Below are 125544 nucleotides of genomic sequence, written 5' to 3' on the forward strand. Positions count from 1 at the left end.
AAAAATGAAAAAAATATCGTAATAAAATATTTTCTTGAAAAAATTGAAAAATAGAACGCGATTTAATAGGGAAAAAAATGCTAAAAATATGCACTGATTCTAAAATTTTAGGGATTTTATGCAATATATTATAAGCACCAACTACAAAAAAATGCTAAAATATGCAACTGCATATAATCTGATCTCTGTTTATTAACACGACGGAATTTATTCATAAAAGAAAAGCGGAGTATTAAAACATGGAATAGGTCTACAAAAACGACACACACCTTTTTTGAGGAAATATCCATTATACGGCTGTTCGAAAGCCCGAAAACAATCACAAAATAAACCCGTTCGAGCTTAAAAAAAAGAACTGTCGCGGTGAACCCGATGCGTAAATTCGGCTGCAATTGACACTTTTGAAGCATTGAGTATTCCGTTTATCATTTTCAGAACCGATAAAATATACGAACTGGCTCGTCTAGATAGCAGCAGCAGCACAAAGGCGAGCGTTCGTTTTTGCGTCTACGAGGCAGCTGAAAAAAAACGCTAATTATCACCAACCAAGACGGATTATCGATATGAAACCGGCAAAGAATAGCATAAAATGTGATTAATGGCCCACGTAAACTAAGTTTTTAAAAAACAAATATATGTAATTGCGAATAGATGTTCACAAATGAACTACGGTAACGATGATACAATCAATGCTGCGTGAGGGGTACCGAAGGAAGAGAGCGCTTCGGAGACACGTCCGCTCCGCACGGTGTCTGGAATGCAACTGAATGAGAAAACAAACTTAAAAAATTCACTTTTCAACAAAAGAAGAGATTTTTTTAACAATATAGATTGAGAGGATTCTCAATTCTCAGTTTTATCGAAAATTATATATTTTTAATTTTTTTATTTTTTTATTTTAATTTTTTATTTTCTTTTTAATTTTTTTTATTTTTTTATTTTAATTTTTTATTTTCTTTTTAATTTTTTTTATTTAATTTTTTAATTTTTGATTTAATTTTATTTTCTTTTTTTTCTTTTATTTTTTTCTTTTTTTATTTTCTTTTTTTCTTTTTTTATTTTCTTTTTTTCTTTTTTTATTTTCTTTTTTTATTTTATTTTGTAATTTATTTTTTCTTTTTTTCTTTTTTTTATTTTCTTTTTTATTTTCTTTTTTTATTTTTTATTTTTTTTTATTTTCTTTTTTATTTTATTTTTTTATTTTTTATTTTTTTATTTTTTTTTATTTTATTTATTTTATTTTTTTATTTTTTCTTTTTTTATTTTTTATTTTATTTATTTTTTTTTTTTTTTTTTTTTATTTTTTTTTTATTTTTTTTATTTTCTTTTTTTCTTTTTTTATTTTATTATTATTTTTTAAATTTATTTACTTATTTTTAATTTTTTTAATTTTTTACGTTTGCTTTCTCATTCAGTTGCATTCCAGACACCGCGCGGAGCGGACGTGTTTCCGAAGCTCTCTTCAAAGTACGACGCACGAGGGGGAAGCAGTCGTTATTCTCGGCGTTTTTCTTTTCACGAATATCGGTATACGAATATCGGTATATCCGAATATCGGAATATGTTCACGGCATATCACCGTGAACTTCATCGTTAATTTGTGAAAATGGATTTAAAATTCACAATTATATATATATACACATATTTTTAACGAGGACCATCGCACATTTATTCTGTGCGATTTTTCGCGTTTCAGATCGATAAACCATTGATGATTAATTTTGAAGACTAACAGTTTGAATATCGTAACATTTACAGATTGAGTGTCTCGCGGTTTCTCCAGTTTGAATAATATGAGTGATTTGTTTTTTTGGTGAATAATTAACTTTGTTTTTCTTACAAGTTGTCTTCTACACGAAAAGATGAACGTTCGTCTGTGTGTTGCTTGCTATCTAGACGATCCAGTTCGCAGATTTTATCCATTCTAAAAAGAAGCATATAAATGGAATAACGCTTCAAAGTATCAATTACCGTCGAATTTTCCTTCCAGGAGTTACTACGACAGTTATTTTTTAATCTAAAATAGATGTATTTTGTTTGTTTCGAATAGCGTAATGGATATTTCCTAAAAAAAGGTGGGTGTCGGTTTTTTTCTAATTCACAAATACACACACACAAACATGTAATACACAAATTCATACATGTGTTACACTAATACAAACATAATACACACAAAATACATGCACACATATTACAAACATTTTGCAGCCTCAAGGGAAAGTCCTTCCAGCAGGCCTAAAGGAATAAACTATGGAATTTTTTTTTCTCTCGAAACAGCATTATTATATTTATTATACAAATACAAATACAAATACAACGCCACAACAGGCAAAATGCCCAACGAGGTGGCTGATAAAAAGATGCCCATAAAAATATGGTTGTCATATGTTTCAAAAATACAGCAACCCAATTAAAAATGCAATTAACACAAATTACAAACAATATATACACATGATAAAATATTATACAATGCCCATAAAGAATACTTATGGTTGTCTTATTCTAAGAATGGATAGCTTCTCGATTTACCCCAACATGTTTATCGTATTTCTTTTTAAACGTGTCAATTGTGTTACAATTTACTACCTCCGGGGGTAAGCTATTCCATTTATTAACAACCCTATTGGAGAAAAATTCCCTGCGACACCATAACCTTGCATTGTCCCTCACCAATCGATACTGGTGTCCCCTTGTAAAAGCAGTCGATTGGCGGTGTACTAAAAGTTCATGGTCCATCCTATCCATCCCATTGAAAATTTTGAACACTTCGATCTTAGATACGTAAGCGTACATCTAGTGGAGTGCGGTCGCAAATTTTTGCTCCGTGCTTTCCTATTATATTTTTCAGGTACACGATCCCGTACGTGCCAAGGAGCCTTCCCCGACCGGGATAATGAAGAGCGGTGTTCTGCAATGCTGTCTCTTACATGCAAGATTGGTCCCGGAAAAGGAGGAGCATTGGAGACATCTGGGAGAAATTTCCAGGAAATATGTCGAGGATAAGAAGCCAAATGAAAGAGTAACTGAGCTAGTCGAGGCAATTGCTCAGCTCATGTTTGGGCTGAGTAAGGACCAGGTGGCGGAAATTCATGACCAAACCGCCACAAAACGATCCTGCAAGACCTTTTCTCTTTTTAGGTCTACTTACGAGCTATTCGAGAGGACCAAGAAACTCACGTCAGAGGCAGAGAAAATCAACGCCAGGACGGAGTTAATAGATAACTTCTACTTGATGACTGTCATAGCGGACGCGACACACTGCGAGATCGTCCGGAAACGAGCCAAGCAGAGCAAGAAGAAGGTTCCGGAAAACCCTACAGAGGATGCCGGTTCACCAATTTTTTCTCCGGTCCCCTTCCCGTCTCCGGGAAACGTAACGATGCCAGAGGATGCGGCTGTTTCTTCTGAAGACGCACAAGCTCCTCCCACTGCATCCACCGAACCAATCAACACGCCTCCTCCTGAGGAGACTATGGTAACCCCGCCTCCCAGACAGAGCGGGCCAATCGCAACGTCCTCAACACGAAAGCAGAGGAAAATCCCACCCATCTATGTCTCAGCAAATGGGAAGTGGAGATCACTCGCAGCTGAGCTGGACAAAAAATGCCTTCGGGCATTCGATGCCAAAATCCAGAACGGGAAGGTCTTGGTCTTCCCCTCCTCTACTGATGACCACCGAGCCATCACCACATATCATGTGACTCTTTTCGTCCAATCAGGTACACGAACGCAACCGACGAATGAGGTGCGACCATGGCGCAAGATGATGACGTCAAAGGAGCGATCACTTTTCCTCCGAAATATTAATAAGTAATATGACTAACAGAGCTCGTCCAGACATGTTTGATTTAAAATTCCTGGTTAATTAATTCATTAATTAACCGTGGGTCCCCCACTAGACAGTGCTCCCAATTTCAGACTGACATACATGCATTTTCACATACACACACAATGCTCCCTTGCCTTACTCTTCACAACAGCCCCCCGTGGGCTGACATGAGGGCAGCTAGTGTCATCCATGACAGGTACTGCCAAAAATCCCCATTCGTTCGTTCGTTCGTTCGTTCGCCATCACCAAGCACTTACGGGAAAAAGGGATAGAGTTCCACTCCTTTTCCCTGGACTCCGACAAACCCGATAGCTATGCTATAAAGGGTCTAGACCCCTCGTCCTCGGACGAGGACATCATGCTATCTTTACAGGATATAGGTTTCGTCCCAAGCAAGATCCAGCAGATTCGCAGAAGGAAGGATGGAGCCAGGCTGCCCATATGGAGGGTAGACTTCCCGAAGGTTCCTGACTCGTCCGCATTCCTGTTGGTCAGCACCCTTGACAAACTCCGGGTCAGGGTCGAGAAATTTCGGCCACGAGGAGCAGCAAAACACGTCATGTGTTTCCGATGCCAGCGGTGGGGCCATCATTCTTCCGGATGCAAAGCGCCCGAAAGGTGCGTGAAATGCATCGGTCAACACGCCACAAGAGACTGTACAAACGTACGCGGGGTCGACAAACCCCAGTGCGTAAACTGCAAAGAATTCCATACTGCAAATTACAAAAATTGCAGTTTCTCTCCCTACAGTAAGAACTTCAAGCAGGCAGAGAAGACCAAACGCGCAAAACCCACGAAGGGTATCCAGGAAGCAGCGATGTCAACTCCCAAGCCTAATCCTGAAGCCGAAATCCCGGCAACAGCCGAGGTGTCAACTTCATATTCACCGGACACCAGTCTGGATGAATCAGACATAGACCCTATGGACAAACTCAAATTGGCCTACCAAGACGTCATGATCAAACTGATCGAGGTCGACGGCCACTCCAGAACTGATGCAATCAACGAGGTCCGAATGACGTTATTTACTACGCAGGAATACGTCGCGGCCATCCTGGCAACTCCCGGCACCAGAGAAAAGCTGGCTGAATCGCGCCGACGGGCTCAGGAAAGGCACCGTCAAAAAAAAGCGTTGAAGGACTCCAACGCTTAATTCCTGGAAACTCGTCTCCGGCCGGACCCTCCTCTTTTCTTTTTTCTCTTCTCTTTTTGTAGCGTCCCCCTTCTAAATGTTATTTTTACTATTTTTATTTTTCTTCTAGGCAAAAAAAAAAACCAAAAAAAAAAAAAAATTTCCAAAAATTTTGAAAAAAGAAAAAAAAAATTCCCTATCTCTTCTCTTTTTCCTTTTCACCACTGGACTTTTTACTTCTTCCACAGGTCAACAGCCAATCCTGCGCAGGCGAGCCCTTGGCCAATGGCACCCGCTGTTGGACGGGGCATTTTTTCTTTTTCTCTTCTAGATGCTGGTTGGACTCGGCGGCATTTTACCTGAGGGAAAATTCGAAATGGCTGGAACTTGAACTTTAAAATCCCGAATTTGACTCTACACTACATCTTACACACATTTACTCACACATTCATGCACACGAGCCAAATTAGGTCACGTACTTCGTGGCCCGCGGATAAGTCTGGTAGAACGGCCATAAAAAATTGTGCCGCGGGACCAGCAAACCAACCTTAATTCAGTTCAGTTCAGTTCTTAGATACGTGTTCAAATGTATTTCCGTTTATGTATAGATCTGAATGAGGCTCACTATTAATTTGCTTATCGTGAAGCTCAATTATCGTATATCATTTTTTTTATTATTATACTCTTTACTTGTACTCAGTTCACAATATTGTTGTTATATACTCTTTCAATACATTCATCTAAATGGTTTCGTAATCTATGCGTCTGATGAAGTCAAAAATCACATGATTTATGCTTTTATTATTATTAAATTGATTTTTTCAGTGTGAAAAATGTTTAATATCTTAGGGGCAATGAAGGAAAAGCTCTTTTTATATAATATTTTATTTCATTTTGGTACTTTATAAACTCGATTATATCTGTTTGTAGTTCTATTTTGATTTTTAGTTAAGTATTTTTCATTTAATTGTGAAAATTTATAACAAAAAGTTTTGCCTCAAACTTAGAGTATGGCATCGTATTTTGCAACTATCGATTAATATTTGAGATCTCATTCTGTTATATATATATATATATTATCTAATTTCCGAATATTCTCGTAATATGCTCCTGCCCAGGCACTGATTGCATAATTGACAATTGAATATATATATATATATCACTTTTGTAAGAACTATTCTAATTTCTTTTTTATACTCCACTGTTCTTTTTATGAATAATATCCGTCGTGATGAGTATATAGTGATAAATCTATTCTGAAAATTCAGAGTTGTAACGTTTTTAAGATATTGTTTACGTTGATTCATCAACATATTTTCAATCCTTTTTTGTAACCTTTAAACGGCCAATGTTACATCGGTTTCATTAATTGGAAAAAATATATTTTTCTTCAATGAACGTGTGAGAGATTTCAGTTTTAATTTATAAAACAAAAATTTAATTCATTTCGGCGCTCATAAGCAGCAGCATGTCATAAATTTAAAAAATTTTTAAATCACCTATTTTCAAGAAAAAAATGAAATTTAATTTTAATGTTTTTCTATAGGCATGAGCAGGTTCAGAAAACGTATAGGAAAATTTTTTCATGAAATTCATGGTTGATATTGTTAAGTTAAAGGATTACAAGAGGAAATTACAGAAAAAATTTAGAAGATCAGTTCAATTCTTAATTTGGCCGGTAAAAGTCTAATTACAATTCACAGATAACTCATCTTCCTCGGCTTTCTACGAATTATTCTAATCGTTTATATGTGTGAATCGGTGCAGATATTTGAATATTTATATTCTTTTTTCTTAAATACCTTAGCGGTACCTATGGTGGTTCGCTCCAGATTTTTCCGGAGCCCTTGCAATAGTTTAATGCACACGGAAACCACTACCGACGTTTAGCTGAGGTAAAAATAAAATACTTCCCTTCAATAGCTAGTCAATCTGTGCAATTTTGTCAATTTCAATCCAATATGGCGGTCGTGAAATGTGATTTCCATGGCTATTTCAGAGAAGTCGTCAATTACCAAATTGGCTAAGGGCGGTATTCACCGACATGGTTTAAACCTGTAGTTACAATTTTTGGATAAGAATCAACATAGATTGGTTAAAACCCTGAGTTTAACCAATCTGTGTCGATCTCTTATCGAAAAATTGTGACTATAGCTTAAACCGTGTCGGTGAATACCGCCCTAAGTGATATGATTGGCTGATATCAGAGGAAATAACGTTGCCGCTCAACTGGAATCGGAATACAGTCGAATCCTGGTATAACGAACTCCAAGAGACCGGAGAAATCACTTCGCTACAAAGAAATTTCGTTATAATGGAATTTCGGGTATTTGGCATTGCCGCTATTTAAACATATATGGGGGATTAGGAAAGTGTTCGTTAAAACGAGATTTTCGCTATAACGGTATTCGTTAAAACGGGATTAGACTGTACTACTTCTTCACCGCACACCAACTCAGGTCATATATCGCCATACGGCAATTTCCAATCAGTGGAAGTGGGTGGGAAATGGAGGTTCCATCCATCGATTATTTTCTGTATCGTATTTTGATTTTTATTTAAAAAAATGTACACTGCTCAAAACAATTAAGGGGACATGTATTATTTATTTCAATTTGCTAAATTTATTAAAATTTAGTTCATGATTAAGATTAGCTCTTGTGACACAACCTAACAATATTCTTTGTCAACATTTCATCTATTAAAATGTTTAAAAATTGCAATTAAATAAAAACTGCATTTCCCCTAATTGTTTTGTGAGCAGTGTACATACGCCGCTTGAAAAGCTTTCTATGGTGATGAGTTAGTTGGCGCTCACATCATTGACGGCTATTTTAGCAGCTCTAATGGCCGGGGGGCAGTGGTGCTGGAGCCATTGTGCTCGGGCAAACCGAGAATTTATTCAATAATCAGAATTTCCTAGACGAACACCCATTGGTCAACAACACTTGACTGAGCAGTCACTCAGGTCTATCGCCATGGGCAATTTACTACCTAGTGAGTTGTACCGGAAGTGTAAGCGGGTGTACTTAACAGTCTGAGTGCGAACCTAGTGTTTTGTCTGATTTGTCAGTGCTGCCCTCTATATTTCAGAATTGAGTGAAGGGTAAATGATTGAATATTTGTACCGTTTTTGTAGGCCTGTTGCTCTGTGTGGCGAGACTTTTTTAAACGGGGAGATCGGCTCGCATTCGCGCCTCGTAGTCGGGAACCACGTGCTCTGTACAGAAAAGTAACTTCAGCTGACCACCACTGTGGCGCCGTAGGGGCCTCTACTACTGCTACATTCTGAAGGTTATTTCAAACAAGAAACCGTTAAAATTCCTGAGAAATATGCAATATAAGTGTGAATGTTTTTGTGGGATCCCGGGACATAGCCCTGGTGGTTGCCCCAGCCAAGTTACGGGCCTGCATTAATTCCAAGATTCCTTTTGAAATATCTAATTTTGCGTTTATTTTTTTAAATTCTAATTATTTCCATTTCTAAACAGTGCAGTGCCGCTCATATTATAGCCACTAGAAATAGCCTTTTATTCCAGTCGTCTTAGCTCATATGATATCGTTTCAGTACCAGCGCTACAACTACGGGGCAGAGGGGAAGGAGGTGATTCCGGGAGCTGGACGAGAGTGGGCGCTGAGCTCACTCTTAAATTGCTCCTTTTGTATTACATGAGGCACCAAAATGTGTGCTTTGCTGTCTATATTTTGAGAAATAGAAATACATATAAGACTACCCCAGTAGCACAACGGTATCGGCATGCGTCGGATCGACGTCGATGCGACGCCGGTTCGTCGAGTGGATACCGAGCGTCGAAAGAGGTCGGAAATTTCTACGTGTCCGATACCGAACGGTATAGTAAAAATGTATTCAGTCGGTAAACGCCAAAATACCTTCATTTTTTGCTCTAAAATAGTTTTACTCTCACTTTTACAGCATTTCGTTTCGAAGGAGAATATTTTAAACGATAATTTGTTTCTTTTGAAATAATCTAAATTTTTCGCCCATCATAACGTCGCACTTGCCATTTATAACGACCGACAACGACAAAGAACGGTATAGGACACTACGCGTTTCTCCCCTCTCTCCCCTCCCGTCTTCCCTGTCAGTAAGCATCAACAAAGCCGGGCATTTTAAAAGCACGGCGTTAGTTACAAGCTGCGAAGGCCGGCGCTTTTATTGTTTATTAACGAAACAGTTGACGCCGAAGACAGCGTTTAGAGAAAAGGTAAGCATTATTTCACTATTGCTATCGAACTGTATGATAAATTTTCCAAGTATTAGATATTGTCAATGTTTATTTATTTATTTTACCGCCGTTTTTGATAAATCCGTTCCCTCCTGCTGGGCTGTGATCTTTGGCGGGCCCTTAGATCAGGTTAACATGGGCCCCCTGTAGTGAATTTACAATGTAAAAAAATAAATAAGGGTTGTCACGGCACTCTCTCTTGAGCCGTACGTGCCGTAACCTTGGAGCTGAGGCTATTTGAGCTCCTATGGCCCACATCTGGGGCGTAGCCATAAATTTCGTTCGGGGGGAGGGAGCCAAAGTGATAGAATAATAGATTTGGCCATCTTTTTCCCTTATATTCGATCATTTTCTCACATTTCGGGGGGGGGGGGAACCAGACCCCCAAGTTCCCCCCCCCCCGCTACGCCCTTGGCCCATATCCAGGGGTAGGGCGCTTAGACTAAGATCTGGGGCCCTTCTGTATTCATAGCATGGAAAAATCAAAAATGATGGTATTTTCCCCGGGGGGGGGGGGGGCCTGTCAGCCCCACCCTTGTGATGAGCCATGTTGAGCGCTCCCTATAAATTTTGCGCTGAGCCCCCAACCCATATTCACGAATATACACAATACCACAAACCATTCCTCCTGCCTACGGGACGATTAGGGATTTTCAGCCCCCTCAATATTTTTTTCTTGTTAATAATTTTCATGTCAAACTGAATGATCATGGGCAAGGCAAGGTTGTAGCGTTCCGTCTTGGGGTCCCTGTTAAAAGGTTGCAAAATAAGTAAACATATTTTTTGTGAGGCTCCATTTGGCCCGATGCCCCAGCCTATTTACAGGCCCGATTTTTTGCCATTTTGTATCCTAAGCCTCACCCGTGGGCTATCAGGGCAGGGGTTTTTATGTTCTCTGAAGTAAACTTTTGTATAATATTATGTATATTTTATATGAATTATATTTTTATGTAGAAATTAAAGTTATTGAATTTTGTCATGACAGAATTCAATCATCATGCCCTCCTTTTCCCTGAATGCAAGGGAGCATGCTTAAAATTGTTTAAAGTATGTACGTAATAAATCAAATATGAACATGGAAATTTATTTGAAATCTATAGTATATACTTATTTGAAATTTTACATGCTATGAGTTAAACTTGACTGAAACTTCAACACAATGTGATAATTGGCTATATAAAAATATCACTCTTTGGTCTTGGCACACTATTCTATACAGTGTTAAAATATTTCATCAATAACAATGTAACTTCTTTTGTCTCTGGCCACATTCCTTACTCTCTAGGTCACTCTCATGCTTGCACACTCTGTTGTTCTTTTTTTTTTGCCTCACAGCCTAGTTCATTGCTCTTTAAGCCAATCCCATGCTTATACACACTAACAAACCTGACCCCCAGCCAATGATTTGGCTGTAGTTAGCATGTTTACAAATCACATATCGCTCTCTGTAATTGTATCTTTACCCAAAACATTATAAAAACTATTCCATCACTCAAAATCAGACATTGTATCAACAACCTTGGGGTTAAAAAATCTTTTTTATCATGAAATGGTTCCAACTTTCCCAAAAACTAATGTAATTGCAAAGAAGCCAGAGCCACATTTTTGTTCGATAAATTCAAGATCCTTATTTCTCTCTTCTTTTGTGACATTAATTCCCTATTAGAAGTTAACACTGACGAGCTTATAATAAATGCATAAAAGTGTGCATCTGTTAATTATTTTTCATATATATTTTTATATTCTGATGACAAAACCGTTGTATTGTTTGATGTTGATGCTTCTTTTATCTTCAATTGCAGCTTTTTCCATGCCAATACACATTCAGCTATGGAGCAGTTGTGTGTGTGTTCCTTTGTACAAAATAGTTAATTAATTGGCTATTGGTTTCAGAATTGCAATTATGTCCTTGACATTTCTTTTTTAATAAATATTTAAGATTTCACTAGAGATGTTACTATCTGAGATCTGTGGTCTTCACAAACTTTGGTAACAACTGACGAATTTTTAACATAATATTCAAGAGAATCACAATAAGTATTGTATTCCATCATACCTCTGCAGGAAGACCAATGCACTTCCACCTTACACATGATACCATGCTTTTGAGAGATGATTGCGGAAGAATCTAAATATACTTTTAACATGCTTTGTTACATCAGTTTTAACCAAATCTTCGACTAACAAGTTTAAAATGTGGGCACTGTAGCAATATGTAAGTCCCGAAAAGCCAAGCTTTTCATCCAGGGTCTTTCTGGATGAAACCATATTTGCAGTAACAAAATTTGATATGTTACATATGAAGTTTTCTTCTGTTGACTTCACTGAACTAAAAACCACATTTGCTAAATAATTTCCAGCATGTGATAAGTCAGATGAGTCAATAGTATCAACATAGATGGCTTTACCACACTATTTGATAACACACAGAATTTATTCATTATCCATCCATTCATCGCCATGCAATTTTTGATTTTCTAAGTCAACTTATAATATACATTATAATATAAAAATATTTGAAAATGCATTTAAATTAATTGATATTTAAAATAATCTAATAACAATTTAAATCACTTTAGAGCTGCATAAATAATTTTATTCAATTACAACAGATAATTTTTCACATCTGAAAAAAATTGATTTAAATCATGATTTAAACTGCTGATTTAAATCACTACAACCCTGATCATTTTGTCACACACTCACCCGATTTCTTGCTCTCTCCAGGTCACTCCCATATTCACACCCTCTAAATCACTTTTTGTTACTCCTATGCTTGCACACACTGTTACTCATGTGCTTGCACATTCTTTTTGCTGCATAGTGACTTAGTTCCATGATCTCTTGGTAGAGTGGGAAGGTTGAATGACATGACCAGTTGACTACTTGACCAGTCATTCCTTAAATTTGCAGCCCCTTTGAAATTTTCGCCTTGAGCTATAGTCCACTTAGCCTCTTTGTGAATACGCCATTTGGGGGTACCTTACCAGATTCCTGTCTGGGGGCCATCTTCAAGATGTAAAGAGGGGGGCATGCCTACTTGGTGATGTTGAAAATATTTATTAGCCCATTAACTTATATATAGATCATGGGGCCTCTGATATACTAATCTGGACCCATAATCGCTCAGAGCAGGATTTTTTATGTGGTTCTGTGTAGTATATTTCTAATGTAAGTGAACAGTGATTACATTCTTTTTCAGCTCCCCTTTCCACTCTATATGCAAGGGGCTATGATTAAAATTGTTCAAAGTATGTTCGTGAAATATTAATAAGCAAATGTATACTTTGAAATTTTTATACCACATGTACCTATTTGGAATTTTTCTAGGAGTTAAACATGACACAATGAAACTGCGATACAATGATAATTCCCTATATAATGATACCATGCTGTCGTCTCTCACTATTCCACCAATAAATCATGTGCAACGGTAAGTATTTTTCTTTTTCTTTAAATACCATTCAATTGGAATTTTACCTTTTATGATATTTTATTATTTTAAATAAAAGTTGTATCAGAAAAAAAGGAATCAACATGCGTTCTAATCTGTTGGAAACTGATGTTCAACTGCAGGGGCGTAGCCAGAAATTTCGTTCGGGGGGGGGGGGACCAAAGTGACAGAACAATGGATTTGGCCATCTTTTTCCCTTTTTTCGGTCATTTTCTCACATTTCAGGGGGGGGGGGGGAACCAGACCCCCAAGTTCCCCCCCCCCCTCGCTACGCCCTTGTTCAACTGCCATGGGGGCAAATGTGGTTAAAATGGTAAACTTGTATAATACAACCTTGAAAAAGTTAGTGAAAATTAATTATCAAATATTTTTAGTACAGACAATTCCTACAATAATGATGGTAATTTTGTATAATTTGTAATATAATTTAAGATGTACAGTATATATGAAGTTAATGCATTGAACGATTATTCTCGGAGTGTGATTGTGCAGCTGATTGCTATACAGGGTTGTCATGAAGGAAATATTGCTGAGTTGGAATATCCCTCATATCATATATATGGCCTTGCTACGTTGAAATAATCTGTTTTTACAGTTAATAAAACCTTGACATAGAAAGTCCAAGCATAGGTCTCCATACACAACTAAAAGAAATAAAAATAATTTGAATTGTACACAAAATGGTTTCAAAGTGGTGCATTTGTTTGTAGTTTATGTGTACAATTGCAGACTATTTATATAACTTGCAATAAAATAAGGAGTAAAATCAAATTTCAGGATACAATGTAAAGAATATTCATAAGTACAGTATAAATGTGTTTTTTTTTTTTTAAATTACAGTTTTTCCTGTGCAACTGTGCTTAGGTTTTTGAAAATGTGATTGTGGAGACTTGAGCAAAAATTAGTGGAGCTTCTGCATTAATTTTCATTTCAAAAACCATGTTTTGAACAATTTAGAGTGAAAATTAATTATCAATATTTTTAGTATAGACAATTCATACAACCTGAAAATTAGTTTATCAAATGAACAAAACATTGCTTTAAATCTTGACCTCTACAAAAGATCAAGATTTAAAGCAAGATCTGAGTATATTCTTGTATATGCACACACACATAGTTTGTAATTTTTTTACTACATTTTGTCTTATTTTCATTCTATAAAACTGAATTTGTTCGGCTAAGAGTCATCCAGTAAATTTCAGTCACTGTTTAGAAAGTCCAAATCAATCCAGAAATCAGATTTTTTTAACGTGAAGCTCAAGATGAACACCCGCTGATGCAAAACATTTCCAACATCCAGTGCAAATGTATCAGTAGCTATTATTTTTTGTGGTATTCGTGTGATTGGTCTGAGAGATTATTTTGATGTTAGAGAATATGATTTTTTCACACCATAAAGTTATCAAAGATATTGGTGGTTCAACATTTCAATATATACCTATTTAAAATTATCATGATTTCATGAAATATTGTTGGGGGGGGGGCGGCTTGAGCCAGTGAAAAGTTGCACCTGCAAATTATACTCATAAAATATATTTCTCTAATGTAGGCTACTATCAAAATATTCTCAATATTCAATAAATTAAAAGAAATGTATTTTCAATGTTTTATAGGTTTTGTCTGAAACATAAGATTGCTGAAATTTTTTGCTGGCATGAAGCACCCTGTTCCATGTGCAATAAAAGTTCGCAGCTGTGTTAAAAAAATTTATCAATATTTGAAAATATCTCTTTAAGAACTTGTATATGGAGCAATATTAAATCATGTCTAATAATTCTATTTGTGCTCGCTTTATCTTTGCTCTCTTCATTTAAACCGCAGAAAACTGGAACTAGTTTTATTTGAACAGGTCATATAAAATGCATTTAAAATTATTGGTGGTGTGTTCAAATGGCCTGAATTTCTAGAATCCTGTACGTATATAGTGTGAGGTAAGTATGCCAGTAATAGGCTTCCTTTTTCAAGTTTTAAAAAATATATATCAAAAGTTATGAGAAAACTCTGTAGCTTTTTTTACCATATACCAAGCTATATTCTTTCAGTTGCCGTTCGGTGTCCAAGCTGGTTTTGAAAAAAAAAATTAGGTGGAAAAAGGATGCCAATAATCAGTCAAAGCAAGACATTTCATTTTGCACTAAGAGTAATAATTTCATATTCTAAATACAAAATTGATTGTGCTTTAAAGACGTTAAACAAATTGCACTTGAAGTTGAAAGGGTGGCGGCCTACTCTAGGGTGAATCATTTTCACATTATTCAAATTGTATGACGTGACATTGTAATCAGGCCTACCAATCTTGCTGAAGTGATACCCTCCTCTGTGAACAATCTTAAATACATTTTGCTTTCAAACATACTATATCTTTTAAGAGAATTCTTTTCTATCTACATACAGATATTAAGACAAAAAAAAAATAATGAGACTAAATTCCTGCAGAAGCAACTTCTCGAATGCTTAAATATAAAAAAAATGAAGCTTAGAGAAAACAGAAAAAGCAAGAATTGGAAAAGAAAAGAATAAATAAAAAAATAAAACTCAAAATAAAAATAAAATAAATAATAAAAATTAAAAAAATAAAAGCTCTCTCAAAAATACCTATAACTACATGCCTGTTTCAAGAAATAAAAGAAAAATAATTGCTCAAGGTTTTTGAGTTTGACAGGAAATAATAGGCGTTTTGTTCATGTACAAAATTATGTGTCTACATAATACGTCCAGATATTATTGCATTATTTCCCACAGTTGAAATCGAAAGAGCAGCACCTTGTTTTTCTGTGGATAAAAAATATCACCTGTGAAAGAATACAAGAAAGTCAAATTTTCATTTTAAATTATACCAGAGACCTATTCCATTTATAATATTTTTCAGTGATGTTTCTTTTTACAATTTTGTCAAGCCTATTGCATATATTTCATTGTTTTCATTCAATATCTGGGTGGCCATTTACTGCTATATGGACTGTAAATATTTTATTTATATAATTCTTAGCAGTCAAAATTTGATCTAATAACAATAACAGATGAGTTTGAATTATAATAAATTATTATACAAATAATTATTTCAAATATTAAAAATAACATTAAATATTTTGAACTGGCACACTTACTTTTTGTAGCAGTACGTTCTATTTTTTACGTTCAGAACACATAAGTGTTTCGTATAGTAGTATAGAAACTGAATTCTGAATGTAACTAGAACTTATGCATCAGAGTTTTTCAACTAGTGTGCTACGTGAGAATTGTAGTTATGCCATAAACATTTTTTAAGGAAATTATCAGATTAATTTTTAAAAGAAGTCTGAAGCCGCAGATATTGATTATACAATATCTGAGTACTATACACCCATCCTCCGGGAACACTTCGATATATCTATGAGATGGGAAGCGGGGTGTGTCCGGTCTTCAAAGGTCAAAGTATCTGAGTACTTAAGTGCGAGGAATTTAATTCTTTTTTTCAAATTAGATGTATGTGTAAGAGGGGAAACTGAGCAATTTTGAGAGAAAAAAAGCAATAGTTTTTTTTTTAAATATTGGCCATGGTTCATTTCTGTTATTACTTAATGGAAGAATTTTCAAGAATTGCACAAAAAAAAAAGGCATATAGAAATACCTCTGTTCTTGTTATCATACGTTATCATATTTATGGAAAGCAACCTTTTTTGCATTTCATTTGATACTATGGAACGCAGAAATCTATTACAAATAATAAGTCTTACAAGAAGATATTTAAACCTATCCCTGCTCAAAATTCAACCTAGAAAAAGCAGACATTGTAAACTGTATTAACTTGGATTTAACATTAAATTAACGGCAGATTGAGTTTTTGAATTTGAATTTATTTTTTGTGACCGATTATAGTAAATAGTTATTTAAAACATATTTTGTGACAATCATAACAAAAAATTATGTTTCTATTTTATATGAATTTAAGTGTGCCGCAGGATGAAGAAAGGGCCGACTTCTCGAAATAGAAATGTGGCGACATGTTTTATAGTAATAACAAATCATAGCTAACGTAATCGTAAACGTCAAACTACGTCGACAAATGTATGACATTTTTATATCGACGTCGGATTCGCTACATCGAACTGTACAGACAAATATATGCCATTTTTACGTAGAACGACATCGGTAAACGACGTCGAACGGTCTCGGGAGAGATATAGTTCGACGTCGGATTCGCTACATCGAACTATACAGACAAATATATGCCATTTTTACGTAGAACGACATCGGTAAACGACGTCGAACTATGTCGGGGTCAGATATAGTTCGACGTCGGATTTCGGCAGGTCGAACTATACAGACAAATATATGCCATTTTTACGTAGAACGACATCGGTAAACGACGTCGAACGGTATCGAAATCTCTACGTCGTTCTATATTGATGTGCTACTGGGGTAGGGTAACCAGAGCCAGGGCAGCATGGTCTTAAGAGCAGCATGGGCCGCTGGCCAAGTGATTTTTTTCTGAGGCCCTACTCGACAAATTAACTACTTCTCATCATCGGCGGAGATAGACTTGGAAGTCTGGGGGGGGGGGGCACGATGATGATGATGCCAATTCACATATGCATATATACATTAGATCACTTAATTTCACCTTTGACGCTGGGCCCCCCCCCCACATCTCCGCCCATGCTTCTCATTTTGTTGAGGCCCCTCTTCTCGTGAGGCCTCCTGGCCGTACCCTGGTGGGCCCTTGCGTTTAGACGGCGCTGACCAGAGCTATGCCTCCTATAGGAGGACGGTTGGTAACCCTATAATTATATAAGACTATAAGAAAGAAAGAGGAAAACAAACGCTGAAATTTATAGTTTCGAACGTATTTAACAGATGGCAGCACACGATGCCCTTTTCTTTTTCTTCAAAATGAAACTAAAACTATAAGAACATAGAGCTTGCAGTGGACTGTGTTTCAATTCAATACAGAAAGGAAAAACCTTACATCTGTGTGGAATTGCTAATCTTTGTTGAGGTAAAGGTATAAGATTATATTCGTTTCCTAATTGTTATTATGTACAAGTGATCTATTCATCGTAACATGATCTGTAATTGTGCCGCTGGTCACGGTAAAAGTGCTTTGTAACTGCGCCTCAAGTGGTCAGTACTGCGCGTCACTTAACCCTTAACCAGCGAGGTGGATGTCATTTTTGCCCCCCCCCCCGCAATCTTTACGTTTTGCCACCCCTTGAGAACGGTGGCAGATGTCAGTCGGTCGAGGCCCCGGGCGAAATAGAAAATATTAAGTCCCCTTAAATTGGAAAAAGTGTGAAGTTTGGGATTTTCGGAGCCCTTTAGAAGTCGTGCCCACGGAGAGCGTCCGGTGCCCCCGGCGTTTACAAATCTACCCCTGCTTGAGAAGGAAATGCATCTGGACCATCTTGTTTTCAGTACCTTTCAATCTTTCAATCTAGTTGTTTACACGTGTTTGACAAATTTATGATGTTATTCTACTTTTTCTTTCCTCTATATCATAAAGTTTACGCGGAAACTTTGATCAATGATTTATAGAGGGAAATACTTGGGGTCAAAATGACCACACCACTTGTGTTATCAATAGAGCCCGGCAGGGCCGGATTAAGATGTTTGAAGGCCCTAAGCACTTAAATAATTTTGCTGCCCTCCCTTTATACGTATATTTTACACATTGTTGAATCTATCAATAGAAAAAAAACATTGAATGGAACTTTGTATTTCAGAAATAACTAATCCAAGACCAGCAGTGGATCCAGAAGTAAGTTGGGGAGTAATCATCCCTCCCAAAATCCGTATAATATGATAGTAGACAGTAGCATGGATATCTCTAGATGATGACTGCCCCGGGGCGAGGCAACATCGATTGTCGTTCGGAGTGTTAAATGCATGCCTTCCTGGAAACCTCTGAACTGTCGAACTGTCATGTTTCCCTAAGGAGGCTTGAGAATTTTTCAGTCGTAAACATTACCATCTGAATCATTGTCTCATATATTCCGGAAGACGGATATACAATGTGTAAATTCTAAATATTTTGACAATTTTTACTACTGAGCTTCCAAAAAAAAAAGTACGCTTCTCTCTGATTTTTTTTTCTCAATCTAATTATTCACCTAATACAGTACCAACATTAGAGATATTTTGTTTCATGAACGGAGCCGGATCTTGAATCCTGCGAAGTACGTGGCCGCAAAAGGTGCCAACTGGAAACGGTGATTTCATTAACAACCAAAACACCATTCGCTTACACTTGAAAAATGTCCAGAAGCGACCCTGTTCGTGAATAGAGAGTTCGTGCATGAAAACATTTAAGAGCACAAATTTCCGAACATTTAGGATGTAGGCTACGTTGTTTACAGCCCCGGTAGTTCATTGCAAACTATTAAATAAGTTAGATATCTGAGGTTTAGGCTGATTGCAGCTAGTGTTGTTAATATTCGATACCCCCCTATTCCAGAGCGTCTTTTTGAATTTCGAATTTGAATATTCAAATATTAAGATTGCAATCTTGGATTTTGTTTGTGGCAAGAAACTCTTGGTTTTAAACAAGTAACAACATTGAAGAGCTCATATACAATGAATCCCACTTATAGCGTTTCCGTCCACATCCCCCCCCCCTCCCCACATCCTGGAGCAGGGGCCCCCAGGCTGAGATCTTTAGCGGGCCCCAAGCCAGACTTTTCAGTTGCCCTTCTGTAATGAATTTATTGCAAATGATGGTTATTGTCCCGGATCCCAGGGCTGGAGCCCTGTCAGCAGTGCTGTCTTAACGTATGGACCCACCCGGGCACGGCCCGTGGGGCCTCGACAGAAAAGGGGGCCTCCCAAAAATGAGATATAGTTGAAAGTATCTAGGAGCATACATGTAAGCTTGCCTGGTAGGGCCTGAGAAAAATCACGTGGTCCCCGATGACGTTTCTCAGTTCAACAAATTTTTTTTTACCTTCCAACTCGGATGTAGCACCCTTTCCTAGAGAGGTGGCACATGTGGCTGCACAAGTCGCACGGCCTCTGTGGGGGCTGAAAGACTTCAGTGTAGTTTCTTATAATTTTTGTTTTTTTCATACTATAAATTCTTTATCGGGGGGACCAGTGAAAAATCTAGCCTCTAAGGCCCCAACAAAGATCCCAACCTAGCGACCGCTGCTGCAGGACGTGGGTTTGATAAATGCATCCAGTCTTCCCGACTGGGCCAGTACGTCTTATAAATATTGTATCTAGGAAGTAACAATTTTAAGGAAATTAAAATTAATTCAATACTCTAGAATACTTTAATTCATTTTTAAAAATATTGTTGGTGCTGCCACCTACTTTCAAAATCAAAAGTGCCTTATTTAGTATTAGTATGTGGTGATGACGAAGCTCAGGTATAAAAAACAATTCTTCTCATTCAGCTTTGCTGCTTATAAATAGGCTGACCATATTTCTTCGAGAGAAATACGGGACATCGGGATTCCAAATACGGGAAAATACGGGACATCGCCAATTATCGCCAAAAACGACGCCAAAACCAAACGAGTTGCCAAATATTGTTGAGATTACGGAAAATCACAATGGCGGGAAATGATGCATTACTACAAGTAGCAGTGGATCAAAATGTATTCCACGAAAAAAAAAACGTTCACCATGGCAAATGTGGGAGATTAATATTCTCATATATAATAGTAATTATCATAAAATAATTTCTGAGTTGAAAAATAATGTCAATCTTTGACTTCAATACAGAATAAAAATTCAAGTAGGCTTCGTGTAAAATACGGGAAAAACCGGGACACTTTTGCCAAAAAGTCGGGACGGCCAAAAAAACAGAAAATACCGGGACTGTCCCGGGAAATACGGGACGTATGGTCACCCTACTTATAAACAAAGCTTATAAACTGACCTGAAAGATCAAATTTCCAGTTCAGTAATTTTTTCACGACCCAAAGAGACATCCAAAACAAAAGAAAAAACACTCTCCACAACAGCAAACGACAGGCACTGAGCTATCAGTAAAGTTTACTTATAGCTCAGTGACGACAGGTAAGATCGAAAAAAGTGAATTTTTCCACACTCCCCTTTATAGTAATGTGCTGCCATCTAATCTGAAATTTAAAAGTGACTGGTGATGATGAAGTTTAAAGTAAAAAAACTATATTCTTTATTCCGCTAAGTTCCCTATAAACAAAGCTCATGAACTGAACTGGGGATTTAAACTGAATGTTCGGTTATTTTATTTGAGCATAAGGAGACGTCCAAAGCAAATAACCTCTTAATGAGCAGACGACAGACGGTTTGTTCGGTTCCTTAGAAGCTTAGCTCACAAACAGAACTGGAAGTTCGAATTTTCAGTTCGGTTATTTTTTAAGAACACAAGGAAAAGTCGAAAACAAGTAACCTGGAGAGAAGCAGACGACAGACGGTTTGTTCGGTTCCCTATGAGCTAAGCTCGCAAACAGAACTGGAAGCTCGAACCGCCAGTTCAGTAATTATTTCAGGACACAAGGAGAAGTCGAAAACAAGTAAGCAGAGTAAACAAGAGAAGCAGACGACAGAGATGCCGAGGCTTGCATCGAGCTTATATTACTGGAGGGAGTATCCAGCCGGCGCGACTGCAGCGACATCAAATGTGAGGCGTGATTCGGCGAAAACAAAGTTCCCGCCTGGCAATTTGCACAGTTCGGTCTCTAAATATTGGGTTTTAAAGATTAAAAAAAACGACAGAGAACTCATCTAAAGGTGAAAAAAGAGTAAAATATTTTTTTCATTAATATTGGAATCATTTCTTGAATTTTCCTTCATTAATTCTGGAATTATTTCGTTTACTAATTATTATTTCTTTCATTACTTCTGAAATAATTGCTTTCATCAATTCCGGATTTATTTCTTTCATTAATGCTGAAATTATTTTTTTCATTAATGCTGGGATTATTTCTTTCATTGATTCTGAAATTATATCTGATTAATTCGTTTTATTTCCTGGGTACATTTCAATCATATCTGTTCATTTTTGAATCATGAAAATTCCGTTCAAAAAATTAACTGTGCCGCACGTCACTCAACTGACATGTAAATCTGTGCCTTTCAAAATTACTCTTAGAAAGCATTTTCAGAACTAATGAGAATAATAATTCTCCAGAATCAATGAGAAATAATTTTGGGATTATCGAAAGGAATAAATATTTTTAGGTGGAATAAAAAAGTATTTTGCAAAATTTATGGAAATTCACAATTAATGAAATATATTTTAAGAAGTCGTGGAAATTCATATTTAATAATAAAAGAAATGTGTTTTTTTAATAAAATTCACATTTGATAGGAAAAAAATTATTTCAATGAGAATTCTCATATTTAATGAGAAAAAACAATTTTTCAAGTTGGAGAAAATTGATATTTACTGAAAAAGAAAATGATTTCAGAATTAATGTAACTTTTCATATTTTATGGAAAATATTTTCAGAATTAAGTGATTTAAATGTGCCGCGGGCCACTTAAGTGCTATACAATTGCGCCGCGGGTCAATCAAGTATCCTGGAACTGTTTCGCAGACTACTCAAGTGATCTTTAAAATGTGCCGTGGATCACCCAATTGATCTGGAAATGTGGCACGAGCCACTTAAATGCCCTAGAAATGTGGCACGAGCCACTTAAATGCCCTAGAAATGTGGCATGAGCCACTTAAATGCTCTGGAACTGTGTCGCGGACCACTCGAGTGATCGTAAACGTGCTGTAGGTCGCTTAAGTGATCTCTGGAAATTTTGCAGCAGGCTGATCGAGTGATCTGGAATTGTCTCGTGGGTCACTCAAGTGATCTGAAAATGTGCCGTGGGCCACTTAAGTGATTTGTAAATGTGCTGCATAATTTTCACAAAATTAGGTTTGCGTGTCACGGGCCACATCAGATGACTTCGGGGGCAGTGCCGTCTTAACGCATGGGCCCAACCAGGCACGACCCTGGGGGCCTCACAAAAATCAGAACTGGTTAAAATTCTGGAGAGTTTGTCAGGTAAGGTCTCAGAAAAATCACTTGGCCTGGGGGCCCACTACGCTCAAGACGGCCCTGCTTCGAGGGCCGTAGTTTAGGCATCTGTTTGTTATATATACCGTAGTATATTTGGCATTTGGTCCTCAGTCTTCATACAAACATTTTGTTTTGGCCTAACGCATTGGCTCGTTTGGCGAGAGGTTATGCAACCTACATTTATAAATGATACAGATGACATTATCATTTCTATTTTTTTTCCATAGGATGATCACGAAATTGCTGAACTTCTTGAAATCAGTCCTTGTATACATCGGCGAAATCATCATCAATGAAGTCCCGTCAGACAGAAACGACGTGACCGTGGTGAGCATTGGATGGGTGCCGAACCATGACGCCAGAGCCGGGAAGTGGGTGATCATCTGTAGCCAAATGGGCAACGGCAACAACGCGGCACTGACGGAACTGGACGAAACCTGGGGATCCATCAAACTTCAAGTACTGCTGCGCCGTATAACCGCGGCCAGTTGCTCGACTGCAATCAATGGCCTGGATTCGTCTTGGCGCGGAGAGAAGCGCACGTTCGGGGTCATCAAGTGCTACACCAAGGATTTCACCAACGTAAAAGAGGTCAGAAATTGCGCGGAGGCGATACGAGGAGTCATCAGTGACGGTCAAAAAATCCTGTACTACAAGACTAACGTCGAGAGGAAACGCGGCGAGGCCGGAATAAAGAGCTACGCGGATTCGGCCCTGTACGTTCACAATCCCAACGGTGAACTTTACGCTCGCAATGAATTCGGTAAATTCGTGAAGTTGACACCAGGCAAGACGTTGAAAAGTGCCATTCCGGGAAGGTTGAGTAGACTCTTCAGGCAACCGGTGCTCTTCACCAAAGGCATTAAAATGAAGATTTATTGTTTTATTGTGCTCATCATCACCCTGTGGGTTTTATTTTAAAGCCATACCTAGGGTTTACCATTTGGTCTGTAGTAAGTCCAGTACTCCCTCCGAAGTCTGAGAAAATGGCCTACATGTGTAAAATAACATGGTTAAGTCTATTTGTCTACCACGTTGGTGTTTTCCCCTCCCAATACCAGTTATCCTCTCCTACGGAAGAAATTAATGGCTACGGCCATAATTTTACAATGTCAACCAGTCCCAAAATATCTCTTACGAAAGAATTTCCTGACAACTGCCTTGGTTATAATTTTCCAATATCTTCAGAATATCAGTCGTCCTTCCCCACAAAAGCAATTCTTGTCTACAGCCATGGTTATAATTTTCCAATATTTCAACCAGGCGTCCCCCCCCCCGAAAGAAATTTCAAGCCATGGTTATAATTTTTCACTATCTTCAACCAGCCCCAAAGTTCGTTGTTCTCCCCTCCGATAGAAATTCCTGGCCACAGCCATGGGTATAATTTTTCAATGTCTTCAACCAGGCTGTTGGAATCCTAGGCCAGAGGGTTCGAAATTTGAATTTAGAGGTCTTGGACAGAGTTTGTTGAAAACTGTCAAAATGCAATCAAAAATTTTTGCCCGATTGTAGCCCCCAAAATATAGCGACCCTGTGCATCTGCCTATGTCTGGCCCTCCCTGATCTTCAACCACTTCAGCATGATCATGAATCAGACTTGAAAACTACCCATCTTAATGGAATACAATTGCGGGCCACTTCAAGGGGAGGTGCATCTCGTAGGGTTAAGGAACCTATATAGTGTTTTATCTGAGGAAATCCTGAATTTTAATTCCATCTTTGAAGTTTTTTCTGTATAGCCGTACCAATTATTTTGCATATATTAAAAGATATATTTGTACATTAAGGTGTCTTATATTGCGTAAATAAAAAAAAATTCCCAAGGAAATGACGGGTGAAAGTGAATCTTCCCCCCCCCCCCATAGTGTTAAATGGCATATTTTGGCAATGGGTTGCATCTTGACATGTACAATTTGCTCTCCTCATTTTAGCGGCAGAGTTCTGGATCTCCCACTGCAGAATGTACAAAAAAACTGCAGAAATACTCCTCAGTATTTCTCCAAATTAGCCGACATGCTGCCAAACGAAAGGGACGCCAGATTTTTAAATGTTGGTGAGTGGTTCGTTCCTGGCATGCCGGGAAAAGCAAAGTTTGATAAGGATCACACTATATGCATTCAGCCAATTCAATGGATTTTTATAATATACAGTAAAATCTCGCTACAATGATACTCAATATAACGATAAATCCGTCTACAATGATATTTTTCAAATCTTGTTTGGAATTGATTGAGATAGACAGCTTTTTCCTCAGCCCAATATATCAAGGAAACCGATATTTTCTTGATTTTATGCTAAGAAGTCGGAAACAAAAGTCCTTTGGTCTCCACCGGGACTTGAACCCAGGCCTTCTTGAAAACCGGGCAAGCATGCTACAATCTACACCATTGGAGATAAGGCCCTGCCTTCCTTATTTCATGCACTGGTACTGAAGTACAGGCATTAAGAGTCTTCAGCAAATGGCCTCCAGGTGGGACAGTAGAGATATACAGATGACTTTTCTTAGCCCAATATACTTGTATCAATGAAATATATATTTCCTGTATTTTATGCAGAGGTTTTTACGCATTCCTCTCTTGCAAGAGGGGCCCTGGATTTGAGTCCAGGCGGAGACCGGATGACTTTTTTTTCCGAGTTCACCTCAGCATAAAAACCATAAAATATGTTTCCTTGATATCTTGGGATGAGGAAAAAAAACCCCATCAATCTTTATAATGTAATTATTCATCTCGCACTGAGGAAACGTCCAACCATAACCAAGAGGTACAAAAGTTTTATTACACGTACGCACACACCAAATAATATACAATCGATCACTTCAATGTACAAAAAAAAAGTTCTTCATTCGTAACAAAAAAAAAGCACTGGATAATCTCGATAAATATTATCATAAATTACGCAAAGGCTTACATAAGTCTTCGAGTGGCACATTTTGTTTTAAAAAGCTTTCATAAAAGATATGTCGTCATTTTTATCGATGACTTTTGGTCGTTGAAAATTGTGTAAATCATTTTTTCCGTAGTAAAAAAAAAAAAGTAGTACAAACTTCTCCCTCGATACTTTCTATGCTTACACCATTGTTCTTGGCTCATACTCGTTCCTTTCTCTTAGTCTGTACTTTCTTGTTAGGCACGCACCAAAGTTCAAGAAAAACATTTGCTGCTTTAGAAGTAGAAAATAATCAAGCACGCTTTTTATGCATATAATAGAAATACATTTCATTCAGGTATTCTTATTCATAAACTAGCTCTTATGGCAAATATTTACAAGAACGAATAAAAATTTAAATTTCTGCCGAATATAAACGAAAACTTAGTTCAGAAGTGAAAGAAAACTCTCTCTGCTTACAAAACTCATAGCTGCTGTAAATATAGTGAATGAAACATCTCATACGTATGACGCATATCACTGACTTTTTGATAAATGAATTTTCAAGCTCTCACAAAGGTATCAGTGTCATATCGGTAGCCGTTTACAACCATTTCTAACCTTTCATAGCTGCCAAGTTCGGAGGAGAATGAGATTTTCACGTGGATCCAAATTTCGTACAAAAAGAAGTCACACAACTGACAAATGTCAAACTAATTTTTCAAAAACAATGCAGGGATTTTTTATTAACAAAAGTAACTTCATAGGGATTTTTTTTTTTTACTATTATAGAATGTGATTAGTTGCCATGCCCCTCCCCCCCAAAACTAGTTTCTTTTGGGAAATACATATCTGCTAGCCATTGCCAATTATTGCCAAATTGTAGGTTAAATTAGGGGTATTTGAAACTGCTCCTTGAACCCAGGTTGACTTAGCTGCCATCTTTAAGCAAAGTGTGACATCAGTATTATTGCTATAGCTAATTACTTTTCCCTACTGTTTTTATTTAACGACCAGACGCATTTCAAACCAAAAACTGGTTTTACCCTTCCAAGACGGAGGATGACGAGTCTGTCCCACCTCTCTAAGTGCCTTAGGTTGAATTACCTGTCATTAAGACATTGAAAATCAAAATCATGTTAACAAAAAAATCGGGAACAGACTAAACTGAAAGTCTTTAGACAAGGCTTGATTTCCGTATGATGTGTGGGACCCAAAAATTTAAATAAAATATATTCACTAACTAACCACAAACAACTCTAATCACAGATCCTTTGATGCCAAAGCTAGGCCCTGAATCTATGACACAGGCCCGTCTTGCTGTTTCCACTACTACTTGACACCAGCGTTTGGAGAATTTGTCTTTCCCCCACCGAATTTGAGCATTTTTTCAGTTAACTTCATGTGTGTGACGTCACTTTGGTGGGTGGGGGGGGGGGGGAACACAGGCAATGGATTTTTTTTTCCTGATAAATTCCTCGAGAGTAATGCTTTCCTTCCTCAAAAGTAGCAATATTTTGCAATAACGGGAAAAATTCGAAAGGTATAATGCAAATATTACTGGATTCCAGGAGATGGAGTAGAAATTCTGAAGCCTCCTGGAAAAGTCGGGAGACTTGGCAGCTATGTGATAATGACCAATTTGCATCTATCTATATTCCACATAAATATTTCCCCATTACACACACACAAATCGAAAGAATAATAATGATAATTGAGCTGCATAAGAAATCAAACACACACAAAAAAAACCAACATATTTCAATTAAAATTACAATCTAACGAAATTAAAAGGAAACAATATCAAACTTAACATAGCGAAATTTTGATATTTCGGTCAATGAGGACTCAAATTGGCATATGCATTTGATTGAATAACACATAAAAAATACAAAAAACAATCAATTCAAAGTACACAGAAATGGCACTGGATTATTGTTCGAAACGTACAATAGTCTTCTAAGTACAAGATCAGACTTGGCTACATCACATCATGTCGGACAATCCTATTCTGTTCTAAGAGAAGCCTAATGTGAAGCTTAGGTGCTGCTGAGCGATTCCCAATGCATAATCGCTTTTATCTAAAAGAAAAGAATCGTCCGACGCAATACAGCAAAGTCTCACCTCGTGGTTGGAGAATTATATTAACCCATCATAGTAATAAATGCAACTTTCTCTGCAGATGATTACCGTAACAAAAAAAAAACTAAAGACACTGGGTAAAATCTGGATGATGGTAAAAGGCTTAATACTAAAAACAAAAGTTTACACATTAAATCTTGTATCTTGCTGTCTCTTAGATGCATTCCACACCGATGCGATACTACAAGCAATGCAGCCTGCATCGCTTACAGTATTTGCTAGTGTGCAGCACTGCACCTTATGCCTCTATGCAATAGGATATTTAATGCCCTCATGTGTGAATCAACCTCATAAATATTTTTCAGAAACGTTGTTCTGCCCAGTTCTGCTTCCGAAACACCCTCTGCTGCATTCTGCAGAGGTTCATGCCAACCTAAAGTAAGCTCGGCTGCATGTGTCAGAGAAATGTTATCAGACAAAATAAATTTACCAACAACAAAAAAACATGCCTCTCGTAAACATTCCTCTGAAACCTGCACATGCCAGAATGTGTGTATGCATGGCATTAACATATTCATGATGCAAGAGTTATGCATGTTTTTTGTTCGAGAAGTGTTACTTAACCACATAAATGCACCTCTGTAAACATTCCTTTAGAGCAGCGGTTCTTAACCTTATCTGACTCGCGGAGCCCTTTTCAGTGAATACTTTCTATGGCGGAGCTCTTTTTAATACTACATTATTTATATGGTGGTATCCTTTAGGCCTCTTTTTTTGTTTATCAAATTTATTGATTTATTTTATTATTCTCGAGTGGCCGTGGAGCCCCTGGGAAGTGCACACGGAGCCTCAAGGGCTCCGCGGAACACCGGTTGAGAACCGCTGCTTTAGAGCAAGGTGGCTCTCGGGTCATGCAAGGCACCCAGATCAGAGTTGAAGGGGAACAAAAAAGGTTTGTCAACCAAAAAAATAAAGGCAGCTGTTTTTGTGTCTCTGCTTCAGGGAATTATTAATGAATTGGTACATGCCAGAACGGAATGTGTGTTGAGTATGGGTGGCCCTAACTTATCTATGTTAAACTTGTTTCATGTTCTGGTGCCGTCATCATCTGCTTGCCATATTTTGAATCAAAAATTGCAAATGCCTCTGTTATGCTACTATCATGCTGAAGGTCTGCTGCTCTCTGTGAGGAGACTTTTCAAATAAGAAAACTGCTGCCATCTATTTTCCATATTGGAAGTGAAAGTGGCAGATGCATGTACCTTTGTGCTGATGAGATATGTACATTGTGTTGAAGCAGAGAGGCGGCTTGAGGAAAAAAAAAATCTCTATGTGGGAACTATTTTTGATGCCCCCTGATCAAATTTTTTTTGGTCAACAAAGCTTATTTTGTCGTTTTAACTCTGATTTGCCACCCCATGCAGCCGCACGGCCAAAAAACCACCCTGTATGATTTTTTTTGTTCAAGGTCTGCCTGTTCGCATTCACGCGTTGTGGGATCGAGCCCGGGTTCTCATGATGCCCACGTGACTGCACAACGGCTAATCAGCAAACCATTGTTTCATTAAATTTCTCTATTAACCAAAACTCTCAATATATATATCGGAAGTGATGCCAGACCCCCCCCCCCCATCCTACTCAATCCAGGTTCTACTGCATGACAGTTATAGTTCAAGTCAATTCTGATAATGTGAAATACATGTTTCAAAAACACTAATACGCTATTTTTTTTACTTGCATGAACCTGTTTTCTCCATGAATGAGCAGTAAAGCATTAGGACGAAACACAGAAATGAGATTCAATAAATATATTGACACGAAAATTACACAGTATAATATTAAAACACTTAAAACAACCAACAAAAATAATGCATTTTTAATAAAAACACAATTGCTTTCAATAAAATAATTATCATGATATAATTCGACACGAGAACACATCAGTTTTTATACTGGGTTTATCATAGCACCACAGCGGTATACATTCAAAAAGCAGCACAGAAGGGCCTCACTTTATCATCTCGCCGTCTAATATACACTGTTGATGGCACTATTGATTGCTATTAAGGCACACACTCGCTGACCTACCATCGGAAGTGGGCTTGAAAATGCTCGCCTGAATCACTGGAATTTTAATTCTCAAAAGAAAGATCCCGACTAATTCCAAAATCGATTATGCTGTCAGTAAATTATCCGTCATCACAGCGTGCAAAATTTCGAAAAGTTTTTTTTTTGGTTCTGGTTTATACAAAGGTTTCGTACCCACACTGCAAATTCCATTATATAAGTATCAATCGACGCTAGTTGGCAAAAAAAAACCAGATTTTTTTTGCAGAAAAATGATTGAATTAAAAAAAATAGAAACTTATCTGTAACAGTATGGGTCCACAGCGGGTGGAGATGAACCACCCATCAATTAGTGTTCAAAAATTAATATTTAATATCGATTATTTCTATTTTCACCTTGATATGGCAAGTCAGGTCATCCAGTGTCGGCCCGAGAAGATAAATGTCCCACATCTAACATGTGGTGCTGCACATGTACCAAGTGCAACAGGTTGTTTAAGCTGAAACCACATGGTGGCCTGCTTGTTGTTGCCACTGGGCATTTCCGAAGTAGTGGAAGAAATAATACAATATGCAAATTATGCCATATAGTGAACATGTGATTGGTCTTTGCTACTGGTGAGCGATCATTGTTGTTAAGCCATTTCTACAGCAGTTGGCTGTTTAAATAGCAGCGATAGCATCATCTTGTAAACCCTTTCACAGCCTACTTGTTTCACTGTTTCACTCAAACTTTGCCTGAGAAGTTTGGATTTCTGAGCTAGCTCCTGACTTGTACTTTCATGATCCTCTGAGACTCAAGGAAGACTGCCAGCGGATACGAGAACCATACATTGTGATGAGCTAATCATCGTGGATTGAAAGTACAGATGAGCAAATTACAGGAATAAGGTGACTCGAAGTGAAAACTATTAATCTAAATTATTTGGAAATTCTAAAAGTAAATAATTTAATTGTTTTTATAAGTTAAAGAAATGGTTTTGAGCTCCTATTTCGAATCTTGTCATTTTAGGTCATCTTGTGATGCTTACTCAAACCAGGATGTGATGACCCGTTCATCACAATTCAACTCGATTCTGCTGAATAGTAATTAATTTTCTTGACTAAGGTACAGTTGAACCCTGATTTATAATGCCACTATTTATTTTGCAGAATTGTATGCCCTATAACAAGTTCGGCATTACATCGAATCATGGTTTAACACGTGTAATCTCTAGAAATGGGAGATTTTTTTCACTAAAACTTTATGGCACTAAGCAGGATTGGCATGACATAGAAGGTACTGTAACAGGGTGCGACTGTATTTACAGAACAGAATGAACCAAACATCACCATGGCGATAAGCTCCTTGCTCCAAGGGGCGTGGTCATGCCTGAAAATTTCCCAATTGATGAGCCAGTCGAGTAAAAAGTCCCATTAACCTTGAACCTTGAGTGTGGATCAATACAGAGGAATCTATCTACAACAAAAGTTAAGAATTGAGAAGATGGAGCGACAACTTTGAGATTGAATCAAACCTTATCATCTAGAACTCTATCAACCAACGTGTTTCTACAGCCATGGTACTTTTTGCATGGTTGTGAAGAAATCATTGTTAAAATTGAAAAATTTTCCTGTTGAAGAAAATGAAAGCGGAGAGAACTTTGTAAGCTCAAGTTAACAACAACAATGCTTTTCAGTGTTTTTCAAAAGGACTTGTTTGGTTGGAACGGTGAATAAATTGTATCTCAAGTAGCATCAGAGTTGGGTGCTACAAGTATTCAAATGCCCATAATATTTTCTAGCATAGACCGAGCAACCCACAGGATTAATTCAGAACGTGAAATGTCCTCCATTAAGCCTAAGCCCAGCCTCTAACAGGTCTAAAACATTTCTAACACCCTTGCTCATCAGAAATAATGCAGCTGAAAAACTTCCTTCCAGCAAAAGGATTGCCAAAATGTGTCCCTTATAATACAGGCTCCGAACTGGGGCTGGTGTTCAACAGACTTTGCAGAATTCAATTGCAGATAGATCAACTTATGTACAACCCAGAACCAAAAAATTGCAGGTTCAACAAAAACCTAGACGCAATCCATTTGTGTGTGTAAGATAATTTTTTGTGCACAGATTTGTCGTTACATAGCCTATAGCGTCAGGCTTACGAAGGTCTTTTTCCAAAAATGTCTTTTCAAGCATTCAATTTTTCCTTGTATAAAAAAACAGTATCAGAATGACTGTTTACTGTAAATTGTTAGTTATACACGCATAAAACAACGTTGTTCGATTCACATTAACTTGGTTATACATATGTATATAAAAATTTTCACTTATGCAAGGCTTGCAAACATGGCACTTATGACAAATATGGCTAAGTCATATGATCACTAAAAAGGAACTCACACATTCAAAGGAGGGGAAAAAAAAAACCAAACGGATATTGGCAAACCTGATAATATTGAGCAAAATCAAAAACAGACAACAAAAAAAAAAATAAAATAAAAAGTGCCAAAACTGTCCATAACTTCTGCGCTTCATAAATGTGGTCCCATCACTCGTCTTCGGTAATCAATGTCACAATCTAGAGTCAGCTACACATTGACAAAATAATTTTGTGACAACGCTGGCACACGTGTTCAAATAAGGCAGTGCAAAAAAGTTTTTCTTTTCAACGAATAAGTTCTTCACAGTTTGGTACTTCTCTGGGTATAAAAAGAAGAAAAAAAGATTCTTGTTTATCATGTCCAGGGAAATTAGGGACCAATCATCGAACCCTGAAATTATAAAAAAAATACTGATAATATCGAACACCCCCGATTTGACCTTGCCATAAATAAACAGTATACAGTATAAAATATAATTCTTTTCAAAAACTTTAGGGCTGAGTTCTTCAACCTATTTCTAGCCATGAGCACTGCCTGTACCCATCATAAAAAGAAGAGCACCCTTATGGCATGCTTGACATACAAATTCATAAAGTTAAGATTGTTTCAATCCTTGAATGGAGTTTGTGCAAGGTGTTTAATTGGAACATTGATCAAGTGCTTGCGAGCACCAAATCAGGCACGAGCATCGAGCAACAGGTTGAAGATGCCTGCTTTAGGGTAAAGAGGAGAATAAGCCATCTACATAGGAAAGCATAGTCAGAAATGTCAATGGATAGATGGCACTAGTCACTAGCATTCATATCAGTAAAGACAGGATGAATATTCGGTTATTGTTCCTATTTGGCCTATTCAGCCCTTTAATTGAATATTTGGTTCAGTCGAATATTGCTTAGGTACTCAGCCAAATATCTAAGCACATCAAACTAATTTTAAAAAAACTAATTAGAACTTTTGCAAAAAATTTACTGATCATATTATTTTATTATGATGTATATTCCCTCTGTGAAGAAGGTTATGTCAAGGCGAATTTCAAGGATATGGGGAAAACATGAAACTGAAAATAGAATTCCACTGTAATAGAAGGTGAAAGTGAACCTGAATTCCATAAGTTCCCTACTGAATAATGTACCTAGACAAGATACAGCATACCTTGGTAATGAACGCCTTAGATTAAGAATTTTTCAGTTAACAAAGATGTTTTCAACGTTTTTCAGCCTCAGCCTCCCACAAAACAGTCGCTTCACTACCTAAATTTTTATGTCAATCAAAATGAACCCAACGAGTAACTCTCGTATTAATATTTTTCTCATATTGGAATCGCTTTCTAGATACACTTCTCTTTCAGAAATAATTTAAGCCATTTCATGTAAAATGAATGATTAAGCTGAGAGGAAATACATTAAAAGAGCCTTAGACTTGAATGGTTTCATTGCCTACAGCAATTTTAACCCTCTCTCTTAACCGTGTGATTCCATCAAGGGGGGGGGGGATAATTACAATTTTTTCTTTCAAGATGAAATACTTTAAATGACGTATAGATGGCATACACATAGATATACAAGGTGTTCCAAAAAGAATCATCTGATTTTAAAAAAATCATAACTATTCAGTTTTTAATCCACTTTGAGGAAATAATGTATAGGTAGAAAAAGGGAAATCTTGAGTTTCACGCAGTTGCCGACAGGTAGAGCTAATGCTCTTTCTTCTGCTGCCACTTCAGTGTTTGTAAAGATTGGCTTTTCCCACAGTTTGAAACCGATTCGCATGACTTCATTTTCCAACAGGGCGGGGCACCATCACACTGGAGCTTGGATGTTCAAGAATTTTTGAATAATCTTTAATTTGGTTTGTAAAAAAAACTTTATAATTAGCCATGTAATATAAAATTTATCTTAAGGGTCCCTCGCTTCATATATTTTTCATAATATACACATTTCAAATCGGGCGATTCTTTTTGAAACACCCTGTATATTGAGAGTTTTTTTTTAAATTTCTCTCTTTTCTGGTACTCTGATAGATTTGCTTGAAGTTGTTGAGTTGCGGGGGAGTGCTCACTTACCCCAATCACTATTTTGTCTGTAATTGTGGGTTCCAATATCCAGATTCTTTGTTTGAACCACATCTTTTTTGTATTTGATTTGCAAGTCTTAGTTTAATTGCCACCTATTTTTCACAAAAGTCAACTAAAAAAAAGGAATTTTTAATTTGTTTCACTCAGCCGCACTGAGAGCAATTTTTCTCCAGCTATTCCAGCAACCTAGAGGGTTCATACCCAACTGAACAGGCTGGACATATTCCAGAAACTCATCTTTTTCACCTGCATGTGTGCGAGAACGAAATGAGCTGAATATATCACATAGCACACAGCCTTACACTTTTTTTTTCACTATGGCTCATGAACGGATGCAGGCTCTTCAAACAGGAGATACGGTGCGGGGGGGGGGGGGTGATTTTCCACCATAAGCTAATAAATAATACAAATTTGGGCAGCTACATTCGCCTATGCTACAGAAATCGACTAGAAACACTTTGAATAGAACCAGCATTTACCGGTATCATACGCAAAGTGTAGTTATGACTGTTGCCATTGCAGCCAAATTTCACAGTCTAATCCCAATTAAACAAATGAGATAAAACTTATATTTTTACCCCTTAAATTGAGAAAAATCATTATATTGGGGTTAGGATTAGCTCAAATATATGCACAGGGTTTTAACATTTTTTTAATATACTAGGAATTTGTGAAAGCAAAGTTCGTTATGCGGGAGGTATGACAATATATACAGAAAGAAAATATAATTTGATAGAATGCAGAATACAAAATTGAATAAATGATTTATTTTAATTGCATTTTGAAGTAATTAATCGGTAATAGATTACTCACGTGAATCTGGGCAGTCATTGATAATGTAGATGGCTCTTCTTCTTGGAGATGATGGTGGTGGTGATGCATCAATGATGGTTGCTGGGCTCCCGAAGAATGGGGCACTGAATGTTTTGCCAAACTACTATCTGCAGAAGAAAAAAAACAATTCCATATTCAGAATATAACTAGTATCGCACCAAATATATATATAAACAGGTTTTTAAAATCCATATACACTCTACAATGCATGCTATAAGTAAAAGAGCCCAACCATAATGCTTAGGTTGCGGTGTTGAAGGAGCACTTTGAGGTGGCGGTGCAGGAACGCTGAAGCTACGTAATGGATGACCGGGTGGTCTCTTTGTTAACGTTCCTGATCGCTCGATTGTGCACTGAGCAGTGTTTGAAGGCATGAAATTTCCAGGGTTTTCCAACCCAGCACTGCTGCTAGATGACTGGTAAGATGCACAGGCTAAATGAGTATTCACAGGGGCAAGGACATTCAAATCTGTCACAGACCCTACAAAGAAAAAAAAAAATTGCACAAATCCATGAAGTAAAATTTCACAAAAAATTCATTTCATTTCCAATAACTCTAACATGAAGTGGGTAGTTAAATGTTACCTGTAGGACCAAGATCAGAGTTATTCTGGTTGCGGGGAATATTGTATTGAGTTCTTGGATACATGGGTCGAGTCAGCGTACTGGTTGCTGTATCACAGATTTGCTCAGCAATTCCACTAGGCACAGAAGCTGCACAAGCTTGAAGGATAGAAAACAACATTATGAATCACTCTAAACCCAGCGAGAAGAAAATATATACAAGTATATTCAGTTTCCTGCAATTCCATAGATGCCAATTCTCGGACTTGACAAATCTGCAGTTTGTCACATGACAAAATATTTTATGGGGGGGGGGGGGAATCACACAAATGAAAGGTAAAAATAGGGATTTTTTGAGGGACTGCATAACCTGACCATATATCCTATTTTCATGGGACATTCCAAAATTTTCTCTAATTATGGGTGTCCCGACTATTTTTATAGGATGCCCTGTTTTTCCCCATATTTCCAATGAAACGCAATCAAATTTCTATTCTTCACTGAAACCAAAGATTAAAATTATATTATGATAATTATGAATATTTGTATCATATTTCTCATGCCGAATGTTTTTTTTTTTGTAGAATTCATTTTAACTCTATAATGCCCAGATCGCCCGTAGTCCGCCGAGTAGGTTAATGCCCATAACCGCCTCAAGTCGGCCCAGCTAGGGGGTATGGGTATGTTTTAGTGGGCTTTTGTCACAGACGGGGAAGAAGATGAAAGCTCTTGTCAGAGGCGGGACGGGATAGACAACTGCAACGCCCTATCAATGGGATTTTAAAAGCTGATGTACTAGAATGTTCCTTGAGAATGAACTAAGGGTACTCAATGCATTTTACAAAGAGATAATACTGTGAGGAAAGGGGTGTTTTCAGTAGATAAATTATCTCCCGAAAATCCATTGAAATGAAGGGGTGAACGTCAATGCAAAGGGTGGCATGAATAGAAACTCATGGAGAGAGGGAAAGTGGCCGAAATTTGGACGAGTCCACTTCGAACACAAAAAACTTGGTATTTTCACGACCCTCCCAGGTTTTCTATCTGGGCATTAAAGAGTTAATCCAGTGATTTGAAATAACATTTCTATCCAGCTATTGTAGATTTTAACAATAATTAGCGACCTTGCTCATTTTTGGCATCATATTTAGCAACAATCGACAAATTCTAGTTTTCTGAAATTAAATTCCCTGTAGTTTTGTTGAGGAAATATGGCTAGCCTAGGATTGCAGGGACTGGGGATTTTCTTTAGGAATTATTTATTTATGTGAAGCATAATTTCAGGATTTTCAGGGACTTTTCTATAATGATAAGAAAAATCTGAAGAATTTGGTTTCCAACTGGAAACCAAATTAATAAGGCTAAAATTTCTTTTTAAGGCTTCCAGGTAAATCAGAAGCACTGGCACCACTTATGCAATTCATGAATACTTTGCGGGGAAAAACACACTGGTGCATTACATCATTTATTTATAATATTTATTACAAACATTTTTTTTCCCTTGCCCTTTTAACATAGCAATGCTAATTTCACTAGTGACTTTTAGTTTTAGCTTCATTGTATGTTGTCAGTACGGGTAACCAAGTTACCCCTTGTCAACTCATATGTAACTCAGTGTATCAAAAATTACTTCAGTCTGTAACATGCGTTGTGGATATATTTTTTCCCTTTCCTTGTATAAGTGAAAGAGAATAAATGTTTTTTTGAAAAAAAGATATGAATGAATCTTGATAATACATTTTTGTGGTACAATAAGTACCTCAGTACTTGCAGACCTGCCAACCTACAGAAGGTTGAAATCCTGCAATTTCCTTTCTGGCAAACATAATTTTGTGTGAGTAAATTTTTTTATGGGCATAATAAGAACCAATATTAGAATAAACATGCATGTAAGGTGACCATATGGACCATATTTTATAGTATGTTTCTGTATTTTCTGTTACCATTTGCTGTCTGAATATTATAAAGCAATATTTCATTTTTTCCACTGGTGCTTCCTTAAATTTGAGATAATTACTGGACGTATTTGTCATGTGATTTTTTTGTTCCCCCCATGAAATCATTCTAATCCAATGAGATCTGCATAAGCCTTCAATTTCATGCCCATCTGCAATAATTATAAATTTGGAATTTTGACCACAATTAGGAATGCCCCCCTCCACCCACATATTTTTTTTTTGGGGTATATGGATTCAGATTTTCTGTAATTTAAGGTCATGCTACTATTTATTTATGCTTACATTTATACTACAGGGTATCAGGCCTAGAGTTCAAGTAGTGTTAAGTCGCAAGATGCTGTCTAAAGAAAAGAAATAGTGGCAGTGAAAGATCGTGAACTTAATTTTTTTCATTCTTTTTATGTTGATGGCAATAATTTAAAACATGCAATATAAATTCATAAGCTGGAAACTCTGCAAATGTTGTGAAATAAGGAAAGTTGGCACCTCCAGCACTCGTTTGTTATTTACTCCAGAATTCATGACAATTATCAAACCATCTGATAAGGACTGAGCAGAAGCATTGCCCATAACTTACAAAGTTCTCAAAGAGGCTAATTGTTTTTTTTTAAACAAAATGAGATGACAAGTTCTAAGCATGCATTGCACAAGTGTCAAAATTTTCCCCGCCCCGTCAAAATACAAAAAGTTCTGAAACTGCCAAGTATCAAAGTACGGTTGCATTCATACTCTAATAATTCTGTACTTCACATATGATTGTAATAGAATCATATGTGAAGTACAATCACTGCCAAAGTAATTCGGCTCAAAGAATCAACACATTCATCAATTCGAAAATATACACATCTTACTGAATCGTTACAACAATGCTCAACTTGTACACTGGATCCTACTTACAATTGTTTATTAATGGCTTCTGGACGTCCAGGGGAATTTTTAAAGGAGTAGCACGTATCTGACATTTGACCATGCATTTCTCAGTGTTTGCAGCGTTATCTTCATTCAGAGAATCTGCTCACATTCAAAAATCGAAAAACAAAACAAAGAAAGAGAAATAAACAATAATAAACTGCATGCAAAAAATAAAAATTGAACGAAATAATTACAGTTGAACCGCTGTAAGTTGATAATATATAAGATTAGGCAGTCGAGTGGATGACTTTCTTCTATAGTCCTGTTTCCCTTAGCATACATTAACAAATTGGAACAGTGTTTTAGTGGATAAAAATGCTCATTTTTCAGTTTGAAATCTCAAAAAACATGTCCTAAATAACACTCACTAATTGGAAACAGAACTTTTTTGTTGTTTAGTTTTTTGTCCAACTGTTTGCACAACACACAGTGAACAAATTTATGTTAGAAATTTTACAATATTTTGCTTATGACGCTATGAGGTGTTGCGAGTGCCACTTCCCCCTACCACTATCATTATTACTTATGAAGAGTTCTTGAGAATAAATTACTGATTCATACTGTTGCAGGAAACTTAAATGGGTTTATTTAATGCTATAACATGTTATTGCACCAAAAAAAAAAAAAAGAAAAAAAAAAGGGCAATCATCTGATATTCATAGAATCAAGTGGGCTATGTCACAGGCATGTTATAAGACATATAACTCTGCGAGTGGATATTGTTATATATATATTATATTTATACACACACATCCAATGATATCCACTTAAAGAGGTTCAACTGCACCAACAAAACATAAATTAAGAACAAAAAAAAAAACTTAATACAGTAAATTATATATTGTACAGCCTCTGCCTACAATATTGTATAAATAAATATCTATTTCAGTTGTGAGGATTTTGGGAAATTGTCTCAGAACTGTTCCTTTTCAATCCTGTATTTGAAGTATAGCTGTATCGCATTACAATGAAACCGTGCTACAAGGATACTCGATATAATGATAAATTTCTCTACAATGATATATTTTTCAGTCTTGTTGGGAATGCCTATAGTCTAATGTTAAACTGCTGCCTCCCGATAAAATGATAATCCCTGTACACCAATTTTTTTTCTTGATCCATGGAGTATCGTCACATCGAGATTTCACTGAAAAATGTTTTGATAAATAATAATATTTTAATCGGTTGAATGTAATTTATGTTACAAGAGATATAGTTGCAAAGTTGTGATCAGCAGATGGAAATGAAAAATTTCAACGATGACAATGATTTGCTCCACAACTCAAGCACCCTTTAACATTGGCTGAGAAGACATAATACAGTTAGACAGCTGGCATCACCAAAGGATATTATGATGAAAGAATGGGGAAAAAAATTTGATGCAATAATAACATAAATCAGTGTTTTCCAACCTGTGGTGTGCATACCCTTATCGGTAGGCGATGGGTTCTTCAGGGGTATGTGAAAAAATGTTCTGGCAGAACGATCAGAGTACATGCATATACAGTTGACGCTCAATTTTATGAACCTCCAATTTACGAACTGCACATTTTTATGAACTAATCTTTGGTCCTAAACAATATACTATCTTTTAAATGCCTTTTTCATTTACAAACTTTCGATTTTATAAACTAGTTTTTTACCTCCATGTGTTTGTGAAACGAGTGTTGACTGTATGAAAAATATTAATTATTAAACAATATAAAAGAGGGGCACCCTAGTCACATACACATTTGGAGGTGTATTTGAAGCATATAAGTTTAAACCACTGACATAAATAATAAAATAGCACAGTGGAATATCATTAGAAATAGATCATAAAACTGTACAACTTGGTGTAATATGCTGCAAAACTTGTGATTGTGTCGAAATTCCTTTGAAACATATAATAGCATGTGCAATTAGGGTTTCATTGAATTGAAAACTATATGACTGGGGAATAATCAAAATAAAACTATTAACCTAAATAGGCACTTTTCTTTTTTTCTAAAGCACTTAGCAATGGTTCCTCTCCGAGTTCTTGGGAATTTCGTTGTATGGGCGTGACTGTCATGTTGTTTTCTGCACAGCTACCCTTTTCCATTGATTTCAGCTCCATCTGGTCGTGGTGGATCCACAGATCGGGTGGAACTATCTCTTTACCCATTGTTTTGCCTTTTGCTAATGTTCCTTTCTTGTAACTGACAACAAAAACATAAAAAATTGTAAGAAATGTTTAGATGCAAATTTGAAAAATACAAACTACAAAAAATAAGTTTTTATGTTGTTTCATGAAAAAATGAAAATAGTTTCAATGTTTTCAAACATTTCTAAAGATTCACCATTTGTTTCTGTTTGGACTCAGGAATCGATGCCGGCGCTTGCAAACCACAACAGTTACGACAATGATGATGATGAACGTTCCTCCACAGACACAAGCGATAATTATGTAAAGCATGCTGCTTGCTAATCCTTTAGATTCTGGAAAAGCACAAGCAATGATTTATTATTTAGAAAATAATTCATAAAAAAAGTTTTTTTTACATAAGGATCGAGCCTCTTGGTATATCACAGGTGGTACCAAGGACACCTTAGCTATGTAATAGTCTCCTTAGGAAAAGGTGTATACAGATTCCTTATAATCTTAACTTCTGTGTATTTTGTTCAGAAACACATCTGAAACAAACCTTAGCAACCTTACACAAACTCTCATGGATTTACTGAATACAAATACAAAGGCCACAACAGACAAAATGCTCAACCAGGTGGCTGGAAAAAGATGCCCATAAAAAATATGTATGCTGAATGTACTTGTATATCTAAACTATATAAAAAAAATACAGCAACCCAATAAGGGCAATGTAAAACCAATAATCAGGCCCGTAGCCAGAAATTTTATTGAAGGAGGACTGCTTTCATTTCGGGGGGGGGGGGGGGGGGAACCAAAGTGATACAACAATAGATTTGGCCATCTTTCTCCCATTTTGGCAATTTTCTCAAATTTCAGGGGGGGGGGGGGAAGGAGGCGGCAGACCCTCAAGTCCCCATCCTTGCCACAGCTTTGCCAATAATTATGATAAAATGTAAATTTAGTCCCATAAAAGATTACGGTTGTCTCATAATATGTAGTAATAGTATGAATAGTTTCTCGCTTTATCCCAATATGTTTATCGTATTCCAAAAAGTAATAAATTACTTTTCGCTTTTCTAATTCCTAATTCAATCTCTTATACTGAGTTACTCAACAATCATTCAAATGGTGTTATATATTTTGGCTGAATAAACATGATGACCAGCAGCAGCACAACCTGTAGGGAATGCAGATGGAATCCAGTTGGTTTGGAGGTGAATCATCATCACCCACAATCACCGAATTTTAGGTATTTTCAAAAATGCACACAATTAATGCATTATTGATTTCTGAATTTTTCATACAACATGACTTTGACAGTCTCCGACTTGCAGAGAGAAAGTCCACAGCACAATTACTACGGAACCGCACATGCACTTTGTAAACATTTCTCAGAGGATCTTCTAATGAATTTGTGCATGTTGAAATATGCTGTGTGAGTTGCATAAATACCAGTAAGTTTTTTTCTGTAAGAAATTCCTGTTATAAAGTGCTGCCACCTGTCTATTGAATTTGGAAGCAACTTGGCAGGCTATTTTGCCTTTTGTAAGCCTGATAGCGCTGTATGGACAGACCTTTTTTAAATGGGAGGTTGGCTCAAATTCACATATTGTGAGATTGAAAAAAAACCCAACAGAAAACCACCTTCAGCTGACCACCATTATATGATGTCGTCAGTGGGGTTTGCTCAAAAGATAAAAATTCACAAAAAGGGAAACAATTTTAAAAGAAAAAAATATTTCGTTTTACATACCATGCTGCGCACTTCCTTGCAAAAATGCAACCCCTGTTACATGCAAAACAAAGACATTAAAAAAAACGATCATACATGCATGAACACAAAACAAAAACACATGCTAATCTTTCATGAGAAACACCAAAAAGTATTCAACATGCGTAAAATTTAGAAAATAAATATCAAACTGTCTGCATATAAGATTATAAAATCAGTCTCCATTGAAGACATCATTGAATACCGTCAAACCATAATCAAAACGAATCAAAGCACATAAAAAAAACAACTAAAAAAATGACACACACACACCATATTTTTCCCCGTAATCACTAGATAATCACACTATAATCAAAACAAATCAAGGCACTTAAAATAACTCAAAATGTTGAAACACACTTTTATTTATTTTTTAAGATTTCAGTTCAAATACCTGCTGAGGTGTGGAAGCTGATCTCTGAAGAAAGAGGACCATATCCTTTACCATTTCGTGCTTGGATTTTGAAAAAATATGTAGTATCCAAAGTCAAGCCTTTCAAAACAGTTGTCATTTTATCGCCAACAACTCCTTCGACGACCCAATCTCTATCTTTCTGGGTGTTGTCCGTGGTGTAAAATATGACATATCCTTGAAGGGGGGGGGGGAAAACAATTAAAAAATGTATACAAATGATAATATTGTGTGCATGTATGTTTTCTAATGCATTTATGATTGTCTAAGGCAGTGATGGGCAAACTTTTTTGCAGGAGCGGGCCAAAAAACAAAATGAAAAAAATTTGGTGGGCCCTATCTGTCATATTCTGACACTGATTCATAATTGGAATTTTTATGCTTTCCAATTACATGGTGGGATATGTTGTATTCTTTATAGACTGCCTCGGTTTCATTACAAATGAGACACAATGATTCATCTCTTAAACTGCAAAAATAAATGAGTATATTTCAGTAATTTTATGCATATTTATTATTTCATTTTTTTTTCACATGTAAAAATTTTAAAATCAATTTCTATTCAAATTCTCAGCTATGTTTTGCATACGCAAAAAATGAAACCTCCCCTCCCCCCAACAGAGTTTTTTTGAAACATTGAATTGAAAATTTCTATACCATTATTTTGAAATCTGTGACGGACTGGATAGAACCTCTATGTAGGTTACATCTGGCCCAGGGCCGTATTTTACCTATCACTAGCCTAAGGCACACATGCTCAACACATATCTCAAAGGTCAAATGTGGCCACTGGAGTCATGTAATATGGCCTGTGACCTCGAACCTAATTTCGTAAAAATATAAACTAAATGGCACATTTCCAGTCAACTAAGTGACGTACGGTTTCCCATCACTTGAGTGGCCGGGGACATATTCCCACATCACTCTAGTGGCCTGCGGCACATTTACTGATCACTTAAGTGACCTGCAACACAGTTCTAGAACGCTTAAGTGGCAAGTAGTACATTTACAGATCATTTAAGTGACCCAGAGGTATTTTTTACACACTACTGTGGCACATTCATATATGCCTAATGTGACACAGAGCACAGTTCCAGAACACTAAGTGACACACGGAACACAGTTACAGAACACTTAAATGACACATGGAACACAGTTCCAAAATGTTATAGTGACACATGGAACAGTTCTAAACTGCTATTGTGACACATGGCACAGTTTCAGATCACTCAAGTGGCCCACACTCATTTTCAGACACTCAAGTGTCCTACAAAACATTCACAGATCATTCAAGTGGCCTGCAACACATTTTCTAATCACTGAAGTGGCCCGCACCCTCTTAAAGGTTAAACACCCTTGGTCTAAGATGTGCATTATCTTTTTGAATTGATGTTGTCTATCTTTGAAACTCGTATTAAAAATTGTTGTCTTTGAAATTATTGTCGACTCTTGTTTTTATAAACCATACAGACTTAATAAGTAGTTCGTAAAATCAAAAGTTTCGACTGGCAACTTTCAGTCCCTCAATGTTTCTTTTCATGTCAGCGCATCTGTATATTATAATATACAGTGGTATTTTCAGCTACGAGTTAAATTTTTTATGAGTTAAGTTTTCCTGTGATCTACGTTAGAGTCACGAAAAAGTCAAGTAGCTCACCAATTCGGTTCTGCTGTTGAGCTCTACCCTATAAACTTGTTGACAACTTTTGTGTGTGGAGTGAGTAATGTTTTTCTTACATGTTTTAAGCCTGCAAATCAAATAATTGCTTAAAAGTTTAAGCATTTTCAGCAAACATTTTTTGCTCATAACTCACACAAAATTTGAGTGTAATCACTTTCAACCTGAGGTATGACTGTACCTTAAACTATTATTATTATGTTGACTTGAAGTATTATTAAATAATCGAAATATCACCTGTTATTTGGCCATTGGGCTGCTTCGGTGGTTGCCAATGCAGATTGACCACACTTCCATCATCTTCAGATGGAACAATGGTCAGGTCTCTTGGTGGTGAAGATGGCGCTGTAACATGACATTCAAATGTTATACTGTGATGGTAATAAAATACCAATGTTATAACAGTTTCAATAAGAAAAACTAAACTTGAGCTCTCTTGAATTCCCCATATCATTGCTATATAACACAAGTATAGTATATGAGTGCAAATTTTATTGATTTTGCTTTTTTCAATCGCATAAACCAGTGGTTCCAGCCTTTCATGCTTTAAGGTGCATATAGGATCATGTAATGTAAGCATTCACAGTTGGTTATTCAGTATTTGTACAGGGTTGTAAACGATTCTTCGAGATGCTTGCACTGGATCACTGGGAATCAGTTTTTTCAATGAACACAAAGGAAGTTTATATACCCACGAATAGATTAGAACTTCTGTAAGGGTGGGAGGGGGTGTACATTCAAAGATTAGCGTGCTAATGTATACACACCTTTAGGTATTCCCTATAGATTGCATACCCTTATAAATAAGAAACTTATGTACCCACAGAGATGCATAGGAGGAATGTATACCTCTAGATATGGTATATGCATAAAGCTTGGATACTTCTTGAAACAAGTTGAGGGCTTGTGCATTTCTAGAAATATGAAAGGAGTTGCATAATCCTCTCCCCGATACAATGCCAAAAATGTTTTCCACTTCTTTATTAATTTGCTCTTTTTTTCATTCTCTCATTGCTAATTATTTTTCTTGTGTCACTGAATGGACAATCCCAGGGAGTATGCATATCATTGGTTGAGAACCACTGGCATAAATGGTTGTGTAACAAAATAATAGACAAAGAACTTGGATCACTTTTATTCACTTACCAGCTTCTTGGGTGGTGTTGATGACGCTCATACTCCACATACTTTCCCTCCTTCCTTTGATAACTTTCACAGCAAACTCATACTGTGCGTTTGGTTTCAAATCATCAATCATACAATTCAGATCAGTCGAATTGAAATATTTGTACTTGGAACTTGACTGGAGGGTGTGGGTCGAGTACCTTATAGTGTAATATCTATTGTCGGAGACTATCTGATTTCTAGACAAGGTGGAATCTGTCCAGTACAACACCACTGTGGTAGCTGAGAGGACAATTGCTTTCAAACCAACAGGAGGCATCATCGCAGATACTGGCTCTGGCGCTACAAGAGGGAAAAACATTTCTATCAATATGTAGGCTTTTATCTCACAAATAGATTTTTTTTATACTAAACATATACATTGACCCGATACAAAATACAATACTAGAATCATAATGAGAAGACACTAATTTATTAGTTAAAATATATTATTTATTGATCATTTGCTTGTTGTTTTGGTGCAGGGACTTCTACCCGGCGGGGAATACTTGTATACTAATTTACATACTTACTCGCGAAAGTATTGCAATGCACGTGACACCAGTAGGTCGTTTCTGGTTGGGCTCATGCATTGAGATGGCCCTGATAAGAACTAAGCAGGTATGAAAACTCGTAATATCATATATCCTTTGGTAACGTAGACAAGCATCTTCCTTGTGCCGAAATACATTATTAAAGCAACAGTAAGCAAAGTAAAGAGTACAAGGACTTTGCTGTCATTCATCACATTGATGAGAAAGTTATTCAGATCATTCAGTCGACGTGGACAATCAAATTTTTTTTTTTTTGATAACCGATGAGTGTCAAGAATGTTTCACAGATGCAGAAAGCACAGATTCACATTGCAGAGAGCAGGCTGACATGACATTTACATAACATAAAAATTCAAGCATTAACCCCTTTACGATCGCAGACATAAAATTGTGTCAAAATGACAGTGGAATAAATTCAAACAAGTTCTCTGTGATTTTTTCCTCTCTCTTCAACATCGCAAAGCTTTATAATAACCCTATCTAAACCCTGAAGTTGCTTTTTCTTTCCCTCCTTTCTTTCTATACTCCTGTTAATGGTTTTTTTTCCTACACATATAATGTATCTTCCTACTATATGCTTGTAAGAGTGAAAGAAAACATGCAGGGTAAGGGTTAAAAGAGACACTAAAAAAACTATCTATCTCATCTATTATACTTTTTTCTCCCTTTCCCTTCCTTTTTCTAACATGCAGTTAGGTTAGGATGAGGTTACCAAATTTATTGCTGATTCGTCAAATATAGATAATCCAAATTCGTTGCCAAAAGCTTGTACATGAAGTGATTAACCATCTTCACTTAAAAATATGGAAGACAGAGGGCATCACGAGCAAGAACATGAAACAACAACACAACTCTGGCAACATAAATATGTTAGGGCCACTCCTGCATGTACATAAGCAATTCGTTAGAAATTCCCCAGAAGAATGTTCACAAGGCACATATGAAGTCAAGTATTAGTAGTAATGAATCATGTGTGGGGTAAATAACCCGAATAACTTTTGTAATGTTATACAAAGCACAACAATCATTTGATCATTTTTGTCACACCACGGTCATTTTCTGCACACGAGGGCTAATTAGACCGGGACCTACAATTTATTGCCGATTCCGAACGGCAGGCTTGTTTTTTATACTCGTCGAGGGGCTGGTGCGCTAACCCCACGATGGGGGACTCCCTGCGGTAGCAATTTTTGCTGCGGTCAAGTCGCCGTTTTTTGTTGTACCCCTGTGTCAGGAAAGTTTTCTGACAAGGACGAACTGGGTATCGAACTCGCGACACCTCTAAACATCCTTTGGTACTTTAGGCGAGCATCTTATCGACCGGGCTACCGCGCCCAGCACAACAATTAAAGATGAGTTTCCTATATTGCAAATTCAATTTTATCAATCGATTCATACAATGTAGCAATTATTTGGTTTCATTCAGAAGTAAATGTTTGTCAGTCCTTCAAGAAATTTTTGTGGTTCAAGCAAAAAAAGACATTGAAATACTTCTCCAGTATTTGTTAACAATGAATTCATTGAAACAATTCAAAAACCAAAACTTACTTGTTTCGATCAAAGTCTTAACAGTGTCATAGATCGGCTGACCATCTCCTATCTTGTTGAAGGCACGTAAGCTTATGACATACTCCACAGATGGATCTATGAAAAAACATTTCACGGTTTTTCAAAGTTATTCATAAATTTTATTCACCAACACATCGTCTATACAGTTGCAGGACAATACAATGCAGGCCATCATATAATATTTTGTCATGTGCATATATTTTTTTAGTTTTTATGATTACATTTTTAATTGGGTTACTGTATTTTTGAAATATATGACATCCATATTTGATATGGGCATCTTTTCTTCAGCCATCTTGTTGGGCATTTTGCCTATTGTGGCCTTGTATTTGAATAAATAGTTTTGAGAACTTGAGGGAAAAGAGGTCGATCTATATGTCTACATATCTTGTACAGCAGTTTCTTGAGCAGTTTTTTTCCTCTCTAAGGAGTTGTGATAGCCTCAAGAAAATCCAGGGACAGGCATCGGATCATAAATGCCATGGATGAGAAAAAGTTGAAAAAAAATCAGTTTTTCACCTGGAAGGTTGCAGATGAATAGCTGATTATTTTTTTTTTTGGAAAATCTAAAATATACACAAACTTTTCAGCCACTGGGCTAGATATGCGAGGCAAATACCCCTTGCTAGCTACAAAGAAGATTAAGCTAATCAAGACTTATTGTGTTATGCAAATTGATGCAATTTTTAGAAATACCATTGGCAGGCCCGATGTAACCCTAGTTGGTTACATTTCATACACTGGCATAAGGTTGTGCACCCTTATCTTGAATGTTTCTGAGGCATTCAACTGAATTATTTTCAGATATTTGAAAGAAAATGACAAAAGGAGTTATGGGCCCACTTCACGTTTTCACAATGAATTCTAGAAATTTCAGAAGCATACAGATAGGCCTATCTGCACATATTCATGCAGTAATGCTCAGACTTACATTAATTAGGAGATGCATGTTTTCCTGCAAAAAAAAATTAATAGTTCTCTTGAATTCAACAAAATTTGCAAGTGTTATAAGATGGAAACATAGACTGATGGAAACAAAATGCTTGAATTATGGCACGATAATTACCGAATAAGCTGGTTTTCGAAAGGCTCAAAGCTGAAGCAGCAGGTAAAGATGAAAACTTTGGTACAGATTTTTGGAAATAGAGTTTTGAGAAGCTTGGGCTTCCCTTTTTAAAGAATAGTTTGGGCACCATTTTATACTTGAATTTGAACATTACTCCCATTCTTAAAAAAATTCCATTCAAGGTGATGGTCATTGGTGACAATGTACCTTACAGATTATAATGAGGATTATATCGCAGACACAAGGCTGAACAAAATCATTATCTTGCTAGGAGGAAATTTCGTGCCAAAAAATATTTATTCCATAAGATGGGTCTTCTTAATGATCAACATCGTGTCTCTTGAAGATGTATCAATATGAAAAAAAAACGTTTTTTTATATATTTCAATGCATTACATAGGGATAATATAACAATTTGATTAACCTTTTTTTCAACGGTACAGGAATTTTTCTAAAAACTTGGTCCCTGATTAATTAATATTTAACGCTCAGATATTTATTCTCAAAGTGAACTAGTCCCCAAGTTTTGACTTTCTTTCACCTCACCCTCCCGTGGGACTCAAGACCTATCTCTGTGATTTCTGCCTTTGACATTCTGAGCATTCATATTCTTACCAGCTGTTCTCAAAAGCCCCCACAATGTACCCATACTTTCTATCTCAACCCTCTTTGGGTGTTAAAGGGTTAAGGCATACATTTGTATATGCAAAATAGTAACATGACTTGACATATTTATTATCCCTCGTTGTATGAACTTAGGGGGTAATTTCCTCAAGGAAAGGTACTGGAGATATGCAGCAGAGGGCCAAAAAATATGCTAAGGTATTTTTTCAGGTTATCAAGATTTCAAATTACAACTTACTTAAATTTTCAATCTTGTAGTGCCTTTGTTTACCATCCAAAATTTTATTATAGACATCAGGAAAACCTATGCCCCAGCCTATTGTATAACCTCTGACCATAATGTTAGGATTGCGTGGTGGGCCCCAGTCAACGCTCACAGATGTAGAATGTGGACGAGCGCGGATATAGCTAGGTTGATCGGGTACCTCAGACTCTGCAAATTGAAAATGAAACATCTTTAAGCATTGATACATATACATAATACATGAAATTTTGCAAACAGATCAGGTATATTTCATACATAGTAGTTCGTAATGTGCCAAATTTTTTAAAAAGTAAATACGCTGGTGAAATTTGGAGAGAAAAAAATTAACAAACCATTCAAATCACTCTGATAAGTTTCTGAAGAAATCCACTCAGTAGTTGGTCCAGTTCCATTCTCGGTTAATGCAGCAATTTTTATATTATACTGCGCACCTCGTTCCAATCCTAAAATCATCATCAAATAAAATCATATGAATACTGGATACCCTGACCGAATACATGGTTAAATAACGGAAGATCAAAAACAATAATCATTTTTCCAATATTCTGTATTACCTGTCAATGCATATAGTCGCCTCTTTCCATCTGTGGTAACAGAATCTGCTTTCTTATTACTACTTTTGGGTTTATAACGGATCTTGTAACCAGTGATTATACCGTTCTGTGACTCCTTTGGTGGTGGTTCCCACCTGACAATCAAACTCTGTAAATACATTAGAATAATCTCGTAACAATCATAACAAATTGTATTCCTTATTGCAGATTATATGATTGTAAGATTATATGAAGAAAATGGGTATTATGGAAAAATCTTAAACTCTTTTAATTTTCACAAAAATTTATTGTGCTTTACTGAATATGAACTTAATGTAATAGATGGATAGGTTATACGATAGAATTATTTGGTGTACAGCAGGGCTGGACAATTCCCTGGCAATAGTTTGCCATGGCAACTAAAAAAAAATTAATTGGGGATTGAAATTTTATTTCTCAGTACCGAATTTGTGTCATGATCTGGAGACAAAACAAAATTTTTGGACAACAAATTTGCAGGGGTGCAAGCGCCTCTCATCCATTTTGGAGCAGAAGTTTCGAAAATGGAGCAGAGCTAAAAACTAACTATATTTGCAATATAAGAAGTAATTTTTCTGTGAAATGCCAAAGTGGTTGGGACAAATAATTCAGAATAAATTTCCTTCACAAATTAAAGTCCATTTAAGTTTTTTTCTGAAGTATCTTTTATCTGTCACTACTAAAACATGCATTACTGAAATGACGAATAAAAATTATTAGACTCGCTTTAAGTGAAACACCATGCACACTAAAAACCTAGGCAGCAAGAATTTCTGCTGCTTGAAAACAAAAATGTCATTCACCCCGATATAGCAAAAAAAGTGTGTGCAGAATATAATAAGGGTTTCCATGAAAACAATATGTGTGTGTGTTGGAACGAGAGAGAGAGAGAAAGAGAGATAGATCACCCCTTCTTTTTTTTGTTTTAAGAGTTTGCAATCATACTGCACACAAATAAATGATTTCGAAATATCAAAAATCTAATGAATCAATTTGATTTTTTTAAAATACTTACATTCGAACTAGCTGGTTCTACTGTAACATTTTGAGGTGGAACGTCTGGCACTAAAAAGTTGAGAGAAACATTTCATTTGTTTTGCAAAATCAATAATAAATGCAATTAGACATTTTTTTGTTTCAATTCCAACAAACTAAATTTTTTTTTGACTTAAAGTTTTAAATGTACGAATGGAAATGTGACACACAACTATGGTTCCCACACTATATTTTTATGATAATCGAAAATTACCAGACTAATGGCAATATAATGAAAGTATTAAGCGAGAAAAAATTGTTCTAAATATAAGCTCTGGCTTGGCTCCATAAATTCTCGAAATCCCCCAAAAACTCACCAAGGAAAAAATACATGAGAAAATATGGAAATAATTATATTTCTCAGAAAAGTGGCAGCAAAAAAATAAATTTGAAACACATGGATGAAAAAAGACGCAGCACAGAAATAGAGTCAAATTTCAATAATTCGAATGTGCAGTGGTCGACAGCACTGAAAAATCAACACTGCAGTGTTATTTTTTTGCACTGGTTTGCACTGTTATTGTTTTTCTTCCATTTAAAATATGGACAAAATCCCTGAATTAGCTGCAAAAATTAATTAGTTGCTCATAAACTGATTAAAATTTAGTTTTTATAGCAGAAATTCAAGAAAAAATGTGAATATATGTTTACCAGCTGAATATGTCCTTGCCGTAATTTCTTTAGTACTCTGACCAGCACCATTCTGATTGAAAGCAGTGACCCATATGCTGTATTCTGTGAATTTCTTGAGACCAGAGAGTAAGTAAGAGGTATCAACAGTAGATAACTCATGCTCTTCTGATGTACCTTCTTCCATATAATAAACCCTGTAATGCTCGATGGGACCAGCGGATTCATCCGGGGGCTGCCATTTGACAAGTATAGTTGTTGGGCTTAGGGCAATGGCTTCTATGCTTTGTGGTAGACTTGGGACTTTTACTAGAATAAAGCAAATAAATCCAAATTTAGTTATGATAAGGATTTTAAAATATGAAATAATTCTCCCTTCGCTACAAAATATGCTTCAAAAAATAGAAAAAAAAAGAAAATATTCAAAGTTATCTCCTTGTTTTCCTGGATAGCAACAGTTTTTTTTATTCTAGCCTTTCATGATTTTGCTGCGCAAATTTCTGGCCCAAGAATTTTTAGAGTTACCAATACTTTCAAGTTTTTTGTGATTGGGGAACAGGTGATAATCACTACTTTACAGCACATCAAATCTAGTAACATCACCATATGAGGCTTTCCAAACAAGGGAGTTGGGTGGAAAATGCAAGCGCATCTATCGATGGTTCCCCCAGGCTTGGTAAGTAAAGAACTTCATGGTGGAAGACAAACATTTCATCACTGCACCACTCGAGAGCTTGGTGATAATCACTGGAACAAAATCAAGTGAGTATACTGCAGGGCTACACAAATCTTCAAAAATTTACATTACTATCGGACACGTTACTTAAAATGGTACATGTGTGAATCAGTGTTTTATATGCCAGCATCGAGCTTGTGGAAAAAAATTTCATGCTAGGTCAAAAATTTTTCTTGGGCATGTCGGACAATAGATTTTTTCACCCTTGGTATACCGGAAGACTAAGTATCTCCATTTGGAAATTTTCAAGTAGCTACACTGTTTTATATGCAAAATGCAGCTGAGCACTGTCATTGATGAGCAAAACTTGGATCAACACAAGCCCTCACTGCTCAGCGTGTCAGACATTCTCAAGTACTTTATAATATTGAGACATTGATTGTTGTCCCATGAGACAAGAAGCCCCCAAAGTAGAATAAACCAAAAACTGACTTACATCTCAGAAAGAAAAAAGAACTCTTCTGTGTAGAAAACACTACTTTGGGAATGTTTATCACAGAATATTTTGTCAGCCGAGGGCTCACTGCAAGGCAATACAAAAGATTCTGCTTTGGGGGTAAGTTAACACTCTTTTGCAGTCCCAAAAGACTTCGGCTGTTACTTTTTTGGGTGATTCAACCCGCTTCACTTTTCTTTGGGAGCACTTTTTCTATTTTCCTCCAGATCATCAACTGTCTGTTTGATTAAAGGGGGGGAAAGGGGGTTGAATGGCACATCTGCGACTGGGAGCGAAAACAGCACATCCCTTCTCAACAGCAAAATATATTGAGCAGCTTCCAGTTCATCATGCCCGATCGTGCCTTGGATCTCAAAAACACCTTAGTATTCCATGTTGCAAATGAATGATGAACAGAAATAAGAAAGTAATTCTTGGGCCCAAGAATTTGGCAGTGAAATCACTTGACGCTAGGATAAAAAGTTCAGTTGCCTATACATCAAATGTGTGTGGAAAAGGAAAAATCAACTGAAATACAGTGAAATCTCCAACAACACGACCCTAGAAAATATGACAGTTATAAGAAGGTTGCTGTTATTAGGAGGTTTAGTATTTCTAAGGAAATTACTATTCTGATTCTATGTGAAATTATTAAAAATCCATACTATATACTCCAGCATTCGTTTTGCATTGAGCATGCGACAATTTCGAATAAAAATTCTTGTGCACCCAATTAGCAATTACTTGAGACACCCCCCAGGGCTGCATTAGTGTAGCAGTGGGAAAAATAATTGCAAAACAATTTAAAAAATGTTTTGTCTGTAAATTTCAAACCATGAATGCATTAAATGAAATGATTCATAGAGGAAACTAATTTTTGATGCATTTCATGTTGCTAGTTTTCATGGTCATTTTTACACTGATGCAGCTTATACTTCTGAGAGGGCGTCAAAATGATATCCTACGCAGTAGAAAATTTTATCTTGCCCCCGTGACATACAGAGGAACCATATATATATATATATATATTTTATTCTCGTCGGGATTAAAGAAGAAGAAAAAAAATTCTTTCAGGGCAAATATTGAGGGCTATTTTTCTTTTGACGTGCATCATTCTTCTTTCATTTTCAAAAGTGGCCATTATTCAGAAATCCTTCTTCGAAGGCTAACCTCAATGTTAATCCAATGAGATGCGTTTTGTTCCAAGGAAATGTGGCCATTGTTTAGAGGTGACCGGAGATTTCTGATATATATCGGGAGGTTTTACTGTATAACTTTTTCCGGGGCATTTTTAGTTTAAGTATTTAATAAGTGGGTATAATGCTTTAAAAAAATATGACAAATTTTTTATAAATAAAAGATGTGAACAGTCACCTCTTTTATTGGTTTCAAAACTATTTAGCTATATTTTGCGGCTGTATCAAGACATATCATATCCAAAATGGGTTCTATAGCCGCTCCTTCAATTCAGATACGAAAGATTCTATTATCTATAAATTTCTTTAAATTTAAGCTATAACCTGTTGAAAGACAAACCAAAATTTGTCTTGAATAAAATTTTTCAAACTCACCTTCGGGTTGTGTTCTGACCATAAGCTTTTCGGAATACTGCCCAGGTCCATGCTGGTTGTATGCTACTACACGAAAAACATATTTTGTGTCCGGCTGCAGCCCTTGTATATTTATTTCCTCTAATTTATACCTTGTTGTGTTGAGCACCCGTTCTCTGATAATAAGAAAAAATATCGGACAATGAATCAATAAATACAGCGAAATCTCTTCATAATAATTCGTAACGGACCAAAAACAAATCATTATAAGAGATCTATATTGTTAGAGATGGAATCTAATGAATTGTACAGGGTGGCCGAGACGTCCTGGACACATTTTGAAAATTAATAAGAAAAATCAACCAATTGGCATAAAAGGGTGCGGTTTGCACTAAAATATTTATGATGGCATTGAGTCTTTTTTGATGAATTTAAGAAGAATACTTTGAAACTTCACTCACAGATAGTGCTGTATCATGAAAACTTTACATTATTGGCCACCTTGGTTTCCAAATTTAACACTTCCCCAGATTTATTCTTCTACAGATATGTCAAAGACAAATTTTATGCCATACATATAACCAACATCGAAGAACTGAAGACAAGAATCATGGAAGTGATCGGGACTCTTCCGCAATCAATATCAGCAGACACGTGGGTTGAAATGGAGTATCGTTTGGATGAATCCATAGTTACGAAGGGTGCTCATATTAAATTTAGATAGCTTCATGTAAAGCAAATAGTGGTAGACATTAACTATGCACTGTTTGTGTTGCATTTTATACGTTATGTTGAATTTTTGGTGATACACAGCCATCTGTAAATGAAATTTTGAACTGTTTTTTTAAAATGAAAAAAAAAAAAAAAAAAAAAAAAAAAAAAAAAAAAAAATCTAGGCCCTGATAAGTATTTTAGTACGAACCACATTTTTTCATGCCAATTCGTTGATTTTTTAAAATTAAATTTTAAAATGTGTCCAGGACTTCTAGCCCACCTTGTATGTTATTGCTGTAAGAAATCTTGAGGGAAGGAGATAGTTATTATTGTACAGTGATAACTTGACTTATGCCATTAATTCGTTCCAATGACGTAAGTCAAGGTCAATTTTTTAATGACATAAATGCTGGAGGTTCCCTAATTAACTTCTAATTTCCATCAGTTCAAAAGTTGCTTTTAATTGCTTCTCTAGTTTCAGAATTAAGTCTTAAGTCTCATTCCAAGCACAATTTGAAAAGTTGAGTTCAAAAATTATCCTTATGTAAAACATAATTACCTAGATGATGTATTTTCCATGTAGTAGACAGAATACGCAAAAATATTCCCATTAGTCTTCACAGGTGGCTTCCAGGACAAAATAACGAATCTTGGGAAAACTATCCTTGCAGAGAGTTCACGGGGAGCTGATGGCGTGTCCTTCGAGCTGATGAAACCTATGTTATTATGAAGGTTAGCAGCAGTTACAGGAGCAAGTGTAGTTGAAATAGTGGAGTCTTTTCGATTAGTTTTGATTAGTCAAAGTTAGTTATTGGATACAAAATTTATAAGAAAGAGCAGAGGGGAAAATAAAAGCAACAAAGTTCAAAAGTCAAAAGCAATTGCAAAGCAAGACATAAGCAAAAGCACATACAAAAAATAAAACAAATAAAAATTAGAAAATTCCATTTAAAAACAACTAGCACAAAGAACAACTAATGTAGTCAAGCTCGGATATAACAAAGTTATACAGGAATGTGAAAAACATTCATCGTATGTTTATACATAAGTTTTAAAAATAGCAATCCCAAAAAATCAGAAAAAATTACAAAAAATATGCATGAGAATCTCACGCGATAGAAGTGAAATTTCTAGGTTGTTTAACCTAACCCCTAAGCAGTAGGAATAGTGAGGAAACAGTTTTCCTTCCCACTTGATCCTAACCCAATTTTCTTTTCTTCCAAACTGTGTGCATTGCCGTCGTACTAAAGGGGACGTTCTACGATTCTAGCGGTGTCACGTGGGTAGGGAAAGATAATAAATTGTCTTCGTCCGACACAAAGTGCCCAAACCAACCCCCCCACCAAACTTTATTTTCTTACACAGCTGAATCTCTATTGACATCCCCCCACCACCACAACTCATCTGCTTCTCGAGACTTCATCACATATAATCAGTCATTCTATGGAACCAGTTTTCAGGAAAAAGAAAGTGCCCCCCCCCACCCCCTTCTGTGATGGATTTTCTTTACCTCACAAAATTTTGCTCTTATGTCACTGAAGAAATTTCACTTCAATAAAAAGAGACAGTTGTTACACTAGAAAAACATATACCATTCATTTATAATTACCTTGCTCCAAAACCATAAGCTGCACTGATGCTTGTATATTTCCAGCAGGGTTTGATGCAAAACACTGGTAAATTCCAGCATCCCCTATGACCAGTCCCAGAATCTTCAAGTTGTTACCATTTACAATTTGGAAATACTCGCTACGGATGAGGTTCTCACCGTCCTTGAACCACTGGACTGTTGGCAAAGGTTTACCATAAACTTCACACGTCAGCTCTATATCGTCTTTTGCAAAGGCAACCCTGTTCTTCGGTGCATGGACAAACCTTGGCGGAACTAGATGAAAATGATGAGTATTGTTATGTTTACAGAAGAACAATTTTTTGATTCAGAAACAAGAAATTTATTCTCAGAACTGGAATATAAATAAAAGTTAAATTATTATTAAAACATGGTGCTGCATATTCTTGTATCTTGATAATAAGAAAATTTAATAACTTTATAAGACGATGGGAATCAAAAACTAGCTTATGAACAAATTCTCCCTAAGTATTAGTGAATGTGAATCAAATTACTGCTCCGTTGCATTATTTTGTGCCTCACGGAAAGAATGTGACGTTGACAGATACTGGCAGAAAAGACACATTTGGTGAAGTTGCTGTAATCTAGATGTTTTCCCGTGTATTAGGTTAATGTGGTACCAAATACAGCCACCCATGAGTAAGAATTCTAACTACAGTCAGCGGTCAACTTCGCAAACCTATAATTTATTAACTGCACGTTTTCACACACTAATCTTCTGGTCCCAAACAATATACTATTCCTTTAAACGTTTCCTATCAGCCATTTACAAACAATTTTTCATGCCTTATGGATTCATAAAAACAAGCGTAAACTATATTTTTGCCTCATTATTTCAACTACACATGAGTGAAAACATTGACTTGCGACATTAGCCATGGAATGAATTAATGCTGTAAGTTGGGGAGCTACTTTATTTTAAAGGAGCCATGGGAGAAAATCAAGTGAAAGAAGAGCCACAGCAGAAAATCAATCAATCCGTCGAAAATAGAAGTTACATTGGGAGGGTCATTATATAGAAAGTAAAACATATATGACAGTCATTCTATGAAAACATTTGGGACTTATCCTACTAGTCGTTGTAATGGAACGGTCACTATAACGTGGGGTCGTTATAATGAGCGCCGACTGCATTAAGTAAACCAAGCTTGCTTTTGGATGCTTGATGATAGTGAAGACTGGAGAGGATGTACAGTTAAGATGCATAGTCCAGAGGGCATCACAGGATGGATAAAAGGTTGGAAAACATTTCTAAGATAGGATATATTTACCATGCACATTAACAGTTGCACTTGAGTCGATTGAATCCTCCTCATTTTCTGCTCTGCACATGTATGTCCCAGAATCTTCTTCCTTCACTTTATCTATATGCAAACTACCGGAGCCCATTATACTGAATCGGCTATCTAAATACCTATCAGGATAAGGAATATCAAATAGTAAAATTATGAGCTGTACCATAACTCTCTTGACGAATATTCACCATACCAATGAGTTTGCCAGAAGATTTACCAATAAGTTTTGTCACAGCATGGAAAAAGTTTAAAAAGATGAAAAGTGTTTTCCTTACGCAAGATCAATGGTGGTCCCATCTTTCAGCCATGTTATTTTCGGCCTCGGGTTGCCAGTAGCGACACAATCTAAAGTCAAACTATCACCTTCTACGACTATTGTACTCTTGGGAGGCATAGCAATAAAGCTGGGGGCACTTGGTTTATCTTGAGCTGAAATAAAAAGCAAATCATAATTAGCAAGGCTGATGCAAATTGAGGTAGATAACTCCAATGCTCTAAAAAAAACTGAAAGAATGATATACAGCAGCCGTCACTTATTAGAATAACAAATAACATGTTATCATTCGAGTATTTTATCATCACTTCCGCAAAGTCAGAATGGACCAATGTCATAACATGGGAAGAAATTCGTTTATAGTTATTAAGGACTTTGGCTTATATTATCAATTTTTTTACATATAAAGTTTTCTATTTTTTACATATTTTGAGATTGCGATGGAAGCAGACTCACACTCCCCCCTTCATAAGTTATAGTTAGCAACTTGCAAGACTATCTGAGATCAGAAGGCTCCCTTATTGTCAAAAATTTCCGTTCTCAGTGTTGAGGATGTTATTAATCTATTATTCACAGAGTGGCATAGAGAATTGGAGTTGTACAGTTAGAAGTTGCAGAATGGCAGTGGGCTAGCGCATGACAATTACAGCCAGACAGCTCTGTTGCTTACCCGTTCTTGTACTATTTTAATTAAAAGATTTAGTTAAGTTATTGTTCGTGATCTATGTTTTACATATCATTTCACACAGTTCCAGGGCTGCAACTGGGGGGGGGGGGCAACTTGCTCTGGTGAGCCGTGTGCCAGAACAGAGGGTGCACAAATTTCATCCTTTCATCTCCCCTTCAACATCACAAGGGAGTGCCAAAATATATGCTTGCCCCAGCTGACTAAGCACCTAGTTGTGGCTGTGCACAGTTCACAATTTCTTAATTAGGCTGTAATACCTTCTATGGTTCTTCGCTGCTTTTGCAACGGCTTTCCTGTAGTGTGAAGGCATGTTTAAGTTAAAAAGAAAGCCCCCTTTTTAAATTTTAGGTCAGTTTCCTTCAACTGACAACATTCACACATCCTTGGCCAGGATACTTTCATAAGGGATCTGTGGAACGTGTGAGAGAAAGTTCCATTCCAATTCACAATTTTTGAATAAAAAAATGATTTCAGCTTAAATTAGGGGGGGGGGGCGGCTTCTTACAACAATATGAAAACAAAGCATGGTTTAATATTTTGAAACCAGTTATGTGTAAAAGAAAAACGAAGCTGTCCCATTTTTATACACATCCTGTTCTACCAAACGGGATACATGGTAATTGTACTCACAACTGTCCCATTTTTATACACATCCTGTTCTACCAAACGAACCACGAGAATGCTCATATTTTACATGATTAATTTCAAGTGTACAGATAAAGTAGGGCCTTGAAGGGGGAAAAAAAACATGAAACAAAGACTACAAGTGCTGAGAGTTCTGCGATGATCAAGCTGTAGTAGATTTTGTGTATACTCTCTCTCTCTGAAAACATACCTAGTTCAGTTGTGTAAATAGACTTTCTTTGGCAATGAATCAGCTACTTCAAAGGTGGAAGTTCTCTGTTGGCTTATTGGGAAAATTCACAGACAAAAAAATTCAAACACAATTGGATGAATTAAAGTCAGTGGTGAAAGTCAATAATCCTGATTTTGAGAAAAAAATAGGTGTTACTAGATGTAATACAGTCCAATGTTGAAAATTTTGTGATTTCGATCATTCAATGTAGTGGAGAACTATTGAAGCTGTATCTTAGTTACTTTTTTTTTCAAAAGTTTAGCACTTCTAGATTGTATTTCTGGACTTTGTCAGAATTGTTGAAAATGTGATCTACACCCACTGTAACTTTAACCCCTTCAATTCATGACCATACAATGCGACAGAAGAAAAATTCATTGATTGGAGGGAAAATTAACTGAAGACTGTTTATCATCTTTATTTTTGAATATATTGAATCAATCATGGCAAATCTTGTTTAGCACTAACAGAAAAATTTTAAACTCTCTGAGCTGCATGTTACTTACCGTAATCTCCATTAATAATTAGTTTCCCTCGGTTGCTAAGACGAAACTTTTCCACACTAGATGCGTTACACTGGTAGTACCCTGCATCTAAAACCTGTACATCATCTACTTCTAAAGCTCCGCTAGGAAGTATAGTCATCCTCGACCTATCCATTTTCAAGGGTTTCTCATCTCTCAGCCATGTTATTGTTGCAGGGGGTACAGCTTGTATAGAACATGGGAAATACGCAGTATGTCCAGGAAAAAGAATTACATCCTCTGGGTGTCGATCAAATTTTGGCAACGCTGAAAACAGACAAATATTAAATAAATAAATAAGAATGGTGCCATAAATCCATCAAGCTATTGTTTGTTTATAATTGTTTCTTAACTAAAGGTGCAGGAGAGCAATCTTGGGTTGCGGGAGGTTGTGAAAGTGGGAAAATATTCCATGTTATTTATCTAAAGGTGTGTGTGCAAATGTAAATTTAAGTTTATTGTGGGTATGGGAAAGTGAAGCAAAGTTTACTGGGGGGAGGGATATGTGCGGTCAAGATACACTATATCATACTGTTTATAATCCTGTGATGTTTGCTAATTTTATGAACTAGAAATTGTATGTTTCAAAGCGGCATTGTTCTGAAAATAACAATTTTCTAAATATGCCCATACATTCACTTTCATGGTAAGCTAATTTATTTAGGTATGGAGAAAACAATTTATTCTTTTGTAACTGCAATAATTTACATGGATTTCGGGCCCTCTGTCGTTGTCATATTGCTGTTCCACCATTATGCCCATGAATCTGATAAGTAGTGAGGGCTGTATAAACACCTTAGAACATACAAAAACTCCTGTTATAGGCTCCCTTAATTACTTAATAGTTGCTCAGGATATTGCGAATTGGCTGCATTTCATTTGTTTTGGATATTATAGTAAAGCCGGGTTCACACTGGACCTGTATGGTAAGACAGAATTTCTCAGCCTTTCTAAGCCCAAGGACCAGTAAAATATCCGAAACAATTTGACGGACCACTTGTTCCCATATTACGGAAAATTCCAGTATTTTCAGTAGTTGCAAATCGTTTTATACATTTGTCCAGTTTTTCAATGATGCTTATTTAAATTTGTAATGTTTACTAAAATCATGAATGAACAGTGTTTTCATAATTATTATAATAATTATGGCTACAAATATTCATCTCATATATTTGTCGGGTTCAGCGATTTTAACTTAGCAATTTTAACTGCGATTAGGAATTTTGCCGACTTATAGCAATGTTTCTGGTGACACCTAAGCCGTCCCATATTTTAGCGTATTTAAGATCACAGTTCCCCTTATTTTTCTTCAATGAAATATGGTCATCCATTCATTCAAAGTTTTTTTTTCCGCCAAATACATTTTTGTTTACTGAGCTTTGTAGCAGCCCTTTATTTCTCCCACCCATCATCCATTTTTGCAGTAATTAGCAAATTTGTCATAAATTACATCTTTCGGCTACAATCAGTGATATTCTGTATTTAGGATCACAATTTCCCCACATTTTCCTTAATGAGGTATGGTGAACCTAAGTATAAAGGTACAATTTTTATTTGAACTTATATGGATAAATATAAACTAAATCAACCAAATAATTTTTCATTCAGTTAGAATCGAATTGTTGAGTCTGCCTGCGGCCTACCTTACACCATCATCATGGACCATAAGTTGAGAAAAGATTCGATAAGCGATACAACCACAACATCAACACAGATAGGTTAAAAACACATGCATTTTTGGTTTTTTTAAACTAAATATGGGCTGATGGTGCGGATTGTAGCACTGTAAGTATCAGTCTAGTGTCAACCCGGCTTGAGACCTTGAGATCAACAATATTGATCACTTTTGATGTCATTCCTAATAGGATAATTGTTAAATCGGACTTATTCGTTATTAAGCCACCCTGCTTATGAAGTGATTTTCATTCTGTCCTCAGGGGTGACGTTATAACTAGGTCTGACTGTATGAGTAAGGTGTACATAACATATTGTTTGTTCAGATTGAAATGTATGCCAAATATCCATTGAAAAAACACTTCAAAAAGAGCCAATGAAACTTACAAGCAATTTGTAATTTGGCAGAACGACTAACTATGGTTCCTAGTTCTTCCTGCGTTGCTGAACACTGGTAAACTCCTTCATCAGGTCTTTCTGTTCTTGTATGCAGGACTGTCTCGAAATATAGGGAACCATTCCCTAAAATATACCTGCAAAATAATTAAATAAAAAAATAAATTATGTTAATCTTAATTTATAGGTTTTCGATATTTGATGATGATTAATATCATCATCTTTGGAATAGCTCATATATAGTCCTTCAAGCTTTATTTGATCTCATCCTCTCAATTTTTAAACATAATTCATGTCATGTACTTATACAGTGGATCCCGCTTATAATGTTTCCAAAAAACAATCATAGACATCACAACATTTCGTTGTGAGCAGGAAAACGCTTCTTTCTCAAACAGGAAATCTTTATGAGAATTTATTAGACTTGAGATCACAAAAATAAGTCGTACTAAGCGGGAAAACAAAAGTGGGAACGTTATAAGCAGGATCAACTGTATATAGCTGAACAATTCCATTCCATCATCAATTAAAAAAATATATTACCTGCAATTTTCTATGAAAAGTTTCAGAATAATCTCGAGTGATCCATAAGTGTATCGAAAAATCTGTTATTTGTAAATGAACAATGCAGTTACCGAAAGTTAGGAAAACTTTGGTCTAAAAAACCTTTTTTAGTTTTCTTCAACCATCTCTCACTCAAAAATTTCACATATCATCTACACTTATGTGACTTTTGTAGTCTACAGGTTGAGTTTCGAGGCTCCAAAAACTGGAAAATGACCCTATCCCCAAGGAATGAGGAAGTATTTTCAACCAAAAACGACAAAAAAAAGAGGAAAAAAAAAATTAAATTAAGAATTGTGGAAATATGCAAAAGACATGTCGTGAAAGTTTATTAACTGGCCGAAAAGGGCAATTCAAAAAATTGGTTGTGATAATACATATCATGGATGACTTAAGCATGGTTTAGTCATCTTTTGCGTCAAGTTAAAGAGGATTTTCCCCATTGAATTTAGTATTATGCCAACCATAAGAATAATAAATGTAGAGTTATGAAAGTTCTACTGAATTTCTTTTCCAACATGTCAATTTTGTAGAATTCATGACACCCTGTAGGTACCACCTTTGATACGAGGGGGGTGAAAAAAGTAGAAATTAGTCAAAGATGCTTTGTTAGTGAGTCTGCCCAAATTTTGGGGCCCTTTTAAAATTATGCAGCCTTGGACAAATGTCCCACATTGCTCATGTTGAAATTGGGTCACAAAGTGACTATATACTTGTAGAAAGGCAGAAGAAAAAATAACCACTAGACAGCAGATGTGATATTCCACAAAGGAATGTGTATGAGAGGTACATGTATGATTAAATATTAGTAGTAACAGATGGATGCGAGCAAAGAAAATAAATATTTTAGGGGGAAAGTGCCCAAACTCCATGAATGGATCTTTAACCTCTGGCAGGAATTCTCATTAGTATGTGGTGTGTAGAAGGATGTTATATGTTTGAATTAGCCAACTATATGCTATTCAAGTGTCTTTATTTTCCTCATTGTTGCTTTAGTATGCGCGCAGCCTAAGAAAGATGATTTACCTTCTTCTATCTGTGAATTCTACGTTCCTTCCATCTCTCCACCATCTTATAACTGGCGGGGGATCACCAGTTGCTGAGCAGTCAAGTGAAGCTGGACTATCTTTGATCACAATGGTGTCACTTGGTTCTGCTATAAAACGGAAATCGGCGAATTTCCTACTCTCTCCTACAACGTAAAAGAGAAAATAAATGAATAAATTCACTAAATTATGATAAGCATCAATAATATCGGTTATACAATCGAAAAAATATAATCCTCTTGATAACGGCCACAACACGCTATTGAAAGCCTATGTAGAAAATATCTCCACTCTGCAATATAGTGTCTTGTATTTTTACAAATTCATATTCCTCAGTACTCTCCGTGCCTGTATGAAATTGTTAGATAGACACACATGGAAATTATTGTCCAGTAATTCGATACGAGCTCGATGATGAATGAATGTCAAACTATGAGGTACCACTTACCATATCTGCATGTGAAAATATTAAGATTAATTTCTCTAGCGGAGTTCCGTAGGCCTATTTTTTTATTTATTCATCAAAATGACTGATTTATTTTTATTATTTAAAAATGTTTATATATATATTTTAAAAATTTACTGTTTTTTTATTTTTCTTGAATGACTGCAGAGCCCCAAGGGCTCCGCGGATATAAAGAAACCGCTGATAAGCCCTAAAGTAGCATATGTCAAGATTTGTGATACACATCACAGAACAATCTCAGTAAGAATTTGTAAAAAAGTGCCCTCTGTGTGTAGAAAACACTTATGGAGTTTTTACCACTGGACATTGCCAATTCAGCAATGCATCTGAAAAGTGGTTGATAGTGAGGAAAAAGAGGAAAAAATGAGTGGAAGAGAATTTCCATTCTCCTCTCTTCCAGCGGAGAAAAACTGAACGTCTCTTTATTTTATGTTATGTAGTCAGGCTTGGGAGCCATACTGAAAAAAAAGTGTGAGGTAGTATGCCATGTGATATAGTTCAGGGGTTGACAAATCTCAAGTCATCATGATGACTAAAAAAATCTGCATTAGCGCCTAAAATTTTCAGTATGTGATTGCTAAATTGGAGTGTGAGGATGACAAAAACTTTATTACTTCATGACGGCACATTTTTTTAACATGGGAAAGGAATATTAACATCTTGAGTCGGAAAAAACATAATTTAGGACCATTCCTCATGAGCAAATATTATGCTTGGCTCCAAAGAAATTTGGACGGCGAATGCACGGGCTAATTACTTAATTCCCCCTCGCAGAATCTTCATTGCTGAACCGCTGATCCTAGAGGCATACTCCCAATTAAAAAAGGTATCCAAATAACATGTAGAAGATTAGATGTACCTGTAGCAGATTAACCTGTATATACGTGATTCATATTGAAAGGGGTTGTTAGTTATCAAAATAAAGAAAATTATTTTTTTTATACAAGCACCCTGTCCTCAAAAACCCAATTAGAAAGTTGTTGCCCTGTCTCTCCTGAAAGGGGAAAAACCAATTGTTTTTAATTGAAATATTCGTAGATATTTGAATTCAAAAATCGGTGTAATGTTGCGGAAAAACCGCATCCAAATTTTTAAATTAAAATATCTCTGCGATTATTGTACTTTGGGATACCAAATTTTTTAGAGACATCGACAGGGCAACAACTTTCTAATTGGGTTTTTGAAGATAGGGTGCTCGTAAACAAAAAATATTTCTTTATTTTAATAACTATACAACCTCTTAAAACATCATTAACGTATCTGAGGCCAACACATTATTTGAATACTTTTTTCTAATTCGAAGAATGCCTCTAGGATCAACGGTTCCGCCAGTAAAATGCGGGAAGTTGAATTAAGTAATAGCCCTGTATAATTTTTTTATTTGTCGAGCCTGATACAGTCAGCTCATTTCTCACTCACTCACATGCGCGCGGATGGATAAGATAGCCTCTTAGAATATCCAGAAAATTCAGTTTTGTACAAGAGGGGGCGAAAGAAAGAACTGCCAAGAGGAAGAAAAATTTTAGGAAAGAACAAAATACCGAACAAAAATATTGAATTTCGTAGGGGGGGGGGGAAGGGAAACATGATTTTGAGCCCCACGCAAAATCCCAATTACGGCTCTGCTTTGGTATTAAGAGTCTTACAGTATTGTTCGATGAAACGGGACGTATGGCCAATTCGATTTCTTTCGGATACAGTTTATCAATTGGTTATTTTTATCAAAAAAAAAACCACCGAATCTCACATTAAACGGCGTGTATTGTATCTCTGACAAATTTATCTATGTTCTACACACTTATACAAGGGAAAAAACCCGCCCAGCAATTTCAGCGACGGATCACGGATAAGTATCATAAGTATGATACACCGCGGTACACGGGAAATAACAAAATACAGTGTGCTCGTACATAAGAATGAGATTTTTCAAACAAAACACTGTAAGGCCTATAAAATATGAGAATAATTTTTCAGAAGAAGGATTCCATCCATCAGTAAATAGGAGGCCCCTCAGAAGAGGTTTCACTTAAAAGACCATCATACATTTAATAACAGATAACAGTAGCACGTGCGATTTCACAGCACTCGTGCGATTGAGGGGAACGAACTCTTTTTTTTTCTCTCTCTTTCTCGTTACGTAAAGAGAAAAAAAATAATAAACCGAATCGGATTACTGAACTTACGAAGAGGCGAACAAAAATAATCAAATAAACCCTAATCAAGCCCCATCTTCTTCAATAAGAAGAGGCGCATTCGCCAGTTCCCTCAGACTTCCTCTTTTAAGGTCCTAAGATCGTAAAGGAAGATAATAGCGGCGAGAATTCCGCCACAAAGAATAGAAATACGAGTGCAGAAAAAAAAACCCCACACAAGTGGTATATAGAGAAAAACCTAAAAAGTCTATATTTAACTCTTAAAAGCAGTGGAAAAGATGGCTATTTGAGAGATTTTGGGAGGCCCCCGACCCTTTTCTAGAACAGAAGTATAATGTCAAGGCTTCTGTTTGATTGCCTTTTTCCCACAACTTTAATGGAATTCCTCTTCACGGACAACACGCGCTGTTGATAAGAAATAATAACAATAAAAAATTATGTTTCTAACCCCTAGAACAGCTTAGCTATCTGGGAAATGCTTATCTTGAAAACCCTTTACTCCCTATTTTAGGGAATGAAGTTTCAGAATATTGCAGTTTTTATGCTTGAACCCGACCTCTTCCACGGACACTAATAAAACAGATCTCCAAGACCTGGGGGGAATTTATTCAAAAGCGATATCTTTTCTTTTTCCCGTTGATAGTTATGAGAATATAAAAGAAAAATACCACGGAACCTGTTCTATCGCTTTTGATGAAATTCGGTCGCAAGTCAGAAATACCAAAAATTCATGAAGTGTGTTGATGGCGAATGTTTTTGAAATCAGAAATTTACGTCCGCGATAAAGCCCGCTGATTAATCATCTTAACCTTTTAATTGGCAAGCATCGAAATATCCTGGGGAGAAAAATTTTTTAGTAAATTTTAGGTTTATATTAAGTAAATGAAGTATGGTGAAATCCGGACTATCAGCCCTAGTGTCGCGGAAGGGCGGGCCGGATAACAGAAAAGCAGGAGTTCTATAAAGCTCACTTCATACCTCCACCATACCATCAAAAACCACCATTTTAATGCCAAAAAATCACTCTTATTCATATTTTGGGACTTCTTCGTACAGGTCAGTACGTAAATGTATATGTTACTGCCATAGCCCGAAGTCGGACACTTCGCGAACCTAAACTTCGGACATTGGCCGGATCAACTGGGCTGGCCAGTTCACGAAGTGGCCAACTTTGGTAGGAAGATATACATAATGTAAATGTTTCTTATGTACCGTACGTTTTAAAAATGTATTACAGAAAAAGGAAGTCCAAGAATATATTGTAACGAAAATTATGTAAATAATTCTTATATATTTATCATTTACAATACAATTTTTCAGCTGTAAATACTCATTATCTTAAGTAAAAATGAAAATTTGTAAGTATCGCTAAATTGGCAACAAATTTAGCGAAGTTTGGCGACGGCTCCAATGACCTGGCGACGTCATGTCGCCAAGAGACTAGGCCGGCTAGTCGAGATTCTACTGTATTCAGATAAAAATAATAATTATAGTCAATATTAAAAAAAAATATGGGATGTGGAACTTCAGGGAACAAACACTGTATTTACGTAAATTTTAATGGCTTAAAAATGTCATTTATTGCTCACCAACTTTTCTATCATCGTTGAAGAATGCACAGCAATGTCTTCCCCATACATGGTAAAGTCGACGCAGCTTATTAAAATCACAGATAATATAATCAATCGGCTGTTGTTATTACTTGTACAAGGAACAGAACGGACCCATATAAAAAAAATTCGATAAAAAAAAGTTACCGGGACTTCAGTGTGTTGATGCTGCCAAATTTTTTCTCGTCGAAAGTGTTTTTTTGCACATTCTGACGCCAAGGTTTAACCAAATTTATTTTCTTCTCGTAGGTTATCGTGATCAGACTGCATAGGAGGCTAGAAGGTGTTCTCTTTCCTCCTTTCCGTACTTAATGTCGTAATCAGTCCATAGTAATCTCTGTGATTCATACACGTGTGGAACTGCTTTTGCAATGGCCTTATAACGAAAGTAAATGTATATAAAAAAAAAAAAAAAGAGTTCTCCTTTAGTTCTTGATCAGTTTCTTTCAGTTGACCAGATTCAAATTTCTTTTCCCGAGAGACTTTCTCAAGGGATCTATGAAACGTATCGTGTACTTTAAAAAGGAAAAAACACCGTGATTCGTGATATACATTGGACAGTTTTATTCTAACGGCTTCACAATGGCTGGTTAACAGAAATGTTAAAATTTTAGCTCAAAGCGGGGAAAAACAGAGGTCCCATTTCAGAATTTAAAAAATTGAACAATTAAACATTTTGCAACCGATTGTGTAGGTAAGAAAAACAGTTGTCCCGTTTTACCAAAAATCGTTTACCATACGTCTCGTTCAACCAAACGGAACTTTTTTCGAATTTAGTTATCATTCGGTTATTGTTATCAGAAACTTTAAGTCCCGATGTGATCACATTAAGTGTCTCGTGGACAGTATTTCCCTCCAAAAATGCAAGGGTTAAAAATCGTTCTTGCTTGGCTTGTCAAGAAATAGGCGGAGGCGTGTACCTTTGAGCCATTCTGCTGGTAATTATAGAAACTTCATGAACAGCTCACGTGTGAAAATCCGAATGAGTTGCTTAGAAGCATCAATGCAGAAACGAGCTCATAATATAAAATGCTTTTACTTGAAAAATATAAGAAATTGATGTCGCTCGAAGGATAAAGGGTTAAATAGAGTGAAAATGAGAAAAAGGATAAAATGTCTGCTGACGAGAAAAAATAATTAAATGACAGATAATAGATGGCGTTTTAACGAGAGAGAAGAATCGATTTTTTTTTTCTATAAGAAACACCGTCAAGAACGCCTGAAATTCCTTAAGATTTCATTACTGAACGAAATTTGCATATAGGGATTATAGAATGGCTTCTTTTTCTCTCTCAAAGTATCGAAATTCGTATGAGTGGATTAAACACATAAAAATTACCTCGCAAAAAAGTAGGCGAATTTTTAAAAAAAATGCAAAATCAAACATTTTCAAGTGGGAACCCACGCCAGCGTGACATACACTCACTCCGCAACATTCAAGAAGTTTGTCGTTCTAAAACCTACTCTTTTCTCGACATATTTCTCACAAGAAAAATTATCTCATCATCATCAAGATGAACTCGCTCTGTGGGCTTATTATATAAAACGTGTATAAAAAAACACACACACACAGAGGGGTAGAAACTTCTTTTAACAAGAAGCAGGCAGAGATAACCTATCCAAGATTAAGTCAATGGGGATGATGGATTGCTTCGGTACACCATTCGCGATGACACGAGAGAAGAAACAGCACACTCACGAGGGGGGGGGGGGGGGAAGGCGCCGAAGCATCTTTTTTTAAGAAAACAAACTTGGAAAATAATAATAAAATGGACGGAGAGACTCGTCAGAAGAACTGCGGAACATCAGTCAACATCGCTAGTATCTGGAAGTGACGACAAGAGGCAGATTCGGATTCTGCTCCCCCCCCACATTCCCCCTTTAAAAAAACAGTTTTTTTCTCCTATCACATTCATTTTAAGAAAAGCAACATTGAAAACGGTCTTCGAACTTGAATTATAGAAAGATGATAGAAGGGCATCTTTTAATCCTAAGGGAAAAGGGGGGGGGGGATGATATTTATTCATTAACTTTTCCAGCCACAACCCAAAATCAACAACAAGATCAGTTTCGCGTCCCATGGTACTGTTTGTATTTCGAAATTAGTGAAACCACTGACACAATAAGTGCACTTACAAAAGGACTGAAAGTGGATTTGTACACACTCATCTGAAAAGCCATTACAATACGAATCAAGTCTGGGTCATGAACCGCAGCTCAAGAGTCCCCGACTGTTAGTGGATTTGAACAACCAACCTCGGAAGCCCCTGCGAATCAAGTTTGGGTTATGACCCATAGTAGCTCAAGAGCCCCTGAATGTTCGTAGATTTGCACTAACCTCGGAAGCCCCTGCGAATCAAGTTTGGGTTATGACCCATAGTAGCTCAAAAGCCCCTGACTGTTAGTGGAATTGAACTACTAACCTCGGAAGCCCCTGCAAATCAAGTCTGTGCCGTGATCCGTAGCTCAAAAGCCCCCGACTGTTAGTAGATTTGAACAACCAATCTCGGAAGCCCCGGCGAATCAAGTTTGGGTCGTGACCCGTAAGAGCCTCTTGTTAGGGCATTTGAACAACCCTTTTCGGAAGCTCTTGCGAATCGTGACCCATAACTCATCAGGAATTCCTGTCTTTAAGTGGATTTGCACGTCCCATCTTGGAAAACCCGGCGAATCGAGTTTGGGTCGTGACAGTTAGCTCAAGAATCCCTAGCTGTTAGTGGAAAAACCCCACGTTTGAGTCGCGACCCATAGGTTAAGAACTTGTTTTTCAACCTATTCCTGGCGAGCAGAGGTGCACCTCGATGATTGCATGATTCCCAAATTGTGTGCCCAGCGAAGGCTTGGAACAAAAATCTCTCCCTCCCAATTTATCCCTATCCTAACAATGCTTAAAAAATACTATAATTTAATTTTTTTTATTCTTTTACTTCATTTTGGTGTCTCTTCTAGAGCAGACAGAAATCATTCCTCATATTTTTTTAATAAAAACAAGTTTTTTTTTCTTTCGTCCATTCACCTTGGATTTGACGCCCCTGCTAAAGCGGGCAGAAATCATTTCCCCCCTTTTCTGGTGAATAATTTTTTTTTTCCGCCCTTTAATTTCGAATTTGGCGGCCCCGTACGGCTGCAAGGCACAAGAGCAACCACTGGGTGTGCCCGCCGAAATTATTATTCCGACAAATTATTTGGGAAGAAAAACTTTTTAATTGAACAATTTTAATGGGACTGCTATTCCCCAACTAGTGTATTCGGTCGGTTACCTCCGAAATGCCCCGAGATCAAGCAGGCGGAAGGGGGGGGGGGGGTGACGCGAACTTGAAAAGTTCGAAAATCTTTAAATCTGGACTCCTTGACACCCCAGGCATTTTTATCCATCTTTGTGCGAATTGTGGCGTCAGACTTACCGCTATAGCCGATCCTACTTTTTCAGTGATTAGATCAGGGATTGGCAAATCTCAGGCGCCAGGTCACTATGGCGACTAGAAAATCTGTATTGGAGCTTAAAATTTTCTACATGTGATTGCTAAATCATACTCTACATTAGAGGATGACAAAATTTTCTGATTTCATAATAATAATGCGTCTTCCAGTATGGGAAGGAGTCATTGAACCCAGAAGAAAAAACATTATTTAGGATGGTTTTCTTGCTGCGAAAAAACTTGAAGTGCCTAAAATTTTTTTCAATTTGTCAAGTCTGACTTTCACCAGGTTTTTTGTCAAAAGTAAATTTGAGAGAAAAAAAAACTGGTTTTGCTGCTCTAAAATGGATGACTAGTCCACCTCATTATACAGGCACTTCACTATCGATTTGGGTTGGACGAATCGCAAAAAAATGTAGGCCCCAGAACAATTTTTAGGCGCCAATAAGTTTTTTGCTCGAAGAAAAAGGTCCAAAATGATACATCTTTTGACTTTTTCAGGTCATAGTGACTCTCTTTCACGTTGGCAGATATGCTGCTATGAATTCAAAACATTTTGTGCTGCAATCCTCGTGAAGGTTAGTAACTAGACAAAGAAATGTTTTTTAGGCACCAATACCAACTTTTTAGTCTATGGCGACCCAGCGTTTAGGATTTGTCCTGCCTGCAGTGCTGTCTTAAGGCATGGGCCCACCCGGGCCTCACAAAAATGAGACCTGGTTGAAAATTTCAAGAATTTGCCTGGTAGGGCCTCAGAAAAATCACATGGCCCGGGGGCCCACGATGCTCTTAAGACGGTCCTGCCTGCCTGCGCTAATCAAACCACCATCTATAGCGCAGGGATTAGCAAATCAGAAAAAAAATTTAACAGTGTCAACCTAATTTCTTCAGAGCTTTTTTTTTTGGGGGGGGGGGGATCCGGGCAGTGTTGTCAACAGTCAAAAATGTTCCAACAAGATTCTTCATCAAAAAATAGGAACCAGGCTTAAATAAACGGAATAAATATTAGTCATTATGCAGAGATCCCCATATGCTCCATATTTCCCGGAACATTCCTGTATTTTTGCGTAATTTAATAATTAGAGCCCGGAAGTTTTGTTCACTAAAAAAAGGCATTTATAATTTTTGAAAACAAGCAAAAGTAACTAAAAGCTACCATATAAAAGTCCAAAAATTGGCTTAAATCTTGACTCAATGAATCTTCTCTTTCATACTATAATAATTTCATTATGAGTCGAGTTAATTTGATGTTATCATACCAAAAGAACAAGTGTTTGTGGTTCCTGAAAATTAGGAAAATTAAGTTGGGGTTTGATTCAATGCCCAACACAGATTTTCTTATGTCTCACGCATTTATGCTTAATTACATTCAGGACGAGAAAGGCTTTCTGATAAAAATTAATACTGAAGTGTTGAAGATTTTGGAATGAGGAAATTTTTTGGAAGTTCTCAATGTTAAAAATGTCCAAGTTCTACAGAATATGGCCTCTGAAATTCAAGAACAAACTGAAAGTAATGTTAAAAAGGCATTTATGGCAGGAAAAATTGAAAAAGGCATTTTCCTTGAACTTACGGTCTCTATTAATAGACTATATGAAGTACAGGTGACTGGATACCAAGCAAAGATAATTGGAAAGAAAAGTCACATTCCTCTGTGGAGAATCAAACCACCAACCTCACACTTTCCGGGTGAGCGCATAACCATTAAGCTACAGAGGGCAGGCATTTTCCTTCCTAAGAACACTGTTTCTTTTCTTAAAGAAAAGTTTCCGAAGGAACACAGTGTTCTTAGGAAAGAAAATAATAAAAGTAATTCCAAAATAATCAAGATAATTCATGATCTTTTTACTCTCCAGGAGTTACCAACTCCTTCAGTAATAATATTTGAAACACCAAAAATTACATCTTGCAACAATCAGCTTTTCAACAATGCATAAAGGGATTTGGTAGCAACAATAATTTTTGCCACTGTACTTGAAGAAAAATTCTGATAACAATCGCTTCTTCAACAATATATCCGGGAATGTTATTTCCTATCAACAATGGTCCCAACAACCATGTTCGAAGAAACAATTCTTCAACCATGCATTTTAGGTTTACATCCGTAACACATTGGTGCCATGAATGTGATTTCAGCAATCATGTTCAAGACACACTGAATTGCATCCCCCAACAATTAACTCTCCAACAATGCAAACAGGTACTGTTATTTCCAAAGTTTAGTACCAACAAATTTTGAAACTATTTCAAGCAATAACTGCTTTTTTCCAGCAATGGATTTTATACGACACACAGTTACACGCATACGCACTGATCCTTTATTTAATCGGCTTAGACAAGAACCAGATTCACCTAGGGTGCTCATGATTTGGAGGGTCTTTGAATGTTAATATATATTCATAGACTAATTAAACATCTATCACCCTAGTCATGGAGGTGCCCTAATGCCTGCTTCATTGGGAGCGAGGGCACCCAAAAGTTGGTCGGGTCTCCTGAAAGCAACAATTCACAATACAAGATGCAACAATTATTTTAGTATCATTAAACAATGCAAGATGCAACAATTATTTTAGTATCATTAAACAATGCAAGATGCAACAATTATTTTAGTATTATTAAACAATGCAAGATGCAACAATTATTTTAGTATCATTAAACAATGCAAGAAGCAACAATTACTTTTTTAACAGTGTCAAAAACAACAATTTCTCTCCTAAAATGTCTAAGGCAACAAGATTTTTTCACATAATGCTCAGTAATGTTTTATCTTGTTATCAGACATCAATTAGTAATTGCATATGAAAAATTTTAGGTGTAAGTACTGAAAAGCCGAGCAAGTGGCAGGTCGACATGGCAACTAGAAAATCGGTATTGGCGACTAAAATTTTATAAATGTGATTGCTAAATTGAAGTAACTTTTTAAATTGGAGTCAAAGGGGGGAAAGGGGAGGCAGAAAGTTTTCTGATTTCTAAATCCGGTAAGATTTAGAAGAAAAAACCTAGAGTAAAACCTCTTTTGCAGTCATCGGTGGGATAAAAAAAAATTCCCATAAAAGAGGGGGTGATTGTTAATCAGGCATTTGAAATGCATGCTTTTATTATATAAGGGGAAATTATTGTTTGGCCCTAAAAGAGGGGGACAGTATCTGAGGGGTGTTAAGAAAGGTTTTACGGTATTTTAGACCATTCTTCTTCGGAAAAAAATGTTTGGCTCCCAAGATATTTGTCTGATTACTCTTTTCCCCCAAAGCAGAATGTTTTGCATTGTGCTGAGATGAGCCCTCAGCTGACTGGAAATGCTTTGCGTTAAAAATCCCTATATCTTTCTGTAATATATATATAGGGGGTCATTCAAGTATTGTGTCAGCATCGAGAGGGAGGGGGTTTTGGATTTGCTGACTTTTAATGACAAGAGGGTATGAAGGTTGCTTACGTCATCAACCACACTTTTTGAAGATATGAAATATTCTAAGCTGCTGACAAAATTTTGCTGTAGAAGGGGGTCAGTGTTTTGCTGACAAGGGGAAGGTCAAAAATGGCTAAAAATCTGCTTACATAATACTTGAATGGCCCCATATAGTTTTTGTGTTTTTCTTCTTAAAATTCTTCCAGACTGTTCTGCATGCAGTGGCGCTATTTTTTCTGCGACGTATGCCGCAGATTTTGGCATATTCTGCTTTGGGGCCCTTCTCAAAAATGCATTCAGGAACTTGTTATTTCTAAATTGTCATTACCAACAACCATGTTTCAAGCAACAATTCTTCAACAATGCATTTCAACATATCCATTACATTGATATAGAAAACTATTCCATTTTCGAATCCCAACCAAATTGTACCCTTCAACGATGCAAAATGGTGCAGGCTCTACCTGTATGTATAAATGATATTTGAAACCATATTTTGAGTAAACAATTACTCTCTCAAAAATACATACAGGGACAGTTATTCACACAACAACAATGATCTTAAACCTTGCAAATAGGGTCTAATTCCTGCATGGGCATGCTCATTTGTGTGTTTGGGGTGACCATAATTAGGAAGGGGCCCGTGAAGATCTCCCTAATGTTTGCTTTATCTGGGACGCCTGGAAGCAACAATTTACAATGCAAGATGCAACAATTATATTTTTAAACAATGTCACGAACAACAATTACTCTCTAACAATGCCCAAGGCAACAATAATCGGTAATGCTCTGTTGGAAATGAACTTGACAGCACAAAAATGTTTTCAAACAATGTTTTGAGTGTAACCAAACTACAACAATAGATCATCAACAGTGCTGGAATATACAGAACATTTCTACTGTTGAATTTCCAGAGGAGATACTCACCGATCACATCACTAATGACAGTAAAAACTAGAAGGCAAATGATATAATGGCACTTATGTTGTTTATCACAAAAACTCGCCATAATCATCGGCAATTGTTGCTGTAGATGGCGCGATTAATTTCCGTTCAACAATTCCGTCTCTCGATGTTTCTCCTCTCCATTGTTTCGTGAAGGTGAAAGATGATAATAACAATCACACAGTGTCCAAGAATGAAGAGTCAGAGAGAAAGAGATCAGTGAATAATCACGGAAAAACACGACCAAACGCTCAAATGTAATTAAACTGATACGCCATGACAGTTACGATTACGATTATTTACGTGTCTTCATATCGGGATGGATGGTCCAACAATTGTAAGTTAACCGGGGAAAAAAAATTTAAATATATTCGAAAAAGTTGACAATGTTATTTGGCGGATATTTGCCCCTTTAAAATATATACACTGCTGATCATAAATATTTAAATTTGCATTTCTACATTTTTTCCGCAATTCTTGCGTTTGAAGTGAATGACATTGGTGGGGCAAATACGGAATGACCATATTATATCAATAGAAGTACGGACTAGAGCTGTGTTTCCCAAATTGTTGAACATGGAACTGTTTGGGGGGGTGGGGGGATATAGAAGCTACGGGTCCTATGGGTTGACTTGAGTCGGGGGTGAAGAGAATAAAGAATTCTGAAGGAGGAGGGGGTGACGGAACTAAAAGTTTTTGGGAAGAGCAGTGTAAATGGCTTGTTTCCCAGAGTGGGCAATATCGCCCCTGGCCGGCGATGGAAGGATCCAGGTGGGCAGTGAAAGCTCCAAAGCTTTCACTGCAATGCAGCATTACTGCTAATTGCAGTGGATTAAAATGAATTCCACGAAAAAAAATTTTCACTAAGACAAATGTGGGAGATTCATATACTCATTTATAGTTGCAGTTATCATAATATAATTTATAAGTTGAAAATAATTTCAATCTCTGACTTCAATAAAGAATAAAAATTCAAGTAGGCTTCGTGCAAAATACGGGAAAACAGGGACACTTTTGCTAAAAAGTCGGGACAGCCAAAAAAAAAGAAAATGCAGGGACTGTCCCGGGAAATACGGGACGTATGGTCACCCTATACCATCATCCTCTCAGATGAGAACTAAATTACCAAATGTTGATCTTGCTTGTGATAGAACTGGTATGTCTGATCTATCAGCTGCAATTATTGCGAATGCTGTGCTGGAAGATGTTGGGTTATTTTCACTGGACAAATTTTGTTTAATTTGAATCAATTTAAGTTTCGATTTCGTGCGCGCTTGAATTTAATTAGTTTTGCTTTTAGCATCATCTATCTTCGACTTTGAGTACTCGCTTCTAGTTTTACACGTATAAATTTTTTGGTCTTATTCTTCCAGATCCCAATTTTTTCCCCTATATCCGAGAATTCATAATTTCCAAAATAATTGATTATTTGGGGAATTTGTGACCACTTATAAAATAATTGGATACAGTGAAAATCACATACGGGGGTGGGGGGGGGGGGGATCGCGAGACACAATTTCCACAATTAAGACATTTGATAAGAAAATTTACAGCGAAAAGAGGAGTGGGAGGCGCCTCACTGATAAAATTCTTGTCGGAGGGTAGGGGTGTCGCCAATGAAACTCGCATCCATATGGGGTTGCGCAAAAAAAAAAACCAAAAAAAAAACAACAACAAAAACTTGGGAACCATTTGCGAAGCCGAATTCATTTCTCCAATTGTTTATACAGTCGAACTTGGTTAATTCGAACTCCAAAGTCACTGGGAAAAGTTCGAATTACCTAAAATTCAAATTATCCAATTAATCTATCCTGGATCTGTAAAATGAATAGAAATTGCAACTTAATCATCAATATTCACAGAGGGCAGTGCCGTCTTAAGACATGAGCCCACCCGGACACGGCCTCAAGAGAAAAGGGGCCTCGCAAAAATGGGATCTGTTTGAGATTTTCGAAAATTTTCCTGGTAGGGCCTCAGAAAAATAATTTGGCCAGGGGCCCCCTAATGCTCTTAAGACGGCCCTTACAAAGGGTAATAATTATCTATATTAAAATTTTGTCACCAGTTACGAAACTGTTTCCCAAATATTAATAATTATAATATAATCGATCTTAGCTGCAACATTATTCCACTGTTCTGGAATCAACATCACTGCAGAATTTCTCAACCATGCTCAAAACCTTATTTACAGAAACAGTTCCCAATCATCGGTTACGAAACTGTTTTCCAAACTTTGCTGATCTTTCTTATGCTATCAAGGAAATATAGTTTCATTAACGTATTATACAATCTGAACTTTCTGTACTATTAATGAAGATTCAGATTCTGAATGTTAAACTTTAATCTATAACTTGAAAAATCTGGCTTCTTGTAGAATTTTTCCAAACTAAATTTGTTCGTATTAAAATCGTGATTCTTTTCTCCAAATTCAAATTATCAGAAAAGTTCGGAATTAAACAAGAAATTTTAATATTAAATTAGAAAGAAAACTCAACGGGAGTTCGTAAAAGTTCGAATCATCCAAAATAACCAAGTTCGAATTAACTGTAAGTTCTACTGTTCTAATATTATTTAGATTTTTTCCATAAGCATTTTTATAAAGTGGCACCCTGTTTATACAGCTCTCATATAAAGTCGAATCCCGTTATAACGAACTCCAGGAAACCGGAGAAAACACTTCGTTATAAAGGAATTTCAGGTTGTTTGCATTTTTCCTATGTATACTTATTTGAGGGATTAGAAAAGCGTTCGTTAAAACGAGATTTTCGCTATAACGGTATTTGTTAAAACGGGATCGGACTGTATACGAAATTTTAGAACGTCGTATGAACGGGGTTCTACTATAGTTGAAATGAAGCCACCTCGTTATATAATAGCAAAATAATAATAATTGATTGTCACTTCCAGGGCTCAGTGCAGTCGATGATAAATCAGTGCAAAGATGAATACTTCCACATTAGGGGCGGGGTTCTTCAACAATTTGGAATATCGAGGACAGTTCCCAAATGCTCAAACTTGACCAATTTCTACTCCGCCATTATTTTTCGTGCACTCTCGAATAGCTCATTACGTTACCACCGGGAGGAGAGTATGCGAACGACAGGTGGGGAGCCACTGCCATGAAACATAAATATTCCTTCAAGGAAAATTATTTGGAGGGCAAAAAAGATTGAAAGATACTGGAATGAAATCCGAGAGAAAAATTCATGGAGGTAGGCTATAAAACCAACCCCCGTCCTCCTCTAGGGCCATTGCTACACAAGGGCAATCAGAGCAATGCCTGGGGCAACCCCCTCTAGAAAAGCTAAGAGAAAATGTAAAAGCTAACGTAGTACGTTAGAAAGATTCGTAGTTAGGCTTCAGATGCCAATCCATCCTTCAGCTCCCTGCCCTTGCCTATTTCAAATTCAAAATTTAACCCCTTTGTGATCACGGTCGTAATATTGCGTAGAAACAAGTGTTCTGTTTTTTTCCCTCTCTCTTCACCATCGCGATGCTCTATAGTCACCCTATCTTAACTGAAGTTGCCTTTTCTTTCTATACTCTTGTTACTGATTTCCCCCCACACATATAATGTATCTTTCTAATATATGCATGTAAGAGCGAAAGAGAACACGCAGGGTGAGGGTGAAAAGAAACCTCTCTTATGTTCCTGATCTACTATACCTTTCACTATTATACCCTGGATTTTCCTCTTTCATATTTTTTTCCCTTTCTTTTTCTAACGTGCGGTTAGGTTAGGACGAGGTTAACCGCTTTATCGCCGATTTGTCTAATAGAGATAATCCAAATTTGTTGCCTAAAGCTTGCAGTGAAGCGGTTAAAATACGTATTTATGGCACCAAAAGTATTTCGGCGAACAATTGGCGGTGGTTTTTCGGGAGACAGGAAACCATGCAATATTCTGTCTATTATCATCGATTCCCATCGAGATCCTTTTATTAGAGTTCTTTGAAGTTCCAGTTGTGTTAGGTCAAAAACTCACTCAGTAAGTACCGCTATCAAGAACAACCTGTCACAGAATGATTACTTCAGAGAAAATGACATTATACACGTGAGCTTCCCCTTCCCCCCGGTAACCAACTTCTGTCAATCCGCCCTTTTCTGGCACGTGCCCTTGCCGGTAGTCCCTTTATCGAAAGCTTCACGCACATTACGCCCACGAGATCGCGTGTCGAGGCCTCCTTCACAGCAACAGGAAAGGGCTTGATTAACTTGTAACAGGGAAAATAAATGAATCATTATAGTGGCTGTGAGTGTACATATACATAATCAATCAATCAGACCTCTTTTCCTATCAGAATAGTCATTTTTTCCCGAAAGTTAACGAGACATAAAGCAACCGAATGCCGCTTACATATACATAATCACGTGCGTGAGGCCCGGCAATTTGCTGTCAGGCTGCTGTTGGCCATTTCTCATTCATAATGAATCCGTTAACTGCGTGCTCCTACCATTGAAGTTATTGATTGAATATGCACGAGATAAAACTACTGGCCCCGGAGATACAAGAAGCACACCATGCTGACCTGGTTAAGGAGTCCGAAGAAATGGGGGCAGACACGGATCCAGAGGGAACGATCACATTTTTCTAGAGCCGGATTATGGAGAAAAATTGGTCGGTCCCGTAAACCAAGCGTGGATCCACTGGGGCGATTGCTCCTTTCAAAAGTCGAACAGTTAGGGGTAAATCTGTCTGTTCCCCGTAAAAGATGGGATGATCTGATGCACCCACAAGTCGCTTCTATGACACTTCGCCCTGAATCAGCCTGCCTCGCTTCATTCGAAGCTGAAGATATCTGCCTAACCTTTATTCGAAACTGATGATATCTGCCTGGCCTTCACTCTCGCAGCTGAAGATGCCCACTTCTATTCCATTTGCCGCTGCAAATGCCTTTCTCCGCTTCATTCACAGCTAAAGATGATGTCTGCCTTCGCTCAGGCGCTGATCCGGTTGGGGGGGGGGGGGACAAATATTGTGAGAAAATTTGCCTGTACCATAAAATATGGGATGATTCAAAGAACGTACACATCGTAACGGATCCTACGATTGTATACAATGTCACCCTGCATCTGCGCCTGGTGGTGGGTGAGGTAAGGCTTATACAAGGATGACGTCACTCTCCGCTACCAAGGAAAGATTGAGAGATTCGGTGCCTCTGTAGTCTAGTGCGTTCACCCGGAAAGTGAAAGGACGTGGGTTCGATTCCCCGAAGGGAAAGTTGAATTTTCTCTCTTTCCAAAATATATCTTCGCAACAGCCAGTTGCGTTAAAACCTTCGTGAGGTAAGGCTTCACGTACAAAGTAATAGCACAATTTTCAGTTCAATATATCTTGGCCAGAATAAACCTATATATGAATAGATATAGGAGTGGCCGAATTTCAATGAGGAGAAACCAGAACCTCCGGCCAATTATCAAAATATCGCCCAGTAGTACGGCTGAATTATATACTGCCCGATTTTTTCGGGACTTCCGGTCACCCTTGATATTATCATCAATTTTTCGTTGTTTATAGTAGCTGATATTGAGGAAATGCTGCCATTTATTCTTCGGATCGGATTGTATAAATTGGTACATTGCGTTTTCCTATTCCACGTCTTATTGCCGCTGTGGTGAGACTTTTGTTGATGAAAGGTTTTGCTCGAATTTGGAGCTTAAATCGAAAAACTTACTTCAGTCGACAACCACTGTGCTGAGGAGATCTTTCTTTGAAGACTGCATTGGCAAGTTCTGTGTCTTTCCCATTATCAACAGATCACTTATCATGGCTAATAGCGTAAGCAGGATTTTGGCACGGGGAGGGGGTTCTTTTTTACTGCAAAAATGCTCCATCATCTCAGACCTCCCGTCCTTTGCGTACTACGCATATGATCACCCCCCCCCCCCCGCGAACCACAAGGGTGGAACTGCCATAGCTTCAGCCTAGGGGACCGTGACTATTCTAATCGTTTTTATGTTATTCGTACTGAAAATTCACTATAGTGGGGTCCTAGCGCAGTATGCAGGGGCCATATGCAGTTGGTATAGTAAGTTTCTACTTGACACACCCCCGATTCAAGTTTTTCAGAGAACAATCATAAATCTTTGTTACATCAGTGGATATACAAATCCAAGACCAGGGTCACCTTTCCAACAATATGTCCCTCCCTCCACCACCCAGCTGGAAGTGCCTACCATAATTGCATAAGCAAACCATACTACAGGATCCGTTTATTATGAGGCCATGGGCCCAGTGTCGTCTTAACGTATGGGCCGGCCTGGGGCCCCCAAGTGCAGAGAGGGCCTGATGATAATGAGATTTGGGTCAGATTTTTGATGATATTGGGCATGAAAATTGGAAAGCAGAGGCATTTATAGTCAGGTCGGTGGGGGGCATATGATGCACTTAAACATCTAAGCGGCACATTGACGAGATATCTCGCCTTAAAAGCCTCTTTATTTTAAGCATCGGCAAGTATAGATATTTATAAAGTTGATATAAATGTAAGGACTCTAGGGACTTTCCCCATAGCCCTTACTTCGCGCCTGTTGAAAATTGAAAGTAAGCCTACTTCATTAAAAATACAAGCCATTTTAAAGGGTAGTTTAATGATTTATACCGTGCCGCGGAAAGGGTTGAGGCGGCCCTGCGTCCACGCCAATTCTAAATTCAAGCTGGACACGATGCACAAATGAGAATTGGGTTGAATTTACACACCTAAAATAATACCGTAAAATATAATTACGAGGAATATGAATGATTCAGATTTTATGGATTTCAAAACATTTGCGGAGCCTGAACAAAAAGGCCCTTTCCAGATAAATCTCCGAGCCCAGCCGGAAATTACATCCAGGATGTGTGTAGTCACATAACCGAGCAATATAAAGAGCTAAACGCGTCCCTTGATGACAGAAGTGAATCATTATCCCACAAAGGGAGAAGAGGGGAATCCTCTCTATTTTTCTCTGACACATACAGTTCATTGGAAAACAGCCATACCCCTCTGGTAATGAGTCATTTGGAAAAACTGAATCAAAATGGTGGTTTTCCCCCAACCCAATCTCAATATTTGCCGGGTAGCTTTTAATCATGGAGAAAAAAAAACAAGCTCATTCATCAAGTCGTCTTTATTGTTCTGTGGGAAGAATAGAAACGACTGCTTACATTGCTTTTCCTGGGGAAAACAGCCTTTCATAGCCTGTTATCATATTTTTCTTTTGATGTCTTCTCATTTCCGTGGCGTAATTTAAAGAGAAATTCGTTCTAGCATCTTTGGCTATAACTTCAGTAAGCGATGGTCAGTGGGATCAGTTCTAAAACGGGTGGAACGACAAGACCTTCACCCCACCGAATTTATAATTTCGTTAAGGAATTTATATACTTTGCGATTTATTAAAATTTTAATTTCAATAAATTTTCTTCAATTCTAAAATTATTTCTTGTACATAGTAATTCTGAAATTAATTCTTCCATTAATTGTGAATTTTCATCCGTTCTGAAATTCTGCATCACCAATTCTGAAATTATTCATTAGTTATGAATTTTTCTCGACTCTGGAATTAATTCTTTATTTTTGAAATTCTATCTTCTATTAATTGTAAGTTTCCATCCTTTCTGAAATTATTTCTTCCATCACAATTTTGAATTTCCATCCGTTTTAAAATAACTTTTTATAAATTTTTAAATAATTTCTCTCATTAATTGTGAATTTTCATCAGTTCTGGAATTTCGAATCACCGAGATGAAATTGTTTCTTTCATTTATTGTAAATTTTCATCCATTCTGAAATTATTTCTTTTGTTAGTTCTGAAATTGTTTCTTCCATTTATTGTGAATTTTTGTCAGTTATGAATTACCGATTCTGAGAAAATCTTTCTTAATAATTCTGAAATTATTTCATGAATTGTGAACTTCCATCCTTTCCGTGAAATTATTTCTTTCATTGAGACTTTTCATCCGTTTCGAAATTCCGAAACTATTTCTTTCATTAATTGTGACTCATCAATTCTTAGAAATAATTTTTCATTAATTCTGAAATTTTCTTCCATTTATTGTGAATTTTTGTCAATTCTGATTAACGATTCTGAAAGTCTTTCTTCAATTCTGAAATTATTTCATTCATCAATTCCAAAATTATTTTTCATTAATTCTGAATTTTTAATTAATTCTGAAATGATTATTACAAAAAATTTTGAAACTTCTATTATTCCGAAACTAGTTTTTCATTAATTCTGAATTTTTATTTTCTTCTGAATTCCATTTAATTTTTGTTTCAGTTATCATTCAGTATTTTGTAATTACCGTATATATATATATATATATATATATATATATATATGTATACTACCTCCCTTTACTTCTTAATTATTTTTGTTCTTAAGGGCCGTTCAAGTATTACGTAAGCAAATTTTTAGCCATTTTTGACACCCCTCCTTGTCAGCAAAATTTCGTCATCAGCTCTGCCCCTCTGAATCCTAACTCATATTTTCATAAAGGGTGGTCGATGACGTAAGCATTACCCAAACCCCATCTCCCCCCTTGTCAGCACATCGGAAACAACCCCCCCCCATTGATGACGTAATATGAACCCCTTAAATGAATGACCCCTTAAAGGGTAGGGGGAATAATCCAAGAAATATTTAGGATACAGTGAAACCCCTCTAACAGTCACCCTGTTTTACGGCTAAATAAAAAAAATTTCCAGGCAAACGGCCTATTTAAATAATGTATTTTGAACCCCTGCTTAACGGTCACCCTCGGATGCGGTCACAGAAACCATTTTCACCATTCATTCCATTGGAATAAAACTCCTGTACGGACATCAATGATTGAAATTTTGGTTTGAGTTATGCTTACTAGATTTTACTAATGGCAGCAAAAGTTTTAATGTTTGATCAACTATTTTATACTGTATTTGGCTACTTCTGAATGAAATTTTGGCTTGAAGTTTGTTGTTATTTGATAACTCTCATATCAGTTTAGAATCTGAAATCACGTGTGTTGATGGTTGTGCTCACGTGTATTCCACGCCGTTTAATTGACCAGCTCGAGTAATCATCTCTATCTGAGGCTGGGATTACACTGTAAAAGTTTTGTAAAAGTGCTTTCATGAAACTTGAAAAATACAACCAATAAACTGATCCGTTGCATTTTCTCGAATGTAATCGATCAGCTTATTGGTTGTATTTTTCAAGTTTTATAAAAGCACTTTTACAGTGTAATCCTGTCCTAAGAGAATAAAATGGTTTCGGAAAAATACAATGAAAAACGTAAAATTGGAGTTCATGCTCTAATGAATGGAAATGAAATGAATTCTCATGGAATTATATGTTCTCTAGCATTCTCATGGAAATGAATTCAATGCATTGATTAAAAACATTTCCCTGTAAAGCCATTGGATTTCGAATACATTTTGAAGAATACTCAGCAAAGTCAACACCATCTATAACAGAAGGCATCTGCGTGAAGCTCCTGACATCACTGAAGAAGTTATTTCACCTGCCCGTAGCCATTGGATATAGCAGGCTGTCGCATGCAATATTTTTACCCTTTTTATGTGGTATACCCAATGACTATAGGTCAAATAACTTCTTCAGTGACGTCACGAGCTTCGCGTGGAGGCCTTCTGCTACAGATGGTGTTGGCAAAACCCACCAAATATCCATTTTGATCAATTTTTGTAAATGATTTAAATTCAGTATATAAACTTGGTATGTAATACAGTACTTTCTTTAGTAATTTCAATTACATATCTATGCAATAATTATGTACTGTATTTTCATGACTTTAAATGCATCTCATATTGTCAGAACTTCATTCCTATTCAAATAAAAAACCATTTCAGTTATTTTTAATGCCATATAATACAATTTAAACAGGAACCCCCTCTTATACAGACATTTTTTTTGTCCCACGAGTGTCCGTAAAAGCAGGGTTTCACTGTATTTTGATTTTTCAACCATACACCATTCTCATACATTTGAATGCTATCTTCCTGCAGGCATCTTCAACCAATTGAAAATGTGATGTTTTCACTGATGAGTCCAACTAAACTCAATGCTTGACGCTGATCTTCTCTCACTGATATAAAACTCAATGCTTGACTGGCGTAGCCTGCATTGTTTTATAGCGAACAGGAGAAAATATGCAGAAATGAAAAATTTTCAATGATATAGCCCACATTTGTGGTTTTTCGAATCTTCTCCCCTCAACTCTTTTAGCAGGCGAGAGTAAATGGAATGAAATACTAGCAGAGCTTGAAAAATTGGAAAAAAATCTAGGCTCCAACCAAATATTTTGGGAGTAAAGTTATTTTCTTCCACAGCCAGTAATCACACACATAGGAGAAAGTTTTAGACATCAATTCCTACTTTTTAGTCGCCATGGCGACCTGTTAGTCAAGTATTGAATACCATGAAAGTGAAAAACTCCTTGATGGTCCTCATATAGGGGAGGGGAGGCTCTGGGAATCAAGCACCCATTGGTAGTAGTAATTTTATATGTAGGTTTGCATTGTAAATGTACTAGAAAGAGGGCCCATGAAACACCTTGCTCGAAGGCCAGCCGAAGATCCTGGCCTGGGTTACCTGTTCCACGATGTTTGGGGTTCTGAAAGTTTCTTCCAAACCTTTTCCCAAGGTGAGGTTACAAAAGATACTAAACAAGGTGTCTGAGCTTCAGCTGATTTTATTCTGGGATTTTCATAAATTTTGGAATTATTTCTTTCATAAATTCTGGGATTTTCATAAATTTTGGAATTATTTCTTTCATAAATTCTGGGATTCCCCCCATTAATACTGAATTTTCATGAATACTGGGATTTTTTTCTCATGAATAGTGGGATTTTTTCTCATTAATTCTGGATTTTTCTTTCATTAACATTGAATTTTCATCATCAGTTTCATGATTTTTCTCTTTGATTCTGAATTTTCGTCAGAATTCTGGGATTTTCTTTCTCATTAATTCTAGGTTTTCTTCAATTCTGGGATTTTTCTCTCGCTAATTCTAAATTCTCACCATGAATTCTAAGATTTTTCTCATTAATTTGGAATTTCCATCAATTCCAGCATTTTTTCTCTCTCATTAATTCTGAGTTTTCATCAATTTTGGAATTTTCTCACGTTAATTTTGAATTCTTATCTCCAATTTCAGGATTTTTCTCTCATTAATTTTGGGATTTTTTCTTTCATTAAAACTGAATTTTCATACCATTTCTAGGATTTTCTCTCATTAATACTGAATTTTCATACGATTTCTAGGATTTTCTCTCTCATTAATTCTGAATTCCAACCAAATGGATTTTTTCATTATTTCTGAATTTTAATCAATTCTGGGATTTTTACCCCAATTCTGGATTTTTCTTTTATTAATTCTGAATTTTCATTGACGAATAGATAGTTTTGAGCATTCCTGTATATTCTTTGATAATGCCTGAATGTTTGGATGCCCAATTCCTCTCCCCCTCAAAATTTATACAATCAGGGCCAAGAAGCCCCAAAATTGTTTTCACACCAGGCACAACATGTTATAAGGGCGGTCTTGAATGTACTGAGCATAAAAAATACTTTTCATGAATAGAAAGTTATATGCAAAAATTACAAATATGTAATCCATTCAATCAAATGAACAGCATACATTGAAAACTTGTCTACCCCCATCACATAAGAATAATACTTTTCGGTAAAAGCTTTAATTTAATATACAAATTAAAAATGGAACAAAAAAACCAAACAAACAAACTGCAAAATAATATTGCATCAAGAGTCAAACAGCTGTTTTTCAACAGCAGCGGCAAGAGCTTCGTCTTCAGAACACAGTGTATTTGAAGAGCTCCTGCTGTTTGAACTGTCATTGCTATCACTCGAATTCAAATTAGGTTTGAAATTTATGATCTCGGGACATGATTCCATATCGTCTGATGCCCCATCACTGTCTTTGAACCTCTTTCCTTGGTTAGGGAGATCGCTGTCACTGAAACGTTTCTTTCCTCTCGGTTCGGAAGTGTCCTGTGAAGATGCGGAATACTCACTGTTGTAAGATCCCTCTGAAGAGTCAGTGGCACACGCCTCCTCAACTTCTTTGTCCATATTCTCCAGTTCTTCGGAAGAGAAATGAAGTGTAGGCACAGAGATGTCGACAGTACCTTGAGAGTCATCGTTATCATCAATATAGTCTCTGCTTGAAGACTTGTCTCGTGTTTTGGATGATCCAGAACTGTCCTTTGCTTTTTTGGACGAAAGTTTCTTACATTTTCTGATCACTTCTGGTGACGAGTTTTTCTTCAGGGGAAAAAGTCTTTCGTCCACTCGCTCCCACCTCATTCCACAACAAAACAGCCAATTAGGTGTCACGATATGGATATTGCCCATCCTCTTTGCTTTGTTGAGTTTTGATGTACCCATTCGGGATGCTATGAGATGTGTCGTGGGATTTTTCTGCTGCCTGCTCTGGATATCATGAAAAATATTGGCACCAAGAGACTGAGCGAGAAGCCAAACAGAACTTTTTTCCGGATCCAGATTCATGGGAATCACGCCACTGAAAACTATGTTGACACCCTGCAAGATTTTCTTCTTCACATAAGGGATGACATTCTTAAGATCTGGTAAAGACGTTGATTCCTGAACTTCCATCTCATCATACAGTTCATAGTAAGCCTTGTGTATCCTGACCAAAATTTCCTCCAAGTATAATAGAAAATCATCATCGTCATCATCATCATCAGTCCTCACTTCACCACTCTCAAGAGAATCATCAGCAGATTTATCAACCAACAACTCACCTGCGGTGGTTTCACATGCTTCAGAGCTTTGCTCTGGAAAATCTGAACAAGAAGAATCACAAATATTTGATGCCTCTGGCTGTTCTGAAGTAGAAGATACAAAAGAATCTTCATTGCATGAAGCATCAGATTTCGACTGCTTTACTTCTGAAGACAAATCTGTTTCTTTGCCATCGGTTTCGGGAACATCATTGGGTTTTTGTTCTTCTTGGCTTTCTGTTTCCATCGGGATATCTGTTGATGTGGTAGTGTCAGCACATGCGGTAGTCAATTGACTTTTATGATTTTCCGAGCTGTTCTGATCTGTGAACCTCCTGTTGTTCATGCCGGGGGGAGAATTTATATCACCTGTATTACGGAAGTATATGTAAGGCTTCACATGAACAACATTTGGCGCAAAGTTCCAGACGTCTTCTCTGTCATCTATGATGCAGACCATGAAATCGCCTCTTGGAAACAAAGATCTGAAAAGCAAAAGTTTGTTTCATTCTCTCATTTTTTGGATGCTTTTTCCAACATATAGAGCAGTGTTTTGCAGACTACTACGACAAGGTAGGCAGAAGTGTTTTGCAGTATTATACTTTTAATTTTTTTATAATTTCTTTTAATCAAAGTACGAGGTTTTTCAAAAAGTATCCGACCATAATTTCTTATGTGTCAACCAATAAAGCTAGGGAGGTGTCATTTGGTGCACATACGTAAGCAATTTTTAACTCACATGCTTGAACTTTTTTCTTGCCTGCAAAAGCTGCTAGTCGCTAGCAGACAGAAAATGACTGAGGAAGTGTAAGTGAGTGGCATCACATTTTCGTTTTTAACAAAATGGAAGGAAAAACTTGAACAACACTGTATTAATCATGATGGAGCTGCCAACTATGACACATAATCTCTGGACTTAGTACATGCACTCTGTAGTACTCCTTGTTGATAGTTGTGCCATGTGGTGTATACTCTTGATGAACAGCGCCACTGGAGTTAAAGAAGACGGTCACATGAGTTTGACATTGCATCTTCTGAAGACCAAATTGTCAGTCAAAATGCAATAAACCTATTCAATGCTAATGATCGTCTCGTCTGCAAGTTCTCTGATCATGATTCCAATGATCATGCATCACCAGAACCCTCATTTGTTCAATGATGGTCTCATATCTACTACTACTACTACTCAACCGTACATGCACTTCATACACATTCCTCTACAGAATTTCTAACAAATTGATACATGCCGGAATTTGCATGTACGTGTTGTGAACCTAATGCAAAGTTTTTCCCTGTGTAATGCTTCTTATGTGCAGTGCTGCCATCAATTTTTCTAACTATGAGTGGAGTGTAATGATTGAATAAATGTACATTGTAGGCCCTGTTGCTCTCTGTGGTGAGACTTTTTAACAGGGAGATCGGTTCTTGAAGTTGGGAACCAACTTGATCTCGCATCTGGATATTGAAGGCTTATCAGAAAGTGCTCCACTCTCCATATTTAGTAGTTGTAACACTTCTTTATTGGTATGGTACCTATTTATGCATCATTGAACATCTATTGAATCTTGCTGATTGTTTTTACTCAGGAATCACCAAAATCAAAATTTAATGCAAAAACAAAAATGTGACACAGCACTTACTTACACTTCCTCACTCATTGGCCATCGGACGGCGACTGCAGCTTATGCAGGCAAGTAAAAATTCACGCATGTTGCACTAAGATTACCTACGTATGTGAATCAAAGCAAACCTACCTAACTTGGTTTACACGCAACAAAAATTACGGTAGAATACTTTTTGAACGAACCTGCCTTGTGAAAAACTAAACCACTTATTTAACCTTCCAATGAGTCAATGTGTTTCACGGGTACACTGTTATCATTTGGAAATTTTTGTTGGAAAAGTGCGCCTAGTGAAAGGTTGAATAATGGCATATGTCAGGTAAAAATCAAATAACTTTCTTTGTGTAATGACTGTAAATTGTCTAATCTTATATAATTCATGTTACATTTTTGCAGATATTTGTTTTGTTCTGACAGCAACTATAAAACATTGATTTCATGTGTGTGTGTGTAATTCTAACCTATGCATTAGCTAAATAAATGATGAGTGGATTCCAAATTTATGAGCTTCCCCCCCCAGCCCCCACCAATCTTCATAGAGAGGGAGCATATATGAAATGAACTTGTTTGAAGCATCAAGGGTTCTTCATCAACAATACATGAACCAGGGCCGTTTTAAAAGTATCATGGGCACCAGGGTCAAGTGATTTTTTTTGAGGCCCTGCCTGGAAATTTCTCAAAAATTTCAACTGATTCTCATTTTTGTGAGGCCTCTCTTCTCTTGAGGCCCTGGGCAATGCTAGGGTGGACCCATACATTAGACATGAACTAACAGATAAAGTCACACTTTTTATTTTGTGAAATTTGAAATACTCTAACAAACACAATAGACCTAAATAATGAGTCTATAGGGACACAATAGGGGGACGGGACGGTGGGTCTGGTGCCCCAGGCATTAGACTAGAGGGGTCACCGAATTCATCCTTTAAGTTTTCCTTCTACATAATATGGGGGTGTCGAAATGCATGCTCGCCCCAAATGACAAAGCATCTAGTTGCGGCCAGGTACTATATACCACTACAACTAAACCATACACGCAACTCGTAAACATTCTTCTAGAGCAGAGGTCTTCAACTTTTTTCTAGCTGCAAGCACTATCTGAACTCATTATCAAAAGAGGACCCTTACAGAAATTGGGACACACGTATGCGTGAAATAAGGTGTACAAGGTGCTTAATTGGAATGTTGGTCAAGTGATCGCGAGCATGAAATCGGGCATGAGCATTGAGCACTCTGGGTGCTTCAGGGAGCACTGTGGTGCTCACGAGCAACGGGTTGAAGATGCTTGCTCTAGAGGAATTTCTAATGAAACGGAGCATGTCAGAATGTACTGTGTGGGTATATGCCTGGCCCTAACATATTTATGATATCCAAGTTATGTGTTTCATGTTCTATAATGCTGCTGCCATCTACTCAGTCTTCCATATTTTCAAGTGGAAATGGGAGATGCCTGAATTTTTGTTTTGAGTAAGCATCGTGTTGAAAAGGTGTTTAAGGACTGCCATCTGTCCTCTGTTAGCAAAGTCTCAAAATATCACCCAACCAACAGTAGGTGGGATTACCTGTCACATGATACTCAAATCAAAACCATGCCAATAAAGTACAACAATTTCATAAAAGACAAGTCACATTCATTCGACTGTCTAGTGGCAGAACCAATGTTGATTGTTTGGCAGATTTTTTCTTTTCCCTGGCTACAATGAAACATTTTGTGACTTGGGTCAATGATCACAATTTTACTTCACACATGTGACAGCATTCAGCATTTTAGGGGGGGGGGGGGAGGGGTGGCGGCAGAATCAAAGGAACAGACTTTCACAGGGTAAATTCTTTGGGAATAATTTTTTCTGCCCCAAAATAGGGATTCTTTGCAATTATCATTGAAAAATTTGGGAGATATAAAATTTTTCAGGAGTTCAGCAGATGAAGTAGAAATTTGGGGGACTTGCAGCTATGCCAGTGCATTCTGCTAAGTGGCCAAGTGATACAGCGGTAAGTTGCTTGTCTTCCATCATGAAGGTTACTGTCAGGGTCCACGGGGTTGAACCAGGGGAAGAACATAGAGAAAACAAGTTCTTTACCTACCGAGCCTGGGGCACAGACCAATGAATGGCACCTTCAGTTCCCACTAAGTAAAAAATATTACCACAGTATTATCAACTCTAAGCATGCATGCATGTGCAGAAAAAAGTGTTGAAAACCTAAAGATCTGGGCTGTGATCTGCAAGGAGGAAATTCCCCAAAAACATATATCTAGGTAAGCTAATTACACATGAAAAAAATCATCCATCAGTGCCTCAGATGTAAATCTGCCCCAGGGTCTTTGCGGCTTTCCTCTTATGGCTTTGTTGAAGATGTATAATGGCAGAAGTACAGATCAATTTTTACTTTTCTAAGTATTATAAAAGTGCGTAAGGAGTGAATGCACATTAGCATTAATAAGGTCATTTCAAGCAATCTAATCACAGTTGTGAGAGAACACGCACCAACCTTCTAGTGTATCTAACAGAATATTCTTCTATCAATCTGTAATAAGTTAAACCAGTAGTTCCTAACCTGTATTCCCTGTACACTTTCCTGCCACTCCAAGAGAAATAAAACAGTAAATTATTATTTTTTTAAAAATCGAAGGAGCTCCTCCATAGAAATTTATTACAACGGGAAGGGGGGGGGGCGCAATAGTGAAAAAAAGATTGGGAACCTTTGAGTTAAGCTGCATTGTTTGAAGCCAAAAAAAACGAGAGAGCCTGGGTAAAGTTGAGATATATAAAGATCAATCGTAATAATGGGTCGAAGCCTTGCTCTATTTTGCAAATAAAATGAAAATATTTAGCTCAAATTACTCACACACATGTTCCTTGAGAAGCGTTCAAATGATTAGGACCTAAATTCAATATCATGCATTAAACCAGCAAAATTATCAGTGTTCGCCTAAAAAAATTTTTTGTAGCTGGATGGTGGGAAGAAGTATTCAGGTAAGAGTTTGTGTGCGGATCATGGTACAGTCAAATCCTGTTATAACAAATGCCAAGAGACCGGATGAATCACTTCGTTAAAACAAAATTTTGTTATAAAGAAATTGCAGATTACATACCATTGTTCCTATGTGAACTTATTTGGGGGATTAGAAAAGTGTTCATTAAAACAAGATTTTCGCTATAATGGTATTTGTTAAAACGGGATTCGACTGTATGGTGGGTGTATATTATGGTTAGGTGGCTCATATTTGTGCCACAAGGATGAAAAAAGCACACACAAAACATATGTCAGTCAGTGTGTTGTTGAAGTTAATATATCTCGAGTTTACTCACTTAAGATTGCCAGTTTTCGATGTGGCATCAAAGCATTCGTCCCTCGAAAGGATCCTGTGGGAGAATAGTTTCCCATCTTTATCGAGTATTTTGGCTATCTTGTGAGCATACATCCTCGCACCAAAAGTGAAAATGTGAAGCTCATACAGCTGGGAAATTTTCTCCAAAAACTCCTTGGTGTGGGGTCTCAACTTGGTGTGATACCAGGGTGAACGAGGACCATACAGCTGGAAATGATGAACATTCTGTGCAAAAATAAAATGAATAGTAAATGTTTGTTTTTGCCACGTTGTTACAAATACTAATATTCTTGATCATGTTATATACACCAGAGAGTTCCTCAACCTTTCTGAACCTAAAAGAAGCAGTAAAATGTACAAAGTGCTGCCATCTATATTTCAAATTGTGAGTGAACTGTAATGATTGAATATTTGTATTCTTTCTTTCAAACCGAACACCATAGTTGCCAACTTTGGAGAATGAGAATTCGGGAGGTTTTCATGTGGATCCAAATTCTGTACAATCAATGTAAAAGGGACCTTCCAAAATATTTTAGGGATTTTTTATTAGTAAAAGGGAAATTTTATAGGAATATTTTCCCATTGCAAAAACCGTGCAAGCCATTGCCAATAATGGGCAATCAGTAGCATAAAGTACTTGGGTTAAATTACACCTCAAAAATCAAATCTCCCAAACCAAAAAATCCAATATGGATAAAGCAGATACACGAGATCATGTTGAAAAATTTTCTACAGAGTTTTATGAAGCAAATGTTATAGATTTTCGAACAAACACTACTTCTCATGATCACTTATGTGCAAGTCATTAGAAAGATGAGAGTAAACCAAAATAAATAATTAGCTTGATCTATTCCTTATACCACATAACGAAAAAAGTCTCACACTCAATCAACATCATACCTTAAGATCCGGAATCACATTCTCATTGGTTGTGTGTATGAGAGTCTGATCCAGGTCGACCAACAGAATTAATTTTCTCCCCTTAAGTAATCTAGCCTCGTCAGCTTCATCCAGTTGCTTCGCTTGCTACAAAATAAAAACATAGTATGTAATGTTAATTAAAAACCAATGAAAAATGGTGTGAAAAAAAATTATATATATATATATATATATATATATGGATATAAGTGAAATTTCATTGGGCAGAGACAACCCAGCCAGGATCCCATCATCGTATTACTAATGACTTAAAATTTTTATAATATGGTAGCCCATCATTACAAAGAGCATGACCCCTAAGTTGAGATCTTTGGTGGACCCCGAGGCCAAACTTTTTACTGGATGCTTTATATTGCATTTATAGTGTGAAAAAGCAAGAAATGATGAGAGTCATCCTGGGCTGAACCCTGTCAGCCCCACCCTTGTGAGGGGGCCATAACATGAGCATTCTGATTTTCTTTGGTTATATCACCATTTCAGTGTATCAAATGAAGTAGCCTGGAGAATGGAATTGTTTCCTCTACCAGTATATCAAATTTATTCTTTGTCTCCTGACAAGAACAATGCAACAAGGGGTTACTGTATCATGCTCAGCAGATAGACTAGGAGCTTTTGCCCTACTAAGCAGGGCGAAAAACTCTAAGATGAACACGCTTATTTATCATAAAGAAAACATATCAAATGGATATAAATCACACCACTAAACCACACCCACGTAATACATCAATTAAACATTTTCCAGAGAAGCCTTGCAAATAAGAAATGCATGCTGGAAAAAGCTGTCTATATATTGTTCGCCTAATGTCAACATGATGGATAGGTTATAGTATAGCCAACAGGTTATAACCTGTGGAACCCCCCACCCCAGAAGTCGCAAGAGGCTGTAAAGGAATCTGTGCGATGTGTTTCTGAACAAAGTGGAAATTTGGTATAAAATCTTGTAATCCTGTATGTAGCGTCTCGCTACATGCAGGGAATCTTAGGTTTAAGAATGGAAGACAGGGTGGATTTGGCACTATTCTATTCCGGTAAAACGAAGCAGCAGTCTCATATGCTCTCCCCTAGTTGCAGCCCTGGAACAAGTCTTTCGAATGAGTACTTTTTGGGGAAAACACTGCTCTTTAGACAAAGTATTGCATACCCAAAATGGAAATTAGCAGATGAATAATTAAATGACAGATGTTGGTCACATTTATTGAGAGGGATATCTTAGAGAAAAAGAAATATTCTTTGAAAATATATTTTCACTTGTAATCTCTCTCTCCAAACATGGTTTTAGAAATGTTCATATTAAAAATTACCCTGTATTACGATGCTCATATTAAACAAATTTCATTGTAGTTATTACTTCCATTGAATATTTTTGTACATTTATATTTCAAAACATAATATAAGGTCCTTTTTAGTGGAATTTTTGATAGGGTCCTGTTTTAGTGGATGGTCCTTATACAGTAAAACTGGTCTTAAACGGAACCTGTATTAAGCGGAAACCTGACTTCAATGGGGAAAAAAAATTGTGGTACTGTGATTTCATTTCAATGCCAAAATACACATTAAAATACCTGGATTAAACAGAACCTGTCCAACATGGAAACTGAAAGAAAAATTGTACCCTTTAACGGAAAATTTCACACAAACACTAAGTGTTTGGCAACCAACAGAGCAAAAGATTATACAAAATGTTAAAGTGCTCCACCGAAATTTTTCACTCATTCTATGCTTGCAAATGCGAATTCTACATCATCAACCCCTTAGATTAGCAAAAACAGTTTCTGTACTGGATGCCGTGGTTTTGATAAGCCATATATAGTAAAGCAGTTGGCACCACTTACTGAAATTACAATAAAACGTTTCAGAAAAGCAGGCATTTTCATGGGAGAAATCAGTGTAAGGGTTGAATTTCCAAATGACTCAAAAATTGTGTGCAAGCCTTGTATTCCGTGATCACAAGGCTAAGCAGGGAGGGGAATTAATTAGAAAAAAGGGGAAGAGGGCAACTGCTATAGAAGCAAAATCATGTTGCTCTTTTCTTTATGAAATTCCTAGTTACGGCCCTGATGCTGAGATTGCATAAACATACATGATAATGTAAAAACTGAACCTGACATGACAGATAACGACACCCTGAGTGAAAATTTTTGAGGCAGTTAAAAAGATGGCAAAAGCCATTATTTTAGAAGAAAAACAGTGTAGGTCGGAACTTTATACAGATGCAGTCAAAACTCAAATACAGTATTTAGTAATTATAGACTAATTATTCATTTATTTATATTTAATTATTTTAAACATAATTGATTTAATCTATTTTTGAGAATTATTTATTTTCCCAATAAATTTATTTTTGTATTTTATTTCAATTACCTACGAGATTGTTACATATTTTACACATAATATTGGTTGAACCTTCATCAAGTCGAAACCTCTGTGTTCAACGGAAAAAAAATCTAGATCCTTTGCGATTCCATTGAAGACAGGTTTTATTGTAATTGTAGAATTAAGTAATTTCGCAAGAAGCGAAACTATCTGATTAAATTTTTACAAAAGAAATGAAACTCCAAAATTTATTGATTTGTTAATTTGTATTATATGATGGGTCCGTTTTCAGATTCAGAACTTTGTGAAAAATGGACCCAAATTTTGGCTGGACAGACTCCTGCGATGTCAAATACAATACAATAAAGCCTTTATAAGTCGTCACTCATATTCATGTTACCAAAAAATTATGATGACCAAAGCAAAAGAAAAAGTACCTTCAGTTTCAATGTGAAATATTGTGAAAGTCACATAAATTTAAAGTAATATAACATTTATTAAAATATGAATTAAAATCATAATACAGTAAAACTTGGCTTCAGCAGAATCATAAAGGACAGAGATCCCCCCCCCCCCCCGTTGAACACAGGTTTCCACGTAATAGAGGTTTATAGAAAAACTTGAAATAAAATAAAAACAAAGTAAATAATTTAAAAATAAATAAAGTAATTATCAATTAGTACGTAATAATTATCAAATATTTGTCACTTGATATGGTAAATTTATTAAAAATACATACATACTGCAGTTACTTCAACATTACACTTGAACATTACATACATTAACTCTTCGCATCGCCAAATAGTGAGTAAAAATTAGAAACGGTACTGTAAATGAATTATTATTTTTTCCAGTGGTCAATAATAGCGTTTTCTGCTCGACTTTCAGTAAACAGTTTTGTTTAAGAAATCATATACGCCAGAGTGATTATGCTATAAAGCAAAATTTCTGCAGTTCTTTGAAGGTTTTGACGGCATCTATATAAAACTTCAACCTACAGTTTCTTCATCTGAAAATGGCGACATTCATCTCATCTTCTCTAAAAATTTCAATGAGAGTCTATATTTGTCATGTCAAGGTTCAGTTTGTACGTTGTCGTCTATGTTTATGCAATCCTTAGAACTGAGATCACGGACAGCTTGCATGCAGTTTTGTAAGTCTTGCATATATCATTTGGAAATCTTTGAACTGATTGCTCCTGTATTAAAGCCTGATTGTCCGTAAGGTTTTGTAACAATTTCATGAAGCAACTGCCTTACTACATATAGCTTATTAAAATCACGGCATCAAGTAAAAGAACAGTTTTCGCTAATGTAAGGGATGATGCAGAACTCGCATTGTGGCATGCAGAGATTGCTTTAAAAATTTTGATAGAGTACTTCAACACTTTTCGTGATTCTCTTGGCCTATTGGTTTGGGAAACATTCATGTTTGTATGAAATTTTCTGTTAAGAGCATAAAATTTTCCTTTCTGTTTCTGCATTAGGCAGGTTTCGTTCAATTCAGGTTTTTTTAAATGTTTTTTAGTAATGTAATATATTTTATCATTGAAATCACGGGACCAAGATTTTTTTTTGTTTAAGACAGGTTCCTGCTTAATGCAGGTTGCTTTAAAGGCAGGTTTTACTGTATTAACAAGATTTATAGATTACAAGAGAAAAAATGGAATTTTTTATATTAGCGAACAAATAAACGAGGACTTATGAACATTGTTATCTATGAAAGCTGAATGGGACAAAAAAAGATGACCCCCGGAGTGCCGACTTAAAGATGTTTTACAGTAATATCATAAATAAAAATAAATCATGTCACAATCGTAAGCTTCATTTGGAAGCACAATAATAAATTTACCTCCAAGCTACACTTGAGTTCGGGAACAACATGAACCATGCTGAATGAGCGAGAGGCCACAACTTCTTGCAAATTTTCGGATCCCAGTCTGAAAAACCAAAATGTAAATTTATATGAGAATGAGCAAGGGAGGTAAAATATCATCAAATAAATGCAAAAGCATAAAAAGAGTTCAATGGTGCCTAGTAATGTAACATTCCAGCGAAACGGGACCACACTCCAACGTATATAGAATTGCGGGATGTTTCGATTGTTTTATTAGTTATTTCTTTACCGGCTTCGTCTTTCTTTCTATATTAGTGAAACAGAAAGTGAAAAATTTATTTTCTGCACGAACACTTTTTATAATAATAATTATTTTTACCAAAATTCACCCTCGCCCAAAAAGAGACGATAAAAACAATCACAGTCAACACTTGTTATAACGACCCTCCCCCACCATCATTTTTGTTATATAGAGGAATCAGGGGACTCATCCTAGCAGTCGTTATAATAGAAAGGTAGCTATAATGTTTGGCCATTACAACAAGCTGCCACTGCATTTAGGAAAGATCTAGAAATTTGCTTATGTTCAAAACAACCAGACAAAGTTATTGGGACTTAGGGTTGGTTCAGTTTGGGAAACACTTAGACAAAATCCAGTCAGCATATTCATTTTCATATTTGTTTTGGAAAAAGTTATCGGTTATGGTTATCAGAATAACAGAGTCCGAATGTGATTGAGTTAAGCTTACTGCACTGTATATCGTCCTGCAATTCAACCACAGATTTGTGCTACTACTTAGGCTACTTAGCCGTACAGGCACCCGGTACACACATTCCTCTACGGAAGTTCTAATGAGTTGGCACATGCAGGAGCATGTTGTGTGTGCATGGCCCTAAAATATAAATGTTGTCAGAGTTATACTTTTTTTCATGCTATACTCCTCCTAACCAGTTCATGGCCTGCCGCTCTGTCTCAATGACGAGAGCTATAATGAGATACATAAGCAGGTCGCTGAGGAAAATGATCGTGTATGTGTTATGATCCTGACGTGAAGTTTATTTCTGTATAATGCTTGTTATAGCGCTGCTATCTGCAAGCAATTTCTCAAACTATGAGAGAAGTGTAATGGTTGAATAACTGTACTACTGCTGGTCTGTTGCTCTCTGTGGCGAGACATTCTTAACAGGAAGATTGGCTTGCATTTGCAGCTTGAAGCTGGGATGCACAGAAATCCAATTTCAGCCTACCACCACTGCAGCGATGGTGGGATTTGAACCTGGGTTCCCATGATGAGAGTCGTCATTATGACCAGCAGCTTTCGCGCTGTACTGGTGCTTTCATATAACTTCCCAGGGGATTGTCCAGACTTTTTCGTAGGTACCTGTTTTTGTGAAAATGGTCATTAATTTGGTGAAAATAAGTAATTCAGCAGGAAGCGATCTAATATAGTTCATCTATCACAAAGGAAATGAAGTGCCAAATTTAGTTGCATTAATTTTTATTTTGTGAAGGGTCCGTTTTTCAGACCTGGAATTCTGCAAAGGGTCTAAAAAAACGGTCCCAAATTTCAGCTGGACAGATCCCCCCCCCCCCCAATGCTTCCACACTTTGAATTGAAAATAACAAATGGCTGAATCTTTGTGTTATGTACGTAACAGATTAAAACTTAATGTTACAAAACAATACTAACCAAGATATAATAGATAATTTGAAAGCACTTACTCTCGAAGATCTGCCCCGCATTCTGCACATAGTTCCTTCATGATGACTTCGTGCTTACATGATTCCAGTCGCAGCATAACATCACTGTTCACAAGGAAAAAAAATACAATTAATTCAGAAATAATAATAACACACCTTGATTCTCAAATGACAAAGACATTTTTTAAACCCTCTTTTTCTTCCGGTACTTTCTAGTTCCTTCCCCTAGTCCCAATTGCAGGAAATTGCTGATCAGGGGTTCTAAAACCGTGCGCCGTGGCTACCTGGTGATGTAACATGTGACAACCTAGGATCCTTCATACCTTGAAATATAAACTGGGAATGTACTGAAATACAGTGCAATGCACCTCTAATATCTGTCAGCAGCGCCAGGGAAGTGGCAGCCCGGACAAAGGTTTATTTGAAAAGTTACTTTGTGTAACTGCTATGGGGAGCCGAGGATAAGCATTGATTGCACAAAAAATTCGGTACAGATGCAGTATAATCCAGATTGCAAAGGGCTCCATAAGTTGCCAAGGCTGGCATAATCGTGCCAGGTTAATGTGATTTTTTTTTTACATTTTTCATTCCAGATGGTGATAACGCAGGCCATTCAAATGGTGTCTCCCTTTGTGTAATACTTGAAATAGTGTCATTTCATTTTCCGTTTAAACCGTGTTGTCTTGTCTCACTAGGATTATTTTTCCTTCAAGTGGTATTTTTCTGACATAGTTACTTTTATTATTTTTTGTAAATTCTGCCCTATCGTTTTCAGTGTCGTAAAGAAATATGACTACTTTAGTTTACAATTATTTTTAAGTCTGGATATCCAGAGAAACTTATGTTTGGATCGATTTTCGAAGAGAGTCCAGGTTTTATTTTTTTCATACCGAGAATATTTATTTGTATTATTGTATTTTTATTTTTTATAATATTATTGTTGCTTTCCGTTTTTGTTATGTTTTCTACGTTGGTGATTTTATTTTTTTGCCATACATGGTCAGTCATGGCCATTCGTCGGATCAGGGTTTAAGCTAATTCCTTTAGCAAAAAAAATGAAAATGACGGGAAAAGCTTTAGCAAAATGCTAATGTTAATGATTGATGGTTGGATGTCTATTCATTTCGTACCTCCTGTACTCATTTTGACGGGAGTGGTTACTACTTCTTTTGCATTTTTCGAAAAATGCGACCCTAGCTTAAACCCTGCATCAGATGTGTTTGGCAGCAAAAAAATAAGTTGCCAAAGGCATCTGGATTATACAGTATCTGTTCCAAAAATCCAAATTATTACATAAAATCAATCTAATATGTGGTAATGCAGTGTGATAACAAATCAAAATGTGTGGGAAATGCAGAAAGCTACAAAGAAATTACAAAAAATTGAATTAACGAAATATGCGATTTGATAAGCAGTTGTGCCAAAACTATCGAACACTATCAGCTATCAAGATTGGCAATTTTGCAATTTTGGCATGGGGGAGGGGGGATCAGCACTTTGGCGTTGGCCACGCTTATGGAAAATTAAACCTCACCTCCTTCGATATCAATTTTCAGGATGCATCACATTGGCCTATACTTCTACAATTAAGGACAAAGGTGCTTTAATATTTAATAATCTGGAATTCGGAAAGAGCCCAGATTATTAAATTTTCCTCTCGCAGATGTTATCTCTGGATATTCAGTTCTGAAATTGTTGGAAGAAACATTGATTTCGTAATCAAATAACATTCTATTGGCGCCACGCAGATATTTTAGCCACCATGGCGACCTCGGATTTGTCCAGCCCTGCACTAGGTTACTATTTTGATCACACAGATCTAGTTCCTCGTTTTCAAAGTCACTCTTTAGGTCGCTTCCATGTTCTGGGCGGAACAGGTGCCATATAATCCAGAGATTGGCGATTTCTGGCGACTTTTTTTTCCGGCACCAAACATGTCCAACGACCCGACCAAAAGTCACCAAGGCCATTAGACACTGCAGTCGCCGAACAAAAGAAATCGTCAACATGGAAAACACTAATAAAAACCCATTCAAATATGAAAAATATCATGAAACACAAATGAAATATAATAGTATATTTAAATAAACAACAGGCCCTGCATGTAGTATAAATACCGTATATACTCGTGTATAAGCCGACCTCCCCCCCACTTCATCACCACATTAAATTGAAAACCCGTGTATAAGCCGACCCCCAAAAAATCTGTGCATTTCAGAGAAAACAAATTCTTATATTTTCATGCAGAACGAATAGCTTACGAAAATTTACAATAGAAAATGATTCAAACTTTTTAATCCATTTCTTCTGAGTCTCCAAGCTCATCATAATCCATCAGATCATCATGGGGGGTGCGACACTTTCGTTTTTATCTTCATCTGGGCTATCATCGCCATTGTCACTTTTTAAGAAGATGTCATCTTAAGTTCCGTCCATCGCATTGCTAATGCAACACTTTTTTGAAGGATCGGATGATAATTTTGGTGGAAACAGAATTCCACGCCTCATGTACCCATTAGCTCAGTAAGCCAATGTTAGGTTTCTTCAAGGCACCACTTTTTGTAGTTTCTTTATCATCGGAACTCATCCATTCGATCCACAAATTCCTCAAATAGTCTTTGAAAGGCCTGTTGATGCTCACATAAGGCTTTACAATCTACGTTAACCCACCTGGTATCAAAGCCAATGATATTTTCGATTTCTTTGCATCATCTTTGACATTATCTGGGGTTTGAACATATTCCACACCAATAATGCCGGTTTCTCGAAACACTGCTACAAAAATTACTACTGATTGCGGGGGTCGATATTTTCTCATCAAAAACTGACCAGAGTATAAGCCGACCCCCCCTACTTGAAGAATGAATTTTTCCACAAAAAAACTCGGCTCATACACGAGTATATACGGTAAGTATATTCTAGGTATAAAAAAATTAAAACCCGGACTTTTTCCGGGTATCCAGATTCTTTTAAATAAATAACAAATAAAATAAAATAATGAATATCAATAAGAAAAATAAATAAAAAGGGTAAAACCTCACCGGTCGACGAAAATGTAATCCTAACGCTCGGAAAGAAAAAACTAAATGGCTGTTCAAACGTTTGAAAAGGCACGCAAAAGACAACTAGCGAAAGGTAATCGGGAATAATCCAAGACAACATCGCTACTGCTCAACGGGAAAAAAATGCTGTGATCCGTTTGAATCGCACGCCATCTATAATGGATGGGTAATGGAAGCTTCTAATATAGAAAGAAGCTACTGAAGAACAATCTAGAACAGTGTTTCTCAAAGTGGGCAATATCGCCCCCTGGTGGGCGATGGAATGGTTCAAGGGGGCGATAGAACCTACTGATTTAACATAGGATCCTATGGGTTTACGTGAGTTCGGGGGCGATGAAAGGGAAAAATTTCTGATGAAGGGGGCGATGGAACAAAAAGTTTGGGAGACTATGATCTAGAACAATGACAACCTGACAAAAACAAGTGAGAGCGCCGGCGTTGGCGACTCACAGCGCCCTTGGCAATCTGGATTATATTGGTTTTGGCTGTCTGGATTATACAGCACCTGTACCCGAATCATGTTGGAACATGGTCACAAGAGGGGAAACACTTTCATTGAACACGAATGTTCCATAGAGAATACATAGTAAATTGATGAAATCGGAAGCATACTTACTTAGGACGGACAAGATCTCCTTCCTTGAGGAGAATTTCTTGGACGGTTCCAGTGACAGTCGATTTCATCTTGTTGCACTCCCCTTTATCCGAGGAGGACTCCTCGGAGTTGGAGTAGGTCAAAATGACCGTCCCCGGAGTTATCCGACTGCCGACTTTAACTTTCCATTTCGAAAGGACGAACGTTTTCGTGCCGTCGTACCTGTGTTCAAAGCTCGGCGCGGACATTGTAAATAGTGGACGACAAGAATGGTGGTGATGATAGTGATGATGATGTTCGCGGTGACAGACGACGCGAGAAGCTGGTTTTGCTTCAGGCTATGGGAAATAAATTTTTTTCATTTGGAACTAACATGACCATATAACCCGTTTTTTACGTAAATGAATTTTTGATTCGCAAAGCCTTCTATTTTCCACGCACTTTTAATATTTCATAAAATTTGCAAATTATTCTACGTTAGTCTACTTTTTAGCGATGTCTTATGTTTTGAATATCTATTTTTTTTAAAGCAAATATGGTCACACAAAATAAAATTTTTTCTCCCATCTGAACATAGAGCTACTGTCGTCATCTATGAAGTAAAAAACAAACTACAAAGTATCTGAATTGAAGCTAGATAAAATATTTTACTGCCACCTATTGATTATCAGCAAAAACGAAAAATACATGCAAGTTCTTTTCAGTTTTGTTAAGACACAAGAGATGGCGCTAAAAAACTGTATCAGTATTTCTTTTTCGCTGTTGAATAAGACGCCCCTATTTTACGAGAAATTCGGATCCTAAATTCGGAAAAAACGGGCCATCATCAATTAATTGCAAGCAAAGTTGCTCCTTATTATTAAACTCCGAAGTTTTATCACGCGAAAATTTAATTATCGTCACTCACAAATCTTTACCGGTACACATGGCTCCAGGGCCACTCTTATACCAGACACGGGGCCCCGGTGAGGAAATAATTTCGGGGTTCTTTAGCCCCGACTTTATAAAGTAATATATTGGGGAAGAGGAGGAATCAGGCATTCAAAATTAATGGATTATCACAGAATATGCATGAAAATTCAAAACTAATGAAAAAAGATATGAGGATTGATAAAAATTGAGAATTATGAGAGAAATAATTCCAGAAGTGATGAAAATTCCAGAATCAAATCAATATACTGAAGCTCACACCGTTTTTACTACAAAAAAAGACAAGAACAAAAAATGTATTTGACTTGCACTTCTACTACTGTAAGAGCGTACTTCTCTTCCCCCAAATCGCGGGCCCCGATGCGATCGCACCTGTCACACACACCTAAGGGTGGCTCTTCATGCTCCCTACGCGTTTCTAGGAATAAGCAATCTACCTTCGTATTTCTAGACCAGTGATTCCCAAACTGTGCATCGCGGTCCCGTAAATAAGTTGGGGGGGGGGGGGGAGGAACTCACGAATAATTTTCCAAAATATAAACTCTTAAAATAATGTACTCATGCCGTCTCAACGCACGGTCTCACCCGGGTACGCCCTAGGGGCCTCGGATGCAGGAGGAAGGGGCTCATGAAAAAAAAAGATTTACGAAATATTTACGAAGTTAATCATGTCTCGCATGTTAGGGGCCGCAGAAAAATCACTTTGCCCGAGGGGGCATAGGTGAGGATAGACTTTGAAGTGGGGGGGGGGCACGGTCATTATTACTGGGGGGGGGCACGTTGATGATGACAATTCATATATACATACATACATTAGATCGGTCGACTCCACCTTTGACACTGGGGGGGGGGGGGGAGGGGGGCAAGGCCCCCGTATCTCCACCTATGCCGGGGGGCCCAGGATGCCGTTGAGACGGCCCTGCGTATGTCAAATCTAAAACGCATCTTAACTTTCTAAGCTAGTTATTATCATGAACGTCACTCGCTAGTCAAAAGTATAGCACTCAACTAATAAATTAGGAACTACACAGTGTCTGAAAAAGGAGACTTCGGCATTAAAACTGAAAATCTTGAAAACAGTGTAAAAATGAAAAAAATTAAAATTCCTTTTCCATGCTTGCAAGAAAGCCGCGTAAAATTTTAGATTATAATCAGGTTCGACGAAATCATGTAAAAAAAATATAATGGGAGATTTCGACGATAGGAGAAGCCCCTACATTCATTCAATTTTCATTGGTTGTCAGATGATTAAAATTCTAACTAAAGTTCAAAAAGAGGGGGTTGTGGCGAAAAACATTCTTGCCAAAATGGAGGGTCACGCTCCAAAAAAGTTTGGGGAACCACTGCTCAAGAGAATGTGCTCACCCCGCACACACATACCGCTGGCTGCTATTGCTACCTACGCATTTCTAGCGGTCGGCACACTCTCTATGCATTTCTAATGATAATCCATGTGCCCATGGGTTTCTTCATAATCCATGTGTTTCTAAGCAAGAGATTCGAAACAAAATCTCTACCCGTGCGGGACCAATTTCAGCGCCTTCTCTCTCTCTCCCCGCAACCGCCTTTTAAAATTTATCCAAATAATTCTTGACAATGTTTTTGGTACTTTTATTCCATTTCACTTTGCATTTGGCACCCAGCTTAGGGCGGAAAGAAATACTTTTTCTTAATTTTTTTTTGTTACAAAATTTAGGGGAATAATTTTTATTTTTGTCGCCCTTTCATAACCACGCGCCCAATACGGCCACGCGGGTCGCATTGCTTAAGAGTCGCCCTGTTTCTAGGAGTATTTGCAAGTCTAACGAATTTCCAGGGGATGCCAATGATTCCTGCGCATTTCAAGCGGGACGCGTCTCTTGAAATCGCGTATAGAGGTAAAAGCGTCTCCTACGTTTTCGGTATGTACTGTATATAGGGGGCGGGGAAAGAGCTATTATCCCATGAATTTCTAAGAGCACACAACACTTCAACATATTCCTAGCAGTAGAGGCGGATTTAACGGCGGGCACACCGGGCGCGCGCCCATGGCCCCGACTTCTAAAGGGCCCCAAAAACCCAAACTTCATTTTTTTCTAATTTAAGGGGCCCATTATTTTGCGCCCGGGGCCTCGACCGAATTTAATCCGCCACTGCCTAGCAGTAGCAGTACGTCAGCCGTAGACGCATTTCAAGCAGTATGTACATCTACCAAGCATTTCTAGAGGCACGATGGCATCCTACGCGTTTCTATGGATACGTAATTCACCTACGCATTTCTACGGATTACACATACGTATACCTCCCACGCCCTTCTCTAAGTATGATTACTTCCTACGCATCTCTAGAGGTAGGCACAGTGGCGTCGGAGCCGGGGGTGCAGTGGACACTCGAGCACCCACAGTATTCTGTATCACTGGTCTGGGCATCCCCCTCCCCTCAGAATTCATTCAGAAATAAAAATCTATCATATAAAGCCGAGCTGAGCACCCACAGGTGCATAAGACTTCCGACGCCGCTGGGTAAGCAAGCCTTATACGTATTCCCAATGATACAGTCAACACATTTCTATGAGTAAGCTATAGTATGCACACTTCCCAAGCCTTTCCATTTCCCATTTCTGAAAGCTAAATTACTTCCTGCGAATTTCCAGGGGTATATAAATGTTTTCTGCGCATTTCTAGGGATACGTATGTTTTCTGCGCATTTCAAGCGGATCATGTATAGAGGTACAAACTTCTCCGACTTATAGCTAGGGAGAAGCAAGTTTCTTAAGAATTTCTAGGAGGAAATCTGGGCGGGTTTTCGATCTCTGAAACCCAGGCTAGGCCAAAGCCTCCTAGAAGTAGTATCTAGGACGCTATGGCTAGGCCCGGATCCAGAAGGATGGGGTGATCATCCCTCTTAAGAGACGAATTATACGGAGAGAAAATTGGTCCATGTCAAATAAGGGGTGATCTTACGAATTTACACAAAAAAATCGCCCTTCGCGACACATCACCCCGGGCCCTCGCTTTTCTCTGGGGGAAGAGGGTGGGGAGGGTTCCTATATATGGCCATCTCAACATCATGTGTTACTGGGGCAAAGTGATGTTCTGGGGGCACCATATTCAGCTGGAAGTAACAGCTTACATTGTTCTCATACAAATTACATTCGAAAAATCATAGTAACATACTCTCGTCATGTAGGTTGCCTATGGATATGAGTCCATGGGTTAAGACGGCCAAATGGCATCCGCATCTTCAGTTGGGGCCATGGTTCCCCCACAAGTATTTGGGCTGACAGGGCTCCAGCAAAGCCTCCTAGATACTACTTCTAGGAGACTTTGGCTCCAGTCCCGGGGGCACAAGACAATTGGCATCATTATTTTCGTTTTTCATGCTATAAATTTCCTATAGAAGGGCCAGTGAAAAGTCTAACTTGGGGGCCCACTAAAGATCCCAGCCTAGGGGCTCTTCTTCAGGATGTGGGAGGCCATGGTCGGGGCACCGGAGCACAAGCCAGATTTTTCCGGGCCCCCTTCCATAGTGAGCTCATAGTGTGGAAAAACAAAAATGGTAAGAGATTTATCCCGAGCCCCGGGGCTGAAGTCTAATCAGCCCCCGTAGGGGTAATGGATGGCTCTCGTTCTATGGACAGCTCTGCTAGATTCAGAAAGTAGTTACAAAGTAGTTTTTTTCAACCATACTTCACTTGGAAGCTTTATTTCTTTTCACAGCTCTCTGTGACCCCCCCCCCCCACACCCCTTTAACACTCGTAGTGGCTTCTTTCATCCGATTTTCATCCGCGGCCCCCTTAGCCGAGGATTTCAAGGTTGAGAATCACCGGCCCAGATTTTGCGTTTCTTTATCAAGCTGTACTGTTGTCTCCTTTGATGCTTTGCGTGAATTCCCAACATCAAAGAAACGGTAATAACAGCCAGGTGCCGTGCAGGGTACCCGGAAGGTCCCAACTAAATTGTTGTCTTTTAATTAAGCTCAATTTCCGTACACAAAAATTCTCGATAAACAAAAAAAATCTACAAATTTTGAAGCGGGGCTCTTTCTTCCACGGGCTCGGGCCTCCGTTGGCCCACCCCGCCATTGATTACCAGAGGCGCATTTATGGTTTTTGCTGCCTGTGGGCTACACGAATTTTGCCGCCGTCCTCCCATTATAGTCTAATTTTCTTGAGTACTCTTTCCTCGAATTCGTCACCTGCTTGCCCCTCTCGCCCCCTCTTACAAGTACACCCGTGTCTTTAAGTCACTCTTTTGACCATTCCCACGCTCACACTCTCTTTAAGTAACCCTTTTAGTCATTCACATCCTTGCACACTATTTTGGTCACTCACATGATTGCATGGGAATTTCGGTCACCCACATGCTTCCACACTGTTTCGGTTACTCACATGCTTGCTCACTGTTTCGGTCACTCACATGCTTGCACACTATTTCGGTCGCTCTATGCACTCACACACTCTTTGTCACCCTTTTAATCATTCACGTGTCTGCACACTGTTTTTACAACTTCCATACTCACACACTCTTTAAGTCACTCTTTCAGTCATTCACATGCTTGTGCACATATGGTTTTGGTCTCTCACATGCCTACATACGGTTTTGGTCTCTCACATGCCTGCACATGGTTTTTGTTACTACCATGCTTACAAAATCTCTAAGTCACTCTTTTAGTCATTCACATGCAGTGCCGTAACTAGCCATGCATGTACCCTGTGCAAGAGTTTGCATTTAGGTCCCCCTTCCAAATGGGCCCTGTGCGGGTGTACTTGCATCTGCCTAGTTACGGCACTGTTCGGATCATGGGCAGAGATACTGGAGGGGGGGGGGGCTAATGAATTTGCGTATATATGAATTGACATCATCATTATCATCATGCCCCCCCCAGCAATCATTGTGCCCCAGACTTTCAAGTCTATTCCGCGTATGGGGGGGGGGGTTTCGGATGCTTGCAAACCGTTTTGTTCACTCACATGCTTACACATCGTTTTGGTGACTCACACACTCATACGCGCTCTATGTCACTCTTTTTGTCGCTCACTGACATGGTTCCTTGCTTTAAAGGCCATACTTTTGATCATGTCACGTTTACTCGTGCTCTAGGTCAACGGTTCTCAACCTTTTTCGGCTCGCGGGGCCCTTTCTGGTTTATAATTTCCATGGTGGAGCCTCCGCGTAGGCCTATTTTTTTATTTATGCACCAAAGTTGTTGAATTTATTTTTATTAAATAAAAATATTCATAATTGCTATTTTTCATATATATTGCTCATATATACCGGTTTTTTTAAATCTTCCTTGAGTGCCCATGGAGTCCCAAGGCCTCCGCCGGAGCACCGGTTGAGAATCTCTGCTCTAGATCATTCTTTTGGTCATTTACACGTTTACGCATGCTCTAGGTCAGCGGTCCTCAACTGGTGCTCCGTGTGCACTTCCCAGGGGCTCCGCGGCGACTTAAAGAGAAAATAAAATAAATAAGTAAATTTGATAGAGATAAATGAAAAGAAGAGGGCTACAGAGGGTTCCGCCATAAAAATTATATACAGAAAGGGCTCCTCGTGTCAAACAGGGCTCCGATATAAAAATTATGTACTGAAAAAGGGCTCCGCGAGTCAAAAAAAGGTTGAGAACCGCTGCTCCAGGTCATTCTTTTGGTCATCCACATGCTTTCACCCTCTTTAGGTCATTCACGCGTTTGCTCACGCTGTAGGCTGCTCTTTTGCTCACTAACACTAACCTAGTCCCTTGCTGTCTGGGTCGAAGTGGATTTATTGAGATTTATACAATTTTTGTGCCGGCTTTCTCCTATTCACAAAACTTCCTCGCCCCCCCCCCACATACATTCCTCAAATTCGCCCCCCTGAACTTACCGCCCGGGGCTATAGCCCACTAAGCTCCCCCCCCCCCCGCCCGTAAATACGCCACTGGTGATGACAACGGAAAATTAGGGCGACGGAATGTATTCTATGTGGATACACATATCGTTTTTTTTTTTTGTTTTTGCCCCATCCAAGGATTTCACCTCGACCTTGCAATGTTACAGACAAGGTAAGGAAAGAAAATGGAACCGGTTCCTCTCGGCACCCAATGAAAAAAAAAAACAACCAAACACCGAAATCAAGGCAATGACCTGCAATGTCTTCGCTCCAAAACCCGGAAACACGTCGGACGTTGTTTTCTTCTTCTTTCGATCATTAAATAATGACGGTTATTATTATGTTGCCATTTCATTTGGAAATATTCGTATCACGGTGGTGTTTTACGTATTAAACGGGGCCGTCATCCGTTTGAACAACACAAGGAAATCCTTTTTTTTTTCTTTTAAATAGAGCAACATCAAGTAAACGTCTTAAGTGGGCGGGGGGTCGGACACTTTTTGGATTTGATTTTCGTAATTTCGGATGATTTTAAGATTATGAAAAATTCTCAATATTATTCTTTTATGTTTTTGAAATTGTATTTTTTTATTATTGTTGTTTGTGTCGCGTTATCACACATGCACTCGGTCGCAGCGAATTTTTCGCTTCTAGTTTTGAAGTTCGATGGCAGCACTTGAACCAAATGTGTGCATGAAATCCCCCCCCCCCCTCCCCATGGAAATTTATGAGTGCATTTATGGTTTTTCCGCCTGTGGGCTACAAGAATTTTGTCACCCTTCTACCATTGTAGTCTGATTTCCGAAGCCATTTTTTCGGTCATTCACATGACTTAACCACTCTGTTTTTGGTCACTCACATGCTTGCACATTGTTTTGGTCACTCACATATTTACACACGCTCTAGGTTACCCGGTGACTCACTGACCTGCTCGCTCCGTTCTGTCTGTCATTTGTTTGGTCATTCACATGCTTGCGCACGTTTCAAGTCGGTCTTTATGCTCAATCACGTGCCTGCAAACTCTTTAGGTCACTCTTTTGGTCACCTACGGACAACCTAGTCCCTTGCTGTGGTTGTTGTTGGGTCGCGGCTTGGATCACATGCTTGCACATTGTTTTGGTCACTCACATATTTACACACGCTCTAGGTCACCCGGTGACCCTGCTCACTTGTTCTGTGGGTCATTCGTTTGGTCAATCACATGCTTGCGCACGTTTCAAGTCGATCTTTATGCTCAATTACGTGCTTACAAACTCTTTAGGTCACTCTTTTGGTCACCCCCGGACAACCTAGTCCCTTGCTGTTGGCTGTTCGATTTCTGTGGTTGTTGTTGGGTCGCGGCTACAAAATGGGTTAAGAAACCCTATGTCACAGTATGCAATTTCTACGATGTAAGTTGAGGATTCTTAATCGATGGGTCGCAATGGCTCCCGAGATGGGTCGAGCAAATTTGGTTACAAATCTATTTGCTGCGCCACTGGTTTTAGGGGCGTCTCAACGATTTTGTTCAAGCGGGACTCAGACATTTTTCGAACCATTTAATACATCGTATTTTCAGGGAGAAGTCGGCATCCAAAAATAGGCATAACGTCATGCACAAAAATTATGAAAATTACTTATGCAAAACTACACAATAAACAAAAATTAGAGAAAATTCAGAATTCATGATAATTTGAAATTAGTAAAAGAAATACATAATTCCGGAATTAATAAAAAATAATTTCAGAATTAATAAAAAATAATTTCAGAATTAATAAAAAATAATTTCAGAATTAATAAAAAATAATTTCAGAATTAATAAAAAATAATTTGAGAATTAGTGAAAGCTTTTAATTTAGGATGTCCCTGTTTGATTCAGAGCCTTTTCGAAGCAACTATCAAGATGCCAGTGATTGTTATTAGTACTAAAGAGAGAGCAACAGGCCTACAACGATACAGTTATTCAATCATTACACTTCACTCATAATTAGAAAAACTGATGACAGATGGTGCCACCACACACAACAAACATTACACAGAAACAAACTTCATGTCAGGTTCATAACACATATACGCACACACGAAGTGTATGTCTGGTTTAGTAGTAGTAGGAGTACTACTAAAGAGAGAGAGAGAGAGAGATCAGGAATATTTAATAAGAATTTTTCTAGTTAAAAATAGACTGATGGGTCGTGAAGTTGATGTTGGATCAGTGCTGAAAAAGGGTAAAGAGCCCCCCTACTTTGCAGAAAGCAGTTTCCGCGATGTAAGTTTTGCTACATCGAGCAAATGATATACAGGGGTGCATAGGTAACAGGGCGTATGGAATTTTACTGGCGAACCATTGGTCCTAGAGCAGGCATCTTCAACCCATTGCTCGCGAGCACCACAGTGCTCCCAGAAGCCTAATTGACGTTTTGCGGCGAATAAATTAATTATTTTAACATTAAAATGTATAGGAACATATTGCGGCGGAAGAGCCAAGTGTAATATAACCACATACCGATCGACCTATAAACGAGGTTCCACTTGTATTTCTCTTTTTCCTTTCTTTCTCTATCTGTATTGTACCTAATCATATATTGTTTGAATGACGGCACTCTAAGACTCAAGAGTCGTGGGATTTCAGGCTTTTTAATTTCATTCTTGGCCTATATTGGCGTTCAAAATATTAATATTTACAATTTTTTTTTCACAATAATTCCGCCGGATATTTTTGTATTTTTATGCATATTTAAATGAGTAGAATTAGTGGTAATTTTTTGTGAAGCTTTTTGAGGACGACGCCTTCCGACCCTTTCCTTGTGAGTACTACACGTGTGATCTGGATATTTTTTTTAAATTGGAAGTATGACTCTAGGACCAGCGGTTCGCCAGTAAAATTCCATACGCCCTGTTACCTATGCACCCTGTATATGATTCATTCCTCAAGGTCAAAGAACCTCTAAGGAAGAATGTCAGGTATGTAATTCGATGGTTTCCTTTTTTATCTTCGTCGGTTACGCAAATGACGCCGAAAAAGACATTACAATGCTAAGGTGGGCTCGGATTATATACGATCCACAACAGCAACAATAATAATAGTAATAGCAAGCCACAGAGTGACATGTAGAAGGTAAAAGGGTCGCGACGAGAGATTGACTACACCGACAATCGACTATAGAACAAGTTTTTCCTCAAATCCACCGGCAGGAAAAAATTCTCACGTATAATGATTGCTTTTTTTTGTTATTCTTCGAGAAAGATTCGCAAAAGAGTGTTGACATCGAAGAAGAAGAGCAGTTTCTTATTCCATGGGAGATATTTCTTCGGAAAACTCGAACTGGGCTAAGAGAACTGGAACCCTTCTCGTTGGTCGAAGGCATTCTACCCGCAAGACCACGTGCCTGCCTGACTAATATCAAAGGAGAAAAAAAAAAAAAAACTAGTATCAAGGTAGCGAGAGCACTTCTTGGTAGAAAAAGCCATAAAGTTGTACAAACGGTAAAGAAGAGAACACCGTCGTTCCATTAGTCAACATTTGGAACCGCTTCTGTTTGGATACCGATCGTTAAATGGTGAGCGATACCTCAATTAGTATAATCAATAATTATTGAGTAATATTTTCTATCACTTGAATACAGTTTTTTTTTTCTGACAAGGTTATAAATTTACTTGAATATAATTTTTTTAAACAATTTATAATACAATATTTAAATTTACTTTTTTTTCCTGTTAATTCACAAGAGTGTTTAAATATAACTTTTTAATAACAATAGAAAGAAAACTATTTTAATACAGTCAAATCCCGTATTAACGAATACCGTTATAGCGAAATTCTCGTTTTAACGAACACTTTTCAATCCTCCAGATAAGTTTACCTAGGAACAATGCATAAACATGGAATTCCTTTATAACGAAATGATTTCTCCGGTCTCTTAGAGTTTGTTATAACGGGATTCGACTGTATAACTTTTTTTTCAAAAGTTTGTGTAAAATTGTTTAAATACGTTTTGGTTCAAATAATTTTTAAACCATTTAGATATACTTTTCTTTTAATACCGCTTTTTAATATTCTTTTAATAATTTATAAAGCATTTTTAATAAAAAAATTTTCTACTAATTTATGAAGCTATTAAAAAATTGTGTTTTCTACTAATTTATAAAACTGTTTAAGTATAATTTTTTCTACCACAATTTATAAAATTATTTAAATATAATTTTTTTCTAATTATTGCCTATTAAACTGTCAAAATACAGTTTATTTAAAAATGCAGTAATCCTTCGCAACTTCGTGCGAGTCTGGGCGATACAATCAACGATTTTATCTGGTTCAAATGCTTGTTAAAATTTTAACAGTGGTTCTAATAAAAGGTGCGAAATAACCGCATGTGTGCGAGCTACAACGAGCGGCTACTGTAATTTATATGAGTATTATTTTTATAGTTACAAGTTTATTATGAAACATTTTAAATATTCTTATGAATTATTTATCAATTTATTATTATTATAATTTAAAAATATTTTAAACTATTTGTTTATTTTTTTAGAATTAATTGCTCATTATTATTGTTTTTAAGAAACATTTTTTAAATTCTTGCTTATTGTAATTATTTTTTACAAATATTTTTATAGAATTATTTGTTTATTATTTTCAAATAAATATATTTTTAAAATTATTATTTTATTATTTTTTATTTTAAGTGATTTTTCGGATATTATTTTAAGAAATATTTTTGAAATGACTAGTTCATTGTTATTATATATATTTTCAGAAAACATTTCGTATAATTTTCTGTTCATTATTATTTTTGTTTTCCGAAATATTCTTTATTTTGTTATTATTATTTTCAATTTTCTTGGAACTGTTTTTATTATTTCTTAAAAATGTTTTTCATAATAATTATTAATTTTTTTTTTATCACTGTTCAATTTCATTATAGAAAGGACTGATGAAACATAACTTGCTCATTTTCTGATTTTTTAATCTTTTTCTAAGTATAATCAAAATAATTTACAAAATTATGCAAAAATTATTTATTTTAAAATTTTTCAATTCGTTCTGAATTTTGCATATAATTTTTAAATTATTTCTTTTATCATTTATTTATTACTTTTGACATTATTTTTTCAATTTGTTCTGAATTTCCATCCAACTCGGAAATTACTTTTTATCCTATTAAAAATTGAAATATCCGAAATTTCACTTATAATAATTAGGGCTGGTACAATTAATCGGGTCGGTTAATAGATCAATTATTAATCGCAGTTAAAAATTTGAGTTAATTGACTCGCGATCAATTCGATTAAAATTTTTATTAAAAATTTGTGAATTAACTTGATTTGTTTGAAAAAACTGATTAGATATGTGTTATAAATCATATTTAGTACAGAACATTTTGGATAAGTGACTAAATTAAAAGATTTTTCAATCAATATTTTGACTGAATTCAATTCAACGAAAACTGATGATTTTAATTTCAAATTGAGTCAGATTGGAGTTTCAGAAGACAAGACCAAAATTTATTGTCTCCACTATGAACAGTAGTTTTTCGTATTCTTAGAGAAGCATCAACTCATCTCCTCACAAGTGCCATTCGAGAGGAGTTTCTAAGCAATTAATCAACAGTATAATCGAAAGTAGTTTCGAAATCTGTGAATAATAATCAAATTGCTTGAATTGGTGAGCCTTAATTTCTTAACCTATTCCTATATATGTTTACCTCTACCGAATAGGTGAGTGAAATGAGTAAATTACATTTTTATAGCACCTATTAATATTATATGGTCACAAAAAGTATTCGATTAATCGGTCGATAATCGATTAAAAAATTTCGATTAACCAGTTAAAAATTTTAATCGATTCCCAGCCCTAATATTAATACTTATATTAATTAGTTTATAATTATTTTCACAAAAAATCACTTTCTCATGATTTGTAATTGCTTCATTATATTGAGATGTATTTTTACAATTTCAATTCTTGAGATTCATATTTTGTAGCTTTATTAGTTTTTGGCATCTTCAAAACATTAAATTATAATTGAAAATGTATCAGCATATTTTATTTATTAGAAATGGGTTTTAGTTCATAAATAATTATTAAGTTTAATGAATATAAAATTTTCTGTCCACGTAATAATTCAAATTTTATTCAATATAATAATTCAAATTTTATTCAATATAATAATTCAAATTTTATTCAATATAATAATTCAAATTTTATTCAATATAATAATTCAAATTTTATTCAATATAATAATTCAAATTTTATTCAATATAATAATTCAAATTTTATTCAATATAATAATTCAAATTTTATTCAATATTCAAAATTTAAATTTTATGCAATACAATAATTGAAATTAATACAAATATTTGTGCTCTTTCCAAGATCTGAAGCACTTTTGGAGAAATGGAAATGTCCACGAAGACACTACTTGTCGCATTGTTTGGATTTTGTGCCGTTTTAGTGCCGTGCCAGTCGACAGGGGTCAGTAGGAATTTACGGGACCAAGTCCAGTCCCTTTTGAAGAGGTTCTCGTTCCACAAGAGCTTCCAACCTCTGCTCGCGACCACGAACAGCCTGTATCCGAGGGGCCTGTCTTCCAAGAGGTCTCTGGAACTCTTTGAGGACGGTCTCAGGCAAGTGTACCACGAACTGTACGGACACGATTTCGGAGGCAACGACACTCGCATGTCGAGGTCCTACTTCCACTTGAACGCTCGACAGAGTTTCTTCAGCAATGGATTGGCCAGCCTGTCCGAGTACCTGATGTCCCTGGTGGAGAACTCGCTGGAAGATTTGCCAAGCCTACCGAGACTCGAGGCTCAGGAGTGCATGAAGAGGAGCGTCTGCGAAGCTCATAGCCAGCCTAAGAAGTACGGGCTCATGGGCCTCATTTTACAGCTTCTTTTCCCGTGAGTACCAGGTTTTTTTCTGTCATTTAAGTTTCAGAGAATTCGGATATTCTTAAAAAAATTGTGAACTCCCAATCAACATTTGCGTCATTGGTCAGGCTCTGTGTGTATATTTGTAAATAGCGGCATCTTAACGGGTGGGTCAACGAAGCTCGTGCACGGGGCCACCGTATCAAACACGCTCCCCCTAAATTGTCTGAGACTTTATATATGTTACTGCCAAAGCCCGAATTTGGCCACTTCGCGAAGTGGCCAGCCCAGTTGACCCGGCCAATGTTCGAAATTCGATCTTTCACCGACCCCTACATGTCGATCCCTATATAAGAATCACTCTAAAAAATACCGATATTCATATTCCTTTACTCGCTAGGGTTGCCATAGCTAACCATAATTATTATGGTTAGCTATGGTTAATTATAAATGGCCCTATATATCACAAAAAAATACGCCGACGTGGTGATGGCCCCGAATCATAGGGACTAATATAGGGATGTATAGGAATCGATATATAGGGGCCGGCTAAAGCCTGAATTTCGGACATTGGCCGGGTTATCTGGGCTGGCCACTTCGCGTATCATAGGGACTGACCCCAGGGCCGTCATTTCAACTTTTTCCAGGGGGGCAAAGCACATGTACTCAATGTATGTATATATATTTGTATATATATATACCAATTTTAGTGTAATTTCGAAATAAATCCCCCTAAATGATGGGCCTGGGATTGACCACTTCGTGGCTAACTTCGGGCTTTAGCAGTAACATATATATATATATAATAAATTTTGTGAGATTAATCCATTGAAACCATTCATTCATTACTTCTGAAATTATATCTTTTACTTAATTCTGAAATCCTTTCCTTCATTAATTCTAAAATCGTTACTTTCATAATTGATGAGGAAATTATATAAATAAAAATTATAAAAATTTCTAAAATACTTTTTTTTCTCAGTTTTTTGTATTTTCCATCAATTCCGAATTTTTTCCCCTCAATTATGAAATTATATATTTCTTTTGATTCTGAAATTATATTTTCCTTTAATCCTGAAATTAAATTTATTAAAATTAATTTATTAAATTAAAATTATATTTTCCTTTAATTCTGAAATTATATTTTCCTTTAATTCTGAAATTATATTTTCCTTCAATTCTGAAATTATATTTTCCTTCAATTCTGAAAATATATTTTCCTTTAATCCTGAAATTATATTTTCCTTGAATTTTGTAATTTGCTTTTTTTCATTAATTCTGAAATTATATATTTATTAAGTCAGAATTTTTCATCAATTCTGAAATTCTCCTTTTCATTAATTATAAAACATATTTTCTCCAATTTTTATTTTCCAATAATTCTGAAATTATATTTTTCATTTATTCAGAGACGAGCTTATTATACTAATCGTGCCTCTGGATACACAGTTTGCATTTTTCAGTTTTCCATTTAAATTACCCCATTCATAGAATTTTCATTAATTTTGAAATTATTTGTTTCATTGGTTCTGAGATTACTTATAGCATTAATTCTGAAATAATGTTTTTCGTTAATTCTGAACTTATTTATTTGATTAATTTAGTGAGAACATTGAAAAAATTCTGAATTTTCATTGATTTTGAAATTTTACTTCAAAATTCTGAACTTATTTCTCTCTCTATTAAGAACTTTAATTAATTCTGAATTCCTTTTTGTCCATTCATTCTTACGTTCTTTTATTGATTCAGAAATTATTTTTCTAGATTTTTCATTAATTTTTCTGTGGTATGTATATGAAAATATGTTTCTCTGAAATATATTTTGCATTCTAGCATTTTCTGCGTGACGTTCTGAAATTATTTCTTTCAGTAATTGTGAAATTATTTAATTAATTATGACATTAATTTTTTTCAATAATGATCAATTAGTTCTTTCATTAACTATTAATTATTTTTTTCATTGATTATGAAATTATTTCTTTCATTAACTATGAAATTATTTCTTTCTCACTAATTCTGAATTTTCATTAATTTTTGTATTTTTGCGCTAGAACATCCTGAAATTATGCATGTTATTTTAGAGACTTTTCCTTCCTAAAATCGATAAAATCAGAATACCAAAACATATTAGGCCCCCCTGGACCCCCCGAAGTCAAGACAGACGGATTTGTAGAAAGGTAATGTGGGAAAATTCCTTGACTCTGCCCATAAAAATAGGATCAATTCCCATGATTTGGCAGAATTGAGTCCCCCATGTTTGTTTTATAATATCCAAGCATTAGGTCTGTGGGGCCCTCACATCCTTAGAAATTCACCATGTGACTATAGAGTTTGTTTTCCTTCTTCTTCTAATGATCGTAGGCTACCGGGTCAGCAGAGTTCAGAGCCGTGACGCTATGCAGGTCAGCTCGAGGGAGAAAGCTGCGTTGATACTGGAGCCCTACATTATTGTCATTATGGCCTTGTTGTCTTCCTTTACTTACGGGGAATCAGACGTGTTTGAACTTAACCGCTCGCTGTCGCCGTTACATGCTCGACTTACAAATGTCAATGAGTGTGATGAAGAAAAGGGCAAATAGATAAGGCCTATTCGATGGCTATGATCAATGAGATTTGCTTTACTTGCGTAACAGATAGACCATTGTATTTTAGAGATGATCGAGCCCGGAAATGCTTCAATAACTATGCGAATCAGGGGTTTTTAACCTATTGCTTTTATTAACCCCCGAACCCCCTTTTCAGCATATAAAATAAATGTATAAATCATATAAACATGCTGAGTCAATATCGTGGGGCTCTCATCCTTAATTTGACTGACCCACTTAAAAAATTTCCCCCAGGACCCCCGAGGGATCCATAGACGCAGGACCGTCCGAATAATTTCGAAGGCCCGGGCTCGAGAATTGTTTATGGCACAATTCTTTTCGAGGATGATGTCACTCTTCGCTATCCATACGAAGGTTTTCAACAGCTGGCTGATGCGAAGATGAATTTAGGAAAGAGAGAAAATTCAAAACTGCCCTTGCGGGGAATCGAATCCACGCCCTCTTACTTGCCGAATGTGCGTACGCCATCTGGTGGCAGTGCCAGCAGTTATGAGCTATGGTCTGAGTTAGGTCACCACCATCTGTAGCAGAAGACCTCCGCGCGAAGCTCATGATGTCACTTAAGAAGGTCATCTCACCTATAGCAATACCTTCTGTAGCAGAAAGCCTCCACGCGAAACTCGTGTGACGTCACTGAAGTCGTCCATTTCTCCTATAGTCACTGAATATATTGCAACGTTACGTGATCGAGTGATTCTATTCTTTCTTCATAGTGAACCCCAGTATGAGACAACGCTTTCGTGGGGGGGTTCCGAAAATTATTCTTGTCCTTTGAGGACAATACCAACAATATTTGAAGCAGGCGCCCCACCCCCTTTGGAAGAAACATTTAAAGGCGACTTCCTCCGCCTTTTCGATTTCAGTTAAAATTTAATCGATAGATGACTCTGCACCGATACTGTACATAATTAACTGCATTTTCGCGATTTTTTTAAAAACTGACACTGAGAGATCGAGATATGTCAGTGTTCTCCGTGCTTGTATGTGTGTATGGAGCTGATGAATAACTTGTGTTTGACCACCAATGAAAGGTGAATGATTGTAGGGCTTCCTATTATCAAAATCTGTAGTAACTAACATGGATAAGGGGCCATTCAAGTATTACATCAGCAAATTTGTAGCCATTTTTGATTCCCCCCCCCCCCTTGTCAGCAAAAGTCTGCAAAACACTGAACCCCCCCGATACTGACGGTATACTTTACTCGAATGACCAACTCAGCTAATAGTTAAGGTGTGTTTTAGGGTTGACATGCACATATTTTTGTTGAGAAAAAGAAATTAATTTATTTCAAGACATTTTCGATTTTGGACAATCTTTCGCGATCCTCCTCCCCGCCCCTCAGCTCATATACGTCGAGACTCACAGTTTGGGAACCACTGGTATACAGAATGGTCGTCAGAATGATGTATGACGGGTGCATGTTTCATTAATGTGTGTGTGTATGAGGTATATAATAAAAGATAATTGTATCATAATTAATGTTAATTACAGGCCATACACGAAAACCGAGGACCCCAACAACGTCGTTTCGAAGTACCAGTTGGCGGCACGTTATGGTCGTCAGTCGAACGCCAATTGCGGGATCCAATATGATGGCTGCATGTTGAACTTGCTGGACATCATTCAGGCCATGGTCAACGCTTTCATACGATGACATCACACCTTGCCATTCAGCTTAATTTATAACTGATTTCATCTATTCGTTGTGTTTGCATGTGATACATTTTCCCCTTCATTAATTTATATACAAGAGGAAAGAAAAGACTGAGACCGCTCAAAATGTGCCAGTCCTTTCTCCCCTCCCCCACCCCATATGACGTCAAGATTGCCGAGGACACCATGTTGGGGAGTGGTCACACGTGACTCTAATTGAACCCCATATTCTCCCTCTACGGCACAGTACACAACACGGTATAGGAATTTTCAAATTCAATATTTGAATGAAAATCTCTAATGTTTTTGTGATCATGTGAGTATTTTCAGTATTTTTCATGCCATGTTGAGAAAATGAATTTACATAGAAAAATAAATTGATGAATTTCTTTTTTATTATTGTTTTCTGTATTAATAAATGCACGAAAAAATAAATTTACATGAATACAATATGCATATATATAATGCAATCAATACAAGTCTAGTAATGGCAGCGTGTTTTTTTTTTTGATTTGTTGCACTTCGAATATTACATTTTGAATGGTTTCATTACAAAATACGTGACTGAACTAACTAACATTGTTATATAACAATATTCGGTTGTCGTTATTCCTAAAAAAATGTAAAAACACACACATGTAGGTTTGTGTTCCCAACCTTTCAAACGTCAGGTACCTCCTCCCGGAAAATGTGTGGAGGCTTTCGTACCCCTGGAAATGTGTGTAAACCTTGCGTTCCGCACGCTTAGAGAATGTTTGTATCGCTGAGATGCATGAGGCACGCCTATTGCTAGCCATGCTCAGTAAGCTTGCGTATTCCAAGAAATGCGCAAGTAGTGCGAGTTATGTGCCCTTAGAAATGCGTAAAAATCGCTATCGATATACATACAGGATGTTCCTGCAAGTCCTTGAAACATATGACAACCATATTTTTATGGGCATCTTTTTATCAGCCACCTCGTTGGGCATTTTGCCTGTTGTGGCGTTGTATTTGTATTTGTATTTGTATTTGTAAGTCCTACTTCGACCTTCATCTCATCAACTGTTCATCGTAGCGGTATGGTTTCAATTTAGGAAGTGTTCAAAATTATTTCAGAAATCACCCTGTACTAGTTTTTTAGAGTGAAAATACAGCGTCACAAAATAAAAATAAAAATCTAAATTTTTATACAGTCCCCTTTGTCTTCTAATTTCCAGTTAGAAAGTTGTTGTCCTGTCTCTTCTGGGGGGGGGGGGTGGGGTTGTGTGTTTTTAACCATGTTTTCTCATGTTTTTAACTGCAATATCCTTTGAGATATTTGAATTTAAAAAAAAATCATAGAAAAGTTGTGGGAAAGAACAGCACAAACTAACTGAATATGCCAACACCATCTATAGCAGAAGGCCCACCGCGTGAAGCTTGTGACGTCATTAAGAAGGTGACGTCATCTCACCTATAGACATTGGATATACAGCAAAAAATGGGTAAAGATGGCACATGAGTCGGTCTGCTATATCCAGTGGCTATAAGTGAGATTGTCGCCTTAGGTGAGATGATCATTCTTCGGCGACGTCACGAGCTTCGCGCGGCGGCCTTCTGTTACATTTTGAGCATTTCTTATAGGAGAACCATACCGCCAAGACGAACGGTTGATGAGATAAAGGCAGAATACCTAGAGGACAGACACCCTGTATATGAACCATATTCATGCAGGGTAAGCATGACCGGAAACGGATTGTTGGCTCTGTAACGTGTGTGTTCCAAGTTGTATGCGGGAGATTAAACGTATTTATGTTGTCGGAGTTATGCTCGTCTTGTGTTATGCTGATGCTGCCATATGCCTTTCATATTTTGAAGTAAAAAATGGCAAATGCCTGAATTTTCATGTTACGTAAGTACTGTGCAGAAGGTCTGCCTGGCAGAGCGACTTTTTTTTCAAATGAGAGACCTTCTTATATGCACGCTTTGAAGTTGGATGACCGCCGAAAACCAACTTTACGTCACAGTGCTGTCAACGGGGTTCGAGTCAGAATCATCACGGTATGCATCACTGCGAATGGTCAGCATCTTTAGTAACTTCTGATTGGGCCCGATTTGGGCCCTAAATCTATCTCTATGTTACTTGTTATTTAATAAAATTTCCGGACACATCCACTCTTCGGGAACACTTAGATATCTCTCCAAGAGATTTGAAGAGGGGTGTGTCCGGTCCTTCAAAGTAACTTCTTGTGAAACCGTATTCCATGTACACCAGTACTGTTAAGTTCCGCCTGATGGAGCACTTTAAGCTGCTGGTCCCCTGCACAGTGAAATACGTTTTTAATCCACTGGCTATTCGCAGTAGCCTTTCCTCATTGGCGATTTTGGTTATAATTGGCAACTTTGCTGATCTGTGGCGTCATTTTTGGTGACACATTCGGGATTATTCGTATTTTCCGGTTATTTTTTCGAGAAATTCTCTTAAAAAATGACAAAGCGTGGCCAAATTTTTTATGTGAACATGGTTCTCACACGAGGGCTGGACAAACCTATTGCCCTACATTCCCGGGGCATTTAAAAATTTCGAACGGCCCCGTATTTTTCTGGACCATGTGCCCGACGCCGGTATGCATAAAAAAAAATTTAACACTTCCGTATCTTCAATTTCTTTCATCAATGATGATGCAAATGTTCTCATACACACACATGTGTGAAATTACTCAGAAATGCTTTCTTTTTGGCAGTCGTCATGCACATTTGAAGTCACCGTATTTTGACCAATTTTCACGGTTCTGAAGTTTAACAGCCCTGTGACAACTTAATATCTACAAATAACTTCTTGGAAAAAATAACTTCAGAGCAGCGATGTGTGCGAACGAAAGATGTTTGTTAAAAATCATTCCTAAATACAGTGGTGTGTTATAAAAGGATAAATTATTGTGTGGCCTCTCTTGAGCATTGATGAATGAGTTCGATAATTCGATTCGTTCTTTCCCGTACCGATAATTTTTATAGGGAAGAGAAAATGTACATAGATACTGCTTGAAGGTAGAGACTTCTGTTGCCATCTATTGGATAATGTTGAATTACGATATCTCGCCAACCTTGGCGGTGACTTGGCGACCGAAAAATGTAGTACCGCCAAGTCAGTTCGTTTGTCGTTAGTCGAGATCTGTACTCGCGGAGACTGGGTTGTGTTTTGTGTATGTGCTGTATGTGCTAAGCTCTTGCGATTTCTACAGACGCAAGGTGTAGCAGAGTAGACAACGGAGATTGCAACGTAATACGGAGTGCTTCATACTCAATTATTACTTTGCAATCTCCGTTATCTACTCTGCTACACCTTGCGTCTGTAGAA

The 125544-nt window shown here is 37.0% G+C and overlaps 4 protein-coding genes and 1 long non-coding RNA gene across 8 annotated transcripts; 3 read left to right on the forward strand and 2 right to left on the reverse strand.

Annotated features, from left to right (window-relative positions):
• The first annotated feature begins 8709 nt into the window (after positions 1-8709).
• On the forward strand, positions 8710-14436 carry LOC149079871 (uncharacterized). Its single transcript, XR_016193697.1, has 3 exons — positions 8710-9187; positions 12539-12641; positions 14276-14436. It is a non-coding gene; the product is annotated as an uncharacterized LOC149079871 (long non-coding RNA).
• Positions 14437-18107: 3671 nt separating this feature from the next.
• LOC149079872 (uncharacterized) lies at positions 18108-24417 on the forward strand. Its single transcript, XM_089239939.1, has 3 exons — positions 18108-18143; positions 18177-18214; positions 22867-24417. Exons 1-3 carry the CDS (start codon positions 18108-18110, stop codon positions 23558-23560), a joined length of 768 nt encoding a protein of 255 aa, XP_089096065.1. The 3' UTR covers positions 23561-24417.
• A 5406-nt stretch (positions 24418-29823) lies between these two features.
• Positions 29824-76484, reverse strand: LOC149079873 (neogenin-like). 4 transcript variants are annotated; one of them, XM_089240377.1, is made up of 26 exons: positions 76176-76484; positions 64175-64340; positions 62576-62721; positions 60497-60781; positions 58448-58601; positions 58149-58291; positions 56857-57132; positions 55807-56023; positions 54555-54709; positions 51833-52120; positions 51162-51211; positions 50129-50276; positions 49907-50017; positions 49548-49742; positions 47599-47694; positions 45479-45799; positions 44570-44677; positions 42637-42831; positions 42225-42257; positions 40683-40821; positions 40324-40541; positions 38347-38460; positions 35513-35650; positions 35160-35408; positions 34907-35034; positions 29824-32409 (listed from the first exon to the last, which is right to left on the reverse strand). In XM_089240377.1, the coding sequence occupies exons 1-26, from the start codon at positions 76261-76263 to the stop codon at positions 32389-32391; spliced, it is 4182 nt and encodes a 1393-aa protein (XP_089096503.1). In that variant the 5' UTR covers positions 76264-76484; the 3' UTR covers positions 29824-32388. The 4 variants fall into 4 exon arrangements, with proteins under 4 accessions (XP_089096503.1, XP_089096505.1, XP_089096504.1 ...); XM_089240379.1 differs by having other exon boundaries at positions 55807-55963; positions 76176-76357; XM_089240378.1 differs by lacking the exon at positions 42225-42257 and having other exon boundaries at positions 76176-76357.
• Positions 76485-87849: 11365 nt separating this feature from the next.
• On the reverse strand, positions 87850-104594 carry Fcp1 (RNA polymerase II subunit A C-terminal domain phosphatase Fcp1). The gene is made up of 6 exons (XM_089240381.1): positions 104358-104594; positions 100701-100784; positions 98993-99080; positions 94790-94915; positions 93870-94114; positions 87850-89421 (listed from the first exon to the last, which is right to left on the reverse strand). Exons 1-6 carry the CDS (start codon positions 104582-104584, stop codon positions 87933-87935), a joined length of 2259 nt encoding a protein of 752 aa, XP_089096507.1. The 5' UTR covers positions 104585-104594; the 3' UTR covers positions 87850-87932.
• A 9741-nt stretch (positions 104595-114335) lies between these two features.
• Positions 114336-122624, forward strand: LOC149079875 (uncharacterized). The gene is made up of 3 exons (XM_089240382.1): positions 114336-114655; positions 117472-117998; positions 122067-122624. Exons 2-3 carry the CDS (start codon positions 117493-117495, stop codon positions 122227-122229), a joined length of 669 nt encoding a protein of 222 aa, XP_089096508.1. The 5' UTR covers positions 114336-114655; positions 117472-117492; the 3' UTR covers positions 122230-122624.
• Positions 122625-125544: the final 2920 nt, after the last annotated feature.

Source organism: Pholcus phalangioides, unplaced genomic scaffold (assembly GCF_987345545.1).
Source record: "Pholcus phalangioides strain wild (caught in Gottingen) unplaced genomic scaffold, Ppha-v1.0 ptg000012l_1, whole genome shotgun sequence".
Classification (NCBI taxonomy): Eukaryota; Metazoa; Arthropoda; class Arachnida; order Araneae; family Pholcidae; genus Pholcus; species Pholcus phalangioides.

What these genes read in the sequence shown, in the direction of transcription:
- LOC149079872 (XM_089239939.1), top strand. Translation starts at nt 18,108, where the DNA reads ATGTTATTCTACTTTTTCTTTCCTCTATATCATAAA. An exon ending in TCTTTCCTCTATATCATAAA is followed by an intron (nt 18,144 to 18,176) that starts GTTTACGCGGAA and finishes AATGATTTATAG; the next exon opens with AGGGAAATACTTGGGGTCAA. An exon ending in AAAATGACCACACCACTTGT is followed by an intron (nt 18,215 to 22,866) that starts GTTATCAATAGA and finishes TTTTTTCCATAG; the next exon opens with GATGATCACGAAATTGCTGA.
- Fcp1 (XM_089240381.1), bottom strand. Translation starts at nt 104,584, where the DNA reads ATGTCCGCGCCGAGCTTTGAACACAGGTACGACGGCACGAAAACGTTC. An exon ending in ATGTGATTCCGGATCTTAAG is followed by an intron (nt 94,115 to 94,789) that starts GTATGATGTTGA and finishes ATTTTTGCACAG; the next exon opens with AATGTTCATCATTTCCAGCT. An exon ending in TCGAAAACTGGCAATCTTAA is followed by an intron (nt 89,422 to 93,869) that starts GTGAGTAAACTC and finishes TTTGCTTTTCAG; the next exon opens with ATCTTTGTTTCCAAGAGGCG.
- LOC149079875 (XM_089240382.1), top strand. Translation starts at nt 117,493, where the DNA reads ATGGAAATGTCCACGAAGACACTACTTGTCGCATTGTTTGGATTTTGT. An exon ending in ATTTTACAGCTTCTTTTCCC is followed by an intron (nt 117,999 to 122,066) that starts GTGAGTACCAGG and finishes TGTTAATTACAG; the next exon opens with GCCATACACGAAAACCGAGG.
- LOC149079873 (XM_089240377.1), bottom strand. Translation starts at nt 76,263, where the DNA reads ATGATTATGGCGAGTTTTTGTGATAAACAACATAAGTGCCATTATATC. An exon ending in GGCAAGGACATATTCAGCTG is followed by an intron (nt 51,212 to 51,832) that starts GTAAACATATAT and finishes TCAACTTTTTAG; the next exon opens with TGCCAGACGTTCCACCTCAA. An exon ending in CAACACCACCCAAGAAGCTG is followed by an intron (nt 44,678 to 45,478) that starts GTAAGTGAATAA and finishes GTCATGTTACAG; the next exon opens with CGCCATCTTCACCACCAAGA.